We start from the raw sequence: 136,914 nt of genomic DNA, 5'->3' as shown, positions 1-136,914 counted from the left end.
CCTGAAAAAAATAATCCAGATATCATACTCTAGGCAGAGTTCAGGGAGACAGACATTCCCAGATATTTGCCCAAACTGCTTCTTAGGGCAGTAGGGTTTCTCTCCTGTACAGAGAAATCCTGTTTTGTGGGAAACACCAATAAGGTGGATCAGACCTCCCTGGAAGCAGACAAAAGCCTCCAGCGCAGGAGCTGATGTGCACTATGTTGCTGCAAAATTCATACATTAAGGAAGTCCAGTGTCTTTGGTCTCCACTTCTCCAGAGCATCCTCAGCTCCTTCAAGTATCCACAGCCTCTACATATATTCCTGCCAGCCTTGAAACTTTTTGTCCCCCTTCACCTACCCCAGACAAGCTCCTTTCCAAAATTGTGTTTCAATCCTGCCCCAGATGAGGGTTGAGGGCCGAGTATATCCATGCTAGGAAATGACAACTGAGATGAGGGCTCTTCCTGATGCATAAGGCTCTCCCTCCCCACGAAGTGCCAAGGGATCCTTTCTCAGGTTCTCTCATTGATCGTGTGCATCTGCCTCCTGCTAGCAGAGAGGAGCAGCCCAGCCAGGGCCTGACCTCCACCCTCCACTCCCATTTTCTTCTGCCTTGCTGGCTTGCCAGGACTCCCCTTGGCCCCCGAGCTCCTTTGCAGCTCGGGGCTCCCGGGAGTTTGGCATCGCAAGCTGCCTCTCTGCCTCGCAGCTGCTGGCCGGGACACCGCTGCGAAATACAAGCCCTCCTGAGGGGACCGGGGACAAAAGTGGTTTGTCTGGGACCTTGGCAAAATCCCAGCAAAGCCCATCGGGCTCGGTCCGAAAACCGCACTTCCAGCAGTGCTTTCCGGAACCTATAAAATCCTCTATATTGCTGAAAAGAGAGCGAGCGACTCTGCCGCAGGCAGGTGCGCGGCGACAAACGCCCCCTCAGCAGAAGGGTGCACCCCGACTCCTTCCCTCCCTCCCTTGTTGGGCCGGGGCCTCCCCCAGCTCGGGTATTATCCATCCTTCTGCACGTCCATCACCTCCCGCAGCTCTTTCTCTCCCGTCGCGGCCCCTGTGAAATCCATTACGGCGAAGGCGCCGGTGCCCAGGCGGGGCCGTGCGGGCTCGGGCTGCGCACGGGGGCTGGCGGGAGAGCTCCGGGGCCGAGACGGCCCCGTCAGGCGTCCCTTGCCTCTCCCTGGACCGCGGACCGCGGTCTCCGCTGCCGTCGGGGCTCTATCGCTCAGCGCTGCCGTTCGCACTAAGTTACGCCGCAAGTGTCGCGACAGACGCCGATAGCGAAGCAGGACGCTCCCCGCACCAACCAGCCGGGTTCCCGCGGGGGTGTGGGCTTCCCAACGGGAAATCTCGTTTTCCGCAGTTCGCACCGAGCCCGAGCCCGCACGGACGGCGGCGGCTTCTCCCCGGCTCAGGGTCCGCGGGAAGGGCGGCCTGCACTTCCAGAGCGTTAAAAGCAATTAACACCATTTGGGGAATTTTTAATTGCTCTATAAAGCACGCTGTAAATAATTACTCCCAGCTCTGTTGATCCCTCGATCACGCACTGACAGTTGTAATTTATGGTTTCGGAAACGTGGCCCCGTGCATTCAGCATAACTCCTTATTACAGTAATGACTTAGCGCCGCTGCACTTAATGAGTATAAAGTGCCCGGCGCAGCGGGAGCCGCAGCATCGCACGAACTTCGCCCGCAACGATATTTCTCCCCTTTATGGTTACAAACGACCGAGGGGTTACGAGTTAATACGGCGGGGAAGGAGCGGCGGGGCCGGCTCCGCGCTCTGTCAACGGCATCTCCCGGGGCAGTAGTTATGTACCAAAAATAAGTATTTAGAGCAGTCCGCAAACTGCCTCTTCGTCCCCCTGTAGCCGCTGGCTTTCTGGAGAAAATGGGCTCAGCAGAGGGAAGAGCAGGGTCACAACTCATCGCACATGTGGGCGCAAGCAGTGCGGGTGCCGTGGAGTCCCGAAGGGACCTGCACCTTCCCTCTGCCTCCCACCTCTCGTTGCCCTGGGACTCCATGCAACAGGCCGGGGGTCTCTCGTCCTTACGGAGCCTCCCCAGCCGGGGGTACCCGCGGGAGGGGAAGAAATGGGGTGGTGGTCGATGGGGCCCGCCGTGCCCGGCGGCGCCCCATGAATATTCAATGTCGCCGGTTGCCGGAGGAGCATCTGCCAATAAATTATTGGTCCTGCGGCACCAGCCCCTCTCTCCACCGTGCAGAAATGCGTGTAATCCCATTAGCCCCGTCCCTTTGGCCACCCGCCCCGCACCAGCCCCTCTGTAATGAACTGCGTCTGGCCGCCACCCCCGAGGGCATCGACGGCAGTGGGGGACACCGGGGGCTCTGCCCCGTTATTAACTCACAGTTTAATTACACTCTTGGTGACAGCAAGGGAGCAGACGTGGGCTGGTCACACGCGCCCCTCCGCCGCCTCCCCCTGGGTCTCCCCCGCTCCGAGAAACTCTGACCCAGGCGACAGCCAGGCTTGTCGCGACATAGAGGATGGCAGTCGTGATATGGTCCCATCCTGAGGTTGCCCCGCACCCACGGGGGCTGCTCACCGCCGCCGGCTCCGGCTGCCGGCAGCTGCCCTGTTTGTTCGCTCGCCGGGGAAGCGGCGGCTGCTTTGTCTCCCACCCGCCCCGAGCCTTAGGCCTTTTCCCCATCAGACAAAGTCCTGTTTTGCCAACAGATTTGTGTCTCTCCCCTTCGCGGCCCCCCCATCTTAAAAGCCGCCCTCGGGGGCAGGGGCGCAGGCAGCTCCCAACGCCGGGCAGGCGGGAAGCGACCCGCCCTGCCGGCTCCGCTAACAGAGTAGCTTTCACTAATGAATGAGAAGATCCGATAATAATGGTCTTAATTATTGCAAACATTGTTACGGGCTTAGCTCTAAAAACCTCAAAACCCTCCTCGGTAAATCCTCGCGTTTGTTTGTTTATTTCCTCCCTCTTTTCCCCTCCCCGAGGTCAATTAGCACGCAAAAAGCAAATACAAATCATGGCAGAACCAATGGGTAAACTTAAATCCAATTTGCTGCTGTTTGCATTAGCCTTTGGAGAGGAGGACCGGGCAGGGGGGTCTGCCCCGTTCCCCCCAGGCAGCTGCCGTACAGGTGGGCGGCTGCGGGGACCTTGCCCTGCCCGCGAATCCCTTCGGTCCCCGAAGTCAAGGGACTCCGACGGGTTCAAACGCTTTTCCTTATTTACGCTTGTCTTTTTACAAGTGATTCGTATATGGGCTGAAATATCTGATCTGTAAATAAACAGAAAATACATTTATACCTGAGAAAAGTACCGACAAACTGTAGCGCTACAGATTATGATATATAGTAATTTTTGACCTAAGGATTTTCCTTGACATCTACATATTGTATGTAACCGACGTTAACATTTGTGAAGCTTTGTATCATTTATTTTATGACATTTTGAAACGTAATTTTTGGAATTAACCGTTGGCAGGGGAAAGTTTCCTAGCAAACGACTACCCTGCTCACCATTTAACTAATTTTTGCGCCTAAACTCATTGCTGGCGGTTAAGAATACGTACAAGAATTCTGTCAGTTCACTTGAAATCTTGCCGCAGCACTTGTTTGCAGCACAGGTATTAGCCATGGCATAAAATCGGGGAAGTGATCTAGAAGTAGGAAATCATGGGGGTTTCCAAACCCTAAGTCTCCCCTCGTGGCACAACCCGTTCCCCGCGGGTAAAACACCCAGCGAGTTCCGCCCGGGGACCGATGTCCGGGGATGGGGAGCGCAAAGGATTATCTGCATTTAAACGCTATCGGCCATTGACACAAAGAGCGATCTCCACACTTCTGAATTTAATCAATTATCTCCAGTTTTCACTTTCGTATTAAGTGTATTTTCCACCTGTAATTCGTTGTAATAGCCAGTGCTACAGCCTCTCGATTCACCAAGTGACCACGGGGAGAAGTCAGATCCGGCTCCACCCCAAAGGTTTTGCGGATGTTTCTAGCTGCCCAGGCGGAATTCCGAAAATCAGCTTAGAGAGAGCACGACAGAAAACAAACATTAAACACGGTGTTTAAACATAAGTCGGGAAGGAGAGTAGGTGACACCAGTTTCCCATGGGGTTCCGTGCGCGTCACCAATGGCTTTGAATTGCCAGTGCCGACACGGTCGGGGTTTGCGAAAAGTCGCTGTTTTGTGTTATTGCTCCCTCCACGACTTTCCGGAGCGGGAGCTTCCGGGACCCCAGAAGAGCCCACAGTGCCTCGCTGGGCGGTCAAGGTCAGCCACGGACTCTGCGGGTACGAAGGGACGTGGGTTGTTGCAGATGGGGAAATGAGCTATGGTTTCTGGGGACAAATACTTCGGCGCTCCGATGGAATGGAGCTATCTGAAGCATTATATAATCTTCCAAGACAGCTTTCTCCTTTCCCTAAAGCATGCCCTGGGAAACAGGGACAACTTCCAGCAGCTCATCCTCTGCCCCAAATTTCCCCCAAATCTGCAAGTGGTAGGGGCTGAGGCTTCAGAGACGGAGGGAAAGGTGCCCACACAGATCTGAGCTCCGAGGTCGGGATGCTGTACCCCCGGCAAAACTCCTCTCCTCAGCTCCTGCTCTCGGACTGTGAGGTCCGACACAGAAATGCGGGGCTGCCTGGGAGGATTTCAGTCCTAGGAGAAATCCTGATCCGTCTCCCCGCTGAGTGGGTAGCATCCTCGGAGCCGAGCCCCGAGTGCAGTCTCACCGAAGAGCCTCGCAAGTCTAACCAGAAATAAGAGCTAACGCACGGCAGTGAGTGAGCTTGCTGCAGGATTTGCACAGAGATGCTGGGAAAGCTCTGGGGTCCGACACAGCCTGGTGCAAAACTCGGATCCATTCCTCAGCCTCGCTCATTTCCAGGAGCAGCTCAGCGGAAAAGCTGAAGTTAGAACAGGGCACTGAACCTGCTGCAAAGGAAACAGCAGTTTTGACATCCCCTTCATCCCCCCCAGCGTATTTCCCCCCCTTTTTCCCAGGACTTTTACTGCTCAGAGGAGATGAGTCAAGACATTTCCTTCTCCCCTTTCATAAATATTGCATCTCCCAAATGCAATTACCAAGGGCGAAGCGACACAAGTGTTTGCTAAATAAGATTATGTGATAATGTATTTTATGCCTGTGCTGTGACACCAGACAATCCCCCTATTAATAACAGCTCAATGAGATGTGGAAGTTCTTAACAGGGTGCTTTGGGGGATTGGGGATTTTTTTTTAAAATTTTTAAATTTTTTTTTTTTTTTTTTTTTTCCACCAAGGGAAAGTCAAGCACAGTACTATGGCATCGGTTGCAAGGGAGGAAGAGCAATTCTGGGCATCAATTAAAATAGCAAATGGAGCTGAAAGCAGCTCAGAAGATCCGTTGGTCTGTACATAAGGCACGGACCAGTTAGGGGTCCTGCTAACAGGGTGTAAATCACTCACAGGCTTTCGTAATGCAACAGGCCTAGAGAGATTTGTGCACATTGCCATGATCCTGTGAATGAATTAGTGCCTGACTAGGAGTATTTGGGGACTCTGTAGGTTTATCAGAAGTGATCTGTGCCAGCCCATGCATCTCAAGCTGTTTATAACAGGCAGAGCCTCACCTCTTTCCCTGAGACAAGAGCAAGAAAAGCAGAAACCAAAACCACCCCTTGGTTCAACTTCCCTCAGCTGGAATTACTCAGTCAAAATACCACCATCGAAGCTCTCCTCTGGTGATCTCCAGCTCCCACCTTCATCTGCTTGTTTTTTTTCCTTTCTCCAGTGACCATGTCCATCTGCCAACTCCTATTGACCCGTCCATCCCTAGTGGTCTTCTGCCTCTCTCATATGACTCTCCATGCGTCCCTTTGCATATGGTCAAAAGTAACTGGGCATGCTGCCTGTCCAGCCTGAGACATTTAGCTGTGACCCCTATTTAGGAAGTCCTTCGAAAACTCTGTTCTGCAAAGCCCAAGCTTTCTCAGTGGTCCCCAGTCCCAGCACCCAGAGGTTAAGATAAAAGCCCTGGGTCCCAGGTCCCTCCCCCTGCACAGCACCCAGCAGCCCCACGGTGCCTTCACAGGGTACTGGGGGATGCTCAGCAAATGGCTTGTGCTGAGCTGCCCACAGGGCATCATGCTGAAAGTGTGAGCAGCCCCAGGCATCCATGTCAGGGATTTCCCTGCAGTCCTTTTCTGCTTCAGTCCTTGAATTGACACAGAGTCCCTCCCAGAACCGCTGGCCAGAGCTTGGTCCTCTGGGTGGCAGGGCCATCATCCCCGTGTTGATGCAGACAGGGTGATACATGAGTCCTTCGCCTTCTTTGATGCTTCCAGGGTAAATTCCTCCAGAGTCTGCAAAGTTTGGCTCTCTATTTCACATTAGCACTAGTTTGTAGCTGCCCTCTGGCCCCTGGGGTGGAAGGTCAATCCTTTATTTACTTAGTCCCTCACTTAGTTCATCTGCAGCCCTTTCAGTGCTTTGGATAATAGGCACAAAATGGGCTCCTAAGCTGCTCCCTGGCCATGAGCCTGCACTCCTTAACTCCTGTGCCATGGAGATGTGTGTTGCCTTCTCTGGTGATACCAGTGATACACAGCAAAGCAAGCTGGGCAGGCAGCAGCTCTTTCCTACACAGGGGCAAGATCCAATCCAGCACAGGATGAAATGAGGGGCACACATGCTTTCAAGCACTGACATACCTAGGCTGAAAATCATCAATGGCACGGGAAAATTATATCCCTGACATCACACCTGTCCCGGCAGTTCCTGCTTGCTGGTGCCCCTAGAGCTGGTTTTTGCTGCCCTGTAGAACAGCATTGACCCTGGACATTGCAGCACCCTGGAGCCATTGCCCTCTCAGAGTGACTCAGGTCCTTTCCTGAGCCCATCAGATGCTGCTGCACCTGCGAGAGCTTCATCAGGCAAAGCCAGAGCCCCGTGCTGAGCTGGGGAATGTGCCAGCTCCAGGCTCCATGCCCAGTACAAACAACCAGCTCCCTGCTACCAGTGCCCTCTCTGATGTTAGCATGCCCAGGACAAGAGAGCCTGATGGATCCCACTCATGTCCATGGGTGGACTCAGAACCAGAAAATTCCCCAGAAGCAGAGGCACAGATCAGTAAGTCAGCCACAGCTCCCCAGCTGCAGCTGGCCACGAAACCAGTAGCTTTCAAAGCCTGTTTGCCTGAGTGAGCCCAGAGGGTGGCATCTTCCCAGCCCTGTCCCACCTGGGGACAGCCATCACTGAGCATCTCTCCCCTTACTTGGGATGCTGCAGTTCACTGTGGTGCAGCTGAGCCTGACCTCAGCTCCTTGTTGTCTGCAAGTAACATCAAACCAAAGTAATCAATAGCAGCAAACAAGCTGTATGAATAACTAAATGGTTATCGGATCATTACTATTGAATATTGTTCATATTAAAAGGGTAAATCAAAGTACTTCTCAAGCACACCCACACGTGTGCTGGGTTTGGGCTCTGAAGAAGCAGATGAGAGATCCTGATGCTCTCAGAGGAGGCCATGTACCAGATGTCTGCACAGGAGCTGGAGTATAGTCTTGGGTCCCACCTTCTCCATCAGCAAGGGACTCGTGGTACTGGTGCAGGCACTGCTGACTGCCAGGAGTGGAGGTGTTTTCCAAGGGTCAGCCAAAAGCAGAGACAAAAGCAGCTTCCTTGAGGACTCCAGGCACCGGGAGGGAAGTGTGCCCTTTGCCTGGGTGCCCCAGGCTGGGTGTTTATTCAGGTCCTGCAGAACAATGCTGCAGCCGGAAAAACAACCTCCCCCCTGCCCTAGGCCTGGCTGGAGGGGCTGTGTGTGTCCCCCCAAGCTTGTCCCCTGGGTGGGTGAGCGGTGCCTTGGCTTTCAGCCATGCTGATCATGTTTGTCACCACGGGGGCCTTTTTCTTTTTTTAAATCTTCTGGTTTCCGTGCTCTCCTAGTGCTTTGGATGACAGGAAGTAGAGCTTCTTGGAGAGGAGGTTGGGGATTTGGGGAGTTTCAGGCTGGGAGGGAGCACAGGCTCGTCTGTCCTGACCTCCCACTGCAGCCCTGTCCCACAGCATCCCCCGGCTGCAGGAGTGCTGGCTGTAACCTGTCACACGCTCCTGCAAGCCTGGCTGCACCCACAGTACCTCAGCACTAGGGAAATTGCTCCTGTCCAACAACTGAGACCCTGCTCTTGGGATCCCAGCAAGCCCCACAGCTGGATGCAGTGACAGGAGGGGAAGGAAGAATGATGGCAGCCAGTGCTGTGGTCTGTGATTCAGCCAACCCAGACTTCCAGAGGGCAGAGGCTTCCCAGGACACCTGCAACCCAGGGATGGTGGGGTTTCAAGGAAGCAGTGAGCTAAGTTCTAACATCCCCTGCACGGCCACCTTTTGCTGGGTAGCCAGGAGAAATCAGTCAAACGGGAGCAGTGCCCCTGCTGAGGGTTACAGAGCCAAGGCTGAGCTATGCCCAGCATTTAGCAGGACTAAACTCCCACAGCAGTGGCATTTTTTGTCAGATGGAGGATGCTGCAAGGCGGTGCTCTGCCTCTGGACTGAGTGCTCCTTGTGTTCCCTGGGTGAGATGTGTTCCCACTTTGATTGCACGACAGGGTGTGACAAGCTGATCCCTGCCAGGAAATTAATGAGCCCCAAACACCTTGCCCATCCATCACCACCCCAATCAGCTCCTTAACGCACTACCCACCCTGGCCACACACCCAACACTGCTGGTCACTGAGATCCTGGAAGCTACACTTTCCAAGGACCTAATGTTGCTGCCAGGCTGGCAAAAGGGCCAGGTCATCATCCGGCCAGCACATCCCAGCCCTGCAATGGCTGCAGTGCTGACACCTCCCTCCAGGCTGCTCTGTCTGACCAGTGCCTGTTTTCCCTGCCCATTGCCCATAGGAACCCCTGAGGCCATCATGGTCCTCAGTACCAAGGCCATGGGGAAATGCCCTGACTACCAGCAAACACAAATCTCATACTTAGCAATGACTGGGACAGGTTAACACAGAGCTGAAAATAACAGAAGAAAACCTGGCAGGCTGGAGAAATGTCTCTTCACCAAATCAGATCAGCAAATTGGTGAAAATTTCAAAAGAAAATGAAGTAAAGTGGTTTATCATATACTAGTGAGGAGAGCATTGACCCAGAGCTGTATTTCCCAGAGCAAAGGCACAAAAGAGCACTTGCAAAACATTAGCAAGTGGCACGTTTTCAAAATCCATGATAAAAGGAGCTGGAAAGTCAAATGGAAGAAGGCACTTCCAGCTCCTGAAGGGTGGCTGTGTTCCCCAGGGTCTGGTCCCTCACACTGCTGTACCAAAACCGGTATTCTATGTGCTCACAGCCTTGCAGAAGTTTTTATGAGACACTGATGCACCATGATGAGTTTGCTCACGCTTGCAGCTTGCCAGGTGGATCCTCTGAAGCTGCTGCTGGGTTCTGGGGCAGTGATGCTGGATGCCTGATGCTTAGCAGCACAGCAGCAGCAAGACGACAGCTCCCTGGGTTTGTGCCAGGTGAGCAGAAATCCTGCCTGGCACCGCAGCATCCTGCTCACGTACCCCGCTACCTGCACATCTGGTTCTGGAAGGTGGGGGAGGTGAGGGTGCCCGGCTCCCCAGAGAAGATGGCTTGGGGGAGAGGTCCCTGCTGAGAGTCCCAGTGCCTGGATGTGGCCCTGGGGAAGAGGATCAGGCTGGTAGCCACTTCTCTCCTGCAGACTGGGGGGTGCAGGGCAGCTCTGAGAGCCCAAAACCTGCCCAGCAAGGACTGATGACAGCAGAGGCAAGGGGTGAAGCAGTTTGCACAGCAGGTGAGACCAAGCAAAGCCTCTATGTGTCTCCACAGGATGAGGGCATCCAAAATGTTCTTTTTACCACCGCGGCATGTGCAGAGTCAGAGCAGGAGGCAGAAGATTAGGTCCTGAGGAATGGGATGTCTGCAAATGCTTTCTGACGAGCTGCTTCTGTCCCCGAAAAATGAAATTTCATTAAATTAGCTTTGAAGTAGCATGTGAAATTCCCACGTTGTGTTTGTGCTTCACTTTGTCTCCATTGGATAATTATGAAAAATACAGCTTTCCAAGTGTGGCACTTGCTCTTCTTCAGCTTAAAAATTTCTTTTCCACCTCGTTCTCCAGGCAGTATTTTTTACTTCATCTTAATTGTGGGAAAAAAAATTGATTTCCTGGTAATAAAGCAAAACAGAGACAGAAACTTTCCAACCTAAAATTTCTCGCCAACAAAGTAAAGACCAAGTGAAACATTTTTTTCCTGACCGTCTTTGTTCCCCTTGAAAAATTTCAAAAGGAAAAAAAAGACACCAAAAGACAAAAATTCAGTGATTTCCTCCCTGAGCTGATGGAGATCTCTCTAGAGGAAATGTGTCCGATAAGCTAAAGTGAACCCACCTCCCCTGCTTTATCTCAAGCAGTGTCAGATGGGTATTTCTAGCAGGATCTCTTCTGGACACTCAGAGCATCAAATTACTCTCCCATCCCGTGCTCCTCCACTGACCTGTTTCAGAGCTCCCCGGCTGATCACGGAAGACACCGGGCGGCCACGCTGCAGTGGGATGTGGTCGCTGGCTGAAGGGAAGGGCTCTCACCACTGGCAGACTCCATACTCCAAAGTGGCTGCTTTGATGGAGAGAGCTGGGGATGTCCCAGGAGCTTCCCTCTGTGCCACACAAGTGCTACAATTTCTCTGTTTTATCAGGGCTTTTCAGTCTTAGGAAAGCTGCTTTGGTGCCTCAGTTTCCCCACTAAGTGTTTCAAGCAGACACTTCACTGCAGTCTTTCCTAAAGCAAGTGCGGACCAGAAAAATTTGCATTTCCTGGCATTAGAGGCATCTCAATTCACCCCTAAATACAAAGTCAGCAGCCCTTGCTTCTGACCCCACACAGGGCCAAACAGGGAACTGAACACCTCAAAGCATCCAGGTCCTAAAACACCCCATGGCTCAGGCTGGACATGTGCTGCCAGCCTGTCTGGGGCACAGACAGCAGTGGTGAGTACAGGGCCAGTCATGTCCTCATCCCAGCTGTGTTCATTTTCCACATCTTGGGGTTTGTTGTTAATATTCCCAGTTGCCCAAGGAAACAACCCCTCAGCTGCCACCACTGGTGGGTCAACCCATACCTCGTTCACTCTGTCCCTCAGGGCTTTGCATCCAGTTGCCATGATGGGGATGCTCATTTTTGTAGTGGAGAGAGGGCCAAAAAGGGTCCAGCCTGGAAACCCTCACCCAAAATCAGGCCAATTACCCATTAGTTGATGCTGTTCATTCCCCAGTGATTAATTGTCAAGAAAAACTATGTCACATTTTGCAAGCCCAGACTCCAGCGCAGCGACACCGCAGGCCCTTTATCAGCCCTGGGGCCAGCTGTGGCACCAGCCTGTCTGAGCCAGCCAGGTACCTCCACATCCAAGGGCTTGTTTGTTTTGGTGTAAGCCTGAGTGTAATTGGGGCTAAAGAAAAATACCCACAGCAAAACAAATGCGGCGCCAATGATGGACACAGCCCTGCAGCCAGCACAAAGACAGATGGGAGGAGAGCCTGTCTGAGAAGCCCAGGTGGAGATGCCCAGAGAGTTCAACACATGGCTGTCAACTGTGCAATTAATTTCCAGTGACCCCCGTGAGAGTGAAGACCCCAGCCAAGCACCTCCCGCAGACTGGATGTGTCCAGGGCCAGAGGGAGAACCCCACTGCCTCCCACTCTGCCTTCCCAGCTGGGGGACTGAGACCACCTGCACCAGCCACGGGACTCTCTCATGGCTTTCCTTGCCTCAGTTTCCCACAGCATCCTCCTGAATAATTCATGTACAAGACAGAGAAAAGGATGCATCACAAGCAATGATTAACATGAGTTATTTCACATGCTGGGAAGATCTATCAGCCTGGCTCTATCAGGTTGAGGTGATTAATGCAGCCCTGCAGCCCTGGACAGAAGCCCTCACATTCAATTACAGATGCTGGGGGACCCTGGACAGCAAGAAATCAGAGACAAGACTGACTGGGGAGACCCCAAGCCACTGTAAGAAATTTTGAGGGGATCCACCTCATATTAGCCTCAGTCAGGTTTAGTGGGGTTCAGACAGGTTAAGAAACCAAACACACACAAATCAGGCACACTCTGACATCCCCGTGCATTTGCAATTTACTGCAAAGCCATCAAAGCTGGTTCTTAGGTCACGTCCATCACACAAGTCTGCAGGTTTGTCAGACCAGCCCTCTGAAGCTGTGGGAGTGGAATAGCTTGGTGGGCAGAAGTTATTTTAGAAATAAATTTTTTAAAAGTGCATCATCTGACTTGATTAACATTAATTAGATAACTAACAATTTGTTAACATCAATTAATTAACAAGATGAAAGTTATTTTACTTCTTTGATAACCACTGACTCCAAATGCCCTTTTTCACCCTGTTCAGGGCTGCACTTGTTTCCAGGCAGGCTCCTCTTGTGCCCTCAGAATACCACCTGATTTATTTCCAACAACCAGCAGCCTGACAGAGATGCTCCTGCATCTGCTGAGGGTTGCAAAGAGGGAGAGTTCTGGGGGTTTGTAGCCAAGATCACGGGTGTCCAGTATGATGGGGCTTGAATCCAGGTCCTGAGCTGGCTCTGCACACTATTTTTTGCTGTTTGATCTGTCTGCTATAGTTATACCAGACTCCTTCCACTTGTATCATGGCCTTCAACAACAAAATGCCTCTTTATTCAGATCTAGGTTTACTAATCAATATAGCACCAAACTTAGCACCAGGAAAGCCACCACCGAGTTGATCCATGTGGTGAGGCTTTAACTATGTGTTTTAGAGCCTTGATAGAATCAGACCTGTGGCACCCATTGAAAAGAAGGGGAGAGTCCATAGTCACCTTTCCCTGCTCACCAACATGGCCAACCCCACTTCCCTCTGCAGCCTGACTGGGCCCTCGTCTCACTGCACAGCACAGAGGTCTTCCAGGGAGGAGTTCTATTAGCCCAAGCCATTAACACCGACAGTTATTAGCAGGCTCTTGGGCAGAGTCTATTTTCATATTCATTTGGCTAATTAAATGTAAATCACTGCTCTGGATTACCACTAAGGGTCCCAAGCCCCATTAGTCAGCCTGTATTCACAGGGGAGAAAAGGGTGTCACCCCTGTGCAGAGGTGATTCATGGTCACACGGGACATGCCCAGTCTGCCGTGTCAGTGGGTGGCTCTGTCTCACATGGGTGACCCGGGGGAGTGCTTCGAGTTTTCTGGGCTCCAAGGAGCAGGTACCACTGCTTTCTACCCACAGGCTATTTAAACCAGGGACATCTGGCCATGGCTCTCCACGACGGCAGGGCTTGAAAGATGTTCTGTGAACATGCCGGCCACGATCAATATTTGGAGCCTGCTGGCCTTGGTTGCCCTCCCCAGGGCTTGGCAGAGCATATGGGTGTTTCCAAGCTACCAGCTAGTGTTGCAACAGCTTTTAAGATGTCACTGGTCTCCTTACAGGGACCCTCTGCCAGTCACGTAGGCTGAAGTGGCAGGGGAGACCAAGGAACTCTGCATGGTCACACCACCAGCCTGGTCCCCATTCCAATGTTGGTACCCAACACATCACATGGCAATGCTACAAAATCACAAAAAAATTTGATTCTCTGCTCCAGACAGGACACTGAAGGGTTGCAGGTCGGGGCAGGATGGACAGAGATGGATGCCCTGAGAAGTGGGGTGGAGATGCTTCCCTGTGGCCGAGGCACTCACAGGAGGGACATGGCCTATCCAGTGAGCACTGGCATCCTGCCTCTGTTTACCGTGTACTCTGTGTCTGAGTCAGGGCCCTGCCACAAACAGCAGCACGGCTGGATCTGGTTTCATTCCTTTTCTCAAAGCAAACAAACACAGACAGCGTTGCCTGCTGCGTCAGCCTGGGGGCACCAGGGCAGGCAGGCTTCATCCTCCCATGGGCGCTGCATGCAGCCAGCCCTGAGCTGGCTTGGGTGCTCCGCTTGCTCCTGCCATGTCCCCCATACTCAGCCTGAGCACCAGCTCCATCCTGCATCCCACTGGTGGGAGAAGCCAGCCCCTCTGTCTATGGCCAGGGGTCTCAGGGCTTCCACATCACTCGCATGAGGGTGAAGCCACCCTTTATGTGATACAGGCAGGACAGAAATAAATGCCATGTGTGGGTTTGGCTGCCCGGAGACCCATGGGCATGGATCTGCATCCACAGGGCACTCAAGGGATGGGCAGAGAGGGACAGAGCCGAGCTGCAAAGCCAAGGTCAGGGGGATGGGGGAGAGTCCAGGATGGGGGAGAGTGCCGGGGAGAGCTGCCGTGCAGCAGGAGGGGGGGGGGGCAGTGCAGCCCCACTGCCTGGTGTCTGCCTTTCAGTGCCTGCAGCAAAATCCACCTGCCACTCAAAGCAACCCCACATCCGCCTGCCCCGCAGCCCCGCCCTGGTTGCATGTCCCAGCTGGTTGCAGATGGATAGGTTGGGAGCAGGCCAGGAGCAGACTGAGCTGCTGGGAGCCAGGGATACTTTGTCCCACTTTGGGGTAGCTCACAGGCAAAGCAAACCTGGGATACCTGGCTGTTTGCTGTAGACAGAGCTGCAGCATCACACTCATCCTCTGAATTCCTTGTTTATTTGGCATAGGCTGCCCAGCTCCCTGGAATCCAGCTCAGTGATGGCAACATCAACCAAGCCAAGCACAATGAGCTCCGTGAGGCGGGAAAGCAGAACTTCAAGAGTTCAGGAATTGTGCCACACTGCCTGCAGTCCCATGAGTAGGGAAGGTGCAGACGACTTACTCTCCATTGTCCCCAGGTACCTTGCAGCCCCTTGTCCCACAGCCAGGCTGATCCTGCCTCTGCCAACTCACAGCCCAACCTGTCCCTGCTACCTCCTGTTACCAGCCACTGAAATCCCACCTGTTGTCCCTGCCATTTGTAGGAGCAGCCCTGTCTGTGTTAACCCCTGACCCCACCCAGATTCTTTTGGCAATTGTGTTTACCAGGGGCTTGGAGGTTGAGTTCTTTCCCCATGCCAGAGCTCAGCTATCTTGTCTCCAGCCCAGGAGAGGCCCTTCCCTACTTCGAGAGTCTGCAGTGTCTGCAGCTTGGCACAGGGATGCTGCTCCTGCCAAGCCAGCCTCTGAGTCAGAGCAGTCCCAGCATCCCTGAAAAGCCTGGCAAGAACTGATGCTCACCTTCTGCTGGGAGATCTTTGGAAGAAGTCCACCACTCTCTCCAGTGGTCCCTGCTAAATTTCCATCTTGTCTGGGTGCTGACAGGGAAGGTCTCACCCTTACATCTCCCAAGGTTTGTGTGACTTATGCTTTCAGCTGCCCCAGTTCCAGCTGGAGAACTTAGACCTGCCTGAAACCCGGGGAGCAGGGACAGGAGAGGGTTTAGGGGTGGAGGCCAAGGGCAGAGGGTGTGAGGCGGAAGAGCTGTAAATCCTCACCAAGTGAGCCCACCCCAGCCTTGGTGGATTTCCCTTGAGCCTCCTCCCCTTACTCACCCTTCCTTAATTATTCTTAATGGGCAAGCTCATAAGAGCTTCTATTAACTTTATTACCAGATCAATTAGTGCTTACTTCCCCCTCACCCCCCTCGTGCTAGTAACACCATCAAATATGAAGACAACATCCACACTGCTACCCAGCAACCTGGAGAAGGTGCTGGGGAACACAGTCTACTCTGAGCTCCAGATGCTTTGTTGGGCACTTCTGAGATCGATGGATCCTCCCCAAGATGTGGCCCAGTGAGGAGGGGAGCCAGGAAGGAGGAAGATTAATTGGAGAAGACGTTGGCACCAAACAACTCCAAAATCTGCTGGCATGAGCTGTGCAGGAGAGGTTTGGCACCAGAAGGAAGTCCTCTTGCCTGCAGCCCTGTGAGCTGGTGGGGTTGGCACAGGCAGCAGAGGATACAGGTGTTTGTTGGTGGATCTGGTGGAAGGAGCCATGACATCAATCAGAGCACCACAGGATGGCAGGAATGGGGCTGCTGGGACAGGAGATGGGGGAATGGCTGCAACTACTTGCTTTGAACAGAGGGAAGAGGACACCTTCCCAGCAGAGGGAGAGAAGCAGTACCAGCACCCCTGTTCTGCTTTATGGGGGATGTGAGGGAGGCTGGGGACACTCGTGGGGCACACACCGTCCATCCCCACATCCCCTTTAGAGAGGCAGAGCCACAGAGGGTGGGTGCTGGTGCCAAGCACATTGTCCAGCAATCCTTCCCCAAACCGTGCCCCTTTTGGGGATCTACTCCAAGCACCCTAGAGGTGAGCGCTCTGCCTCAGCCCTTGGCACAGCCCTTGCACAAACACAGGAGCTGGATGCAGAGATGCAGGAGCTGGCTGCAAGCTGCAGCCCTGCTGGATGCCCTGGCTCTCAGCAGGGCCATTGCAGCCTGACTGACAGGCCCTGAAGGGGATGCACAGGAAAACTGTGGGAGGGAAAGGATTTTGAAATATTTAACCGGGGCACCTTGCATGGAAAGAAACTCCTCTTGCAAAGACAGCAGCTCCCACCACAGAGCATTTCTCAGACCCCTTGGCTGCCCACGCAGTTTGTTCCAGCTGGAAAGGACCCACTTGAACATCCCAGAAAGGACACAGAATTCCCAGCACCCTGAGTCACATGTCCTGCTTGTGTCATGCTGACAGCTTGCAGCTTTGGCACTTGGAAAGTACTGTAGGATCACTGCAAAATTCCAGCCTGCCTGGACATGGGAGAGCACAGCTCTGAGCCAAAGGGCTGCCAGCCCAGGGGCTCAGTGATGCCTCTTGCCCCTTTGCCAGCTGGGTCAACCAGAAGAGCTGCAATATGGGGAGAACTTGTACCTGAGCCTTTTCAGTAAACAAGCACTCACACTCAGACAGGGTCTGCAGGGCCACCAGACACCAGGGGTAGGTTCCTGCAGAGCCAGCTCCCAGTCCCGTCCATCTGAGTCATGCTCAGCATTCAGCATCAGTACAAACTGGTTCACCTGCCCAGGTCCCCTCCAAAATCCTGGGGCATGCCAGATGGGGTGCTGTGTGTTTGACCTGGCGAAAAAGTACCCACCAGCAGCTTTTGGTGGCTGTCAGCAGTTGACTCCTGCATGGAGACATTGCGCCTTGACTGCATCACCCGAGAAGGTGTCCTCAGCCAGAGAGGAGTTAGCAGGGGATTGCATCCTGCTCTCCTCATGGAAAGAGGTCCCACTGCCTCCTAATGTCACAGGTGGTTTACTATGAACAGTCAGCAACTGAGCCCATATTTATAGCCAACAATCCCCATGGGGGCACAGGTGGTCTCACAGACACTTTACAGTGATGTCTGCTGGCTGAGCACCCCAAACTCCTTCTCCTGTCATCTTTCCAATCACCCCAAGTTTAGCTCTCTCCTGAAAAAATCCATTCCTGGGTCCCTGGCTGGCCTTGTCCCTGCTCTTGCCTGCAAGTCTCCTCTCCATGGAGCTGATCCAAGGCCCTTTAGACTCCCAGCACTGAGTCTGTAGGACCTGCCCCATCCACCTCTGAGGCTGGACCAGGTAAGGTCTCTGCCCAGCACCTGGCCAGCACAGGGGTCTCCAGCCCATACAGATAGAACTCCCCTCTGCTGCCAGCACGGTTGTTACTCCCAAGCCTCAGACCAAGCAGGGAGCTGCCCAGCTCCCACCACTGCTAATCTGCTTACACCCCATTCCTAAGGAAGACCTCCAAAGAGAGCTCCTGGCCTTCATCCACTATGGGCTCTGCAGACTCAGCTCCAAGAAGCTCCAGTTTGCAGCTGACCCGGAGTGGAACAGTGGTTCTGTGAACCTCCAGAGACACATGGAGGTTGTCCAGGATGCTGGGGTGTCCTGGGCAGAGCACCACAAGCCTGGGATTGGTCACAACCAGAGGGCTGGTGGGGAAGAATAACACCACCACCACAGTCTGGAAAGAGAAGGAAACCCAGGCTGAGTCTTCCCAGCACCCAGCAGAAAACCCAGTTGGAAAACTGGTGCTAAAGCCTTCTAACTTCATGTGCAAGGGCCTCCCCTTTGCACACAGAGGTGTTGGGTGCATGAGGGAGAGAGTGATGCTGTGCTTGAATGGGGCTATTACTGCCAGGGATGGAGGAGGAGAGAGCAAAGCACCACTACCCTCCCCCCACCCCCCCTCCAGCCCTTCCAAAATAAATAGGCCTCGGAAATAATAGTCAATGTGAAAGGAATTAAAAAGGCTTCAGCGTGTGTGCGTGTGTATGTGTGTGCGAGTCCTGCCAGGTTAATACTGCTGCCTATTTGCCTGACAGCTCCAAGATTGATTACCTGCCTCAGCGCTCTTTATAACTTGATCAGTCGAATTAATCTCTGGCTGCGGGCCCATCTGATGCCAGGCATCACAAATTTAATTTGGAGGTGTACGGGATCTTTTATTCCTCCCTCCCTCCCTCCTTCCCCCGCCCCAATCCCTGTCCCTGTCCCTTTCTTCTCAGCTCATCAGCACACATGATGTTCCTGCTGATGTAAGGATGACCTGGGCTGTCAAAGCTTCCTCGGGGCTGCAGGGAATAACATCAGCAAGTAAATCCATGCTACCCACAGGAAAAAAATTTAAAAAAAAACCGAAACAAAACAAAAACCCAAAACCAACTAAAAAACCCAAACCCGACCACAAAACCAGAGGCCAAAGCAGACACTAAGTAAGACATATTAATGTACTAAAGACTTAATGAAGTTGGGGGGGTGTGGAGGGGAAAGTGCTTACTTTATTAGTTTATGGCCGATTAATGGGAACGGTCATTACAATGATGGAGATGGATTACTCCCATCAAACACAACCACCAGCCCCTTTCAGAAGGTAGAGGGGTGCTGGTGTTAGTGCCTTGCTGCTCAGCCAGGGTTTGGGAAGTGGGGTGCTGCACAAGGAGGGGAGATGGGCTGAGGGAGGGCAGGGGGCTGCAGAGATGCCAGGGAGGTTTAGGAAGATGCCGTGAGCTGGAGACTGAATGAATGAGGGGTTCAGGTGGTGGGACTGAGGAAAGAGGAGAGGAAAGAGGAGAGGAAAGAGGAGAGGAAAGAGGAGAGGAAAGAGGAGAGGAAAGAGGAGAGGAAAGAGGAGAGGAAAGAGGAGAGGAAAGAGGAGAGGAAAGAGGAGAGGAAAGAGGAGAGGAAAGAGGAGAGGAGAGGAGAGGAGAGGAGAGGAGAGGAGAGGAGAGGAGAGGAGAGGAGAGGAGAGGAGAGGAGAGGAGAGGAGAGGAGAGGAGAGGAGAGGAGAGGAGAGGAGAGGAGAGGAGAGGAGAGGAGAGGAGAGGAGAGGAGAGGAGAGGAGAGGAGAGGAGAGGAGAGGAGAGGAGAGGAGAGGAGAGGAGAGGAGAGGAGAGGAGAGGAGAGGAGAGGAGAGGAGAGGAGAGGATGGGGGTGATTTTAGGTCCCCAAATGTTGGTTCACCTTCTAGGCTGAGAGGAGCACAGGCTCTCAGATACATTAATTCTCAGCTCCCATCCAAGGAGGACACAGGATGGACAGACAGACTGGCCAGAGGCTTGGGAGCTCAGCTCCATGGGTGGTAAGCAGCTTTCACCCCTTGCTCCTCCAGTGCTCTGCACTGAGACCCTCAAGTGGGTCTGCAGGACCAGACCCTGTCCAGGATGTGAGATCCAGTTTGGTTCACTCCAGAATGTGGTTAAATACCTGCTCACAGCCCAGGTTCCCCATGGCAATGACCCAGAGGTCCCCAGACACCTCATGATAATCAGAATTACCCAATATCTCTCCAGCCACTAATTGGTAGTTACCCTTTAGCTCCCTGGGGCAGGGCAGTAACTCTCATCCCTGTGAGGCATGCTACAAGGACCATTTATGCACATCAATGGAATGAATGCAGCAGGAAAACACCCACACTTGCGTCCACTCAACAGCCTTTGATTTCTCCGTGTTTTCAGCCCCTTTCATTCACACCACACCAAAATTTACACCAATCATGGAGGATAATTTACTTTTTGTGCCTTTAATGCCCAGAATATTCACACTGATGACAGGAGTTGGGAATTGAAAGGGAACATCTTAGACATTTGTGCACATTTTTCTGTTTGTCTGGAAAGCAAAGGTGTTGAGCTTCACATATGGGGGAAAGGAACAGAGGGAAACACATGTCTTGTCTTCTTCTTGGGTTCCAGGGTCCCAGAGCACAGCCATGACATGCTCTGGCAGCCTCCTGACCTGTCTGCCCAGGCACCACCAGCAGAGGTGGAAGTGCATCTGCCAGACCCTTGGAAGAAGCAAACGTGCACCCAAGGCAGTTGCCTTCCTTGTGCAGCCTCACCAGTGGCCTCTCCAGCTGGTGCTGTACCTGAGCTCTGACCAGCCTGGAGGGATAGCCATTCCTTCACCCACTCCCCACAGCTCTGCTCTCACAGACCGTGGCCTTTCTCCAGCTTGCACTGGGACCAGCTTGTTAAACCTTCTGTTTTGTGGGATCACTGACCACTGGGAGATGGGCTTTGTCCTGCCAGCTTACTGTTCAATTAACCATCAGGAGCAATGCAAGGGTCTGGTGGAGCACAGCAGGGCCACAGGTTTCCATCACTTCAGATCCTCTCCCAGCTCAGCAGCTCCTTGTCTGCATGAATTAACCTGTGCTTCAGCCAGTTTCCCATGCAACTGCTGGACAAGCCTGAGATGACTTGATCCCCAGAGCTTGGTGTAGCAAGCCTGGCTTACAATGCGGTGTTGTGAAGGGATTGAGATCCCCCAGCAGCTCACCTGCCATCCCTACCCACAGTCAGGCTCAGCAGCAAGGAGGGAGCTCATGGTCACAACGCCCACATCGAGCAGCACTGCCGCACTCCAGCATCCACATGGACTCGAAGCCTTTCATCATTCCCGAGTGATGAATAACCACCCTAATGAATGGAGGGAAATTGGATTAGTGCTGAACACCCATGTGCTTGAACTGCGCCTGATTAAACCCCCATCTGTGCAGGGAAAGGCCAAGTCCTCCCGCTTCTCAAAAGCCAGGGAGCTGGCAGCACTTGTGCACGGTCTCATCTGCAGCCTGCTCGGACATTTCAGATGCTCAGGAGCATTTTCCCTGTCTACCCCTGGCAAACTTCCCCCTGAAGGAAAGTTTGGGACTGGTTTTCTTCAGTGTGCTGACCTGTTCCCAATGGATGCTTTTGCAGCTGGAAGAGGGAAGATTTACAAGACTTTTGAGTTGTCTCTGGGCTGGCTACCAGATCCTTCCCTCAGCTGGGAAAGTCAGTCTAATCCTCCTTGCCTCAGTTTCCCCGTTTCCAACTAATACAAACAACACCTTCTTACATGCAAATACTGTGTTTTCTTTAGAGCAGAGTGTCTTCCACTAGGAATTTGCCCCAAATGGCAGAAGCCACTTCTGTCTTTCTTGGTGGCTTTGCATAGACCCCTTAGAAACAGTCTGGGGACACTGATAGGGCTGACAGTTTCTAAGAGACGCATGCCAGGACTCAGAGTAGGCAATCTGCCAGTACCAAGGCTGCAACTAGAAAATTCAAGGCTAGAAGAGATGCCAGGATCCTCTGAAATTGCTTCAGAAATTACTCAGGACAGATCATATCAACCTGCCTACAAACACTGACAGCTCTAACTTAGGTTTGGATAAAGAATTCCTATAACAAAAACACAGGGCAAAGGATCCCAGTGTGCTCTGCAGATCCCAAGAGCTGGCTAAGCCACCTCTAATCTTAGTGGAAAGGCTTATTTCAGCCCCTGTCACTGCTAAAACAACTGAAAAACAAAATGGATCTTACTTTTAAGTGGTTCTCTCTTACATTTGAACGGTCCCTCCAATCCAGCAGCCCTTGGGTGGCTGCCCCTTTCTGCAGGCCTTGGGAACAGCAGTGGGACCTGATACCCACTGTGAGCTTCCCACTGCTCACAGTCCTGGTTGCTTGGGACTGTTTCTGGGGAGAAACAGCAGCTGCAACCCATCTCATGGGCAAACAGGACATGCCAGTGCTATCCCAAAGACACATCCCAAGGAGTCCTTTCAGCTCCCCTCCCCACACGCAGGACCTTCCATGTCTGGGACACTGCAAGACACTGCACGACAGCACATCCTGCACCAGGATCTGGACCTACACCCAGTTCCCAGCTCTGGTCAGTGCTGTCCCATCCTTCCCCAGCCTCTGCACACCCCCATGAAGGACCAGGAGTTTGATACATCACCAGCCTGACTCACTCTGGATCATCACAACTCAGGGTCTGACTGCCAGGTGCTTTTGGCACTAATGTTTTCCTCCCTCTCATATGAGGTGAGATTGCAACGTCTGCTGAGCCGGCATCAGCATGTAATGAAACGCAGTCGCTGCTCCAGTTGACAGCCCAGCAATCCTGCAGAGGAACCAAGCCAGACACCACCCCCTGGACGGCTTTTCCAGATTTCCATGCAGGGTCAGGCTGTGTTTGTCCACGGGCTCCACTGGGTTTACAAGAACCACTGTTGTCTTTGCAGCTCATGGAGTTTGGCCACTGACGCTGCTTTACTTGCAGGGCTCCTTCGCTATCAGGCCCAAATCAGGCAGGTGCGTGGCTGACATCTGTCAGCTGTGCAGTGTCACTGTTGTCCCAGCATTGCTGGGAAGTCTCTTGAACCCAACAGTGCCAGGACAGGCACAAGCACCCATGGCAGGAGGCTGCAGGCACCAGGGGGACATTTAGCATTATCCCTTGCCAATATGGCATTATGGTCCAGCACAGCACTACAAGGGGGGCCCAAAAACCTCCAGCCCCTCTCCCCATTTCATATCCCCATCGAGGAACTTTCAGGTGTGGGACAAGGTTGCCACCAATGATCTGTCACAGGCTCCATAACACCTGGGGTCCTGCCCTAGATGTCAGGCACATCCTGGCAGCTCACCCTGGGGATGGAACGACACCAGCTCTGCTTCTGCACACCTGTATTGCACCCACATGAGAAACAACTTCACCTCCTAAATCCAACACACACCTTGCACCCACCCCAAGGACTGAGCCATGAAAACCCCTGCTCAGCCTGCAAACACCCCAAATGAGTTTTGCCCTCCAGCTTCACAAGCAAGGGTGGTGGGGAGCCCTCACTAATGGACCCAGCAAAGAAAGGCTGCGAGTGCCAGCAGCTCTTCAACCATAATGAAAGTCTCAGGTATCCCAGCCCGGCCAAATCACCTCCTACAGACGCAGAACAGCACTGGAGTAGCAATAAAAGTGTCAGGGATGTCTCCTCGTGCATCACCAGACTGCAGCATTTCGGGAGCGGCCTGCACAGAGGTTAATTATTGCTTCCCTCTCTTCCCCTCTCGCTCCCAGTTTAAGATGGATCTGACTGTCAGGAGGGGTGACAGATGAAGACAAAGCACAGGTACGGCTCCCATGAACTCTGCGCCTGCCTGTATCATCCTAGAGCAGCTGGGAGCACGTGGAGTGGAGCTGGGGGGAGGGAGAGGAGGGGGCGAGGAGGAGGGAGAGTCGAGAAAGCAGCAACCATACCAGTGCTGGAATGGATGTGCTGTGGGGGACGTGGGGTTGCTGGACTGGGAGAAGAGAAATTACAGCTCCTTCCACCCCACTCTTGTAGAAGAAGGAATTTGTTTCCTCCTCGCCTCTTCGTGCAGCTTCAAAACTTCACTCGAGATTGGCAGAGACCTTTTCCCAAATGTCAAGGAAAGCATGAGAAAGAGCACATGATCAGCTGCCTTCTGCTCCACAGAGCTCCCATCACTGCAAGCACAAATATATTGAGCTTCTCCCCCTTGAGATTTACTTTAAGAAAATCTGGGATCAGGGTCCCAGCTCTGCCACAATCGCCGGTCTCTGAAGTTCTGTTCCCTAAAGCAGCCTCTGGCTGGAACAACACTGAAGTCTTTTGGGTGGAAGAAGCTTTGCAGATGCTGTTATGAGCAGTCCCCAGCGAACAGACACCTCTGAGCATCCCTTCTTCGTGTGCAGCAAGAGCTGACTCATCCTTCACTTTCCTTCCTGGTCAGTGGCTTCAGTGCTAGCACAGTCATTGCCATTAAAACCTTGTTTTGGCCTCTGGAGGTTAAAGAGATGAGCATGACCTTTCTGTTTCCCAGGACACGTCCCTCTCCCTCTCTACAGAGCAGCTGGCCTGTGTTGATCACCTTTGTCCTCCCAGTGACCAGACCCACTGCCCAGGGGGTACCCAGCCCTGCTGCCCCCAGCAGGAGCAGGACACAGCTGCCTTCAAAGTAGCTTCTTTCCAGCCAGCTGGGGGAAATCAGTTCCTATGCAGCAGACAGGAGAACATTGGTCTTTCCCAGGAAAAGCCAGCTGCTTTGCCTCCCAGGCAGTTTTTTTAGTTGTTAAGGGATGCTGTGACAGGGCAGCACGTGCCCCACTGCTGCTGTTTTTCCCCACTGCACCCACACAGAAATTCCCCAGGCACTGGGAGCAGTGGCCTTCCTCTTCCACTCCAAGAGGGTTTGGAGGTCAGGAAGATGGGGATTCATGCCCCTTCCCCTGCTACCCCCTGCAATCTGCTTCAGCTCTCACCTGTGTGCAGGGGCTGCCAAAGCATCTTCAGGGAGGTTGCAGGCTGGATACCACAAGGACTGGTTCTTCAGGGCAGAGCAGAACCCATGCCTCCATCTCATGCCTTCCCCTTGCTCAAGAGCGCAGACACTGCAGCCAGTTCAGAGGGGTAGAGCCACCCCAGGCACCCAGGATGAAAAATTGCCCTATTCCCATTCCCAAAACGGTTTGGATTTTATCCCATGCTAGGAGCTGAGGGATGAGAAATGCCAGCACTGACAGTTTTCATCCCTATGGAAAGGCCTTCAATGCTGACCCTAACGGGAAGGTCTGCCTTGAGCCGTTCCCAAACAGTGCCTTTCCTTTCCAGGCTTTCCAGCCATTTCAGCCTGGCTTGATACCATTTAGCTGCAGTTGCTGAAGGAAACATCACTTCAAATTAAACCAAAGGGGAGCACTTCAGCTGGACAGCTTTGAAGTAGGAGGTTTTGATAAAAGCCTGTATTTCCTCCCCCTCTTGATCTTTTTTTCTTCCCTCTCTCCTCCCCAAATGGTGAGTTTTGGCATGGCTGCTCCCGCACAGCCACGGGAAAGGCTTCGACTCCCCCTCTGGGGGCATCTTCCATCACTCAGCCGAACAGCCTCTCCTCCAGGACGAGGGGCTCAGTACCAGCAGCTGAACCCAAGTTCAGCCTCCCCATATCACCCAGCAGATTTAAAGCAAAACCACCCAGAGGTCCTTTCTCCCTCCATGTGCACCCTGAACAGTCCAGTTCCCTGCTGCTGGGATGGTGCAGAGCCCAGAAGATATTTCCAAGGACTTCAGTTCCTGGAGGAAAGGTGCAGAACAACTATCCTAAGCCACTGCCAGCCTGTCCCATGACTTCTACACTGAGGTTGTCACATTGAAACCAGGGTAGGATGCCCTCTTCAGAGCCAGAAGTGTTCTGCCATGGGAATAAACAAGAAGATACTTTTAAGCTGTCATTTAGTTACCCAGTGTCTTCCAGGCAGCTCCCACGGCCCCAGAAGGCTCCCATCTCTCCAGACGTTTTCCCGAGCCCTTTTGAACCCCAGTGCTCAGCCCTGGGTAGGCTGGGCCATCAGAGCACCAAGCCAGTCCCCAGTGTTGACCTTGGATGAAGGCTTGTCTCCCATGTACTTCTCGCCAGCCATCCTGGAGGGCAGCAGGAGCACCCAGGATGCAGGGAGCACGCGTGCCTGCCGGGGAGGCTGAATAGCGAAGGCTGAAGGGCTCCGAGCACACCCCTCCCTGCGCGACAGCTAAACGAGCCGAGACAATTAAGAGTGTCATTTGATGGCTGCCTGGCAAAGCCAGAGCCTCTCTCTCTTTTAATAAAAGGACTCTTTCCCAGAATCGCTCAGGCTGCAGTGAGGGCTGCAGCTTGTGAAGTGTGAGAGCTCTTCACATTTAATTAAACAGCCCGTCCAAGCCTGCCTCGTGTCGGCAGAGCTTACATGCTGCCAGAGATGTCCTGGCACCTCGCTCCCACTGCAGCCCTCGCTGGGTGAAACACCACTGCCTCCTTCCAGCTTCACTCCCAGCATGGACAGAGCTGTGTCCCAGCTTGCCTGGGCTGCATGAGCCACCCCAAACTGGGCTGCTGTGCCCTCAGATATCAGTGCCCAGAGCTACTCAGCCCTTGCAGAGCTGATAACCCCCTTGATGTGAGCCGGGCTCTCCAGGACAGCTGAGACCCCGCAGCTCACTGCGTGCATGCTACAGAAACGAGGTGCTGCTGGAGTACCCAGGGTGTGACACAGCCAGGGATAGGGAATCCCTCAATGGATCGAGCCCCATGGTGGAGCAAACCGCCCCTCCACATCTCTGACCTGCAGCCACAGAGGCCACCCCACAGCTGGGACACCACGGCCATGGCCTCCCTCGAGCCCTGTGCTGTTAGCACCAGCTTCCGCCTGTCGCCAGCTCTGGTCCTCATCAGCGGAGGAGGGGAAATGCCCTGCTCTTGCCCAGGGCAGATAAGAGAGATGGATAAGGGTGAGGACAGAGGGGAGGCCAGCATTTGGGTAGCTTGGCTGACTTTCAGAGAGCGCTTGTTTTGCCGAGCCCCGCAAGCTTAACCCTTCCTTCCCCAAGGCCAGGGCAAGCTGGCAGTGGGAGAGAGCTATGGACAACTCCTGAGAACACCATCCTAATGGGCTCAGTGCTTTTGGATCTCTCTCCAGGTTTAAAGTGAGCCCTGTTGAGCTGGCATCACTCATTTCTGGCTCCTCCATCCTTGGGTAGGGAAGGCAGCATCCTCCTTCCCAAAATGCTTGCAGGGGAACTTCCACTCCCATCCTGCAACACAGCAGCCTGGTGGCTGATGGTTTATCTACAGGCATGGAGGGCTTCAATCCACTGCCAGAAGCTGTACTCGCAGGACACACCACACCAGGGTTCCCTGGACCTTCTTGGTCCCACTGACACCAGCTAAGATGCAAACACAGAATTTTTATGTTTTATTCTTCCTACCTGAACTCTTCTGTGAGGGAAGAACTGGCTCCAGCAGGTGTCCTGGAGACATGCTGAACAACCAGCCCAGCCCCTCACCATGTAGGGCAACATGTGGCTGCCAAGTGGGAAAGGTAGATGGGGGGAATGGGAGATGCAAGTTGCAGCTTCTGCCTCTTCTCACAGCCAGAGCTGGGACAGGGAGGTTGTTAAAGGGGAGGGCTAAGTTGTGCTTTGCATGTGGACATCCAGCCAGGTGAATATTTGGGGTTTTTACAAGTAGCCCAAAGCTGCTGTCCCATGCTCCCCTCCCACATTCTCAAACCGGCAGAGCACAGGCAGCTGGGGAAGCTGCTGATGGGTATGAGCACTTCCCACCCCGCCAGCGCTCAGGGGCTGCTCTGCAGAGACCCCATCACTCACACTTTCAGGCCTGCCAAGCCAAAGGCACAGTAATTGCAAGCCAGATACCCCCCCCCCCACTTCCGAAGCAGTGTGCTCTGGCAGGGACCAGGCACAGGGGCTCCCATTTCCGCCTGCCTCCGGCTGTTACAGAGCAGAGAAGTGACAGAGAGCAGCCCCGGGGCAGAAAGGGCTTCGAGGAGAGACAGCAACCAGCTCTCCGATAAGGCAGGTCCCTGCTGAGCACCTCCTTGCTTTTGAGATAACGTGCCCCAGGCACTCCCTGAAGGATACCTGTGCTCTCTGCAGGTTGTGCCCTCACATGGATTATTGCCTGCTCCAGCTCACCCTCCTCTCTCCATGGAGTCAGACCCCAGTCCCAAATTCCAGACCCATGAAGAGGAGAAAGCGAGACCATAGGGAGCAGACCCAGGACATCAGATGAGCACACAAGCAGAGACAGAACCAGGACCATCCTCATACACAACTAAGGATGAGTCTTCCCCCACCTGACCACAGGCGAAGGTCAAAAAGTCACCTGCAATGCAAAGAGAGTGTGGGGGCCCTCCAGCCCTCCCTGGGTTGGTGCTGCTCCTAATGAATCTGCACAGGGATCATCACCTCAAGGGGACAGGCAAGATACTATGTCCCTTCACTGGATCCAGATTCAGCAGCCCACTCATAGCCTCAATAGTGGTCATGGATAGAGTCACATCAGCAGCTCCTGGGCTTTTCAAGCCAGAGGAAGTGGAGCTTTCAACAGACACAGCTGAGGAAAAAAAAAAAAAAAAGCGGTCTCAAGTTAAAACCTTTTACAGGCTCTAGCAGGCACTGGTGCTGGCAGAACCACACGGTGTTACCCTGCATCAATCCCAGCATAAACCCTCTGCTGTCAACACCAGCTAAAGAGCCCACAAAAGCTGCCCCACACACACCCTGCCAGCACTTCAGCCAAGCTGGAGGACAGAGGCTGCTTGCATGGCTTTGTCTGGCTGGAAAGCCCTCCTTAAGACAGCAGGCTGCTTGCTCTGCTGGAAGGAGCTGCGGGTGCCTGGAGCCCTAGCTCAGCCCCAGACTGTCATTTGGCTGGACTGGGACAAAGCTCCCCATCTCCCACAGCCTTGGTGGAGAAGGGACTCTCTGTTGTCTAACATAACACAGGCAAAGCTTGCATCCAGGGAACTGCTTCTCCTTGAGGCCACTCCTCAAACCAGAGCGCAGGGCAGTCATACAAGCCCCATTTTCACTGGGAAACAGTGTAGGCAGTCCCTGCACCACTTCTCACATCTCTTCTGCCTGCTGTGCTGTTCTCTGCAGGAGTGGGTACTGGGGTTTGGCAGCATTCTCCCCAAACAGAAAGGGCACAACCAGGGTGCAAGAGCAAGGAAAGGAGGCCAAAAATCACATCCCTAGGGCAAGTGCCAGCATTCAAGTGTCCAGGTAGGCCTACAGCAAGGCCAGGGAGAGCGCAGCATCTGGGTCCTGCTAGGTGGGATGGTGCAACATCCTTCATGCCTCACCTGTACACAGAGGTACCTCCAGACATAGCTGGACCAGTCGAGCCACCTCAGCTGAGCCACCTCCCTGATGAGCTCTTGCTTTTCACCAGCCCTTGAGCAAACCCATGTCTGGAAGGGCCAGCCATGCAGCCCAGTGGACAGCACACACGCTGCAGCACCAGGCACCAGCTATTCCCTGTGCCTCGCAGCATCTCACCTGGCAGAGCCTCTCTGTCTCTAGGAGGTTCACCTTTCACCTCTGCCTGCTTTTAAAGGCAGCCCATAGGTGCTAAGGGTGGAGCAGAAAAGGGCTGCCCAAGTGGAGCTGAGTTAGGAAGGGATGTGGGTGAGAAAGTTTTGGTGAGAGGGAATAAACTCAAGGCTTTAATCTGCCCTTGCGAGCAAGCTGTGGTGCCAGGGCAGAGCTCTTCCCTGGATGGCTGGGCAGCGTTACAGGGTGCAGCATTGCACACTTTACCCTGTCCTTGCAACAATCCCCATTTCCCCCTGGTCTGGCTCACATCTCCCTGCGCTGCCCAGGATTCCTGCAGTGACAGCTTGAAAGAAAAGTGGCAAAGCAAACCCAGCTCTGTGTGTCCCTGCAGCCAGCTCGCCCAACCTCCCCCCACAGCCAGCATCCCGCCACTTACTGTGACTGATACAGGGAACCTGGTGCTTTTATTAAACTCTTTGCTTCCTGTTTTAAGCTTAATAATAAATTGCATGTCACATTACGGCTGTGTTTATTAAAACCCATTGGCATGGGCTCTGCTCTGCAACACCATTTGAATTATTGAAAGCAACCCCCCATGGAGACCTATTTGCTGCAAACGCAGGAGGATTTATTTCCGTTTTGTTTATCAGGCAGTGTAAGTGCTGGGTGGAGGCAGGGAAGCCGTCTTGCTATTTTATTTTCTCTCTGAGCCACTACAGCAGGGTGAAGAGGTGCCATGCAGAGGACAGGAGGAAAAATGGCACCCCCCAACAGGGGTAGGGACACGTTGGGGACAGAAGTCTTGGGGGTAGCTGGTCACTCTGCCCTGCAGGTCTCTCTGGCTCTGCTTGAGTTCTCCACGTGTAGTTGCTTTGTGCCTCAGTTTACCCATTTGCAGAGCAAGGTTACAGAGCTGCTTCCATCCAGGCATGACCAGTGATCAACTCAGACTCAATGAGCCTCTGCCAGAAGCCATCCATCTCCCATGGGAGATGCCCACGACATGGGGGGACTGCCAGGGTGGCCATGAGGGGTGTTAACCCTTTTGCAGCCTTCGTTCAAAGCAGACACCAAAGGATTGCAGTTGAACATCTCCAGGCTCTGCCTCATCCCAGCTCTGCCTGCGGCAACCATCCAAAACCAGTGTTAAGAGGATGCTCTGGCTCGGGTGATCATCCCGAGAGACAGCTCATACTCATGTCCTTTGTGATGGCATCGCCCCTCCCAGCAAGGCAGAGGTTCTTCCAGGGGCAGGGAGACGGCGTGGAGCAGGCATGGATGGATTTGAGGGTCAGGGTGCTCCAGGGGTGCCCAAGGCCCTCGTGCCGTCGCGGGCTGCCCAGCACAGCAGCGGGGCCGGCGGGGCCGGTGGCTTTGCCAGGAGATGGCACTGTTTAGCGGCTAATCACGGCCCTGGCCCGAACCTGGACTCTGGGATGGAAGAGCAGATGCGCAAGAAGTGTGGCCAGCAGGTCGAGGGAGAGGATTCTGTCCCTCTACTCTGCTTTTGTGAGACCCCGCCTGAGTGCTGTGTCCAGCTCTGGGGCTCCCAGCATAAGAAGAACATGGGCCTGTTGGAGCGAGGCCTGAGAAGGGCCATGAAGATGCTCAGAGGGGCTGGAGCCAGGCTGAGACAGTTGGGCCTGAAGAATAGTAGGCTGAAGAAGAGAAGGCTCCAGAAAGACCTTAAAGCACCTTCCAGAACCTAAAGGGGCTATAAGAGAGATGGAGAAGGACTTTTGACGAGGGGATGTAGTGATAGAAAAAGGGTGAATGGCTTTAAACTGAAAGAGAGTAAGTTTAGATCAGATATTAGAAATAAATTCTTTTTTGTGAGGGTGCCCAGAGAAGCTGTGGACTCCCCAGCCCTGGAAGTGTTCAAGACCATGCTGGATGGGGCAACCTGGTCTAGTGGAAGGTGTCCCTGCACATGGAACTCTGTTGGAACTCTGTTGACCTCTAAGGTCCCTTCCGATCCAAACTGTTCTATGATTCCATGTGCCTCCTGCCCACGCCCAGACAGGAGACGCTCCCAGCACCCCCAAGGGCAGGGAAGGGCAGCGACAGCGTGTTTTTGTTCCAGGAGTGTATTTACTTGCCAGACTTTCTGGGTTTTCCCTGCAGCCCACAAAATCCTGTGGCTTGGCAGCAGGTCAGAGGGTGCATCTCCAAGGTCTTTCAGGTGCTGGCAGGACAAGCCGCCCTTTCTTTGTACCCAGGCTCGCAGTGACCTCTGGTGCCCTGGGAGGTACCCGCACCCTGCTCATCCCACGTGGCCAGGAGGTGTCGGTGCTGTACCTAGGCCAGTGGCCATGTTAACACTTCCCAGTCCAGCTCTCTCCGTCCCTCACACCAGCCTGACCTCTGGGCTGATCAGGTGCTCTGAGTGCAGTCGGCTGGGCTAGCGGGAGCTGCTCAGCCCCCTCTGCCCCCAGAAAGCAACTGCACCAAAAATCGGCCAGCGAAGGAATTTGGTGCTGCATGCTGTTGGGGCACACCCTCTGAACCCACAGGGACACCAGGTTTTGTCAGGTCCCGGGGTGCCTGGAGCTGAGAACAGGATCTGCAAAGCCTAGGGTGACCCCCTCCTTGGGGCAGGGGCTGCAGCAAACATCTGAGCAGCCAGCAGCAGAGGTGACCAAATGTTTTTAGAGCCAACAAATAACCTCAATTAAGCTCTGTGGCAGTGACCGATTCCAGCCGTGCAGCAATATTGGCTTCTTTAATTTTTAAGCGACTGGAAATGGCAAGACTGGGAGCTGGGATGAGGAGACACCAGCCCTCTCTGTGCTGCTGGAGCCACTCTGCTGCCCTTCACCTTGTGGGGAGTGGAGCTCAACTTCCTGGCTCAGCTCCAGCCTGCCTGTCAGACAGCCCTCTCCCACAGAGGGATCCGAGGAGTCTGGGGGACGCAGCCCTTGGTTTGGTTCATTTTGGCCAAGAGCTCTTGCTCAAGTTCCCCCCTCTCTCGGTCACCACATCCCCACTGCTCTTCCTGCCACGCAGGAGCCACCAGCAACCCCTGCCAGCTCCCTGCAGGGTATGAAAGCAATGGGTGTGAAGCAGAGGTGGGCAAGGACTGAGACCAAAATGCAGTTGCCCAGGCAGGGCACTGTCCTGCAGAGCGTAAGGAGAGCCAGGGGCGGAGTGTGTGACCCATCCGACACTCTCCAGTCAGACCAAAGCTGCATCCACACCCAGCACAACCTGGATTTGTGCCAACACAGACAGGGTGAGCCTGGCCCTGAGGAGGGTTGGCATGGCAGCCCTGGCCAGGGGCCAGCCCCAGGCACCGGCAGGGAGCCCAGCAAGCAGCTCTTGACTGCTGAAGCTTGGGACGCTCTCCGATTTCCCCGTGGCAGCCTCAGCCTGAGCATGGCCCAGTTCCACCAGCTCATTTGTGTACGAAACAGGAAGGGGATCAGGATGGATAAAAAAGGCCCAGCTTCTCTGAAAGCATATTTTACACCCAAAAAAAGCAAAATAAAAGCCAATGGCTTCTGTCCCCGGTCCCTCCCAAACACCCTCTGACTCTGAAGGAGCAGCCCAGGAGGATTCTGCTATGCTGTTAGACAGAAGGAGATACTGAGGCACCGGTGGCTTTTGCATTTCTCTGGCTCAGAAGGGGTTTGCTGCCAGAGAGGGCAGGCACTCCAGCAGGCAGGCAGCAGTGCCCCATCAAGCTGTGGTGCAGGGGGCCAGGACTGGCCCAGCCTCACTCCCTGCAGGAATTTTGCTCTGCTGCCAATTCCAGACAAATCCCTTTTATTTGCTTGTTCAGGTTTCAGTGCCGTAGTTGTGTTGTCTGAGCCAGCTCTCAAGAGAAAAAGGAAGAAAGAAGAGAAGAGAAGAGAAGAGAAGAGAAGAGAAGAGAAGAGAAGAGAAGAGAAGAGAAGAGAAGAGAAGAGAAGAGAAGAGAGAAGAGAGAAGAGAGAAGAGAGAAGAGAGAAGAGAGAAGAGAGAAAAGAGAAAAGACATGTGAAGGAGAGTAGCACAGCACCCGAGCAGCAGCCTTATTGCATCCTGCCTGGGGTCTGGCCAATTCCTTCCTCACGGGGTCTGGCTCCCTGCCGCAGCTCTGGACCTCCCTGGAGCTGGGACTGAGTAACTGGCAGTGGTTTGGCCCATATAGAGGTTTTGAGCACCAGGAGTCCCATAAATGCTGCTGCTTTGGGGGGTAAAGCACCGCTTGAATGTGAGCTCAGCCCCAGAATGCCCATAGGAAGGGTCCTGGCAGCCCTCTCAGGGCAGTGAGCAGCACAGTGCAGCTCTGAGCTTCCTTCTCATGCTCTCCCCAAATGAAAGTTTGCTCTAAATCACCAGCTCTGGGAGGTATGTGGGAATTTTTTTTTTACTATAATGTTTCCAGTGGAAACTGGAGCATCCCTTTCCTTCACCAACTAGGCACAGAGCTGCTCTACACTTGACAGGGCTGTGGTCACCTGGGTGGAGACCCCAGTGTCACAGAATATAGGACCCCAGGATGAAAATGAGCAGCAGTGGGATGGGATCCAAATGCATGGGAGTACAGTGATTTGGGTCGACGCTTCCCCACTGCACAGGAGATGGTCTGCTGGGCACCCCCATTCCCATGGGGGGTGAGAAGGGCAGGACCCACACCAGGATCAGCTGTGAGCACTGGGATGGGCAGGCAGGCTCCTCAACTCAAGCACTCCACAATGGAAAAGGTAGCATCCACAGTGTTTGCACCCTTCCTCACCCCCATAATCATCCTCGTGGATGCAGGACAGTCAGCTGGCCTTGGCTTTGACCTACATGTATATTTTAAATAACGTCAACTGAAATGACAAAGGAAATAATTAAGTCAGTCAAAGGCATAGAAAGGAAAATACGAAGTCAGTCAAAAAAAGGCCAAAGTGTTTCTGACCACAAGGGTGGTTCGGCTGGAGAAAAGACAGCACTGAAAGCCACAAGGGTCTGGTTTCCTCAAATCACTACTTTTCTGGTTAAAAACAAAACAGAAGAGAAGGATATTTTGGCAGCAGGTTCCTCAGGTTCTGTGGAGAAGCTGCGATGTCTCTGTTCTTGGGGGATACAGAGCAGGCATAAGGGTTACACACTGGTTATCACAGCCATGTCCCAGCTCTCTGCTCCAGCTTCCCCAAAAATTCTTCCTACAGGACAGTGATGCCCCTGCCCCGGCCTCATTCTCCCAAAGGGGGCTGTCTCCATCCCCAGCACCAAGTCCTCAGCACACATAGCACAGCTGTCCCCACAGTGTCCTACCTGCCGTTGTGTCTCCGCTCAGTGCCAGGGGACAGATCCACCCTGCTCCAGGCAGAGCTGCCCCCGGTCCCAGCCCTCGCACCAACCAGCCAGTATTCCATCCCCCAGCACCCCAAAAGGATGTGTCACGCTGTCCCCCACCCCAAAAACCAGGCTGGAGTGCCGGGATTGTTCAGAGAAGGAATTTTGGGCCAGAGGGTGCTTGCTCCAGAGATGTCCCCAACCCCCAGGGAAGGGTCACTGTGGGCAAGGTGATCTCTGGCAGCCCGACATGCCATCTCTGGGCTAGTAGTAGTCCTCCTCACTCTCCCCGTAGTCCTCAGGTGGCACGCGGGGCTTCGGCAAGGAGAAGTCTGTCAGGTTGAGTTGGTCTGAAACGGCAGCATGGGGACAATGTGACATTGCCATCCTGCTGTGCCTGTCCCCTTCCCCACCAGGACCAAAGCCAAACCATGCACGGCAGCTTTCTGCGGCATCAGCCTTATGCTCCAGCAGCTCCTGCCATACCGGTGCACTGTGCCCAAACATCCCTTCCCATGTCCCCATGAGAGCATGGCCATGGGATGCGGTGCTCACCCGGTGTGAAGACGGTCAGGCTGGCCACTGCCACCACCTCCCCGACCCTGTTCCTGGCGAAGCAGCGGTACGTGCCCTCATCCGTCACCCGCACACCCTGGATCTGGAGCCAGCCTGTCACTTCATACTTCTGGGGGCCACCTCTGAACTGCAAGAAGAGGGGATTTCTGTCAGCACTTGTGACAGAAGCAAGGGGAAATCGATGCCACAGAGCCTCGGGTCCCCTGTTTCAGCAGGCAGTGAGGTCCCAGGGTTGCTCTGGCAGCAACCATGCTATTTTCCGTTTATCCCCAGGAATAAATAAGCTTTTCCTGACCCAGCTGGGCTGCGGCTGTGTTTGCAGGCTGCTATTATGGTGCACTGGCCAGGGGTGGAGGACAGTAGAGTTTCCTCCATCCAGGCAGTGTAGGCCCACTCGGGGTGAAGTTCCTCGGCTGGACTCCGAGACAGGCTATGGGGAGGCTTGAAGGACAGAAAGATGGAAGTGGGCCATGGTGCCAGGTTCCACCTGCTCCCCTGGCTCCCTCCATCCATTCCACCACAGTTTCTTCCCCATTGGTGCCTGGCTGAGGTGCATGGCCCCTTTGCCTCTGCCCACACCCTTTAATAGCTAGGTACGCCCAGCTGGGTGCTATATTTGGGGTTGGCCGCAGGCAGGATGCTGACCCCTGGGCCTGCCAGCTCTGGGAGGGAAGCCCTGCTGAAGGGAAAAAAGGGCAGGAACTGCCTGAGTGTGCTGGTAGGACCAGAGGACAACCCAGGCTGGAAGGCACTTGGGAGATCCTCTTTCCCTGCCAGTGGGACTGCAACTGAAGCCAGCATGCACAGCAAACTAAAGGCAGGGAAGTGGGAAACTCCCTGCTGCAGGACTCTATGAATATGAATAAGTTCAAAAACTACTAGAGGAGATCACAGAAGAGAGCTATGCTGATGGCTCCTACCACCGAGACACCAGCCATGGCTCAGTCAGTCCTCATGGTGTGCAGCCTCCAGTCACCCCTTCTCATCCCCAGGCAGCCAGGCTTGGCCATTCCCAGAGTATGACCACTCTCAGGTCTGGTTGTCCATGAGCTCTAAGAAGCACTGGCTCACCCTGGGGTCGTCTTCAATGCCCTAGGCACACCACTCACCTGGACAGAGATGTGGGGGTCATCTCCAGGCAGCAGCATCTCCATGCCATCCTTCCTCCACTCAATGGATGCCATGGGGTAGGCAAAGACCTCGCAGCCAAAGATGACATCCTGCCCAGTGATGTTCCATGTGTCATAGGGAGGAGAGGTGATCTGAGGCTCTGGGGAGGGGGGTAGAAGAGAGCAGGGTGGGATCAGAAGAGGTCCCACCCTTGGCAGGTCCCACGGGCTCTCTTGGGCTGGTCTCTGGAGCAGCAGCATTTGGTTCACATAGAGATGCTGGGACCCTTCCCATGCCTCTCTCCTCTCCCTCCCATGGCAGACCCTCATCTTTCCCAAGGACATGGTCCCTCCTCACAGCTGGGACTGGGAGCTCCCTCCTCAGTCACCCCCCCCAGCCCATGGAGGGTTGCCATCCCTGCTGGCCTGAGTCTCCCTGCCTGTGCAATGATGCTCAAGGGACACAGTGCAGCAGGAACAGCGCAATGACAGCAATGTTACAAAGCAAAGCTCTCCTGAGCGATTGGAGCATGCTCCTCCTGTGGGAGAAAGGCCAAGGGGCGCTCATCCAGCCTGAGGCTGGTGAGGATGGATGAGGTAGTTGAGCTTCCAGCCAAATGAGGCCTCTGCTCTGACACAGGGCTCGTGCCAGCAATGAAGGGAGTCAGCAGGTCCCCATCTGCTGGATGGAGCCAACACCTCTGGGTTCCACATCCCTTCCCTGGAGGGATGGAGTGAGGACTACCCTTCTTACCCACACCTGCTCTGTGAGCTGGCTCATAGCATGAACCAGAGGTCAAGAGAAGGTTTCCACCTCCAAACACACCTGGGAAAACACCCAAGAACATGATGATCTACAGAAAATAAGGTCAACCTTGACATCCCTCAGGCTGTGGTGACAGCACTGGGTGACCTGTGCCGGACTGGGCAGGCTGGGCCATGGCCTTCCTGCCATGTCCCCTTCCTGTCCCCTCTCAGCCCCCACCTGAGCTGTAAATAGGAGATGGAAATCACACAGCCAAGCCAAACCAACCCCGGTTTCTATTTGCAGGAGGCAGACACATTTCTCAGGAGCAACAGGCCAGTGTGAACCCAGCACCATCGCCAAGAATTTGCTAACAATTCCCTGGAACTTCCCCATCTGCTCCAGCAGGATTTGTTGCTTCCCATAAACTCCACTCCCTCTTGGCAAAGCTGCTCCCAGATTTCTCCAATCCACTGGATGTGCAAGGCGCTCCCCCAGAGCAGCAGGGTGGGGGGGCTGGGGGGAGCCTGACGCTGCATGGAGCAGCCCTCAGTGCAGTCCTGTCCCTGTGGTTTTGCTGCCAGGTGAAACAGTTAGGTCAGACCCCCTTGCTTGTCCCTTCCCACAGCTTCAGGGCCACTACCTGACTCGCAGGGACCCTCGTGGGCCACGGTGAGGTTGGCATCAGGGTGGGCATGGGCAGCCTCCAGGAACCTGCAGATCTGGGCGTAGGTTTTGCCGTCGGAGCCGCAGAGGGCCAGGTGGGAGAGGCAGGCACACTGGGGCTCGGGCACCTCTCCGTGACGCAAGTCCCCGGCATCCAACCGGCACTCCAGGTGCTCCCCACACTTGCCATAGAAGTGGTTGGTGTTGTCCAGGTCGCAGATCTGTCCCTCCAGGTTGGCACATTCCCAGCAGCAGTCGCAGGCATCCCGCACTGTGCCAGCCAGGCACCCGCGTGGCATCGGGCACTCCTCTGGCTGGCACTCGCTGCAGCCCTCCCCTTCCTCCAGCAGCCGTTGCCAGCCCCGCTGGAGGTAGTCAGAGGTGCTGGGAAAAGCCTGGCCCAGCTGGAGCAAAGCCCAGTGCAAGGAGAGCAAGGAAAACATGAGGCGAGAGATGCTGAGGGGCTTGGCTTGAGACATCCTCATGGCAGCTCCTCTATCCCAGTCCCACTGTCACTTGGATGGGGATTTCTGGCACTGCTCCAGTCTCCCTGTCTAGATCTGAGGAGTCATCCTGGCCTGTGAGGAGGGAGAAGATGTGTTACTGGTGAAGGAAGTGTCTCCCACTCCTTCATCTCCTGGCTGGCTTGCTCTGAGCAGCAGCACTGCACAATGTGCAGGGGAGGGTTGGTTCCAGCCCCTCTCACCCCCAGCCCCACAGCCACAGCCTTTGCACCCTGGAGCTCCCCAACCAGCTCCTGCCCTGAGTCGCTGAACATCTTCTGGAGGGATAGTACTGATGACCCCAGTCCCACTAGGTTTCATCCTTGTTCCCTTGGCAGCCCAGCATGCAAAGTCCAGCCTCCTCTGACCCCAGCATAGCCTGGGAAGCCACAGGGCTGGCAGGGCACTGGACAGGCTGTTCTACAACATTATGTTTCAGCATGACCATACCCTGCTCCTGGGCTCCTGTCAGAAAGCTGCTCTCAAGCCCTTTTTCTTCCCCATTGCTTTGCAAGAATCACGAGCCCTTTTTTCCTCCCTCACCATCCACACAAGCACAGTGGAGTGGCTGATCCTGCAGACATCGTGCTCTTTCTGCGCTGGAAGCAGCCAAGCCAGGAGAATGCTCCCAGTCATGCCTGGCTTTTGTTCTCCTTCCCTCCCTGCACTGTAACCCCTCTCCTTAGGCACCACCTACATGAGAAGGGGAAAAAATGCCCACTCCGCAGAAGGTTTTGTGACCCCCTCAGTTATCACACAGGCAACTGAGGCTGAGCATGGAGGAGCTCAGTGCACAGGTGGGCAACCAGTGGACTGACAGCAGACCCAGTGTGGTCAGCCCGTACCTGCACAGCAGGGTCCCTGCTCCCAAACCCCAAGCCTGCATTACCTACTCAGGGTAACAAGAGGCTGTTTTACTCCGGGCTTCCCACCTCTGCTGGGTGATAAAACGTGACATCTCAGAGCCTGTCCCCAGAGAGGGTGACAGTGAACCAAATCCCTTTGTGAACATCCCTCCCTGCCCCCTGTTATATCCTGGCTGCCTTCCCTGAGTTGGGGTGAGGTTATGGTCCCCTGTGCAAGGGCGACCCAGCACAAGCGAGTGGGGCTGGGGAAGGGACCCAGGCAGACAGCCTGTCCCCTCTCCTCCCACTGGGAACAGCACCGAACGGCAAGATGCAGCCCCACCCAGCTACAGCCCCCACTCTCGGGGCTAACACAGCCCAGAGCTGGGGTGGGGATGGCCCGAGCAGTGGGTTACATATATGCATCCCCCGGATAACAAACCGTGAAGATTTGACCCATTTACCAGAGACCACCGAGCCCCCCAGGGGTGGAAAGGGGCAGCGCGTACCAGTGCCGGAGCCCTCCCCCGGCCCACCCTACCCCGGTCTGTACGGAGCAAGGCTCCATCCCGCGATGGATGTGGGAGGCCAGAGAACGGGTACGGGGGAATTCCAAAGTTGGTCTCTGGCTCCTCACCTCCGGGGTGCAGGCGCTGGGGGTGCTGGAAGAGTGCTGGGAAGAGGCACGACGGCCCCTGGGGTCCCCCAGGAGCCACCCCGCCATAAGCCGCCACTTACCGGAGGCGCCGGTGCCGGGGGCCGCGGGTGCGCAGTGGCCGTGGCGGCGGGGCTGCTGGCCCCCAGGGCTGCCGGCCCCCGGCCGCTCCGGCACCGCCGTGATGTCAGCGAAACGTGAATCCCCCCGCCCCTCTCCGGGCCCGCGGCCCGTCCCTGGACCGGGACACGGGCTGGCCGGCACCCCTTCCCTGCCGGGGTCCCGCCACGCACCGCACCCTGGCCCCGGGGCTCTGCCGCTCCGGCTCCCTGGCACCGGCACCTCCCCGCGGACCCCCACGCTGGGATCACCCCGAGTCGTGTGCAGGACCTGCGCCAATGCTCCGCCCCGTCCGTGGGGCAGGAGGAGACTGGGGTCCCCTCCTTTGCAGGAGACCTTGGGAACAAGTGAATGGGAGAGGTGGGCATGGCCAAGGAAGTGGTCAAAAGCGTCTCTCAACCTGTAATTTGGTTGGGAAACATAGACTGAAAAGTTGAGCAGCTGCTGTAAGTAAACGGGGGATAACTCCCGGGGGATGTCTGCACTACCCGCACACCAAGAGCCAGGTGTGAAGAGGGTATTGGGGTGTCAGCCACGGCGTTACCTTGGCTGGAGTGAAGCTACCGGGAGCAAGGGTGGGGCTGCTCCGTGCCACAGCAGTGCAAAACCCGTGTGCACACGGCTGGGGCTCCAGACCTCCCCGGCAAGCTGCCTTGCTGCTCCCTGCCTCAGTTTCCCTGGCTCTGAGGAGGGGGAAGGCAGCATGCCTTTGCAGCACAAACACGCACTGTTCATTTGCATCTTGCTCCGGATGCTGCGCCGTGGGGGATCACACAGCCCACTCCTCTCCAGGCAAGGAATTTGTGGGATTTAATTCTCCCGTGAAGCTCAAGCAAATCAGGACCCCTCTAAGGATCCGGTTTCCTTCACCATGATGCAAAAATCTGCTTTTGCTTTCCAACACCCTCCTGCAAATTCGTTCCGGGTTCCAGGGCTTTTGCTCGGTCACGTTGTGAATCCAGCCATGTCTAACGATGGAAAATGCAGCAAGCTTCAGCCCCCTTAAATCTGTCTTTGCCAGCCAAACTCCCCTCTCCAACCCCCTGCTGCAGAGTGGGGTTTCCTGCCAGCTCTGCCTTCAGCCTCACGTCCCACTCCCCCTCTGTGGCCCCCAGCCCCTTGGCTCAGGGCTGCCTTCCTCCCTGGCTCCCCTTGTCCAGCCTATTGAATGCGGTCCCCACATGTCACAAGTTTTCAGGTCCAGCATCCACGAGTTGTGGAGCAGCTGGGGCTGCAGCTGTTTTGAGAGCAGGGAAAAAGTCAGGAAGGGCTGAGGTTTTCCTACACACAGCCCCAGAGCTGGGTCAGAGCCTGAGTAGAGAGGAGACAGACTGTAGGTGACGCAGACAGGGGTGCTGAGCCTCCTGGGCTATCCCTGCCATACCACCCTTCCTGCCTTGAGGTATCCCTGCACCAAACACACCCTCACTTGCCCCTGCTCCACACAGGGGGAAAAGCAGTGGGGCAAGGCTGGCCCACCTTCTGCCCACAAAGCTCCTGGCCAGCACAGAAACAGAGCCAGCACTTAAATCCCAGGCACTGCTGAAATCAGGGGCCACCAGTGTTTCAGGTTGTGTCTCTTGCCCTCAGCAAGGGGGAACAGGCCCCAGTGCTGCTGTCCTGTCCCCACACATGGTTCCTTCTCCCATGTGCCAAGGCCTGAGCCCCCATCTTCATGGGATTATCATGGCCTCTGCGCGGCTGGATTCATCTGAGCATCACTGTGGCATCAGCCACGAACAAGGGAGAACCCCTGGCCAAAGGGGAAATCCAAACACAGATCTGAGCAGGAACAGCTCCAGTTGTGGAGCAACACAACCCAGCCCCAGAAAGCCAAGGGCAGCTCAGCTCAGCTCAACAAGATGGAGCTCAAACCTGGCAGATAATTAAACCTCCTGTTTAATGAGACTATTGAATGTGCTAATAAACAGTAGCAGCTATGAATGAGGGGTGGAAGATGTAACCTGTGCTTAACAAGGAGTTCTGCTCAATTACACCTGAAGTCGATCAACGCAGCCAGGGCTGCAAAAGGGGTTTGTGGCTTATGTTGCTTGACAACTTTGTGGGAAAAAGAGTGATCACCGCACTGCACGGCCCGGCACTTGGGTAAATCCCTACCAGTGATGGCTAGTCCTCTCTCCTTTTTCCTCACTTTTCATGAGGAATTGGAGCTTTGGAGCTCCTGGAATTGGGCTTTGAAGGCTGAGCCTTAAGCACCTAAGCCTCCTCCTCCCTTCCTGGTGGGTTGCTCCCCATCACTGTTTTCTTATCTTGTGATGGTCCCATTGAAGCCAGGAATCCATAGGTGCTCCTGGCAGCCCCACATCCGTGGCATCGCTCTGGAGCTCTGTCATCACACCGAAACACCTGACATCCAGTCAAGAGTACCACACAGCTTCTGGCCCCACTGACCCCTCTGCATCTTTGGGCTGATCCCCCAGACACCCCACAGCGATCTGGGGTTTACGGCAGATGAAGCCAAGGGAAAAATCCGCTCTGGAAAGAAAGCCCTAGGCCAAGTGACTCAATGTACGTCATGTGAGGCAGGGCTGGCAAGCAGCATTGGGGCTGGGCTGGTGGGGCTGAGAATGTGGGTTATGTCACAGCAGAAGCAAATGTCACCGGAGATCCTGGGACAGAATGTTGCCAACGCACTGCCTGGGGCTGTGGGGGTCTCCGTCTGATAGTAAACCAAATCTCCCTCATTTCACGTCAAATACACTCTGTTTCCTGCTGTCTGACAGCCTGAAACAGCCCTGTTCTGGCCAGCCCACACCAAGGCTGCATGGTTCTCGAGGAGTTCCAGCCACATTCCAGGGCTCCACTGTGGGGACGAGGCACGGGCAGCAGGCAGGTCCCCCCCGCCTGCGTGCCAGGCCGGACCTGCTCTGGGAAGCAGCCAGGCTCAGGTTTCTCCAGGCTTTTCCAGACCGAATTCCTCTGAAGAACCAACCCATCAGCAAATTCTTGGGGAAGCGGTTGCAGCTGTGTGCAGGGTGAGCCGGCCCCGAGGCTCGATGGCTGAATGGTAAGGGACGTCCCGGTCCCCAGTCTGCCCAGGGTCCCCGGCTCCATCCCCGCAGGAATCATGCCGTTTCCTGAGGTTTTCCCACCAGCCCCATCCAAGCGCTAATCTAATAACCCGGGGGCAGGAACCGAAAAGGCGGCGGGGGCTGCATTCCCGGGATGTCCCCGCACTGGCACGGTGGTGCCAACTTTGACACTCCGGTGCCGGGTGAGAGCGGATCCCACCGCCCCGTGACCGGCCCGGCTCCTCCCACACCCCGACCCCGCAGCAAACAGGAGCACCCCGCAGCCCCTGCGTGTCCCCGCCCGGCCCGCGGGGCTGCCCGGCACAGGGCGCGGGTGGCGGTGCGGGCAGGCGGCTGCGGGGTCTCTGCTGCCACCTCCAGGGCACTGCTGGCCTCGTCCCGGCCCCTTGCGGCGACACTGACCCTGTGCCTGGGGGCTGCAGGACCTGGAGTAATGCACGGACACCTCAGCCCCACCACCCTTATCTTCCCGTGCGCTAAAAGTCCCGCTATCAGCCGAGCCTGGGAGCCCTCACCGCAATGTAGTGTCCTGAGGGGCTTGGGTACATCCTCCTGTGGTGGGGGATCCTCTGTTCAGCCTGCCCTGGTGCTTAGGGCTGCATGGCCCCCCCAGACGGCGTGGGCGCTCCAGAGGGTGCTGCCAGCTCAGTGGCACCGCGCCCGCTGTCTCCTTTGCCACCCTCCCTTTCGCCAGCCTCCAGAAGCGCCAGCAGGGCTGGGATGCAGCCAGGGAAGGTGACCCGCTGCCAGCACCTCGGCACCCCCTTCCACTGGGGAGGGGGAGCCTGCCCGCTCCCCCCTGCAAGAGGCTGCCCATTTCCAGGCGTCATTAAAGAGCAATTAGCTGGAAATTAAGCTGAGAACAAGTATTGATTAGCTCATTAAGGCTGGGGGAGCCGGCTGAGGCGGTAGGAATTGCTGCCGCTCGCGCTCATTATGGGCAAGGTTAAACTGTGTGGTCTGGCAGCTCATTAAAAATGCCAGGGACCAATCGGTGACCCCAGCCCAGCGCCGCCCAGAGCCCCCAGCACCCCTGGGGACATCCAGCAGCTGTCTTTCTGGGACTGGCCCTTGACCTCTGTGATGAGCCATCTCGGGAAGGGACCGAGCATCCTTGCTCCCCTGCATCCACTGCTGCATCCTGGGCTCCCCTGCGGAGGCAGTGGTGTCACTTCTGGGCTTGTCAACCCCCCAAAACTGACTGGCCAAGTGAGTTTTCTCTCCCCCAATCAGGGGAATCCACGAGGACATGTTGCTCCTAGCACAGCGAAGTGGCTATGTCTTTGGGCTCACTGCACTGCTGCAACCTCCGGCGCAGAGCAGACACCGTGGCTGCTTTGCACGGCGGCACCCCAGACCTGCAACGCACCAGAGCTGAGTTTGTCGTGTCTCTGCCTAGCGGTGCCAGCTTGTGCAGGTGGGGGACAGACCAAAGGGGATCTCAGGGGTGGAATGAAAGCAGATGACAGGTGAAAGACACTCAGTGGCTCTGTGTGGTCGAGTACTGCCACACCACACTGCCCTGTATCAGCTCAGCTCGGGGGGCCTCTTGGGGTGACCCTCACAGCTCGGGGGGCCTCTTGGAGTGACCCCAGACTCTGCCCGGCCAGATCCATTCAGCCGGACCCAGCCGCCCCGAACATCTGTGTCTCTGGTCCCATGTCCCTCCCATTTCCATCTCTGCCTCTCGTGGCCGCCAGCAGCTCAGGGCCAGCTCCCAGCCAGCACACACAAGGAGGGTGTCCCTGCAAAGCCGGGCAGTGCGTGTGGGAGGAGGCAGGTGTCATCATTATTTTTGTTTTCTTTATACTGCTCTGGAAATATATTGTATTCTCAGATAATCCCGTTCAATTACACCACAATAAAACACATAATAAAAACGTAATTCATTTTTCCTGAGCGCTCCATCTCCCTGTGTCTTGGCAAGCTATTAAAAATTTGTCTTCATTTTTCTGGCAAGAGCCTTGTACCTTTTCATCTTTAATTTATGAGAGCAGAATAGCTACTGACAAGCCCTTATTGCACGGCGAGGGGCTGCATTATTTATAAGCCACCAATGGCTGGCTCAGGGGAGATATTTGCAATATTCCAGGGCTGGGAGAAGGAGGGGGACAGATTCCTGATGTGCCTATCCCAATCCACTCACTTCCCCACCCTGGATGGGTGCTGGGTGCAGGTGTTCTCCTGGCTGCCCCTCGAGAGGAGCAGCCCCAGCCTGGCCTCTGTCAGCCCCTGCCAGCTGAGGCACAGGGTTGCTTTGGGCTGCCTGGCCCTTATCTTGTCACTGCTGCATCTGCCCCTCCTGGCCTTTGCAGTGGCTCTCACTCCTCCGTCCTTCAGCACAGGGCACTGCAGAGCACGGCTGCCTCCATCCTCCCTGGATGGACATCCATCGCTCCTTCTGCCTGCCCTAGTTGGACAGAAAGCTGAGGGAGAGGCAGCTGCTGCCGGCAGGCTGGCCAGGGTCCGGCGACAGCAGCTATGTGCTCTCCCATGTGCTCTCCGATAATCGTGCATAGAAAGTGGGATAAAAATAGTCCTGCAGTGGAGGCACAGGAGCAGGGCCCCGATTGTCCTGTAAGCGGGCTGCAAGAGGGGGTGTGAGTGTGGGCAGAGCCAGGGTGACGCTCTGGCCTCTCCAAACCAGAAGCATCCAGGGCAGCAGCTTAGCAAAGCTCTGCGCAGCGGCGAGGCCCAAAGCCGACTGTACTAAAAAAAGCCCTCCTGACAGCTGGATAAGCTTAAACACACACCAGGCCAGCCAGAGCTGCTGCAAAGGCAGCGAGCTGGAAAGCAGGGAACAGAACCCAGCCCCAGGGGGTGCAGAGGCACCCCAGAAGCCAGCCTGCCCCTCCCTCCTGCTCCCATCCTCACCCCAACAGCAGCTCCTTTCCACCATATACAAACTAGCAAGCAGCACGCTTCTCTTTGCTGTTGGTTTTGTATAAACAATCTGCCTTTATTGTTTGGTGTATATATAGGTACATTATATGTATATCAAAAATATCTAGAGGAAACCACAGTGCACTTAAAGCTATTTGAGAAGGTCCACCTGAAAGCAAGCACTCCAGGAGGGGGTAGAGTAACCCCTCAGGGGAAGCCCAGCCCTGAACACAGATGGCATTAAAATGAGAAGAAAAACCAAGACTCTACTGGGATTAGAATGTGCCATTTGCTCTGGGGATGGAAGCAGCAGAAAGCCAGATTAAATCCCCAGAGCAGCCCAGAGGAGAGCAGAAGGTGAGCTGGGAGCACATGCCTGGGCTGGGAGAGCCCCCTCACTCTGAGTTCAAGCCACTGAGCAATTGATCACTCACCCCAGCTATTTCAGGTATGGGGAGTTTTCCTCTCCGAAAGCTGCTCTGCCACCCCCAGGCACCAGCTGCTGAACCGCTGGGCACCGTAGGGTGCCTGCAGAGGTGTTCTACCTTCAATTGCTGATTCTCTGCTGCCTCCTAAAGCTGGGGAGCACCATTTTTTTCCTCACCCCACATTTCTTCTCCTCCACCACAGCTCACAAGGTCCCTGGTGTCGCTGCCCGCACTTCCCTGTGCACTGCACAGAGCTACAGGCACATGCAGAGTAAGCACAGGAGGAGTGCACCAGGGTGCCAGCCAGGAGGTCCCCAGAGCAGGGCTGAGCCGGGCATGGAGACAGGGTTTGGTGTGGTGCTGCACGGCTGCAGGCACCCCAGGAAGCAGGGCTGAGCACCTGGGACCTACAGACACGCAAGGGCCAAGGGAAAGCGGCGGCAGCCCCAAGGGGATCCGAAGGGCGAAGCTCAGCGATGCGCTGGCCCAGCAGCTCCGTGGGACACATCTCGGCCACCACAGGAGCCTGTTCAGAGCCCTTTGTTGAAGTAGACAGTCTCCAGCCATGGATCTTTCTTCCGGATCTGATCTTGGACTTCAGGCTCCAGGCTGCTCACAGGCATTGAACTGCGGAGGAAACATGGATACACAGGATGGAGGGGGTATACCCACCAGTGGCCTCAGGTTGGAAACTACCTGCTGCACCCCATGGAGATGCTGTCCCCATGGCCCAGCACAGACCCTTGGGTCTGCACTGCTGTGTGTGCACAGAGATGTGTGTGCCCAGGCTCAAGCCCCTGACTGCGAGAAGGAGCCAAAGAATCTCTTGGGAGTCCGAGAGCACAATGAGCCCATGCACCCCCTGCCCATACAGGAGCCACACGTGCAGGCAAAGTGCCTGTCTGTACCTTTTCTGAGGGAAGAGTGCGCAGCACAGCGGGGTGGCAAACACCAAACTGCAAGGGAAAGATGTGGAGAGGTGAAGCTGGGCTGCATAAATCACCCACACCCACCCACGGCCTGATCCCAGAGCAGCAATGAGGCAGCCCAGAGCTGTGGTGGGTGTTCAGCCAGGAAAGGGCTACGGAGATGCCCTCTCCAAGCTCCAGACCCTACATCTGGCTCCTGAGGTGGGGCAAAGCTTGTCCCCCAATATGTGGGGGAACAGCAATGCTGCGCAGGAGCCATGGGAGGTCTGAGAGACACCAAGATGAAGCAAAACAACTCCTAGCCCCAAAACCTTATATCCCATCCTGTCTGCCTGGGATGCCACCAGCCTGGCCAAGCTCTGGCATCCCCCTAAGAAACTTCGGGGCAGTTCTCCCCCCCCACTGCCAAGCAGAGTTCCCAGCAGCACTGTCCCATACACCTGGGCTTGGTCTGCACCCGGGGCAGTGATGCCCATCAGTGGATGGTGACTTACCAGAGTCCCACCAGGCCAACCTGCAGGGGAGCATTCAGGTACGGGTACCGCTGCCAGGGACAGGGAGAGGATGTGTGTCAGTGCAGTGGACAGGGCTGAAAGGTGTCTATTTCCCAACAGGGTGCCAGCTCTGAGGGGTGCCAACAATGTGCCACACTCGGTGGATGTCCCTACGCCCACCCTCCCATCCCAGGCTCACTGGTACCTTCAGGAAAGCTCTCTTCTCCAGCATGTTCATGATCACCGGTGGAATGGCTGAGGCAGGGAGGAAGGAGATGAGCTCCCAGTGTTCACAGGTCCCTGCCAGCAGTGGGATCCCATCCCACGCTGCCAGAGATCAGCTGCAATCTCTCAACACAGGTGGAGGAGGGGACACTCACCCATGGCTGGCGCTGCCATGCCGATGCGGGACACCACCACCTGAAAAATGGCCTTCTGGGCTGCTGCTGTGGATTCACCCAGGCGGTTCCCATTCTCATCCGTGACAGGAATCCCCAGCTTGAGCTCTCTGCAGGGACAGAGAGGGTGAGGGGGCCACAGGGCACAAGGGTGAGGGGATCAGGACACAGGACAGGGACATGTCTCCAAGGAAGGCTGGCACCCTCCTGTACCCCATCCACTGTCTGCACTGTCTCAGCTGGACCCACATTCACATTTGGGAGCAGTCCTCAACAGGGCTGTACGGGGACCAATAACCCCCTGGGTTACAATCAGGTGCTTGCACCCTGAAGCCAACCCCTCCATGCTAAGGGCCAGGAAGGAAGTCCCTGCATTCCCCACCAGTGCCTGTGAAGCCTGAGGCAAGCCTGTCCCACCCCAGGGCTCACCTCTGCCTCATCAGCGGGATGTTGATGCAGTTGGCAGCTGCCACAGCCGCGAAAGGCACGTACCGGCCAATGATGGCTGGCAGGTGCTGGGGGAAAAGCAGGAACACGTCACGTAGAGGGTCTGGGGGCAGAGCTGGCTGTCCCCGGGTCTGCAAGACTTCCTGCAAGACCCTGGGGTGTCCCAGCCCCACTAGGGGAAAAATGTCCCCTCCTCCCCTGCAACTCCCAGCTGGTAAAAGCTGCATAGACCAAAGGGTGTGGGGGGTCCCAGGTCCCCTGTCAGGCCTGGAAAGAGGCTGAGGGGTGAAAGAAGCCGGAAGATACATCTGGAGTAAGGCTGGAGGGACAGGCCATCTCCACGGCCTTCACTGGGGAGAAGAGTTGCCTTGTGAGGGCAACCTTAGCAAACCCCTTTTCTTCATTTTTCCCCCCACTCCGTGTGAATCTCCTGCTCAGCTCAGAGCTCAGGGAGATCCCATGGGGAGGGTCCAGGTCCCTCCAACCATGATGGCCAAAGATCACCTTACCTTGGTGAGAGACTTGAGCCCCAGTGCTGTGACAACTGCCCCCGTGGTCGCGCTCACATAGGCTGTCCCCAGCTGGCTGAAAGAGCAGAAAGTGACACCAGTAAGCCAGGCTCTCCCCATCCCAGTTGTCCCTCCAAAAGAGGGAACAGCATGCCCTTCAAGAGCACCAGGATACCTCTGGCTTCCTCTCCCAGCTGTACCACCAACCCTGACAGCCCCATTGGCATCCATCTCTGCCTTCACCAGATCCCCATTATCCCATCTCACAGTTCCCTGCTATTCAAGGCACCCCCCTGGTGTTTTGGGGTGCCTCAAGGACCTAGTCAGAAAGATGCTTACCTGGGGGTGATGGGTGCATCCCCGCTGCGGTTGGTGTAGTTGACAATGGCATTGAAGGACTGGTTGACCCACTGCCAGAACAGCACAGCCGGTGTGGTTCTGCCAGAGAGAGGAGAGTGACACTGGGGGATGCCACCCATGCTCCTACAGCATGAGCTGGGTATGAGACATGTGTCCCCTCCTCACCCCAGAGCCAGGAGGATCCTCCAGGCATCCTCTTGGTCCTGGGGTGAGGAGGGAAGAGGTACCTGTAGAAGGTCAACATGCAACCAGTGATGGTCATGTTCATGGGGACCTGAGCAGACATGCGTCCCACAAGGATCATCTTCTCGCCCGTGTCAGGGTGGAAAGCCGAATCATAGATGTACTTTGCCCGCCAAAGCTGGTCCTCTGTCAGCCCAGGGTGTACGGTGCCTGCCCTGCCAGGTAAGGGTAACACCTGCTGAAGGACCCTCTGCCAGCACACATGGCCTCACTGGTCCCCCACATTACTTGCAGCAGCTGCAAGATGCCTTAGGGACCAGCCAGGCAGTTTTGGGGGCTTGTTTTGGCCAGGGGGGCCAGCATCACTTCTATTCCCACTCCTGGGAACAGCCCCAAGGCTGTATCCTGCCCAGGAGCAGTGCTGAGGGTACATCTGTCTTCCCAGGGGATACCTGTAGTCCTCCACTACCCGTCGGGCTTCCTCCAGTGTAGCCCCAGAGAGCAGCAGGTTTCGGGGGTCAGTCACCATGAAGAAGTGCTTGGCCCGGCCCTGAAAGGTGCTCTGGTCCCAGCGGGGCTCCTGGATGTTGATGGTGGCAGGCAAGGATGGTGGCATTTTCTGACAGGTCAGGGGATGAAAGGGTTATGTGGGATGTGGTGCCTGTGTGTCCCCCTCCGCACCCCTGCTGCGGCAGCTCTGGTGCTCGCCCAGCCAGGGGGGACAAGGGGTGAACAGGAAGCCCCTTTGTAATGGAGCTCAGCAGCGACTCCTGAGTCCACCCAGCACATGGGGCAGGTCGTGGGTGGTGTGATCCCACCACGGCACCCTGCAATGTGCCAGCGAGAACCCCCTGACCTCGCTTACACCAGTCACCAGAAGTCAGGGACGCCCCAGACCAGCAGAGCACGCCAGTCACAGAGGAGGGGACAGAGACCCACCACTTCGGGGCCACACCTGCTGCCAGCACCGGGGGAGCAGAGCGAGGAAGGGCACTGGAAGGAGGAATGTCCCTCCCGGCAAGGCACCGACACACGCAGCACGGCTCTATTTCCACACCCGCCCTTCCCCGCGAGAAACGGCGTTCCTCTCCCGTCCTTCCCGCGCCGAGCATCCCTCCCGCCACGCGTGACCCTCCCTGCGTAGGGACCCGGGGCACCCCCTGCACTCACGACTCCCGGGGCAGCGCCCGCCGTGCCCGTGCCCGTGCCCGTGCCCGCGCCGCCGCCGCCGCCGCCCCGCTCCCGCCCTGCGCGCGCTGACGTGCGGTCTCGTCACGGGTGGGCGGCCCCGCGCCGGGCGGGGCGGGGCGGGCGGCGTGCGGGGGGCGGCGGGGACCACGCGTGACCGGGGCCGGCGGCGGGGGGAGCGGTACGTGCCGAGCCACACGCGGCGCCCGTGGCCCTCCCGCGCTTGTGTGGGCGTGCCCGTGGGCGCTCACGTGCCTGCCCGTGACCGCGCGCGTGTGCTCGCGCGTCGGCGCTTCCGGTCGCTCGGGTGCGCGTGTGTTTGCACGTGGGTGTTCACGTGCGCGTTGCCGCGCGTCCCCGTGTCAGCCGCGCGTCCCCGTGTCAGCCGCGCGCGTGTCCCTCGGGGTCTCGATGCCCGCGCTACGCGCCCGCGAGTGCCCGTAGCGCCGCGCACGCGCCGCGTTGGCGTCCACGCGTGTCGCGGTGGTTGCGCCGGAGCGCGCGGGGGCCGCGCCTCCGCGGGCGTGGGCGCGGGCGCCGGCTCGTGCGTGGGGCGGTGCGTGCCGGCACACGCGTGTGTGTGAGCGGGGCCGCGGCCGCGCGCGTGCGGCGCTCCGCGGGTGTCTGTGAGTGCGCGCAAGGGCACGAACACGCATGCCGTGGACGTGTGGGTGCATGGGGTGCGTGTGCATGTGGGTGCGTGTCCCCACGCCGGCCGTGCCCCCCCAGCCCCTCACCCCGGCGTTGTCGGGGGGGGCTGCCCCGGGGCGGCCCCCCCGCGCCGGCCCCCGTCCCCGCCGCCCCCCCGCAGCCCCCCCGCAGCCCCCGCGGCCGCCGCGCATCACCTGAAACCGCCGCGGTGTCGGGTTCGCGCTGGCGGCGCCGGGCCCCGCCGGGGGGTCACGGCCGGCCCGGGCTGGAGGCGATGCCCCCCGGGGAGGGGGACACGGGGGGATACCGGCTCGCATCACCGGAGGGAGCGGAGCTGGGGGACACGACACCCCCCCCTCCCCTGACCGTGCCTCAGTTTCCCCTGTGTGCCCCTGGGATGCTCCGTGCTAAGGGAGGAGGTCAGGGGGGACACCACATCCCTTGCCACACGAGCCTCGCGGGGGGACGCGCCCCCAGACCCCCTGGCGGGGGACACACACGGGACTGCCCCCCCTCCGCCAGCTGCAAGGCCAGCCCCGGCCGCTCTCGATTGACAGCTCCCGCGCCCGATGGCCGCTCCGGTCCCGCAGGGAAAGCCAATCCCCGCGGCCGGGGGGGCAGGAGGCGGCACTGTCCCCCGGCCTCGCCTTCCCCCCCGCCCTGCTGCCAGGTGTCTCTTTCGCAGGTGGCACCATGGGGACAGGTGAGGAGGGCACGGGGCGGGGGGGAGGGAGGGACGGCGGTAGGGGGTCCCCTGTGCCCCTTCGGGAAGGGCGCACCCGCGTCTGATGCTGGCGGGGGGTAATGGGTGGGCGCCGTGGGGGGCTGGCAGCGGCGGGGATACCGGCGTGTCCCCGGAGCCGGGGCCATCACTTATTTATTGAGGTCAGGCTGGGGCGAGCGGGGAATGAAGTGGGGGGGACACTGTGGTGGCGTTTCACCCACCCCTGGAAAATCCCCGCGGGAACTGCCTTGGGGGCTGGTGCACCTATCTCCAGCCCCATGGCACTGGGAATTCAGAGGGGCTCCAGGGAGGATGGGGAATGGCCAGAGGGGTCAGGTCCTGCTCTCCAGCATAAAGCTCATGTCCCCGTGTCCCCTCTCTGGAGCCCTTCCGGATTTACACTGTCAGGTAAAGCCCCTTTGCATCCCCTGTTCCGGATTTACACTGCCAGGCAGAGCTCTTTTGCGCCCCAGCATCCTTACCCCAGGGCAGGGCAGCCTGTGCCCACACCCCCACGGCAGTACCCAAGAGCTATGTGACAGTTTGATCCTCGGGACACCATAGGACGGGAGGGGATCAGAGAGGGGGCCACAAAGCTCCTTGTCCCTCCAGGCTGTGCTGCTGCGCCTGGGACCTGTCCTGCCAGCGGCGAGCACCCAGGCCAGCTGCCCCCAGCATTGCACTGCTAAAAGAGAGCGGTGCCCAAGCCCGGGCATGTGCTGCTGGACTATGCCATGTCCCCTGCTGGCTGACGGGCAGCCCTGGCCCTGTGAGGACACAGCCAGCCCTGAGCCAGACGCCGGGACACCGGAGTGCCCAGCTCCACCATGGCCCAGGACTGGGACACAGTGCTGTCGGGGATGACGACAGGCAGCCGGTCACGGAGCTCCAGCAGCGAAGCCAGCCTGGCTCCCCGCTACCTCCTCAGCAAGCAGAGCCGCCTGCTCAATGGGACCACCCGGAGCAGCCGCACCGCCTCCCCCATGGGCCGTGTCATCCTCATCAATGCCCCCATCGAAGGTGCGTGGGATGTCCCAGCCCTCTGCCCAGCCCCGTGGCCAGGAGGGCCCCAACGGCTGAATCCCCTGGGACTAGGGACAGGGAGGGCTGTCCTGGGCCTGGGAATGTTCTCAGCAAGAGAGACACCCCTTGCCATTGCTCATACCCAGTGTGGGTGACTCATCTGCTCCCCTGTCCCCACAGCCAGCAGCAACGAGAGTGACATCATCAATGCCATCACAGTGGAGAAGAGCGTGGACGGCAAACTGGGCTTCAGCGTCCGTGGCGGCTCCGAGCATGGATTGGGCATCTTTGTCAGCAAAGTGGAGGAGGGCAGCACTGCCGGTAAGAGGGTCAGGGTGAGGGACACCAGTAAAGATAGGCACATGCCAACAAGAGCCTCTCAAGGAGCTCCCAGTGACATGGTACCACAGCGACAATGCCACCCTTCATGGTGGAAAGCCACCATTTGCTCCCTGCTGCCTTTGGCCATGAGATTTTCGGGCTGCCCAAAGTGAAGGGCAGGACACAGGAGCAGACAGCCCTGTGCCAATGACTCTGAGCTCCATCCCCAAGCCACGGCAAAGTGACAAGCCACTCAGTGCAATTCTCAGGCACCCCCGCATCTCTTCCCAAAGGGTTTGGACCAGGTTGAGGACACACTGAGGGAGGGGATACCAAACAAGGGCATCAGTACCAGGTCAGATGCCCAGATGAGCCGTGTGTCCCTTGTAGAGCAGGCCGGGCTGTGTGTTGGTGACAAGATCACAGAGGTGAACAGTGTGAGTCTGGAGAACATCACGATGAGCAGCGCTGTCAAGGTCCTCACTGGCAACAACCGTCTCCGCATGGTGGTCCGGCGGATGGGCCGTGTGCCAGGAATCAAGTTCTCTAAGGAGAAGACGGCATGGTGAGCAGGGCATATCCCATGCCAGCACCCCAAAACCCAACCCCGTGGAGGGCATGCTGGGGGAGGTTGGTGGAGGATTCTGGGCAACAGGGAGGATCCCAGAGCTGGGGGACCCCCAGGGTGGAGTGGCATCAGAAGCCTCTGGCAAAGGTGGGGAGCTACCAGGGTGGGGTACAGGATGGGATAGGACGGTCTGGAGCAGGTAGGGTGGGTGCAAAATCCCCGTCACTCTCCTCCACTGGGTGCCACCAATGGTCCCCTCCTGCTGAAGGACAAGAGCCAAATCCCTGAGACCCCCCTACGCTGTACCCATGCTCCAGGGTGGATGTGGTGAATAGGCGCCTGGTAGTAGAGAAAAGCGGCTCGACACCATCAGAGAGCGGCTCTGAGGACGGGCTGCGACGCATCGTCCACCTCTACACCACCTCCGATGACTACTGCCTGGGCTTCAACATCCGCGGTGGCAGAGAGTTCGGCCTCGGCATCTACGTCTCCAAGTACGGCTGCCCTGGGGCATGAAGGGGTTGTGACAGCCCAATCTCTGCTGGGCCCACGCTGGGGCTCGGCCTCTCCTCTCTGGCTGAGCCTCACCCCACTCTCAGAAGACTGTGGGCATCACCACCATGGGTGCTGAGCCATGGGGTCGCCCAAGAGGAGGTGTGGGGCAGGAGCGGGACTCCAGCAAGTGCTTGGTCCTATCCTGCCCCCCTGCTGCCCTAGGGTGGACCCCGGAGGGCTGGCGGAGCAAAACGGCATTCGGGTGGGAGACCAAGTCCTTGCAGCCAATGGAGTCAAGTTTGAAGACATAAGCCATAGCAAGGCAGTGGAGGTGCTGAAGGGGCAGACTCACATCATGCTCACCATCAAGGTACCCACACCCCGCCCCATGGACCCTCGTGTGAGGCAGGGGTTGGCACGTCCCTTCACTGGCACTGTCCCAGCTCAGCCCAGTGCTGGGGGCTGGTGCAGCTGCTGGCTGGTTGGGTTTCAGGCGGGTGGGAGGGGGGGATGCATTATTCATGGCTGGCACCAGATCGAGTTCGCTGGGGCAGCCGGCACTCACTGACCCCCTTGTCCTCTCCCCCTGTGCCTAGGAGACAGGCCGGTTCCCTGCCTACAAGGAGTTGGTGGCCGAGTACTGCTGGCTCAGTCGCTGTAAGGGCAGTGCGGCGCGGGTACCGGCAGGGGCGCTGGGCTGGGGCACGGTGGGCTGGGACTCCCATGCGTGTGATGTCTGATTGCTGTAGGGAGGGAGAAGGTCCATATGCCATGGGGTCCTGAGGCCTTGGAGGGAGCACGGAGCTCCCTGTGCCACTGTTAGCATACACGCAGGCCTGATGGACTTGCAAGGTCCCACCTGTCCCCCATCCTTGGAGGAGACATGAAGAGCCCCCTGCCACAGCCAGCAGCCTTGTGGTCCCTGTGATTCCACAGCATCCTGCATGTCCACTTTCTTGGAGAGGACATGATGATCCCTATGCAATGGCCAACAGCCCACTGTCCCCATGGCCCTGTGGGTTCCCCACATGTCTGCGGTCTTCGGGAGGGACGTGGAGCTCTAGGTGGCCCACAGTGTGTCACAGTGTGTCCCTGCTGTGCCTTTGCAGTGACCAATGGGCAGCTGCAACAGCTGTCTCAGACATCAGAAACCAGCTCCTCCATCTCCTCCTACTCCTCGGGACCAGCACCAGGGGCAGTGAATGGGCTGGGGACAGCTGCCCCAGTGCCCCCAGCCCGCACCGTGGATGTGGCCATCTCCACAGAGGACGGGCCACGGCGGGGCTGGGTGCGGGAACATGCCGAGCGGGCCATGCAGACCGAGCCAGCTGCCGAGGGGCTGCCAGAGACACGGCGCACAGTGCGGCCCCCCGAGCTGCTGCGGGACACGGCCATCCGGGGCCAGGGCACCCGCGAGGCCCCTGGCACCCACCCACGCCGGACCTTCACCCACTCACCCAAGACGGCGCTTCTGCTGGCGCTGAGCCGGCCACGGCAGCCCATTACACGCTCCCAGAGTGACCTCACTGTCGCTGGTAGGCACTGGGGCACAGCCCCACACATGGGACTCAACCCTGGCTGAAGTCCCTTTCCAACGCCCAGCCCTGGGAGTCCCACAGCTCAGGCCCTGCGCCATGTGGGCAGCCTGTCCCTGACTCAAGCATCCTATAGTCCCTGACCCACATGGATACCTGCCCCCCCCCCAGGCTTCCTGTAGCAAACATCTTGGCCCCTACCCTGGCACCTTATAGCCCATATGGCCCCCTGGCCACCAGCCCTGGGTATCCTATAACCCTGCATAGCCCCAGCTCTGTCCCTGGGGCTTGCCAGGCATCTCAAAGCCCAGCCTATGGCCCCTGGTGATCCACTGCACCCCACAGAAGGACTTCTTTCCAGTCAGTGTCTCCCAGTAGCCCCTCCAATCCCCCAAAGTTCCCTGCCCCCAGACAAGATTTGGGGTGGCATCCCCTCTCCTCTCCACTTCAACACCCCCATCTCTCTGTCCACAGAGGAGAAGCGGAAGAAGGAGAAGCCAGAGGGACAAGGGGCACGAGGTGGTCCCCCAGGATTGCACCGCTCCAAGACCCTCGTCAACCTCTTTTTCAAGGGGGGCCGTGCCACCAGCCAGAGCTGGGCCCCCCCCAGCCAGGAGGCCCCTGGCTCTGATCGCCGGGCCCGCGCCAAGTCCCCAGGGCGTTCTGACGGGGACAGAGGTATCAGCCTGGGTGACAGGGCAGACAGGGACTCGACCTGGGACTGTTCCCCCTTCTATGGGCCTGTTGTGGCATCCCTGGCACAGAGAGGGCATAAGGAGGGGTTCCCCAAGCATGCAGTTTTGACAATGGACGGTGATGCTGCTGTCTGCTCTGGGCACTCATCGCTCTCCATCTCCCTTGCAGTAGGCGCTGTGCAGAAGATTGTCATCCGGAGCCTGAAGCGGGGTAACGGGGGTGCCCGTGTGCCCGGGGGGTGTGGGGCAGGCTCTGCATGCGCCTGACCCTGCGCTGCGTGTGTCTATCCTGCTCTGGTGTGGAGTGAGCTGCTGGGGGGGGGGGCATGGGGAACTCTCTGCGCTGGCTGGGGCAGTCCTTGCCCCGCTGGCCACCCCTCCTTGTTGTGCCTCCCCAGAGAAAAGCCGGCGTGCCACCATCCTGGGCCCCATAGGCATCACCACCCTGCAGCCCAACGGCAGCGACCCTGAGGCCCGGCTCCCGCACATCCAGGACACTGCTGCACGTCTCCTCAGCCCCGATGAGGTGACAGCCGTGCTCCGCCACTGCTCCCGGGTACGCACCGAAGGCAGAGCGGAGGCGGGGCACAGGCAGGGCAGCGCTGCCACCCTGGGCTCGTCCCTGGAAAGCTCCTGCATCCTGGGGGCATGGCGAGCACTCTGTGCCCATGCTTAGCTCTGGGAGGTAAGCCAAGGAACGGGTGAGGGGGAATCCATCCACTGACCCCCCTCCTGTGCCCACAGTACCTGCATGAAGGCAGCGTGGAGGATTTGGTGCGGCCGCTGCTGGCCATCCTGGACCGGCCTGAGAAGGTCCTGCTGCTGCGGGACGTGAGGCGAGTGCTGCTAGGAAATATCTGGGAAGCTCAATATTGCCCAGGCTGGTGTGACTGAAGTGGAGCCTCACATATGCCCCTCAGCCCTGATCACACTCCACCCCAGAGGCTGCTACAACCTGTCCCCACCTTTTTGGCTTGGCAGGAGTGTGGTGGCTCCCACCGACCTGGGCAGGTTTGACAGCATGGTGATGCCCCTGGAGCTGGAAGCCTTTGATGCCCTAAAGAGCCGCTCAGGTAGATCCCAGCCCCCCAGGGACCTTGACTGGGGGCAGGTAGTGGTCAGGGGTGGGTGCAGCTCGGGAGGTGACTGGGGGCTCTTCCTGACTGCAGTGCGTTCACCTGCCCTCCGCCCGGCCCACCATGACGTCCCCCCCAAGAGACACCTCATCACACCAGTGCCTGGTAAGTGCCACCTGTAGGGTCTTCCTGGACACCAGGCTGCCCAGTGGGGGCAGGGTGGAGGGAGTACGGGGGCAGTTCGGGGGAGGAGAAAGGGAGCTGGGATACCTGAGTGCAGGGGGTTCCAGGGAAGAAGGCATCTGGTGTCCCTGGGTGTTGGGAAGACTGGGAGCAGCACAATCTGTGGATCTTGGGTGCTGGGGTTCTTGGGGAGGAGGACATGGAGTGCCTTCAGAGAGCTGGGGTGTCTGGGGGTCCCTAGATGAGGAAGATCTGGGGCCCTAGGTAGCATAGGACCCAGGGCTTTGGGGTACTCATGGGAGGCCTGTGTGGCAGGGGTCCCACGGAGCAGGACTGTGGGTCCCTGGGGAGATCCCTGAGCCCCTCTCATTGCAGACTATCGGGGTGGATTCCTGCTGAAGCCAGCAGGGACTCCAGAGCCGGAGGAAGCTGGGGAGCAGCAGGCGAGCCCAGCCCGTCCAAGAGCTTCCCCCAGCCCCCGCCGGCCTCACCCCCGCACCTACACCCCACTCCCTGACGTGCCAGTGGATGCCTACGCCTCCGCCAGCCGGCCCCTGCCCACCCTTGGCCCGCAGTCCCCCAACTGGCTGCTGGCTGAGCCCCCCGCTGGCAAGGGGCATGGGCACTCTCGCAGCCCCCGGGCCACCTGGCGCAAGGAGCCCCCCAGGACAGCGCCTGACAGAGAGGCTGAAGTGCTGGGGAAGCCCCAGCGGGCACGGCCCCCTCTTGCCCCTCTCTTTGGGGGGCCAGGGGGTGAAGCGAGGGCTGGGGCAGCTACCAATGGCCCCGAAGATGCTGGCAAGGAGGAAGAGGAGGAGGAAGAGTATCATCTGCTCACCGTCACCCTCTCCAAGCTGAAGCACTCGCTGGGTGGGTGGTACATGGGTGCGTGGCACATGGGTGGGACCCCAGGGGTGGGGTGAGGACCCTTCTGGCACCAGCCTCAGTAGGATGGGTGGCACCTCCTTGGCAAGCAGTAAACCCCAGAGCATTCCTCCAAAATGAGAGCTGTCCCTGCCCTGGCCCCTCATCTCTGCAGGACCTACCAAATAGGGCAAGACAAAGGTGCAGCTACCCAGGGAAAGGTGGTGCCATGCTTGGGAGCAGGTGGAGGTCCCAGTCTACCCAGGTGTGATTGTCTTGTGGCTCCCTTGCAGGGATCAGCATCTCCGGTGGTATTGAGTCAAGGGCGCAGCCAGTGGTGAAGATTGAGAAGATCTTCCCTGGTGGAGCTGCTTTCCTCAGTGGCATCCTCAAGGTAGGGGGGGTCCCAGCACATGCCAGGGGGTGGGCAGACACTCCCATCCCTTGGTGCCGCTGGGTTGCTGGCAGTCCCCCAGCACGCCAAAAGTAGCTGCACTTCACCCCGCGGCCTTCCCTTCTGGGACCCAGGCCGGGCAGGAGCTGGTGTCGGTGGACGGGGAGAGCCTGCAGAATGTCACGCACCAGAGGGCTGTGGACATCATCCGCCAGGCCTACCGCAACAAAGCCAAGGAGCCCATGGAGCTGGTGGTGCGGGTGCCTGGACCACCTCCAGAGTGATGCTGCACCCCCTATTTGAGGAGCCATGCTGTGTTCCAGAGGAGCCAGATGGCTCATTCCTGCACTGAGCTGTGGCTGGTCTCAGTGCAGCCAGAGGGGGTGAGAGCCAGACCTGCCCCAAGGGCACGGAGCAGCTGCCCACTGGAGGACCCAAGGGAGAGTAGCACTGGCAACACAGGGGAAGGAGAGTTGGTCCCTGACCCTGCTCTGGACATGCAGACAGAGTCATGAAAAAAACACAGCCAGGGGCTTGTTTTTAATCGCCGTTTCCGGGTGGTACACGGACGAGCCAGGCTCTGGGAACGAGACATGACTGAAATAAAGTACAAAAATTCCCCCCCTGGAGCCAGGGGTGACCAAGCCACAGCTGGGCACAGCCAGACTTTTCCTTTGGTTTGACCTCCCCGGGTGCCCAGCAGGGCCCCCCCACCTCTGCCCATCCCCAGGGGTGTCCCCAGGGTGTCCCCAGCTGGCACGTGCAGCACCACGCCCCTCTCCCCTGGCAGGCTGGGCATCACAGAGGCACTGGCTTTTTTGGGGGGGAAACAGAGGGATGCTGGGGGCAAGGGCATGGGAAAGGCACTGAGGGCAAGCTGCCCCATGGCAGGGGTGAGGGGGCACAGACTGGTGGGGTGTGAGCTGGGAGGGGGTGATATGTTTTTGTAAGTCCTATAAAAATAGAGTTATTTAAAATGGCACAGAAACGAATTCCCTGACAAACACACAAAGGGGTGTGAGGGAGGCTGGCATGGGCAGGGACAGGGCACACGCCAAGTGACTGGGTGACAGTGCCAGCAGGGATGAGAGGGAGGGGACAAGTCAGCCCTCCCCCTGCCCAAGGTGACCCTGGCTGAAGCCAGCGCTGCTAATCCCCCGGAGCTAAGAGGATCAGCAGAAACCAGTTCCGGGCGGCCCCAAGGCCAGGACTCAGCACCCACCTGACCCAATATCTCACGGGCACCCCTCCCTGTGGTGGGCACTGATACACCCTCGCCCCAAAACTTCAATGCTGGGGAGGGGGCAGCACCTGTGGTCTCCTCTGCCCCTTCACAGTGCCAGCAGTTTGCAGAGCTGGGGGAGAGCAGGGGCCCCCCACAGCCCCACAGCTCCCAAAATCACAGGGGCTGGAGGGCCCTTCAGCCCTCCAAGCCTGGGGCAAGGGCAGGCAGCATCTCAGATCTCGGTGGCTGTGATCTCCTCAAAGGGCGGGTCAGGTGGGTCACAGAGCTCGGGCAGGGGGTCCTCGCCCTGAAGCCGGAGATGCTGGAGCCGCTGCTCGAGCCGCCGGTTGCGCCGGTACATCTGGATGTAGCTGTATTGCAGCTGCTTCTGGTAGCGGATGACCCGCTCCTTCTCGCCCTGCCACGTGCCGCGTTCCTGCTCGAAGGCATCCCGCTGCTCCTGCCCACGCCGCCGCTCCAGGGCCACCTCTGCACGCAACCGCTCCAGCTGCCGCCGCAGCCCCACACTGCCCCGGGGCTCCTCGCTGGCTGAGGGGCATCCCTCACCAGGTGGGGGGCACCCTTCACCGGTGCCTGGGGGGCATCGCCCGCGGGCAGCTTCCCGCAGCCCCATCACCTCCTGCTCGAGCCGGCCGGCTTTGGCACGGAAGAGGTCGGCCTCGCTCTTGCGGCGCTGCAGTTCATTGGCACAGACCTCCAGCTCCAGCGCCTTGAGGCGGGTGGCCTCCTGCAGCCCCTGTGCCCGCCGCTCGCCTGCCTGCAGCTGTGCCCGTGCCTCCCGCAGCTGAGCCCGCAGCCCCAGCAGCTCAGCACTCCGCTGCGCCAGCTCCGCCTGTGCTTCCTTCAGCTGCTGCTTCAGCAGAGAGATCTCCCCTGATTTCTGGCACACCTGTGGGGATGATGGGGTTCAGGTGCTGGCCAGGACCCCCCCAGCCACAGCCTGCGCCCCCTGACACCTCTGGCACTGCTGGGTGACTCACCTCCCACTTGGTCTCCTCCAGCCGGGGTGCCAGCTCGGTGCGCTCCCGCTGGAAGGAGGCGCAGCGACGCTCCAGCAGTTCGCGCTCCTGCAGCAACTGGGCCAAGTCCTCCTGCAGCTGCTTCTTCTCCTGCTGCAGCTGCAGCACCTGGAGCTGCAGGACCTGCTGCCCCCGATGTGCTGCATGGGCCGCCTGCCGCGCCTGGGCCGCACAACGCTGCCGCAGCCCCTCCAGCTCCTGCTCACACCGACGCTGCTTCTCTTCAAACACCTGGGCCAGGGGATGCAGAGCTGCTGGGAGGGCAGCACGGCACTCTCCCACTTCAGCTGCCATCTCCAAGATTGGCATCACAGGGAGGGGGCAGCACATCTCCCCCAAATGGAGCAAGGGTCCAGGAAGAGTGCAATATGGTGGTACACACCTCCTTGTGCTCCCCTAGTCATCTGCATGATGGGCCCCCCATGTTAGCACCCCCAAAGCCTATAGGGCTCCTCCAGCTCCATCACAAGCAGGGAGCAGCCACAGGTCCCAGGCTCATTCAAAAAAGGGAACCCCAAGATAAGGCATCCCAGTCTGTACAACTGGTCCCATGGGCCATACAAGGGTCCCCCATGGACTACATAGGACCACCCAACTGGTGGGAAAAACCCACATACCCAGATCCACAGGAAAAGGTATCCCCCTGCAAGGATCTGTAAAGGGTGCCCAAAGCAGGTTCCTACCCCCAACAAGGGGGTATGTCCACACTAGGTGCTCCAGGGAGGGAGACAGGGACAGGACATGCGGACACCAGGGACATACCTGGCAGACGGCCACCTCATTTTCGTCCAGGCTGTCACGCAGGAGCCGCAGCTCGGCCTCCCTCTCCCGCAGCTTGTCCTCCAGCTCCCGCACCAGCATGGCCTCCTCACCAGGCAGTGGAGAGCGCCCGCAGGAGCCACTCTCCGAGGAGGGCCGGCCCCGGCCACTCAGCGAGCCCGTGCTCTTGCTGGAGGACGAGCGCCCGCTGTCCGAGTTGGAGGGGCGGCAGCCCCCTGGGGGGTCGAGGGGGCCATGGGGGGTGGTCGGCAGGGCACCCACCTCTGGATGCTGGCTGCAGCCCGTGCTGTAGGTGGGCAGGCTGGAGAGGGAGTTGCGCCCCGAGTCCGAGAGGGTGCTGGCACGGCAGCTCAGAGAGCCAGGCTTCTCAGCACCCAGCAAGTGGGTGAGGCTCACCTGGCTCTCCGAGAGCCCCAGGCGTGTGCCTGGCTGGGCATTCCGAAGCTTGGATACCACTGGCTTGAAGGCCATGGGGCGGATCAGGGTCTTCTCCACATTCTGCCAGGAAAAGAGGGGAGAATGAGGGGTTGGGTAGGACCCATTAAACCCAAGAAGGGTTGTCCAGGAATGTTATGGTGGGTTCCCCCAGCCCTAACACCTTCACTCCCCAAAGGAGACAGGGGCCAGTCACCACCCACTTCATCCCCTTTCTATGGGTGTCCAGGTGAGCTCCCCAAACACCCTTGGCATGATGGAGGGGACATTAAGAGCATGGGGATTGCCACTTCCTCAAGGACACCAGAAGTGTGGCCACATGACCCCATTTCACACATCTGAGCCAACAATACCAGTGTGGCACAGGGTGTAAAGTCAAGACCGCAGCACACACCCACCCACCCTGATGCTGCCCCCCCGCACCTCTTCCAGCTTGCCAGAGACAGGTACAAGCTTGGGGGGTGGCCCCTGAAGGTGATCACTTGGTGCTTGGTCATCACGAAGATCATCTGAGTCGCTACAGGGGCTGATAGGAGAGGAGGCATCGAGCCAGTCACCACAGAAGCCCCCGTTGGCGTACGAGTGGGTAACACCGGGTGCAGACACACGGGGCTCCTCAGGAGTGGCCCGGAGTAGCCCCTCCTGCTTGCAGAAGGAGGCAGTGGAGGGGTCCCCATCGCTGGCGCAGTCATGGCGAGGCCGGACAGGCAGGAGGCTGCCCACGCTGCCCATGGCAGCAGGGGGTGAGCGGGCAGCGGCGCAGAGCTGTGTGGCCCCCTCAGCAACAGCCTCAAGGGGCACTGGCAGCGTCTGCACGATGGCCATGGCGGGGGGGCCCCCGGCGGGCAGGGGCACGCAGGCAGCCTGCAGGCAAGGAAGACAGCATCAGAGCCATGGGCACTGAAAACAGTGCCCCACCAGCTGCCAGCATCCCTAGGTGGGCATGGGGGAATCCCCAAGTCCCCAGTCACCATCCCCAATTTTATAGGTGACGGTTGGCCCAAGGGGAAGCAGGCAGAAGGAGACGCCAAACGAACCAGAACAAAACCAGGATTAGTTGGGGGAGTGGTACTAGCAACCACCAAGTTGGCCTCAGCACCCCAGTGGAGCAGCCAGGGCCTGCCAGGGGCTGTGGGGTGCTGGTGGCAGCGTAGGGCAGTGGCGATGCAGTCCTGCCTCATGCCGTGCCCTGGCGTGACCCTGTCACGGGAAGCGTGCCAGGACTGGAGGCAAATCCCAAGAGGCCTGCAGAGAGCTGGCTCACAGGCAGCCAGCCTGCCTGTCTGCCCCCCAGCACCTACCAGAGCAGCCTCACTGAGAGTGGGAAACAGCCCCACACACCAGGGCCAGCCACCTCCTCTGACCCACAGCCCCCACCTCTCAGTAGTGACCCCACAGAAGCTGCTTTCCACCCCAAACTATCCACAGTGGGGCACAGAGCTCCCTGGAGAGGGCCACCAAGGGGGAAGCTGCCCGGTGGGCACCAGGCTCTTTCCCAGCCCCAACACACGGAGGCTTGTTCCCGCCCCCTCCAGCTGGGGGGGTTCTGCCGGTCTCTGCTGTGACTCCCCCTGTCCCGACCCACGCCATACGCCCGCGTGACGGGAGCCGGCCGACGGGCCGGATCCATCCCCTGCTGCCTCATCGCATCTCGCACATGGCTGCGGCTGGCACAGGGCGCGGGCGGGGTGGGGGGGGGCCGCTGCCCGCACGGTCTCGCCCGCCGAGCTGTCACCTGAAATCAATCCGCCTGCCAGCGCCCGGGGAGGGGCGGGCAGGGGAGAGATGCCGGCGAGCCAGCCCCCCCGCCACCGTCACCCCCACCGGCACGTGCTGTCCCCAGGCACCGTGACCTCACACCGTGCTCGTGATACCCTTGGGTGGGCAGGTGGGCGACCCCCCCCCAACAGCTCCGCTCACCTCGCCAGCCGCTGCCCATCCGTCCGGTCCACTCGGGCCCCCGCACCGTGAACACTGCTCCGCCGACCCCTGAAGCGGGGAGGAGGAAGAGGAGGGGGTCAAGGGACTGAACGGCAGCAGGATCCCCGTGCTCCCCGCTGCCCCCTTCCCCCCCAAGTCCCCTAGCCGGCAGGGCCAGGGCAGGTGGTGCCAGCGTGGCACTGAGGGAGGCAGGGGAGCCCGGCGGCGGGTGCGCTGCTCCTAGCACCCCGGGTGGGCTGCGGTCACCCCGGAAGGTGTGGTGGGGACAAGAGCCCGCCATGGGGACCTGCTGCTGCCAGAGGAACAGGAATCAGAGATCAGGAACCCCAAAGGGACATCTCATGGCCCCCCAGCCCAGCCAGCCACGGGACAGTACCCCACCCCAGCGAAACGCCCTCAGGATGTGCAGGTCAAGGGGACGGACACCCCTGGGGACAGTGGGTCCCCGCGCAGCCTGGAGGGGACACCGTCACTGCTGGGGCCCTGCCAGGAAGGCGATGGGAGGAGACTCCATCTTCTCCCTCCCCCCAGCCCCCCGGCCCGCCGAGAGGGTCCCAACGCCACCCGGGGAGGGAGGGAAGGAGGGAGTGCCCAGCCCGGCCTCCAGCCACCCAGTAAAACCAGTCTCCAACTGGAGTGGCGTCACCTCCAGCCACTCCGGCCGGAGCACAGCGTTGCCGGATCCCACCGTTCCGACCCCTAAATAGCACGGGAACATTCGGTCCCTGCTCGGCCAGACCCCCACCCTGAGCTGCTGTGGGGATTCCGGGCCCCCGGGGACCCCCTTGCCTCGACGGCACCTCAGGGCCACCCCAGGGCAGGGGGAATCAGCCCCCTGTCCCTCCCCACATACCCAGCACATGCGGGATGGATACCATCCATTCCCGGCTGTGCCCCTCTCCAGGCCCCCGGCATCCTGAGGTTCCCTCGATGGTGCTGCCCTCCTTGCCCGCCCAACGCACCCCCCCTCTCTCCACCCACCTCCCGCTGCCCCACTAAGCCCCACAGTGCCCAGCCCGTCCCATGGTGCTTCCACCCCTCCTGACCCCACAGCACCCTGAATTGCCCCACGGCGCCCGTGGGCCCCACTGCCCCACAGTTCCCCCAGAGTGCCCTAAACCATCCCCAAAGTTTCCCATGACACCCCTAAAATGCTTCACGGCGCTCCTGGGCCTCCGCTGCACCACACCTCTCCTAAAGTGCTCCTAAACCACCCCCAAAGTGCTCCAAAACACCCCCAAAGTGCCCCACGGCGCGCCTAGGCCTGCACTGCCCCACAGCTCGCCCCTGAAGCACCCCTAAAGTGGCCCGCGACCCCCTCAACTACTCCATTGAGCCCCTGGGCCTCTGCATTCGCAGGACCGTCCTGATGTGCCCCTGAAACATCCGCAAAGCACCGCACGGAGTTCCAGGGCCGCCGCCGACCCCCCAGACCCCCCCAAATCGGCCCCGGGGGGCCAGGCCCCACAACACCCCAAGCGCCGGCAGCTCCCCGAAGCACCCCGCCACCCAACTCCCCGGAGCGCCCCCGCGCCCCGCCGACCCTGCGGGACCCCCGGACGCCCCCGACCCGGCCCCCGCACTCACCGCGGCCCCGCCGCCGCCTCCCGCGCCGCGCCGCGCCCCGGCCCCGCCCCGAGCGGGCCCCGCCCCCAGGGCCACGCCCCCACCGGCTCCGCCCCCGCCGCGAGGCCACGCCCCCGGACAGGGGCCGGGGCACGGGGGGACACGGGGGGACACGGGGGCTGCCTGGGGCACCCCCGCCTGGTACATTCCCAGTCACGTCCGTTCCGGGGGATTCCCAGAGCTCATGCCCTTCTCTGCCCCAGCCAAGCCCTCCGTCTCAAGGCTCTCCACCCCCAAAGTATCCCCAGGCCTCTGGGGTGAAAATCACCCTCTAGGTTATGCCCCCTCCGCAAATCTTTGGTGAGCCCAGCATTCTGCTAAGGGGTCTGGGGGCCTCTGCCCCACTTGACATCACATCATCCGTCCCCATGAGTTGTTACAGCTATTGCCACCCTCCAGCCTTTTCGAGAGACCCAAACTGGGGGCAAAAGAATAAAATAAACCCTCATGAAACCACCTGACCCCCGGAGTCTGGGATCAGCTAAGGCCCCCCCCACAGGCTCAGCTTCTTCACCCCCTCCATGGCTCATGGAGGGACAGGTGCGAGATGGGGTCCTGGGCTATCCCACTGCCTCACTTCCACTCTAGAGCCCCATGACCTGAACTAGACTGGGTCAAATGGAAGCCAGTGAGATGGAGGGGGCCCTTGGGCTGAGGGGGGACACCCACAGCCCCCACCTACATTGCCACGAGAACCCTGACCCAGCTCCATTGCCCCCTGCCTTACCTCTGCTTCCCCAGGACCCTCGTCTGCCATCACCCCCGTCCTGCCTGCGGGTGCTCACACCTGCACTGACAGCACCCAAAGGTGCTCTCCAGGTGAGCTGGTGCACCCCGGAAACCCAGGGCTGGGTGTGTACCATCGCCTGCTCTGGGCCCTCATTATGGCTCAGGTTAAAACTATTCCCAGCATGGAGGTTGGTAATAATCTGGTGTGCCACAGCTGGGGCAGGATGCTCGGCAAAGCAAGAACATCCTCAAGGGGCCACCTCCTCCCTGGCCAGGCTACCCTCCTCAGACCCAGGGCACTCCAGTCACAGAGACAGAAAAGACACTCATATTTATGCTTTAATAAAACTAGAAAGAGAAAAAAATCAAAGGGATTAGACCAAGATCCGGCCATGGACACTTCCTACCACGGCAAGGACTAGTCAGGTCACAGTATTTGCTGCCTGCAGCCCTGAGGGCAGGGGGATGGCAGCCCCCCCCAACTCAGCAGAGCAAGGCAGGGCTGTTCCCCACATGGTTTTATTGCTGGTGATGCCCCCCAGAGAAAGGGGCTTGGGAGACCCTGAGCAAGGGGGCCAGGTCAGGCGCCAGCTGAGTGGGTAGAACAGCCAAGTTCCACATCACACCTGCTCCCACCCTGGAGCATGAGCCACCCACAATCTCCCACACTTTCCTTCACGATCTTTCCCTTGCTGGCTCCATCCCAGCCAGGATTGAGCTCACAGACCCCATTTGTGACAGGGAGGTTTCTACTACATGTTCCTCTGCACAGTTGCCCCCCACAATCCCTCCCAGTTAGTGACAGCTCATGATTTCAGCTCCATTTTAGACACAATTTAACGACCTGACCCAGGTCCGGAGATACCCAAGTCCCAGGCCTGCAGATCATCCCTACCACCATCCAGCTTACTCTGCCTCCACTCCCCCCATGCTCCCAGCACTTAGCACCAACATGGAGCAGCCAGTGTTTGTCAAAGCACCTTCCCCAGCCACTCTTCGCTAGGATGAGACCACTCCTCCTCTCATGGAGGTCCCCCATCTCAGAGACACTGTGCTGGTGGTCAAGAGGCTTGTTCGTGCAGGAGAAAGGCCCACAGAGGTGCATGGCAGATGCTCCCAGGGAAGAGGAGCTGGCATATTCCAGCCTTGGGCTGCCAGAACTAGTCTCCATCCCTCCAGATGAACCAAGGAAGAGACCTGCTGGGCTCATGGTTTCTTGGAGGCTCCTGAGCCTCCCTCCACAGTTTTATTGGCTAAAAGCTCCTTCTCCCCCTTCATTTTCTTCAGCCTGGCCTTGCTTTTGGAAGATGAGAAGGAGAGCGAGGCCTTGCTGAACTCCAGAGGGAAGATACCCACGTCCCCGTCAAAGCGATTCTTGGACACCTGCAGGTAGCGCTTCCCTGGCCCCGTCACCAGCTTACGGTCCTGCAGGATGAGGACGTTGTCGGCCTCCTGGCTGGCCTGGGGAGAGGAAAACATCTTCAGGGGGCTGCCAGCAATGCTGCCAGAGTCACAGGCCTCAGATATGCTCATGAATGCTTGCCCAGCTCCTTTAAACCCTGTTACAGGGCACCCCAGGCCACAGCAACTCCAGCATTTCCCCAACATCAGCCCCTTGCGCCCTGCTGGAACATCCCAGTGACCCACCAGGCACACCCTGGGGAAACGGGATCACAGGAGGGTTGTGCACAGAGAGCACCTCCTGCCCACTACTGCAGGGTTGGTCAGCATCCTGGAAGAGACCAGAGTACTCAGAGAGCCCATCCCCGCACCCTCCCTGCCTCCCTCTTTAATTATCTCCTACTACATTCCACTCATAGTCAATGAGTATTAATTAACTGCACCTAAAGCTCCAACAGAGCTTTAGCTGACAATGGGTTTGCTCTCTGCCTGCATCAGGACTCTGGGAGACATCCTACACCTTTCAAGTGCCCAGTCATCATCCAGGGTGCTGATGGGATCTGGGGATGACTGCCCAACATATCCTAGCCCCTTCCTGGGAATAAGCTGTGCCCAAGGGACAGGAAAGGCCACCCTGGCCCAGCTCACCTTGGCAGAGCCGAAGATGGAGGCTGTCTGCAGCTCCTTCTCATCATCCTCCTTCCGAGGATGGATGATCAAGGTGATGTGGCACGTGTTGTCCGTGGCAAACTTGCGGAAGGCACCAACGACGTAGTCCTGGGCAGCGAGCCTGCCACAGCAGCAAGAATGGGGTCAGGGGCTGGCATTGCTCAGTGGCTGGGGGCATTGCTCAGTGGCTGGGGGCATTGCTCAGTGGCTGGGGGCAGCAAGGTGCTGATCCCCACAGCAGGAGCCATCCAGGAACATGGGCTTGCTCTCCATGAGGCAACCAAGCCTACACGGGAAGAGGGATGTGGCACGGCAGGGATGGCTGGTAACCTGCTCACCCCTTCCCACCTCTTCCTCCCTAGGACAGTGATTGCCCTTTAATGAAACACGGCAGCCAGACAGGAGTAAAGGGGACACCCTGTGTGGGTCCCCAGCCCCTGCCGTGACACCTGACAGAGACAGCTCCAGCAGTGAGGGTGGCAGAGGTAGGAAGGATTAGACTGGAGAAGGGCTACCTGTCCACAGAGAGGTGCTCGTGTCCCATCATGAACTGGAGATTGTCGACGACCACGTGGGTGATGTCGTACATGTAGACTGCGTGCTGCATGGTGTCAATCACTGTCCTGAGAGGGGAGACCAGGATCAGCCCCAGGGATTAGTGGAGGTGGGGATGGGAATGCTGAGCCAGGCAAAAGGACGCAGAAAAAGAGCTGGAAGGTACCAGGCTGGGTCCCGATGGGACCTGGGCGCATCTCACCTCTGCCTCCCCCCCGTATAACAGGTGCAGCCCCATCCCCACAAGTAAAGGTAGCTGGGATCAGGAAGACCCAGCTGCTGCCCACACAGTCCCTGCCCACTGCCCTGCAATCCCCCCAGCCCACGGGAATTCTCAGGGCATATGAGGATGCATGCAGGTGCCACAGTGCCTGATGAATAGAAGGAGCTGGAGGTGCCTGTCCTCCCTCTTCAGCAAACAACAGCACTGCAGGTAAGCAGGGTGTGGAGGTACATGTCCTGCCATGGGCACAGGCTGGCTTCAGAGCAGCCACCTAGCACAGGGTCAAGTCCCCTCCTTCACCCCCACTGCAGAGAGAGGCTGCGAGAGTCCCCATGACTGGTGGTTGGCCACACAGTCCCCACACACCAACCCTGGGACTTCAACAGTCCCAATGTGCCTCCTGCCAGCCCCAAATCTGTGACTCACTGCGGGAGAAGAGCCCCAGCTCCCCAGGGCCCTGCAGCACATGCCACGAGGGGTAAATGCCACTAGGAATGGAGGTGCAGGACCATACTTGATGTTCTGCTGGCCATGGAAGGTCATGAAGTAGAGCGGGAGCTCCTCGAAGCGATCGGCCCACTCATCGTACAGTTCTAGCTGGTCCTCCAGGCGCCGGCCAGCGAACTGCGTCAGCATGATTTTGGCCAGGCGGACATTGTTGATCTCAAAGCTGCCCCACAGCGTGCACACTCCCTGCATGCACAGGTCCAGTGCATACTCGCTGATAAACGTGGTCTTCCCACTGCCCGTTGGGCCTGGTACAAGGACAACAACAGGAGAAATTAGCTGGGGGAGATGATCTGACCCATCCTGAATGTGCTGGGGGGTTGTTTAGAGGTGGAATCACCAGGGAGCAGGGTAAGAGAAGCCCAACTGCAGCACTCACACCATAAATAAACTTCTCGTGCCACCTGGGTGCTCTGGCGTGGCCTCCCACAGCTTGTGGGTCCCCACAGGGAGGTGGTAAGCACAGGGAGGGCTCAGACAGGAGGTGGCAGGCAGGAGCAGGAGTAAGGGACAGCCCAGGACTTCCTATGCTGTCCCAGGCAGGGAGCACATCACCACACTGGCATGCACGGTCCCACCACACTGAGAAATGCACCCCAGCCTCTCACACACTCACAAGACAGGCTCAGTCAAAGCCATGAGCAGAAAGAGACCTGGAAAACTCGTGAAGCACCACCCCCAGGAGGGTAAAGCCACCAAAGACCCCTCTGCTCCCCCTGTCCACAAGTCATTGTGCCCGCTACCTGTGAAGATGGTGAGCTCCCCTCTGCGGTGCCCTTTGAGGAGCTTGTTGAGCTCGGGGAAACGCGCCCACTTGACGCCAGACACCTGCTCAGTGTTGACCAGCTCCCCAAACACCTCCTCGCGCAGCTGCCGGAAGGAGACGATGGATTTGTGGCTGGCAAGCAGGGCAGAACGCAGGATTTTGGTGACGTTCAGGCCCTGGTTCAGAGCCTCCAAGGGCCGGGGCTGCAGGTTGCCAGGGCGCACCAGAGAGCAGCGCTTGAGGCTCAGCTTGCGGGCAAAGAGCTTGGCAGCTTCCCAGGAGCGCAAGTCCTCGCCCAGCCACAGCGTGATGCGCTTGAACTGCTCCAGGTAGGGGAGAAGGGTGGGAGGCAGGCAGCTGGCCCCCCGTGGCAGGGCCAGGGTGGCCACTCCTGCACTTTGGTGCAGGGCCAGGGCATCCAGCTCCCACCCAGTTAAGACCAGCTCTGTGTCTCGGCGGCCAATCAGGGGCAGCCCAAAAAGATTGCGATAGGAATCGAAGCGCGGTAAAGTCTCTTCCACGTAAGTTATCGTGCTCCCCTTCTTCTCCACCCTCACGAGCTTCAGGCCCTTCAGGGTCGCGTTCTGAGGGCTGAACCAGGGGAAGACGAGAGACCTGGCAGTCCTCAGATAACGCACCCCAAAGCGTTTCAGGGTGGCATCTGTCACCATGGAGATACCAAACAAAGCCTTGGTCTCCTTGATCTCCTTCTCATCCAGCAGCTCCCAGAGCGGCAGAGCCCGTTCCCAGATGCAGCGGGCATCCTCGCGAGCCTGTCGCATTTCCTCCTCCACCTCCTCCGAGCTGGCAGGAGGAATGGGAGTAATGCCACGGTGCCGCAGCTCCACGTTAGCCTGGAAGTCCTGCCAGGTACCCTCGGCCAGGGTGGCTGTGCACAGGAAGCTGCCCGTGGTCTTGTCAATGAAAAGCGTGAACGGGGCACTGGCGGACAGCGGCTGGCCCCCGCCGTCGCCGGTGAAGAGGCTGGGGGTGTGCAGGCAGCTGTAGCCATCGTGGAAGGGGATGTCCTCCGCCCGCAGGTACTGCCGGATCTCGGTGATGGAGACGGAGGGCGCAGGCCCGTCGGGGGAGGGCAGCACGTCCTTCTTGTAGCGCCGCTGGCCGAGGCGGCCCGGCGCCCCGGGGCTCAGCGAGGCTCCCTTGCTCCTGGCCCCGCCGCACAGCAGCGGCAGGAGGCGGCTGGCGGCTCTGCCGGGCCGCAGGGGCACCAGCGCCATCCTGACCGCCCCGGCACCCGCCCGCGCCGCCGCCGCTCCGCATGGGCGGCTGCCCCGCGGCCCCCGGCCCCGCAGAGCCGCTCAGGCCGCAGCCCCCACGTGCGTCCGCACGGACACCGCCATTGCGGCTCCCGCTCCCGGCGCGTCACTTCCCGGCGGGCCCGGGGCGCCCCGTCCCGCCCCTCCCGCCGGTTCCGGCTCCGGGTGAGCGCGGAGCCATGACGGGCCGCGGGTCGCCCAGCCGGTTCCTGAGCGCCGTTCTGCACAACGGCGTGGGCCGGTACGTGCGGCAGCTCCAGCGCCTGCAGCTCCTCTTCAGCCCCACCGCGGCCGACGCCCGCGGCGCCAGGTACCGCCGGCGGCACCACCCGACTGCCGGGGATGGGGAGGGGAGAGCCTGGGGACTGGGGGGACGGGTTTTCCCTTGGTCCTGTCAGCGTGGGCAAGGGACAGTGCTGCTGCCCCTGATCACCGGGCAGCGGCGGGGTGGGACCCCCAGCCTCCTGCGAGACGGGGCAGGAGCTGGAAGGCGGCATCGGGGGCACGACTCCAAATTCTGCGCTGTGACTTTTCCTGTGGGCTCGGCACGGGCGGAGGGTGACCCTAACCTGGCGGCTTTGGCGATTCTTCCCCTCCTCTGGCCCCCAGAGAATTCGTGGAGGAGGCGGCGCAGGACTTCGCCCGGCAGCACCCCGATGTTGTCCTCTACGTGAGCCCCCAGTCGGGCCCGGGCCCGGCCCCGGTGCTGCGGGCCGAGTACTGTGAGTGCTGGGGGCCTTGGGGAGGGGATGGGGGCGAGGGTCTCCCTGCCTGCCCCGGCTCTGTGCTACCTCTGCCCGGCACAGACGGTGCCGGGGAAGCTGCTGTGGGATGGGGATCAGCAGCTGCCCCCCGGAGGCTGCAGAGTGGGGGGATCCCGGCCTGACCCCCACGCTCTGCTGCAGTGAACGGGACGGTGCGGGACGAGCTCATTGCCAGCAAGACGAGTGAGGAGATTGTGCAGCTGGCCACCAAGCTGGCCAACCAGTCTGGCCTGGACATCATCCGCATCCGCAAGCCCTTCCACACTGACAACCCGAGTGTCCAGGGCCAGTGGCACCCCCTCACCAACAAACCCTCCATTCTCACCATCCAGGGCCCACGCCTGCAGCCGCAATAAAGCCTCGTCCACCCCCATGTCTCTGTATCCATCTCTCCTGCCTTTAGAGGGAAACTGCCACACCATGTCCAGACAGAGCCGTGTTTATTGCTGGGGGGGATGTGGAGCTGTGCATGAGGAGTGCCAGACACAGAGTGATCCCCCTCCTTGAGGGGTTGGGGGTGGTCCGTCGGGGTGGCTCACGTCCCCTTCTTGCAGCAAAAACAAGGGCTGGGGCAGGGTGGGAGAGTGTGCAACTCTTGCCTTTTCCTGCTAAGCCTCACTCTCCTGGAATAGGAGGCCTGAGCTGTAGCTCATGAGGGACCCCAGGGGTTATCACCCCTCTCCTGTTTCCCCTGCAGGGCTGAGCCCTTGGCAATGTCCTGATCATGGAGGTACGAGCAAGGAACACGGGGGAAGACGTGGACCCCCACACGTCTGTCCCTCCCCAGCTTCTCCAATATCACCACACTGTTCCTGGAGCACAAGATGCTTTTGTCACCCCCATCTCTCAGGTTCCCTCAGGAGATGGCAGAAATAGTTGGGAGGATTTAGGGACCATGGCTGCTCCTGGAAAGTTCCATAAAGAGAAGGCTCTAGAGGGAGGCAGCCCCTTGTCCAAGGTTCTTTTTCCTCACTGTTGGAGGACATTTTCTTGCCCACATGTTTTCTCACAGGTGACAGGGCTGTGCCTGAACCCCAGTTCTCCAACAGCACCACACAGGAGGGCAGAAACACATTGTGCTTGGGGCCACAGGGGCACTGCAGACTTCAGGGGCATGTGGATGCTGCGCTGGTCCCTTGTCACGCTGTGGTGGCTGCCAGTCCTGCTGCTAGTGCATCTTGCTGCCTGCTGCTGCATCCAGTGCCCTGGGGAAAGGGAGCAGAGCTGTGTCAGGGTTGGAGGCCCTGGGAAAGCCACCTCTCCACGGCACCCAGCCCTGTATTTCACCTGTGGCCTCTTCGCAGTGGGCATATGCCCCTTCACCAGCTGCTCCAGGGTATTCAGGACATCAGCTCCTCACCCTATCTCCTGTCCCTCGCCAAACCATCCTCTCCCAGAGAGGAAACCCTGAGGAGGCAGATTTGGGAGAGTGGGCAGGGGCTGGAAGCCACAGAGACCACCCCTCACAATGTGAGATGTGTCCAGGGCCCCTCTCCTGCCTGAGAGCCAGCAGCTGGGGAAACCCCACCAGCCCTACATCGGGAAGGGATCCCATGCCCTGTGAGAGGCACAGTGTGTCAGCCCTCAGCCCCCCTCTCTGCTCTTCACCCACCTCTCAGCAGCTATCCAGCTCCTGTGTGCCAAGGGACGCCCAGCAGGGCTGGCCAAGTCCACATGACCACAACAGCGTCTCTCTCACGCCTGGACGAACAGACAGAAACTCTCCCTCCCCATGGTGTCCACCTTCAGCCAGGTGCCAGCTCCTGTCTCCAGCTCGTGGCCACCGTCGGTGAGTTTTTATACATAAATAGAGCTCCAAATTTAAATAGATACTTTTTCCTTTTCTTGTTTTCTGTACAGCAAGTCTCAAAAGTGAGTGAAAAGCCAAAGGAATGGCCGAGCCCGGGCCCGGCCCAGCTCTGCCATCCAGGAGGTAGTTTTGCCCGAGTCTTGTAACACTGCTGGCAAAGGGTGGGAGACGGGGCTGGAGGGGAGGAGGGTCCCACTGGCAGGACCCTCCTCCCCAGCCCCTACACGGAGCTCTCGTCCAGCTTTTCCACCAGTTGTGTGTGTTTTCGCTTCTCCAGAATTTTGCTGAGCTCCTCGGTGAAGGATGCGCTGTAGAGCGGGGAGACCAGCGGCTCCTCCTGCTGCTGCAGCAACATGTAGCTGTTGCCATTCATCTTGCGGAGGACATTGGGCAGAGCCCCCACACCGTTGGTGAGCTCGGCCGGCAGCGGGGGTGGCAGTGGGGGCACAGCAACTGGCAGCTCCTTGACTGGGGAGGTGGCAGCCGTGGGTGCCTCGCCAGGGATGATCCGCAGGCAGCCATCGGGGTAGGTGAGCTCTTCCTCTTCCTCCTCCTCCCGGTGGCCCTTGCGCAGGCAGTTGGCTGAGACGGTCTGCAGCTCCACGCTGGCTGGCCGTGGCTCCCCTAGCACGTACTTGCCCTTGCGCTTCTCCAGGCAGGACATGTACAGGAGGATGGTGCTGAGCACGGTGCAGAGCACCACCAAGGTGACGATGGCAGAGATGTAAGCCACCTTCATGTCGTTGGTCGCCTGGCTGGCAGCATGGGGCGACGGCACAGCCGTAGGGCTGCGGGGCAGCTCGGGCAGTACGGTGAGGCTGTAGGCAGCCAGCAGTGTCCGGAGACCCTGCTCCTCCCCGTAGCAGCGGTACTCGCCGCTGTGCTGGGGCAGCGTGTCCGTCACCAGCAGCCCATCCACCCCCACGCGCAGCCGGTCCTGCCCCGTGCCCAGCACTTCGCTGCCGTTCAGCAGCCACACAGCTCGGGCTAGGTTGGAGCGCTGGTCACAGGGCAGCAGCACGTCGTCCCCCTGCAGCACTGTCCGGTTCTTCCACAGCAGGGAGCCTGCGGGGACACGCACTGCCTTACACCTCTCTCAGCCACTCTAAGGGATGCTGGACACCAGCATCCCCACGGTTCTGAGGGGCAGCAGAGACTCACCCCGTCCAGAGCTGCTCCGGCATCCCTTGTTGCCACTTTGAATGTCCTGCACCAGCCCTATTCTGCAAGGCATGGGGGGCTCAGCCATAGAGCTTTGGCTGAGCCAACCCTTACAGGGGTCACAGCCACCAGGAGACACACTGTCAGATGCCAGGCCTTTGGGGTTGGCTCTGGGGTGACTGTGCCACGAGGTGACATGAAACGGCATGGGATGGGGCAAGTGGAAGGTTCATGGGGACCCGGCTGGGGACAGGCAATGCATCCCTACCTGTCCGTGGAGGCGATGGCGCGGCAGGCCCTGCCATCCCAGGCACAGTAGGGGTCCCGGGCGAGGATGCAGTCGTAGCAGGAGGCGTACCTGGCGCAGGAGGCCAGGGGCACCTGCACAATCCCGCTGGCTGCCCCCACATACAGGCTCCTCTGAGGGGGAAAGGGCTGGCTCAGTATGGATCTGGCATGGTGCTGCTGGGCTGTGGAGTGCCCCAAGGTGCCCAGAGACCCCCCCAGCCCCACAGCACAGCTCTCCCTTCATGGCTGTGCATGAGAAGGGCCCCCAGCTCCCAGTCAGTGCTGATGAGTGCAGCTGGCAAGGAGGTGCGGGGCCAGGCTGGTCTGTTTCCCCAGGCTACCCTGCTGGGGTCCAGCACATATCCTGAGCTGGGGTGACCCATGAGTCACACCCCCCCAGTCCCCCAAACAGCACAATGTCAGCTTCACAGCACAAGCATGCCCTGTGTGTGGTGTCCCCCTACTTGTTCTACCCCTCACCTGGATGCTGGAGATCACCAGGCTCTCCACAGGCTGCACGTCCCTGAACACCTGCACCTCCTCCACAATGTGGATGCCAGAGTTCACCACCACAGCCTTGTGGATCCAGCCATCCCCTGGAGAGCAGAGCAGGGGTTTAGGAGGGAGTGTGAGGTGTGCCCTTTGCCCAGCAGAGGCCTATCAAACTCAACCCACACTCACCCGTCCCCATGAAGAGCACATCGTAGGAGCGGCCATCCAGGGCCTGCACCCTGTCTACAGCCATCTGGCTGTATGCCACATTCTTCTTCACCAGGAGCGGCTCCCCGCCGGTTGGCTTCACCTCCTCAAACATGAGTGGGTGCAGCTTGACAAAGTCCAGGACACTGTTGGGCAGGTCCTGCGAGGAGTTGTAGCCCTTCCTGCGGGAGTGGTCCGTGATGCACTGCCCAGGGGAAACGGGGGTCAGAGAGGAAGGCGGCTGCCCTGTGCCCCCCCCATTCTGCACTCCTAGGCACTCACGGAGCCAGGCCGGGGCTCAGGCACTGCACCGTCGTAGCGGGACCACTTGCGAGCCCAGTCCTGGTACTCCATGTAGGGGCCCTCGAAGGCATGCTGCACCGCTGAGATGTTGTAGCGGCACACGGCCGAGGCCTCCATGGTCCTCCTGAGGGGCAGAACCTCACCTAAGCCTGGGCAGATACATGGGTGCTCCCAACCAATGCACCCCCGGGTGCTCAGCACCTGCCTGCACATCCCCTCAAGCATCTCTGGCTCCCCTGGTGCTGCAGACTTTTAGCCCCAATCATTTTGGCCACTGCCTCACTCACCACTGTGCTGAGAGTGTGAAGGCAGCGTAGAAGACAGTGCTGGCCCAGCCGCCCCCGTCCAGGCTGCAGACACTGCGCAGCACCTCGTAGTAGGGGATGTAGCAGACCAGGCGCGCCTTCATGAAGGACGTCCACTTGCGCTGCAGAATCTTCTTCCCCCCCAAGTCGCTCTGGGAGGGTGCAGGGAGCATTTCTGCACAGGCTGGATGGGTGTTCATTCCCCTCTGCCTGTGCCTCAGTTTTCCCACAGGTGCAGGCATGCTGCCTCTGCACCAAGAGGAGCAGTGCTTGGTTCCCTGTGGCTGGGAACATGCCTACCTTGCAGACACGGGCCACCCGGGCCACTCGGGCCACCTGACTCTTGTCAAAGAAGGATGTGGTCTCCTCTCCTGCCCGCTCCGTGAAGAAGTAGTAGATTTTGTCATCGTCACCCACTGGGCTGTCCTTGCTCTCCCGGACCAGCACAGAGGCCACAAACTCAGCATCTGGGGACATGGCACGAGAGGTGGTGATTGGAGACCAACACAGAATGGGGAATCCTTCCCTGCTTCAGTTTCTCCTCATAGCAAACTACACAGCACTCCAGAGTCACCCCCCACACCTGCTCCACACTCTCCAGGGCAATGCACAGTGTCCCACAGCCCATGATACGGGGACATCTCACCATTCAGCCAGTGCAGTGGGGACTCCTCTGTCTTCAGTGGCCGCTGGTGCAGGTTCCTCCGAATGTCAGGGAGGCTCCGAAACTCATAACGTGTTGCCGTGTACAAGCCTCCATCTGTGCAGGGCAGGTGCCCATCAGCATGGCCCTGCAGCCTGGGGCAGCCCCACAGACCACCAGCATCCCCACGCCCCAGGCAGATGAGTAGGGGGAGGACCAAGTCCTGATTTGCTAAGGCCTCTGCACGTGGAACCCACCCAGCTGGCACCCCTCAGAGGGGTGCTGGGGATGGGGCCATGGTCAGTGGCATCCTGCATGTCCCCACCAGCCCTGGAGAGGTGCTGCTTACCCACAACGAGGCCAGTGTAGCCACGGGCAGGGTCATATGGGCACTTCTCCTTGCCTTCCTCAAAGTGGGATGGCAACACGAACCTGTTGGCATCCTTGAGGGGGACAGGGAATCAGGTTAGACAGGAGGGGACAGACCCACCTTGCCTGCCAGCCTCAGGCTCTCTGCAGAGGCTGCTAGCAGGGACAAAGTGATGCCCACAGCCATGCCCTTGTCCAGGTAAGACAAACTCCCCCCAGCACCCTCCAGCTGGTCAGAAACCACACAGCCAGCCAGAGTCCCCAGCCAAGAGCGGGTAGAGGGCTCTGGGAGGAAAGGGAACCCCAGTTTGGCATTGCATAGGCACTGGGCAGGAGCCAAGCAGTGTAGCAAGTATTCCCAGATGGTGCTTGGCTGGCAGATGCTGCTCAGCCAGCCTGGGTCCCCCCCAGGTGCTGTCCATGTCATGGCAGGAGTTACTTTCTTTGGGGTTTGCACTTCAAAGCATGTCAAATGACGGGGCCCTTCCAGCTTGGCAGCTCCTCCACCCAATTTCCAGTGTGTGTGATGGCCAAACCAGACCAGCAGCACAGCCATGGGAACAGGCACAGCCTCTCCAGGGCTCCCTGGCCACACTGCAGACGTAGTCCCGGGGCCCCTTTGCCCCCCAGCTCAGGGAGGGAGGTGGGCAAAGGGCAGTTGAGTCTCCATTGACTCAAGGAGCTACTAAAAGGGGGTCAAAGTCCCACTGCCAGTAAAACAAGGCTGCTCATGGACACTGCCATGAGTCACAGCCATGTTCAGACTCCCAGATTGGCACAGGAAATCCCTGGGGAGGGGCTGCTGAGTCAGTCCTGGCCCTGTCACCCTTCCCTGGGCATACATACCACCTGCCATCAGCCATTCTGCAGCCCCTGCTCTGGGAAGGGACTCTGCAACAGCAGGCACTGGAGAGCAGCTCCAGGGCTGGTGCATCCCATCCTGCTGAGCCCACGTTTGTCCCCCATGGTGCTGATCCACCCCCAGCCCTCTCGCTTTGGGGTCAGAGTCCAACCCCAGTGCTGGGGTGGGGACTTATGGCATCTGCATCATGGTGGCCACGCCCTCAAACCTACTCACCCCAGCCTCGGGGTCACTGACCCCCACCGCAAGCCAGGGAGGGGCAGAGAGCGAGTGGGGCTGTGGGTTGACATGGTGGGACAGGGGCTGCACCCCTCTGGTGGGGTGACATGGTGGCAGGGGACAGGTGGCAGCTGTGGGTGAGCCGTACTCACGATGGCGGCGCAGAGCGGGTGGAAGGCGTAGGTCCCGCAGGCGTAGAGGTGGGTGCTGTTCAGCCGCTGCAGGAACCGAACGTGGTTGAAGCACTCGGTCTGCGGAGGGGGAGCGCAGGCGTTACAAGCCGGGAGAAGCAGGGGCAGCCCCTCCCCAGCTCCCACCCAGCAGCTCTACCTTGTTGTTCTTGCCCTTCTGCAGGCAGTCCATCTGCTTCTCCGGGGAGGCTTCCCAGTGGATCTGCAAGGGGAAGAGAGACTGCTACTGCGTGACCCCTATCGCTGCATGGTTCCCCCTGTCACTGCAAGCTCCCACTTTCATCAGAGCCACCTGAGATGATAAAATCCTTATTTATTTAGGGAGGGACGGTTGCTCAGAGCACAAGATGGCACCCTGCACACATCCCAGCAGCCTGGGGTGAGAGTGTTCCCACACCCCAACCTGTGGGCAGACATCCCAGAGCACTGCAGGAGCCTGGAGGATTTTGGGGTATCCTTCTCTGGGGCAGCAAAAGAGTGTGACCCCCCCCGCCCCTCGTTCTGCTGGTGTGCCCCTGAAGCAGGCACTGCTGAGCTTGGGGATGTCTCCCACTGCTGTCCCCATGCTGCCTCGCTGGGGAGAAGGACCAGATGTCCACAGGGGACCTGGGGACAGACCTGGAGACATCACCTGCAAGCAAGACCTGAGATGGCGAGGGGGAGGTTGAGCCATCTGGAGGTTGAAGGGATAGAGTGGCCACGATGGGGATTGGGCAGCGTGGGACAGGAGAGGACAACCAGCCGTCGGCGGGCAGAGGCCGGGCTCACCGTGCGATGGGAGCCGTCGGCCACGTCACTGGAGTTGAGGGCGAAGATGGCTCCCCTTGCGCCCACGTAGAGGATGCCCCGGTCGTCCTCCAGCAGCAGGGTGCTGTAGTTGAGGGTGCGCGCGTTGAAGCGCCGGACTTCCGACAGCTCTGCAAAGGGAACAGGGGGCTGAGGGGGACCCCAGGGCAGGCACAGTGCGAGCCACTGGGAAAAGACAAGAGAATGGAGTTGGAAGTGGGTGGGATGGCACTCACTGAGGTTATCAGGCAGACAGTGCTGGGTGACAGCAGGTACAGCAGGAGGAAAGGCAGGGAGGAGGTTTGGTAGAAGGCAAAAGGCACTAATTGGGCTCAGGCTCACAGAGGAAATTTCCCTCTGCTAATCAAAGCACAGCTCGGGTGGGAGCTGCAGTGTCCATGCTGGACACAGACCTGCCATGGTGTTTGGGGAACTGCTGAAGAAAGCAGAAACATGCCAGTGACCCTGGCTCTGAAGTGAGGCCAGCCAGCCCAAAGGGAAGGATAAAAAAGCCTGAACCAGAACTGCCATGCAAGGGGAGCAATTCTGCAGCGGGGCTGAGTGCTCCTGCCCACCAAGCCAATGAAACCATCCAATTTGGGGTGCTGAGAAGCATGACATAGGACTCAGCCCTGGCCAGAGGGACCAGCAGGAAGTGAAAATTCTATGAGGCTTGGGACACCAGAGGGAGCTGGAAAAGAAATGATTCCCCCCCCTTTCCCAGAAAAGAGGCATCACCTGGAGAGAAGAGGGCACCCCAGCTGCTAATGAAACTCTCCCACCATCAATTGCTGAGTTGAGCCTTACTAATGAGGTCAATGAAGTCATGTGGATGCCCAAGGGACAATGACACTGCTGGGCTCACTGACACCACAGAGGCTGGAGACCAAGAGCCCAGTGGCAATTAGAGAAAATCATGGAAGAAAGCTTCCTGCTGACTATTTGGGCCATAAGATCCCAGCCTAGGTGTGAGGCCCAGCTTAGGACACCCTTCAAGGGCTGCTGGGCAGGGCCAGGGGTTGGTCAGGGCTGTCTCCCTGCACATCCTTGTCCCTCTCCGGCTTTTGGGGAGATGACTTTGCCATGCTCCCTTCTTTGGGGCACCCAGTACCAGACAGGCATGTGGGCTCTGATTTCTGGAGCCCAGGGGATCAGAGGCCCCCATGTAGCCACCCTCCCATGCTGAGCCCCCTGCTCCAGGGGGTTGGCAAAGACTGGATGCAGTCACAATGCACCAAAACCAGTGCCAGCAAAATTCCAAACCTCATGCTGCCACCAGGACCCACACCCCCTTACCATCAAAGGTGACTGTTGTCCTGGGGGTGGCATCCAGGTCGGTGGCAGAGCGCCGTGATGGGTAGCCCATGGCTGCTGCCGCCATGAAGAGAGTGGTCAGGAGATGTGCTGGAGCTCCGCTCATCTTCCTGCTCTCTCGGCAAGGGCAGCCGCCTCAGCCGCTGCCGCCGGGCCAGCACAGCCAATCCTCGGCACGGGCTCTCCAGCTCTCTGGGACAGGGCTGGCCACCAAACGCTCCTGAAACACAGAGCACTGGGTCAGACACTCCTGCTGTCCCAGCACCTCACAAGCAAGCAGGCTTGGGAAGGAGCCAGCTGCATACACGCATGGATGCTTGACCCGGCACGGCCTCAGACCAGGGATGGCTTCAGGGAAAAACAAACCCTCATTTGCTGAAGGGGAAACTAAGGCATGGCACAAGGCATGGAGCCTGCAGCCATCACAGGGCATGGAGGGGAGTTTGAGCAGAGTGACCCTCTGCAGCATCCCCCTGGGTCAGCAACCCAGTGGTGAGTTGCTTGCTGAGCACTCGGGTCAGCTGCTTGGAGGTACATTTTCCTCCAAGTTTTCTCTGCATTCATCCCTCATTCGCTCCCAGTCTTTTGCTCCTACAGATCTCCCTGACTGAAGGATATGTTTCAGCAGAGCCAGCTGATCCCCCACTGCATTTCACACTCAAAAAGCAGGCACTTTTGTCCCTCAAAAGCAGAGAAAGGGGCTCAGGGCCAAGCCCCTCTGTGGGTCCCTTGGCCCACTGGGGTACCCCAAGACCCACTCCCCAGAGCGGCTGCAGCAGGAATGGCAGCAGTGGGAGTCCTGGGGAGCCCAAGGTCTCCCCCTTCCCAAAAGCCCAGCTGACCATGTCCTCCTGTGCAACATACTTGTCCCCAGTTTTGCCCCTCCTGAAATGATGAAACTCCTGAGGATTGAGGTATTGGGAAGGAAGCTCCAAACATGTAGCAAGGTAAGGTGAAGGAAAATCCATACAGGAACTGCTTGGCACCTTCATCAAGTCTTTTTCAGCGGAAACAATTTTTTCCTCCCAGTGTTTTTCCATGAGATTTCAGTTTCCTTTTCATCCCAAGCTGCCTTGAAGCTCCACATCTACTTCAGCTCTCACTTTCATGCATTCGATCCCTCACAAATAACCCCCGACCTTTCCCAGCTGCACTGAGCAAAGCCGCTAGTTCATCTTGCAGGCACTAAGGAGGAAAAGGATGACTGGGTATCTCTGAGCTGGAGAGCTCCCCGTAAGTAACCAGCACCTATATATTTGCTTAGAGGTTTATAAATATATATATATAAACCAGATACCTGACCCTGTAGAGAAGCTGCTCAAACACGCTCACTGCAGATGATTTCCCTGAAGCAAATACTTTGCTGGGTCCCAGGAAGAGGGGAGGTAAAACCAAAGTGAAAAGGGCTTTGGGGCTTCAAAGGAGAAGTGAGGGGCTGGATGTGGATTCAGCCGTAGTTCTGGAGCTTGCATCAAAGTACTGCTTCCTTCAAGGGGTTTCAGACACAAACCTCACACCTGCACTGGCTGCTGCCCCAGAGCATTCCGGGAATGGGGCAGATGGGAGATGTTTCTCCCTGCTGCCTCACTGTCCCCCGGGCTCCAGAGTAGCACTGAGTACCCAAAGAGCATCCAACCCTGGGTGCAGGCAGGATGCTGCCTGCAGAGCTGAGCTGCTTGGGGAGCAGATCCCAGAGCAGGCTCCCTCCATGTTACTCCTGTTTCCAGGATGAGCCCTGTACAGACCGAGGGTCTGCCCATGAATGATGGCACAGCAATGCAAGGCAGCTGAGTGCAGATGGAGGTCAAGAAGAAAGTATTTGCTCTGGTGGCACCATGTCTAGCACGAGCCAAACCCACCAAGCTTTGGGCAAAGCAAGTGGTGGGGTCACACCTAGAGCACCAAAGCACCCTGGCCAGCCCTATGCTGACAGCTCTCTGTCCTGCCAGTGGGAGCAGGGCCACTCTGGAACTTGCAGGGACCCTTCCCCAAGCCTCCACATGGGGACATGAGTCTGGAATCATGCATAAGCCACAAGAGCTGGTCTACCTCAGATGGGAAAGGAGAGCAGGGGAGAAACCTCCTTAGGACAAGGCAAACAATGATCCCTCATAAATGGATAACAGCCATGCATGCTGCTGGGCGTCCTGGCTTTATCTCCCCTGCACAAACAAGCCCTGAACTTTGCCTGCTGCTTGGCTCCCGACATGCCGGGGACTGGAGCCGGGAGTGCGGCAGGGATGGTGCTTATCACAGGGCCAGCGTGGCGCTGTGAGCCAGCCCCGGCTAACATTTAACCATTGTAAGCACCAAGCCAGCACAGGGGGGAAAACCAAACGAATAAATTAGACTGGGGAGTTGTGCAGGGTTCCTAGCCGGGCAGGGGGGAGCAGCCTCCCATGCTGTCAGGGCTGGGCTCTTCTGCTTTTTCCAGGGAAGCAGCTACACCCATTTCCAAAGGCTCCTTTGCCCGAGATCAGATGTAACTTTGTCCTAAAGAACATTAATCAGTTATGCTGTAAGAGCCAGTTAATATTTTACTCAGAGAAGCCTGTTCCAAGCCTCCCTATTTTTTTTATTTTCTAGTTTTTATTTTTCATACCTAGGGTGGGGGAGAAAAAGCAATAAGGAACTGAAACCATCCTTGGCTCCCCTCAGGTCAATACCCTGGTCTCCAGTCACAGCAAACACCCCCAAACCCATCATTTCCCCTTTGTCAGGGTGCAAGTTCTAAGCTCAGGGTGAAGCCGAGGGCTCAGGCAGGAAGCAGAGGAGGTCTTGATCTGTCGGACCCACCACTGGGGCTAGGGGCAGATGGATTACACAAGTCCAACACTTCAATGAGAAATGGAAAAAAGCTGGGAATGGAAACATCAGAGTTTTCTCTGGGGAAGAGAAACAAAAAGGGGAGAGGAAGAGGCTGAAAAGCAGCAGCAGCTCCAATGGAACTAGGAGTTTAAGAGAAAAACTGCTCGGAAAGCCCACCCCATCCCCAGGAGTGAGCTCCCAACTCCCTTGGCACCTCACCTACTTCCCAGCACGGGGGGGCCAACATAGGACCTGATAATCCAGCCTCAGCTCCCACGTCGGCTGGCGACACTGAAGAAGCAGGACCGTGGAGGCAGGACACAGCCGCAGGGCTGACGGACACCCCGAGAGGGACGAAGCCAGGAACCAGCTGCTCTACTCACAACATGTAACATCCACAGAGGCAAAAGCCCACCCTCCTACCACTGGCTATCAGTGCTCCGATGGGCTTCAGCCACAGCTCCCAGCATGGAGCCAGACCCAGGTACCGTCTCTCAACAGCAGGATGTGTTTTCTGGTCCCTGGGGAATGCCAGGAAAGCACTGGGGCGGCACAGGCGTGCAGGCGTGGGTGAGCGCGCAGGGGAGCGAGCGAGCCCCGGTCAGGTCTGACTGGGTTTACTGGGTCACGACGGAAGCTGTGTGAGCATGACTGTGCCGGCCTCAGCCTCCCACCGGCAGCCAGCACACAGCACACCCAAACGGGCTGGCCCAGTCGGCACCTCCTTAAAATCCCCACGACCAGCGTCTCTGGAGGAGCAAAAAGCTTTTGATGAGTGAATTTCACAGTCTCACCAGCCTGGATCTGGCCAAAGAAACTAGCCAAAGAAACCAGCCAAAGCTGTCACACACCTCAACAGCCACTGCAGCAGGGCTTTCTGTGGGCATAGGGGCCCCTTCCCACTGCCCCATGGTCCTCAAAGTCACAAGGCAGCAAAAGCTGGGAGCACACGCTATTTGCAAGCTGCAGTGCAGGGAAGCTGCGCTGTCTGTGGGGCTGGCAAATATGGAGAGACCACAGATGGGATCTTATGGACCCCCATGGATGTTTCCTCATCAGCACAGCTAAAAATTATGCCAGCTTTTTAATTTCAGAGGAACTCAGGAGAAAGAATGGAAGTGGTGGGTGGGAGCAGCACTTTTCCAGCTTACCCTCAGCATCCATTCTGGATGGCAAGACAGATTTGCGGAGTGGGATAAGACACTTTCCCATCCCACCCCTCCCAAGACAGCTTCTGTTTGTTTCACCAAGATCTAGTAAAGCCTAAGCAGGCTCCCAGAGTGGCTGCTGGACATTTCTCCTCTCAGGAGCTGCTCCCCTTGGCATCACAGACTACTACCAGTGAGCACTGCTGGTTGCCCAGTGGGAGCCAGGGATTTCCAGAGAGTGTTCTCTGGGTTATGGAGTTGCAAAACAGCCTTAACAAAACCCCCATCAGGGACTGCACCAGAGGACACCATTTGCACTTTGCTTTTTCAAGGCAGCCCAGCCCAGGCACTCCAAACCCCATGCAGCCGATTCCACTCTACTCACTGGGGCCAAGCCTGGCACATCCCCCTGCAGCCACTTGCATTCCCACTGCCACTGAACTGTTCTACCCTCCAGGAGACTGGCTCAAGCTGCCCTCAGGTTCAGCCGAAACAGCCCGACCCATTCCTGGTGCGGGTGGGGGGAAAGGCACCTGCTCCAGGGGATGAGGTGGGGAGAGCTCCCGGCTCCCAGGCGTGGGAACAACCAGTAAGTTATGGGAAAGGAGCCACCCAAGGACGGGAGACAAGCCTAGCCCCAGCCTGGATGCGAGCGCAATGTGTTTTGGGCCCCCCTTCCCTGGAGGCGGCAGACCTTGAGTGGGAAATCCTGCGAGATGTGGGAAGAGGAGCCAGGATGGAGGTTGCCAGGCAACTTTAATTCAGCCCTTGATGAACTTCCAGCACTTTGCTTCTGCTGCAGAGCCCAACCAGCAAATGATAAAACATCAGATCCATCCCAAGCCCATAGTGTCCACCTGTCCGTCCATTTGTACGAGGAGCTTGCTCCTGGCCTCATGCCTGGGTTGCCCTGCAAGGACATGGGTATCCTGTGGCAGCATCCCCAAAGGTCAGCACAAAACAAGCCACTGTTCCCTTTTGCAGGGGCAGGATTTGACCCGTGGGACTGGGCTGGTGCTGCTGCACAGATATTTCTCAACTAGACAGAATTTTTGTCAACAGCACAAGAAAAAAAAATGCAAACTCGTCAAAAGCCCTCCGGGAAGAGGGGACCCATGCTGGGCCAGGGAGAGAAGGAGCACAGTGACCTCCTGGGAGCCCCTCCCTGGGTTTATTTTAGTTGCTTTCTTTAAACAAAACCATGCTTGACCCTGAGGTGCTTCAGCAGACACACACAAGAGCTTCCGCTGTTCAGGAAGCAGATGTACTTCTCCTTTACCCAAATTTGGGATTTGGGCACAGAGAAGGGGAGGAAAAGCTGCAACATCAGCTTCTCTCACAGAATATCCTGCCCTGCTCCGGGCACAGAGCCCCCATGCAGAGCACAGCCATCATGGAGCCAGGGAGGCGGGTGGCAGGCCATGGGAACAGGCTCTGAATTCCCACAGCACAGTCCCCACCAGCCACCAGCAGAGCCCAGCACATCCAGAAGAGAGCACCCAGCTCTGATCCCAGAAACATTGCAGTGGGGAGGAAACACGCGAAGTAGCAAAGTGATGGATGGAACAGCGAGCGGGGACAGTCGGGGATGCAGGCCGGTTTAAGGGGTGCCAGTGCTGGAGGGAGCCAAACATCCCTGAAAAGACAAGCTGAGCAGTCAGCAATAAAACTAATAACAGCCCCATTTCCAACAGATTTGCCCCCCCCAGCACCACGCCTTGATCGCCACCCCCCTGCTGCATTCCTGTGGGGAATGCTGCCCACCCCACAAGGAGCAGGGATACACGGTGTCCCCCCTGCATGGCTGCAGGGCACAGGGTGTGTTAGCTTCTCCCAAGCTCCCTGTTTTCACTAATCTCACAAGAACTCGTTCCTCTCCTCCATCAGGTCGGGTCTGATGTGGAGCAGGAGGTTCAAAGGGGCTGCCAGGCAGCAACGGAGCTCAGTGCCAAGTCCCCATGGGACCTCTCCAACCATTCCCATCCAAACCTACCCAAAAAAGTCCAACTGAGAAAATAAGGAAAGCTGCTCTGCCCTGTGCCATGGCTGCCAGGCACAGGGACAGCTCTGCTCCAGCTGCTCCTGACACGACACAAGCAGACAGCAAGAGCACAGTGTCCAGGACAGCAGAACAGATCACTCCTCCACTGCCCACCCTAATGGAAAACCCACCAACACCATCTGTTAGTTGAAACAGTTCCTTGCCTGCATCCAGAGGCCTTGCCCAGAGCTGGCCTGGAAGGGTGCCAGGAGGGGAGGCTGAAGGGCAAACCCTTGCAGCTCAGTGGTAGGACCAAGAGCACCAAGGGATGCCACAGCCAGCCCAGACCCAGAATCCCTGGACAGAGTAGCAAAACTCCCCTCACAGGAACAATTCCTCATTGCTGAAGGCCATTAGCTCTTGCACGACAGCAGTGAGGACACAGTCCCTGTGGCTCTTCCTTCTCACACAGCACATATGTCCCCTTTGGAAACATCACAGCAGCAGCCCTGGGTTGACCCCACAGCCTGGGAGCACCTGAGAGTACAGCAGGGAGTCATGCAACAACCGGGAAGTGAAACCGGATGGTGCCGAGACTCGGTGGCCCCGCTCTGACTTCACCCTCACACCTCCAGTTCAGGACATGGGGGAAGCAGAGTGCAGCCATCGAGCCCTGGGATGTGGGGTGCAGATCCCTGGGGCTCCCACCTCCTCCATCATGAGGAAGAGGCAGGCTCAGTGCTAGCAACATCACCTCCAAACCCCAACATGTTCCATCCTTTCTTCATTTGCCGCATGACAAGCTTCACCGCTGGCCAGCAGCCCCTCGGCAGCCTGGACAAACGAACAGACAGACAGCCCTCCACATCACAGCAAATTCTCCCAGCAAGGGGGCGTCTGCATCCAAGTGGCTCAGCACTAGATGTGATCTGCAATCCAGCCTTCAAAGGCTTTGTGGCTGAAGCACATTGTCTCCTCAGCAGAAGCAGCAACATAATTGTAGAATTAAATTCCCAGGAACAATTAGAAAGAAAATGAGAAAAAAAATCCCAACCCTAAATGTAAAAGGACATCTCAAAGCCAGCAGATTTCAGGGTTTTGTAAAGCATCTGAATCCATTTGCCTGTCCCTGTGGCTGCACTGTGTTTCATTTCACTGGGCTCATACAATGCAAGACGGAATTAACTCGGGTGTTTGTTTAGAGCCGGTTTGTCTTCCAGTTTTTTTCCAAAGCCAGGTTTGAGTTTCAAAGATGTTTCTTGGCAATGCCTGGGGTTCCCGCTGTCGGGACGGTGCGGGGTTTTCCCAAGGGGAAACAAGAGGCTCAGAAATCTCACACAACCTGGGGCCCCCTTGGAAGCGGGGGCAAGAGGTGGAGCACAACCCAATTTGTCTGGAGTGAACATGGGGCTTTCTGCTGCAAGCTTGTTCCTCTCCCTTTTATTTATTCCAAAGATAAACTGTTTTCTTTTCCAAAGTCCAGCAAAACCAGATGACGGGAGCAGTTTTAGGGCTTCCAGCTTCAACATCTTGTTTCCTTTGCTTTCCCTCCAACAAAGCTTCAGTTTGGGGTCAAACCCAATTTTGATATTCCACTTTGCATTCAAAACTGCACAGCACAAAGCAGTAACATCTTGCCTTTCCCACAGTTGTTTGCATACCGCCAGCTTTGCTGCCCCAAAATCAGATCCCCACATTATTTACATGGGCCGGGCTTTTCAACAGGCAAACAGTCGCCCTCCAACAGGTAACGGAGGTGGGATTGTACCTGGAGGGAGCTTTTAAGCAACAAGAAAAGCAGAACCCAGAGCACACCCTGAATCACGAAGCTGCATCCCGGCCCCCACACCGGTTAGTTACCTGGTGCCTCAAACCCTCGGCCTCCTTCATCTCTGGACAGCAGACCTCAGGCCCCAGGAGGAAGGAGAGGGTAGGTTTGGTGATGACCTTGCTATGGCAAAGCCCTCATGCTTGTAAACCACGAGGAGCTGGTGGCACAGCCAGCCAGGGAGGGACGGAGATGGCAGCACTTCCTCCTGAAGCACCAGCCAAGTAGGGAGCTCTACCTTTGAACAGGAACAGGCACCCACGCAGCACCACTGTCGGGGGGGCAGGGGGGGAGGGGAGGGAGGGAGAGAGCGAAGTGCATAAAAAAGTCTGGGGGCATCACCCCTCCCCTCCGAGAGGCAGCAGGTCCCCAGGACAGGCCCCCTCTCACAAAACCACCCATCACATGAGCTGCTTCCCAACAAGTCTCGTCAAGATGCCAAGCAGAGCCGGCGGGAAAGTGCAGGGAAATTCCCCACACGCGGCCAGGCAAGGCTGGCACCACATCTCCACTGCACCCACCACTGCCCTCCTGCACGGGGTGCTGGCAGAGCCCCCCACTCTGGCCCCCACGCCAGTCTGGCTAAGCATACCTGGATGCTTTTTCCCGGCACATGACCTGCCAGATTTGCTGAATAAACCTCCCAGCTCCAGCAAACCTGCTGCATTCCTGGTGGGTAAAGTGGTGAAAGGTTCAAATAGATGCTGGAAGAGGCAGGGGGGGGAAACAAAGCCTCATCTGCCGGAACTGAAAGGGCAATTGGGATTTGGGGATTTTTTCCCCCCTCAGGTTGCAACACAAAAACAAAATCCTGATAGGAATCTCTCCTGCTGGGGGGCAGCTCCCTGCCCCTCACCCTCTGGGCAGAGCAAGCCTGGCCAAACCGAGATGAGGCACAGACCTGTCCTGCAGGGCACACACGAAGCATCTGCGGCTGCCGTGGTCATCCCGCCCAGGTTTGGGGTTCAGGTGGGGGGGCCCCAACCTGCACCTGCCGCAGAGGGAGGCAAAGCAGCTGGAGCCCGCAGTGGCAGGCCAACTAGCACCAAAAATGCCGCTGTTCTTATTAATAATTTCCCTGCATCTGAGCAGAACTGCACTCCTCATCCATTTTGGGAAGCCTCTTTGTCTTTGGCGACTATTTTTCTTGGCACTAGACGAGCCTTTTCACGGTTCCCCCTCCCACTTCACGCTCTTGGTTTAAAGGCCAGGCACAAGTCATTAGCCCACCTGGGCAATAATGGAGAGAGCAAAGAGAGCCCAAAATTCCAGTGCTTCAGGTACTTTCTACCTTTGGATTGGCACAAAGATGCAGAGAAGCCCCAGCACAGGCTGGTCTGCTTTGCCTGGGGGGCATCTGCAGCCCCCACAGCAATGCATCCCAAGGAGATGAATCTCGACGAGTCAGGGCTCAGACAAGCCACATTCCATGACCACCCCCTGATTTCCAAAGGGAAGGAGAGGGGGGCAGGGATTGTACTGCACCACCTGCATCGGTTTAGTACCTCATCCCAGCCATCTGAAAGAGCAGCTGACCCCAGGTAATGCTCAGCCTTCCCAAACACCCCCAGCAGTTCTCATCCCTGCAGACCCCTGATCCCCCCCAGCCTGCTGGGGAAGGAAAGGGCTGTATCCAGCCCTCCCTGCCCAGAGCTGGTGCTCTGTCTGTCTGCAATTCCTACCATCATGTTCCCTTACACCCCCAGCATATTCCCCCACCACTCCTACCCAGGTCCCCCAGACCCACCTCACCCCACGCCCCAAACCTGTCCCCCAAGTGCTCCTACATTGCCACCAGATCCAGCATATCCCACCTCCCCCTCCGGCTCATCGTCCCCACATCCTCACCTGCATCAGACCTACCCTGAACCCCTCTCCACCCTGCTTCCAAGGCTCTCCCCTCTTGTTTCCCCCAACGCATTATTCCCTGGATTTCAACCACAGCAGGTCAGAGCTCTGCTCCTCTGTCTCTGGACCCTTCCCGTGAGCAGCACCCACATCCAGCACCCCAGATCCTGCTGTGGACTCAGCACCCGGATCCAGCAGCCGAGCACACAGAACCAGCATTCCAAATCCTGCTTGTGGAACCGGACCAAGACCCGGCACTCCAGATCCAACACCCCCAACCCTGCCTGTGGATTCAGCACCAGGATCCAGCACCCCTAGTCCTCCCTACAGACTCAGCACCTGGGATCCAGCACCACAAACCCTGCCTGCAGACCCAGACCCGACCCTGATCCAGCACCCCAGGACCTACCAAGCGATTCAACACCCGCACCCAGCACTCCAGATCCTGCCCGTGGGCTGAGCGCTCAGCCTCAGCCCCGGCCGTGTGCTTGCAGCACCCACACCCAGCCGCACGACCCAGCTTCCCGGATCCTGCCTGCGGACGCGGCGCCCGAACCCAGCACCCCCCTGGCCTGCGGACCCGCACCTGCCCCGGCTGGCGCTGCTCGCGTCCCCTCGGTACCTGCCTGGTGCGGTGCGCTGGCGCAGCAGGGGAGGGCAGGGTACGGCTCGGCACGGCGGCTCGGCACGACAGGGCTCGGTTCAGCACGACAGGGCTCGGTTCAGCTCGGCTCGGCACGACAGGGCTCGGTTCAGCACGACAGGGCTCGGTTCAGCTCGGCTCGGCAGCGCAGCCCGGCTGTGCGCTGCCCCACCGTGCCGCGCCGTGCCGCGCCGTGCCGTGCCGCGCCGTGCCGGACCGAGCCGAGCCCCGCTCCGCCCCCTGCCGGCAGCGCGGGGGCCGCCGAGCCCGGCCCGCAGCCAGCGGCCGCCGGCGTGGGGCCGCGACGAGGAGGAGACGGAGGGGAGCGGAGCAGGGCCGGCCCTGCCTGCGCTGCGTGGAAGCAGGTGGCAGCATGTCCCTCGGCAGAGTCGCGGCAGGCAGGGACGGGACGCTGCCGTGCAGCTCCCCGTCGGCCCTCAACACATGCGGTGGGCCGGGGGCTCACTCAGCCCAGGAGGCTTGGGTGATGCGGCCCCCAAAAGGCCCGTGTGAACGCCCTTTGCAAAGTCAGGGAGGCAAAGGGCTGGTATCGTGGACTTGTGACTATGCAAAAGCGTGATGGAACACGGATAAGCGTCATCCTGCTCTGCCAATACAGCAACCACATGCTACCAGTGCCATTATGCCACAGCCCCCAGTCAGAGCCACCGGTGTCAGCACAGTACAGCCCCCAGCCAATGCCAGGGTGCTCACTAAGGTTTCTTGCTCCCCAAAGTCAGCCCAGCACCCTGCACTGCATGCCTGAGACAGGCAGCATGCCCCATCTTCTCTCTGCTCTCAGGATGTCTTGCCATTCACGCATGGCAGAAGGTTGTTTGGAAACACAGGCAGGTAATGGTTTCTCCGGGGCCCTGTGTGGAGCCTTTTTATCCTGGGTGGCTTCTGCAGCTCCTCCCCATGTGCAGGAGCTGCCAGGTCCAGGCCTGTGTTTGCTTTCCTTTCGTAAGCCTCCAGCACCTGGCCAACCCTCCTTCCTCACTCCTCATAGCAGCAGCAGCAAGCCTCCTGAAAGCAAAACTCTGAGCCAACACTGCGTGTAATCAGCAGGTTGGATCTAGGGCAGTTGGAAATCAGCTGGAGCAGGAGGTGGGGAAATGCTGTACCTGCATATGCTGGATTACAGCTCTCTCAGAGCTGGCAGGGTGGCCGGGTGCTGCCAGCCCACCGTTACAAAGCCATGTGCTGCCCAGTCCCAGCACCACCACCTCTGGATGCCAGCTCACCCCCTCCACTCCACACCAACCCCTCCAAGGGGTGAGGTCCCTGGGAAGGGGACAAAGCCCACCCCAACCCCAGACCCTGCAGACCTGGAGCCAGACCCACAGCAGGGCATAGGGTTGAGCAGGTTCTTCTGCAGTTGCTGAGCATTGTCTGGGGATGAGGGTCAGCCCCCACTTGAGATTCCACCACCTTTTGGACCTTTAGGGTCAGTAAAGGTGTCAGGGCCAGGGTGCTCCCATGGGGAGCCTTACTAACGTGCCGTTCTCAAGGCCTCTGTCTGCCAGGATCCTGCCTCCTACAAACACTGTGGGTGGGAGGGAAGGTAACACAGGTTTGAATCCCCCCAGTCCTCACCTACCGGTGGGTCTCAGCTGAGGAGGGACCCATCTGGGTGCTCCTGATGACAGGTGTCTCTGTCACCCTTGCACACACTCACCAAGCAGCCACCACCCCCTCTCCCAGCATGATATCCCAAAACCCGTTCCATGTCCCCACTCTCAGAACAGAGACACGACCCACCCCCTCCTCGAGCACTCCCTGCCTCCCTGCCCTCACCTCCTCTGTGCTCCCGAGGATAATTGCCATTTCCTCCTCTCCTTGGGCAAAACCCCAGTGTCTCCTCCACACCTCGCTTTGCCTCGCCCCTCTGCCCAGTCTGCGGAAGCAGGATGCCCACACGCTGGGAGCCTGGCAGGGATGGTGAGGCAGGGATGTTCTTGGCCAGCCTGTCTTACCCAGGTATGGGGGCTTCAGGTGCTGCAAGGCAGCTGGTCCTCCACATCCCCTCCAAACCCCATTCCCTACCTTACCAGAGGCACAGCTGGAGGCTGTGGGGCCAGTTATGGGGAGAGCACTGGGGAAGGGGGTGCCAGGGCTGAGACAGGGCTGCCCAAAGCTCCCCCTTATCCAGAGCACTGTGCCCATCCCATCCTGCAACAGCACTCCCTGCCTCCCACATGGCTGGAAGCCGAACCAAGCACAAATTGGAGCTTCGTTAGCTGCTGGCCTTGCAGTAGGATAATTAGTGCGTGAGTGCAGAGCAAGCTGAGCCTGGCGCGACCAGCACTGCGCTTTTACAGGCCCGAGCTTGCGAGGCTTTAATTAATTAACACGAGTCATTGGCAGCTGGAAACAGATCTATTTTCAGAGCTTTGCCTGCTCTGCTGCCCCCATGAGATTAACTGAAGGAATTTAGGGCTCCACGAGGTTGAAGGCCAGGGCCTTCCTCTTCTTTGCATGGCTTTCCCAAGAGTCAGAGCGGGTTCCAGGCAGTGGGAGCCCAAACAGACCCAACCCTCTCCTGCATCCCTCTTATCCGCAGATCGGTTCTGCCAAACAGGGAGGTCTGGCTGCTGCTTCAACCCTAGCCCAGAGCCAGGAAGCCGCTGGAAGGGGAATTTCCTATTGGGGCAGATCTAGAATCATAGAATCATTAAGGTTGGAAGTGATCTCTGAGATCATTGAGTCCAATCTTTGACCAAACAACACCTGGTCAAGAAAACCACAACACTAAGTGCCATGTCCAGTCATTTCTTGAATATCTTCAGGGGTGGTGACCCCACCACTTCCCTGGGCAATCCATTCCAATACTTGACCACACATACAGAGAATAAATTCTTCATCATGTCCAACTTGAACCTCCCCTGGTGCAGCTTGAGGCCAATCCTCTTGTCCTATCACTTGTTACTTGGGAGAAGAGACTGATCCTCACCTTGCTACAACCTCCTTTCAGGCAGTTGTAGAGAGCGATAAGGTCTCCAGAAAGTCATTTTCTCCAGGTTAAACAACCCCAGCTTCATAATTTGCTCCTCACAGGACTTACAGCCCTACAACCCCTATCCCGGGGGCCAGCTCAGAGCAGGGCAGCCTTTGAGTCACGACATGGTGCCTTGCGAAACCCATCTCCCCAAAACCATGCAAGACTTTATCTGTGACGCTCTCTCCCTGTTACTCCAAACAGCCTTTAGGACAAGGAAATGCTTTTGTGCCCTCATCACCAGCCCAGAGATTGGTTACTGTTTAATTTCTTCTTGTTTCACTTACACACTGTGTCCCACAGAGAGAGGACCAGGTAGAGCAGGCTCTGCCACGTCACAGCCCCATCCATACATGGGCCAGCTGCCCAGCACAGCACAGCCCCACCGCTCCAGCACATGGCAAAACCAGGCAGATGCCGACACTCAGACGGCATTTTTGGGTTCACCTGTCTCTGCCACACAACTCTACCCATGGCAGTGAGAAGAAAAGCTCACAGACAGTCCCTTTCACCCCTCAGATGCCCAGGGAGACAGGGCAAAGCCATGGCAGCTCTCATGTTTCACTTGGCACCACAACCCCGTCCTAGCCAGCATCCCAAATGATGCGAGGAATTGTAACAGGGCCACGACACCGTGAAATATTGATGGGATTAGCGCGGATCAGCTCTCCCAGCACACGTGCTGTGCTCGCCCCAAACCTGGGAGACAGCGACCTGCGTGCACTCAGGTTGCAGCTCAGCGCCCGGGGCGGCAGTGCTGCCGGGTGCTCCCTGCCAGAGACACTTCCCCAGCCACCGCCAGCCTGCAGCCTTCCTGGGGGGACATGGGGATCCTGTCAGAGCACACAGTGACATGATTTAAGGTGCTTAATGCCTGACATTGCTCTGCCTCAAGTGCCTCAAGGTCTGCTGGGGATGAACCATTGTCTGGCTTGGTTGTAGCTCGGCACCAATTGTCACCCTGGACCCCGAGGGACCCTCAACCTGCCTGCAGTCCCAAAATATGCCAGTCCCCAGGCTCCAGCCCTCTTGCCCCCTCTCAGGTTTATCCTGCACAGCCAAGACCTTAGTGGAGGTCGCATGCATGGGGGTGTCCAGGGTGATGGTCAGGAGACCCCCACACTCCCCACTGCTGTATGTCCCGTCTCTCACCGCTGGGAACCAGGTTTGGTCAGACAGAGGATTTCATTATGGATCATAGATGTGGAAATACAGCTTAGCAGGATCAAATAGCAGCCAGGATTAAATCAGAAATACACTGGCAGGGTGCACACCATGGGAGCAGCCTGTCACAAAGGGCTCTGTTTTGGGATTGCAGCACTAACAGGGCATCAGTGCCTATCAAACCCATGGGGTTGATCAGGATCCCCAGCCTTTGGTAGGAAACTGCTTCCTAAGGCAGGCCTGGCTTCTGCTCAACAGTACCTGCAGCCTGCCTTTCCCTTGCCCCAAGCAGGAAAAGTGAGATAAAACTCCAGATCTGGGATTTGGTTTGCCAGCCTCTGTGATCCAAGAGGCAGCAGGCATCCCAACAGTTTCAAGCTCCTCTCTGGACTGGTTTAAAAGCCAGCTAGGAGTTACAAAATCATGGTGCTCCAGCAGCTGGGAATTTATGAAACCCACAAAAGAATTGTGAAACTCAGGCTAAGGCTGTGCCAGCCTGCACCGTGGCGAGAGGCATGTTACAGAGTCAAAACCACCAGCAGAAAAACGGGTACTTTCCCCTTTTGACGTGAGAAAGCAACAAGCAAACCAGCCTTTCTCCAGGCCCCTCCGTCCCTCAACTACACTGTGAGACCTGCACTGCTGCTTTACCTGCCTCCATGGATAAAAAGCCCAGTGGGGAGCACACCAGCCCCACACCACGGGGTGAGTCTCAGTGCTCCAGTGCCCACCCTCTCAGCAGTCTCCTTTGCCCACCGCAGGAGCGGTCTGCCCAGATTCCAGGCCCGCAGAGCTGTGTGAAGCAGAGGAACGGAAAAGACCCGATGGTGCTGCCTGGACTCTGACAGCAGCACCTGGGGCTTCCCAGCAGCTGAGTACACACTCACCAGGCTTGGCTTTGTTTCTTGAGAGCGTCATGGACTCGTCAAGCCAAGCGTGATGCTCCACAGATTAGCCCCGGGAAAAAAGATGTTCCAGAGGGCACAGAGCATGAAAGGCTTAGGAGCCTCTTCCCTTCAAGTCATTGAGCAAACTTTCCAAACCACTGTTTCTTCAGGCTGAGAGCCAGCGGGGAAAATTACAATTGCAGAAGAATTTGTCTGAGAAAGTTATAAGGAGATGGAAAAAGGCAGGGGCAGACCGGAAGAGCCAGCCCGTGCTGCAGCCCCTCCAGCCCAAGGCTCAGCTTCACGGAGGGAGGGATGGGACTTTTCTCCCCAGCTCAGTATAGCACAGAGCTGCTGCCTCGACTTCCTGCAAGATCACATGCTGCATTTCTCCTCCCATAAATGTTTGGCAGGGGAAATTGGGATGTTTTGCCCAAGGCCATTTGTTGATGAGGGCTGCCAGGTGCCGGCAGCCCCAGCCACAGAGCCAAGCACCGTGCCAGGGCAGATTTTCTCAAGGGAGAAGCCGCTGAGTCACAGCAGCCTCCGATCCGTTCCCACAAGCCCGGCTGCAAGAGACGCACGGGAGTTCACGGAGGACAGGCGCTCACACAGGGAGCTGGCAGGGTTTGGTTTGCTTGTCTGCAAACCTCTCTAAGCCAGCGGAAAGCATCTCCCTGGCTCAGGATCTGTCGGCAGCGTGCCCTCAGGGAAGGGCTGGTGAGACTGCGGCAGGGCAGGGTCCTGACCTGCCTTTCAACCAGGCAGAGCTGCTTCGGGATGCTCCTGCAGCATGGGGGGAAAACGCCAGCAGCCACTGGGAATTCCATTAGGGAATGGAGTTTTGGGGCTCAGTGTGGGGTTTTGTCCCAGCTCTGGGGGAGGAGCAGGACAAAAGTGGGTGCAGGCAGGGAAGAGGCAGAGGCATAGCTCCAGGAGAAGTGACTGGCTGGGCTGGACATTGGCAACCCCTCTGCCCATCATCATCCCAGCTGCTCCCAGTAAAAGCAGGCAGGCTCCAGCCTGGCCAGGGGGCACAGGGGTGTCTCTCTCTGTTTCTGCAGTGGGGCACAGGCTCCTGTGTTTTCCCCTGCACGGCAGGTCAGGTCCCTGCCACACACTGCCTAGAGCAGCAACACAAATACCTGGGAGTGCATGAGGGCTGGGATGACTGGTGCCTTTTAAAAGCTGCCCTTTTGGGTGAGCCAACCTGCAGCCCCCAGAGCGAAAGCCAGGAAGGTGTTATGGCCACCAGCATCCACCCTCTGGGCCAAGCCACCAGACAGGATCCATGTCCCCACAGCTTCACCTCTTGGCCTTGTCCCTGTGCCCAAGCAACCTCTCTCCCAGCCCTGCCTCCTCCAGCTCAATGCTTGGATGACCCATGGGCATCCTACCCCTCCTTCCCAGGCACCAAACCCCTACACTGCCGTCTCTGCCACCAAAGAAGAAACAACCCCAGCAGCGCAGTAAATAACACCCCACACACAGCAGAGCCCTGGCAAGCAGAGCCGGGCACATCCATCACTCTCACAGTTTTTCTTCAGCTCTGACACTTTGATAGGGACGAGGGGGTGGGGAAGGAAAGTAGCTTCCAGAATTTATGAGCTAGGATTTAAAAATACAACCTCCCAGAAGCGCTGCAAAACCCAGAGATGGCGAAGGCGAGTGGCTCAGAAGTTGCCTTTAGAAACGAATGCAAAAGCTGCACCCGCCTTGGAAAGAGGGATTCGAGAGACCTGCGTGGCTGATGTCACAAACCACATCCCCAGTGGGATCATTTTGCAAGTCACAGCTCTCTGTGCTGTGCATCACAAGTGAAGTGAAAGGTAGAGGCAACAAATGATGAGTTAAAATCCCTCCAGCCCAATGGGAATGTCACTCTCAGTGCAGACGGCATTTGAACTGTCACCTTCAATCTCCCAGAGTTTCTCTTCTACATCCCTGACCTTCCACTGGAACATGCATAACCAGCCTTCCAGCCCTTTTGGAAGCAGATCTCCTTTATGCAAAGAAAAGAGCTTGTAGCTGTAAATTTAGCTGAAAACATCTCTGCCACAGGGAATCACGTATCAAATAATAAAGCCAAATGAATGTCAGGAAGAACAACCACAATATTGGAGTCCTTGGTCTTTACAGATGGACTGTCCCTCAGCAGGGTGCTGCAGAATGAACAGCTGAAAAATGTTACCCAGTCATTAAAAACATCTAAAAGTAATTTAGCCTGAGTGACAATGATGCTCAAAGCAAGTTGTTTGTCTGCTGAGATAAAATGAGCTATTTCAAGCTTGCCTTTTGTTGTAGTTTTCTTTTAAAGTCAGAAAGGACTGAAAAACGCTGAGCTGACAGCCTCACCAGCAGAGCCCTGTTGCTGTGGGGAGCATCACCATGAGCTGCTCTGATCCCCCCTGCCATCACTCTCCCATATTCCCTGGAAGGATGCTCAGAATGGTCCGGGAAGATGGTCCCCGGGGCCACCACAGCATCTCTGCTGCATTACAGTGCCATTTAGGATGATGGTTTTGCTATGGAAACATCTCCCTCCTAACAACAGATCTGTCAGCACGTGTCCCAAAAGCAGACCAGCATTCATTACATGGTAATTTTTGCTTCCCTGTGATGGAGGCCAGAGACTTATCCTTCCCATGCTTTTCTTTAAAAAAACCCAACAAAATCCTAACAAAACCGAACAACCTGAATATCTCGGTTCACAAATCAACAGCATGGCATGAGCCCAGGGCTCCTCCAAAATCTCCTTGTAAGCGTATTTTTGGTGGGCTCTTTGGACATGCAGAGCATTTCAAATGCCCAATGTTAAATATTTCAGGTGAAACATAACTCCTCTAAGTGTAGCCAGCCTTACTCTGAAGCTCCATTTCAGTGAAATTTCCCAGCAGCCTTCAGGAATTGATTTGCTTCTTGCTGGTACCTTCTCTCTGTGCTGTTCAACTGAGTTAATGTATTCCAAAACCTGATTTTTTTTTCTCCCCCTACATAATCAGATTTTTGGAGGCTGCAGTGAGATGCCTTACAAGCAGTTTTTGTCCTTAGGTGTTTTCTGAGCAGGCTGCATCCATCACGTCCTGGTGCTTTTTAGCACATCTCTGTATGAAAGGTTCATTCAAGAGTCAGCTGAATTCCTTTGATTCATGTTCCTGCATATCCATATAGCTAATTTACCTTTATTAAAAGAAAAAAAAAAAAAGGGGAAAGAAGAGGAACTATTAAGAAGGACAGTGTCAAGGCCAGCAGAGCGAGTGCCGGAGGGCTGGGTTAATGAGCTCCGTGGTTGCTGCTGTCCAAGTGCCCAGGCTGGCTGGAGCCAGGAGCTGCTGCCCCAGCAGGGCTGACTCAGTCCTTCACTGGGCAGACACAGGCTGCAGGATCCTGCACCCCTCTTGGAGTAGTCCCTGTGCTTTGGGGTCTAACCTCACTTACTCCAGCCTTCTCCCTGGTATTTTCCTGCGTGCATTCAGCTCGGGCCAAGCCCCCTGCCCAGCCCGAGCTGCATCCTGGCGCTTTGGGGAGAAGGTGAAACACGAATATGGATAAATGGATTTGCCCTCACGTCTCACAGAAATGCCTCTCTGTTCGCTCCTGTGGGCCGGACAAGGACGCTGCCCCCCTGCTGCCTGTGCCAGCAAGGTCACTGAGCTGTGGCCTGGCAAGGACACTTCCAAGGAGAGGCACCAGGGATTTGCAAGACACTCATCACAATAGTTTATTCTTGTCATTTCTGACCCTCAGGATAGGAAGAACATCAGAGCACTGCAGGCACAAAACAACAAGCTTTGTAGGTCATATCAGCGCATAAAGTACCATTAGGAACCACGGCACGAAGCATGAATAATACTTCCTTTATTCCATCATATACCTCAACGCCCTTTAAATAAATGCAAATGGTTTTTTGTGGATGATGTTTGTACGAGACGCTTGCTCAGGGACTCGGGGCTGAAATGGAGCTGGAGCAGTAATTTTGTTCTCTCCCCTATGACAAGTCAGTGTCTGCAGCACCATCTTATAGGCTTAGTGACAGTCCAAGCCAACCCAGGCAAAAAAAACCAAGAGAACACTGTAAATCTTCCTCGCAGAGATTTATGCTCTGCCCGTTAAACCAGAACCACAAAACACACGTCCTTCCATGCTACCCTCCTCTCTCTGAAGGACATCAAGGCACGAAAAAACTTTGAAGGACTCCAAGCCTGGAAAGGGACCTTCAAGAGCCAATTGCATCATTTCTGAAAAGCCACCAACAGTCAGACTCGACAGCTTAAATCCTGAAATCCTTTCAGCAAATAATGACCTCGATTGCTAAAAATGATCAGATAACGCAAAGGCAGAGAGAGATGCGCAGTGAGTCATCGCCCCTCAAGCACTTAAATGCCCTTTGGTCTCAGCCGGAGCGGGGTGAGGTTGCCCCCAAGAGGCAAACCTGACACAGCAAGTAGAGAGGGAAAATGCTGAATTGTGCTCTAGAGGTGCCACATAGGAAGGATAGGTTTTTTTAAATCTCCTCATCTGCTCTTAGTTGTACTTCTCCCTAGCTGCAAACATCTATGGATGGGGTGGGAGGGGAGAGGAAGGAGGTCAGCTCTGGCATGTGGTTGGCTGTGTTCTGCTGGAGCTCCTGAACCACACAACTCGTTTTCCTAGTCTCACTCACAGAGTCATTAGAAAGATCAAAAAATGACACTGAATTTTCTTCAGCCAAATGAAACATTTGACCCCATACACCTCTCCAGACTACTTTAGAGCAAGGGCTGGCACCACCTTCAACAGCAACTTCTGTCTCAGGAATGGATGGGGAGACACAACAGTGGGCACGACAGACAGTTTGGAAACCGTGAGATTACATGAAATCCCTCAGCTGTTCACGTAAAGCATACAGGCAGTAACACCACACTGGACCAAATCCTAGCACCTTGCACGGGGTGAAGGAACAGGACAGACATCTGGGATACCTTCCCAGCACACGCTCCACCCTCCAGGGATCAGCAGCCTGAAGCTTTCTCAGCCAGGGAGAGCCGCTTTCATTTCATAGACCCCCACTGCATTTTTCTGCTGCAAAATGCTCTTTGAACCTCTAAGCTTTTAGCATCCACAACATCCTGAGGCAAGCAAATCCCCAGCTCCTGTCTCCTTTTGTTTGCTTTGAGCTTTCCTGCTAATAAAAGAACTATGGAGTCTGAAGCCATATTACAGAGCACCATTGAATGGCTTCTCCTTATTTGCCCTTTTTCAGGCCATTTGATTGCTGAGCACTCCATCTTACTTGCCAACATTACAGCTATTTCAGAGAGATGCAGTCAACTTAGGGCCACTGCAATTTATTCCTGTCCTTTACACACACATACACACAGACTCCCTCACAAAGGGCTAAACCTATGACATAACCACAGATTTAACCATTCCTGCAGCTGCTTTTTGAGAGGACACAGTTTAAACACCCAAGCTGAGATGCACCCAGGGTACTCACTGATCCTGCACCAGGCTCCTCGTGGGTCCCCCTGTCCTGCTCAGCCGCAGAACATTCCCGCATCCCCAGCACGAGCCCCTGCTGCAGCACCTCAGCTCACTGTCAGCTCCAAACTGGAAGCGTCATCTCCAAAATTACTGTTGCGCTGGCTCCTGCCAGACTCTTAATTAGAGGAAGGCTGACACAGTTTCTCAGCAAACGGCGTTCGCATACTGCAGGAAAAAACAGAATGAGGGCAAGAGGAAAAATGGGCTAATCAGAGAAAATCAACTGGAGGCAAAAACACGTTGTGTTGTGCAAACCTTACCATAACAATGATGGAGCACAAAATACTGGGGGGAAAAAATGGGTTAGTACACAGGGGAGGCAGGCAGCGCTCTGCAAAGGTGGAGGAGAGTTGATATGCAGTGCAGCATCTCAGCATCCTCACCTGGCAGGCCTCTCCCCACAGCCTGGTTAGGGCAAAGGGGACAGGCTCAGTTTCCAGCACACAGATCAATGTGTCTGAGAGCCTGAACGATGCTGTCTGTGGAGCCCACGGCTGCCCTGCATGATTTACGCTGCCTTTATGAAAGCCTGCAGTGCGAATAAAGCATGAAACTGGGTGCCTTGTCCTCCTCTCCCCACCACTGCCCCTGGCAGCTTGAAGCTATTGTTTTTATTCCAGCTGCAGCCTGGCGGTCAGTCCGGAGAGGAAAGAGACCCTCTGCTCCTACATCTGCTCTGAGAGCCAGGAGTTTCATCAAGCCTCGGGAGAAGAGAGCCTGAGACCCAGAGGCAAAGCCCCAGAGCCTGCGTGCCAAGCCCCAGCTCACAGCGCTCACTGCTCGGGTGAAGGACTCGCCCCGTAGCACAAAAGCAGCACAAATCCATTTATCCTTTCTGCTTCGCTCTGTGAGAGGGAAGGAGCATCGCTCGCCCGGCTTCAGGCAGCTCCAGCCGCAAATGCAAACCCAAAGGGAAGCACGGGGACAAGGGCGTGTGAAAATGGCCCCTTCATCCACCCCTACACACCATACGGGCCAAACCTGCCTTGAAAAGCTTTAGGTTTTCCCCCAGGCTGATGGCAAAGGCACTTTGATGACAATGAAGGAAACAATTCCAGCGGAGTTTCCATCCCCTCCCCTGTGACTTCCCTACAGGGAACTGGGAGGTGTCAGGAAAGCTGAAGGAGGTGAAACATTAGCAGCAGCTCACCACGCAGAGACAAGGCAGGCATTCAAAAAAAAGTACAACGTATCCAAACGCTACTTAAAAGCACCCTGAAAGTACAGGACTGGCTTTCTCCATCCAGACCAAAATACCAAGATGGGAAGACGCGACTGTTTTTCTTCTCTCACCACCCAGCCTTGCTTTTGATATCAGATAGAATAGTCCCTTTCAAATTCCTGACTGCAAAGGCGAGGAAGCACTGGCTGAAAAAAGCATCAGTCAGGCAAAACTAAAAGCCTCTCCGCGAAGAGAAGCCCTTCGAGGAATTTAGTTTCTCGAGGATCCTCCCCACCAGCAGCCCACGCCTTTCCCCAGCACTGAAAGCCCTTTTCAACACGTGATAAGAAGGGGCCCTGCCAGTAAAGACGGCAAAATAAGCACAAGACAAAACATGAAGGTATATCACAGCCTGCGGGAAATATGGGGAAACAGCAATTAAAGGAATTCTGATAAGTGAAACCGCAAGGAATAAGCTAAACCCACGAATGATTGTCTGACCTCTCTGGGCAGCTCCTTTGGAGCTCCTCAGCAGCTGCTTAGGCTCCTACAAGCTCATCAAACCTCGCCCCTGCTCAAAGTCAGCCAGTCCCAAGAGCCTTTTCTCTCTTTCTGGATGCAGAAACAAGCACTAATACACCAGTGGTTAACAGCTGCCCCACTGGGGAACTTTGGGCAAGAAGCAGTTTTCCAAAAGCTCACAAACCCAAGGAACAAGACCCCAGAAAAATCAGGAGGATCATCTCCAGCAGAAACCTTTCTGATTTGCCCTTTTCAGTAAAACAAAAAGTCACACAACCATCACAAACCGGTGGAAGACAAAAAACCAGAATACAAACCCCAAGCCAGATACTGTGTTATACACATAGTTCTGCCGGGAAAGAAAACAAACATACAAGACCAGTGTTGGCACTGTAGCTCTAGTATTCCTGCTAATGACAGGAGCAGCAGAGGGACCCAACTACCTGGAAGTACTTGCTTGAATCTCCACAGCAGCACAGCCTCTGTCGCAGCCCCTGTGCACAAGTGCTGGCCAGGGCGGGTGCTGGACAGTGCTGAGCACAGGCACCTCTAATGGAGACAGATCTGGCTTTCTGTGCTCAGAAAACCAGCACTGCAGCATCCATCCCTCAGTATTAAAAGTCTTTTTTCACTGAACTGCTGCCTCTAAAATGCCTTTGCAGCAATCTAACCAGATGCTCCACCAATAATAACCACACACTTCAGGTGTTCCAGTCACCTGCTTTTCCAAAGACATTCTCAACTCAATCATCAGCTTTGGGGTTTCAGAGAGTTCCTGCAGCCACTGCATCAATGAAGTGTCCTCCTGACCTTCAGCCAGACCTACCTGCAAGTCATTAATCACTTCTGAAATCCCCATCCATTACCAAGTTCCACAACAGGAACAGTGAGAATATGAGATGCACAAATAGTTTTGCTGGCAGATTTCTTCAACTTTTAAACAAGAAGTATTTGGGTTATTTTACGCCATATAAAATTAAAAAAAAAAAAAAAAAAAAAAAAGAGAAAAAGGCAAGGGGCTACAAATACATATTTTATAATCAGACTTTAATTTTTTCTGTTATTACTGCAATAAAGTACACCTACTTCCACATGAAATGTGATCATCTGGCTCTTAATACAGCCAACATAGTATCAAAAGATAGACCTCAGTGCAAAATGCTTCTCTGAAGACATCCAAAGCAGTTAAGACCTTTAGTGTGCAAACAACCTTTTCCAACGCATGTAAGTCCTGGCTGAGGGACAGCAAATGAGTTGGCAAAACACAAGGGCAGCAGGTTTACTATTTCAGTGCCAGGAGCCCCTTGGAAAGGCCCTGTAGTGATCACCTGTGTAAGGATTCTGATGAGCATCAAATTCAACCCACATCTAGACTTCAGCTAGAAAACAGATGGAAGAGAAGTCCAGACAAAGCAGGAGTGGGGGAGAGAGGGAAAGTGCTAAAATGTATACATGGGCAGTAAGCATGGAAACACAGGACTGGCTGAGCTGAGAATGATTTCAAGACTGTCTCCATCTATAGTGAGCTAATCAGCTGTGAACCCAAGAATTTTAACATGTGCCACAAGAACAAAATAGGACCCGCAGCCATTTTTTCTGGTGTGAAACAGAGCCCATTTTGTCCAGGGACATTTAACTAGAAAGGCGTGTCTGGTTTTATTTTTCCATTGTTCTTTTAAATAAAAGTAAATATAAAAGTGGTTATTTTGTGTGGAAAAAACCCCAAACCTCAGCAGTTTCAACATGCTTTGAACTGCAGTACAAAAGCTGTTCATCCAAACCCCTCCCCTTCTTCAAAATATACATGCCAGCAATATCAACTTTACACGGTAAGAAAATATATACACATTAAATACAGTAAACATTCTGCATTTTTTTTACCTTTATACAATATTAGTGAAAAAAAAATCCATTAATAAAACTACATACAATATATTCGACAGAGTAAGCAACTGTTACGAGAGGGAAGGCAGATGAGCTATCAAAGACAGCAAAAGATGGCATTGACATAACGATGTTAACACTCGAAAAGAAAAAATACATTTAGTACGAATTTGCAGATGTCATAGATTTCCTCTAAGATGTGTCCATTCTATAGCAGCTCTTTTATATGTAATATACATAATTAAATTTGAAGGTTTTGTGGGTGGCAGGTTTTTTAAGCCTTATTTTACATTCTTATCATACAAGACAGGGTAATCTACAAGAATTAAAACAGAACAGTATTATAAAACACACGTGTTGACGTTATTAAAAAATCTTACTTATTATGGGAATCCCCATTGGTGCTGCTACCCAATACCTTAACTTTCTCTTCCTATATACACCCATCCTACAGACAAACCACAGTGTAAGATTGAAGTGACAGCATTTGCACAGATAGCATAAAAGGAGATCACACCTTCCTCTAATTATTCCAAAAACAGCTCCTGGAGCTTTGGGCACATATTGTGTGTGCAGCAGGACTTCACACCAAGGAATTCAGTCTTCATATGGCTTTCACAGTCTTTACACAGGTGAGCCAAATGCTTTTCTCAAATCTCCACGGAGATGGTATTTTAGGATTAGTATTTTCTCCATTTAAAGAAAGTGCAACTGTTTATTTTGTATTTTTAAGAGACACTAGATGTTCATACCAATTCTGCTTTGCAGATTACCATGATTCAGCCCAGATCTGAACCACTTCCTCGCCTGCTCACCACAGGGGAGGTCTAACACTGTTTCTGAACTCGCATGTCACGTCACAGGGCAGTTCTTCCCCAGCCAACCTAAAACAATGCTTGCAGGTATGTCCTGGCAAGAAAATGAATACATACTGTTTTCAAATATGTCTTGTGATTAGCAAGGAAAACAAGAAAACTTCCCCCAGCTTTCAAGATGGTAAAATATTTATACCCAATTCTGATAGGGCTATAGGAACAGCTGGAGTTTTTTCAGTTTATCCACTTCAATTTTTCAGAAGTAGAGCATTTGTAGTAAAAACCAATGTTAGTCAAATCACATCCTCATGTGTCTAGTACTTGTCTGAATCAAGCTCAAGTTCTAACTCAGGTGACTGATTTCTTCTGTTCCAAGCAAGGTGAAGTTCCATTCATTCTGCATCTTCTTTGATTTCAGTTTCTCTGTTATTTTCCCTTAACTAGGCAAGATTTCATGAATCTGGCTCCCAGAAGTCATGCAGTTTTCCCTAAAGAGTAAAAACAAATTAGTACACAAGTCAGAAATCCAGTGTCAGAAGAACTGAGTAGAGAGTAGGCAAGTGCTTAGCTTGGGAGCACCTCAAAGGGCTGGAAAAGGTCCCTGGAATTTTATTCTGAAACATTTGCCAGTTTCCCTTACGTGAATCAACCCCAAACATCTCGGAAAAAACAACTCTGAAAGAGCTACCTCATTATCAACTTTCATTAATTGCTAAGCAGATTCTGCAGCCATGTGTTACATGTGTTGCTCCCCGCTCTAGAACATGAAATCTCACACACACTACACACAACTCTTTTTTTTTGCACATGGTTGGGAGAGATTAATAGTCTTTACAAATGGTTAATTACAGAGTTTTTACCTGCAATCCATACTAGGCATATATGTATAACTTAAATTTTATGTAAATGATACTCTGCATTACTGGAAAGCTAAGCTTTTCCAAGAGAGAGAGCTTTATGTTCCAAGACAGGACTCAAACAGTTGGTCTGATCACATTACAACAGAAACCTTACCAGGTTGGAAGAAACAACTCTGAACTTTGGGTATCATAGAAATTATCCACCTATTCCACCAAGGTCGGCTAGGTGTCACAAAGGCAAATATTTCTGAGGCATATCATGGCATTATTTACTACTGTGTACTTCTACAAACACGAGAGGCTTTGCCTAATCATGGCATGAAATTTGACACATTCAAAGGGGGAGGAGTTGTCGAGAGCCCTCAATAATACGTGAATAAAGCCCTGGACTCAAGAAGTCTCAAAGCAACATGGTGCCAGACCACAGCAGGAAGTGCCTCACTGCATTCCTGCCCCAACGTCCTTTTGGAAGCATCTGCTAATAGCTGTAATCAGAGACAGGCCCTGTGACTTGACTCAAACTGGGATTTCAGTGTATGACACACACCTTCACAAAACCAGCACTTTTAAGGATGGAGAGGAGATCTTGGTTTTAATGAAGCCAGCAAAGTAAGAATTTTAATTAAAATCCATTCCAATACATCTAAGTGTATTTCACAGCCACACCATTTATGAAGAAAATTTCTTGAAAAGAATATGCTATTTTCAAGTGCTAAAAAATGAGTTACATGCACCCCGCAATGTGAGAAGAGAGAAAATGGTTTCATTACAGTACCTGAGTAAGCCGAGTGGTTTGTATCACATCCTGCCATTTGCCATATATCCTAGCAGCCAAGCCTTTTACCTGCAAATTCACACTGATTACTTTAGCCATTTATGTTTAAAAAGGCAAAATCATACCCCCCCCAGCTTTAAACTCATAAAACCCCAGATAACCCAACCTACAAGGTTTACTGGAAAGGAACAATTTTATTGTCACTAAGTATCATCACATCAACTTCAGATCCTTGTAACTCGTGACTGAATTTAAAGTCATGCACTCCACAAACACATTAGAGGCACATGACTCCCTAGGTTAAATGTTTGGAATCACTATGCAAACCTCTGGCCTCCAAACACCACCTCATCCCTGGGTCATGAGGTTTGTCACACAAGTCTGTTTATACCTTAAAGGTGCAACTGCAGCCACAAAAGCCAACAATGCAGCACTGGCTGCTTCTGAAACCAATTCCTTGTACATAAACCTGTGCTTTTTCATAACCAATCACAAGCAGGCGTTTAATCCAAGCCATTCACACTGAGATTTGCTTCATATGCTGTGTTAAAACCCAGCACAGTGGCATCCTCTAGAAGTTATTGCTGTATTACACAATGAAGCAATGGAGAAAACCAGAGTAAGATTTTCCCCTTTCAATGCAAAGGCAAATAGAAACTGAAGTGAAAGTGACCAGAGATACAACAATCCAAGGCAGGAGTAATTAACTTGTTAAAAGCATCCACGCTCCACTAATCTGGCTGAGAAAGAAAAGAACAATGTTTTTGAGAGGCAAGTAAGCACACAAGTGCAAATGTCTGATTTAAAGCTGAAGAAGCCAAGGCTTTTCAAAGTTGGGGCTGGTCACTTTGTCACTGAGCTGACTTGGTTTGTTACAACAGCATGTAAAGCATGAAGGTCACAAAATTAGGACTACCAATAGTAAGGCCCACATCACAAAGCAAACAAAGGGCAACTGTCCAAGCTTGATGCTAGATCACATACACTGTTGGCTTAAATCCAAAGCATTTTTAATTAACTCATTCATTTGGAAAATAAAATGGAGACTCATGCAAGACAGGCAACTTTTTCAGTCCTCTGTATTGGGCCCTGCATGTAGGGCCGGCTCTTACAACTGGAGTCAGCTGTCAGTGACTGCCACAAAGAGAAAGAGAGCAATTCTGTGGGCCTGAAAGTTGAGATGCCTGGCTAAAAGGGAGACCAGTCACATTTTACAGCTGTTAAAGAGTCCTGTTGTTAGCAAAAGGAGAATTTTCAGTGAATTAAAATGGGTATGTATTTATCCCCATGCAAAGACATGATGCAGACAGGAAAAAACCCCCAAACCCATGAGGAACTCCTAGAATTTCCAGGGCTGGGATGAGGGAACAACACGCACCACAAACACTAAAAACCAACCCAAAGCAAAAACAAAACAGAAAAATCAAGTTTTGCATCTTACCTTCGACCGATAAAACAGCCTTGCATCTTCCCTAATATCACCTTTTACGTGCTTATCTAAGGCACGACAAAGCTTCAGTAAGTGTTGCTAAATAAAGACAAAAGTGTACAGCTATTAAATCCTCCATGTCAAAACTACAAGCTTTATTCAAATATTATAGCAATTTTAAAATTACATGCTTCAGTTTGATTTTTTCTCAGAAATACATAGTAAAGAAAGGGAAAAGAAAGGAAACAAGATCACATTGTAAGATCCTCTATCTGTTGCTGGCATGCTCCTGGTAAACCAGGTCTGAGTTTTTAAAAGCAGCTTCAAAGTATAGCAGAGCTATACAACACAAATTCTAAAGTTCCTACTAAACTAATTTGCAAATCCTTTCTGTCCCCAAAGTAGCAAACACAGGGCAGTGCCATTCACATTTTTTATCAGCAAAAAAAGTTCTGAAGCTACAATAGCTAAAAATAATCTTTTCAGTAATGATGACTTGGGTAATTTCTTTTGTAGGAATTGGCTGAGCAGGTAAAATATATCCAAGGTTTATGTGCTGATCTTTTATTTCTCTTTAAATTTCTCATACTTTAATAAAGCAGTTTTGCACTTCATAATCTCCTGATAATGACTCCCAAGGTCTTTCACATTCTGTTAATTTCTTCATAAAATTCCTGTTTTCAGTCTATCACCGAGCAGCTGCCAAGAGGCTCTGCTCTGCAGAACAGGTGAGACATGCTGAAATTCTATTTATAAACATCTGCTGGTGTCTCAAGGCCACCACAATTTACCCCCTCTAACTGGAAGGGGGCCAGAAATTAAATAGTTAAGATTGATTTTACACCAGTCTAGCTTGCACAATATTATGCCACACCCCTCTTATCACTTGATGGCTAACAGGTAAGTGAATAATAGAATTTTTCTTCATTAAGAGATTGAGACATTAAAAAAAAAAAAAAGAAAATATCAAGTTCTCCAGAAATCTAAGTTGTAAACTGAGACACTTTAAACCCTCCAAATGTAACCAAACATAATTGCTTTATATCTCTCAAACAGTTCATATGACAGATTTCTTAAAAGCCAAGAGTGATTCCACAGGGCAGAAGGTTTACACAAACACCTTGCAGCAGCAACTCCCAGCAAATGATCACAAAAATCTGAACAGGAATACTGCAAGGCTAAGCAGAAAGTATTACTTATAAGATGTTCACATCAAATGGCACAAAGGAGCTACCACTACAGAGAGGAGCTACAGTCCTTGCTTTCACTTCCTGCAATCCAGCACTGGAAACTGTAACGTGCTTGAAAATATTTTACTGGATGTTTTTAAAGTGGTTTTCTCCTAGACTGAAAAATCTCAATCCTACTTCCAAAGTTGATAGGATCATTTGACTAAGAATTTCTGCATTGTGTTTATCTCCAGATACTTTCTGAGAAAGATTAACACAGCAAATGCAAGCTCATCCACAGCTTAATGTTTGAAGGCAGCTCCATTTACAGAAAAACAGAAGAGGTTTTTCTCTGCAGTAAACACAGGAAGTAAACAGGGAAGCTCTTCTGCATTTACCCTGCCCCAGAAGAAAAGTTTCCCCCAGTGCTATTATGCACTGGTGATCTTCTATCACATGATAGCTCTTACCAAAACAGCCTGAATGTGCATGATAAACAATACTTTAAAATCTAAAGGTCTAGCCACTAAAGTTACTTACCCTTTGACTGGAATTTACAACATCAAGAAAACTGGCTTCACTGACTAGATGAAGGAGGACATAGATTAGGTAGTATACCTGGAGAGAAATCAAAAGCTTTAGCAGTCAAAGCACCATTATAACTCTTCACATCTAGAAACAGCACCATCTCTGCTTTCTGGAATGAATCCTCCAACAGCCACACCAATGGACAAGTTTATCAACTTATCTGCCTAAATAATTTGAAACAGTATAGTCACACATTAGAAACATTTTAAAACACTATTACATTGTTTTAAATAACCTAAGTAGCCCATAAAGTTTTCTGTGGTTTTAATAACTGAAAACTAAATTCAGCAGTTGGCTTTATTTTCCCATCATCTACCTCCAGATCAAAACACTTGCTGAGAGATTCCATGATAACCACTCAAATAACCAAACCAATATTCAATTTTGGAATACTAAACCTTTGTAACACTTGTTTGAGAGAAGAGATTAACAAAAGATTCATAAATCTTTTACTGAAGCCTGCAGGTGAAGGTTTGGCTCAGCACTTTTCACTGTTTACATCACAAGGGAGGGAAGATTGTCCTCTGATTACAGAAGTTAGGACTCAAGACATCCTCATGACTCAGAAAATCTGACCATTTCCCTGTTTACAAAACAGCCCAATACAAGTTCCTCCACCACAGGCTATTTCTTTCCTTCCTCCATGACTATAACCAAAAATAATAATATTTTAAAGATGAACAGTAACAAAACAGTGGATTTACAATTCCACATCCAGAAGTGTCCACAGTTAAAGAGTAAAAGAAACATTCCCCAAGTTGCATAAAATATATAAATACATAAAATATATAAAAGATGCATAAAAAAACAAAAGCAGAAAGGTACTATTGGCTATATACCTTGTGTTCTAGTTCTGCATGAGGGTGGTTTTCATCATCTTTCTGCTCCTTCAGTCCCTCTCTCATCTCTCTCATCTTCTTCAGTAGATAAGAAGGTTTCATACACACCAGAAAGTGATGCAGAAGAAACATCTACAGATACAAGCATTAACAAATTGGACTGATTTACTGACAACAGCAAATTGGAAACTGAGTGTCACTACAATATTAGTTGTCTATTAAGACAAGGACAGAAAAAGGATTTTTAATTAACAAGGAGGTTTTCATGCTTTGAGTAATTTTTGATTATTCACAGACTTCAGTGTTCATACACTGCCTCAATAAAAGATCAAACCTATGAAAAGGTTGTCTCCACATGAATACAAAAGGAAGACAAAGAAGTGTAGACCTCTTTCCAATGACTAAAATTAACATTTAGACACAAACAAGCACTTAGAAGCTGCAGAACATGCAGATTACACACAAGGGCAAATACACTTTTAATACTAATCTAAACAGAAAATTATTGATTGGTCATTTTGCAAGGTTCTTGAAAATAGGCTCACAATATTAAAACATAAAACACAAAACATACAATATGTATGTTTTCTAAACTTCCAAATTACACAAAGAAAACACGCGTAAGCAGTACCTGCTTGTCACTGTCATCAGGTATTTCTACATGCTTTTTATAAAGAAGTTTTGCAATTATCACTAGGCTAAGACGTCTTCTTACTTCCCTGAAAAACAATTTTAAAAAATTATGTCCCATAGAATTTCTCAAATCCACAGTTTCTACAAAGTATGTGAGGCTATGCATGGCTTCCGTAGACATAAACTGGCATGCAACTATTAAACAGGATTTTCTGAATATAGGTGCTATATAAACCAGTAAGTAGGCTAGTAAAACAGAAGTACCCTTAATCTCATTGCAGCTCAGCTTCGGCACAAGTAAACAATGCTACATACTCGTCTCAAAGCCTGAAGTTAATGACCCAACTAATTCTCCTTGCTCAGTTACATTGTAATTTATTCATTTCAAAGATACAGAACTCAGAATGATGCTTAGAAACAGACATGAATCACCCAAAGAAAACTTAAATTTTGGTCATTCAGACAAGAATTAGAGTGATGGATGTCAGAACCTGAAGCTAAGCCTTTCTTTGCTACAGGGTACCAAGAATCGATAGCCCAGAAACTCCATAAAAGATTTAACAACGCTTTTTCTCAGCAGAGGCAATCAGGAAGCTACACATGCACACCAAGAATTGCACATACATCTGTAACATATGAGAAAACACAAATGCCTTTTTTTTAGGTGCCATGTAATAAATACTGCATTTTTTAGACTTTGGGCTTATACAAATAAACCAGCTGTTAATGACCCCACATATTTCTGATGCTACAGTGTTGTTACCTTCCACGCTCGATCCAGCTGGGCACGAGCTGAACAAGCCACAGGAGGTTGTGGTGATTACTGGAGAGTTCACTCACTGCCAGGCACAGCTCAGGCATCTTTAAAAGAACAACAAAACATCCTGAAACTGGAGAATGGCTGTTTGCTTTATTTGCAAAGGAGCACATACCTACTCCCCAGAAACACAGGCAACATAAGTGATAAAAGGAACTGATCTAACAGGAGATGAGGTACATAAAGAAGTTTCTGCATTGCACCTGAAGGTGAGTCTGCTAAATACTATTTAAACTAGGGTAGTTGAGATCAGAATGTTTTTAATGACATCTTACCGGCATAGTGCAATAATTTCTTCCTTCAAACTACCATTTTAAACATACAGCTATTTCAGCACACAATCTTAAGATAAACAAACTCTTTTAGAAGAGGACAGGCAACTTAATGTTACGCAACAAAAACCCACTCAGTATACCCACCCACTTCCTAAATCTCACACAAACACAAAGCTTTGAATTTTTCATATTATTATACCATTATTGAAAATTCTGTATTACATTTTCAGCCAGTACTTTTCTGACATGTCAAAAAAGAAAAATAAAAAGAAAGAAAACTTCAAAACAGAAGTTGCAGTTTCACAAAACTAGTGCAATAAATTTATGAAGTTACCTTTGCCTCCCAGTCTTTTATATTCATCAGAAGCTTTACGAAAAGGCACTGAAAATCTATCAGAGGAACTTGTTTTAACTGTTTCTCCAAACTTATTTTAAATAGCAATATAAGCAGCAGCCACATTTCTCGATCGGTATATCCATCTTGAATTACTGACATACAAAAACCTAGAAACTTTAAAAGAAATACAAAGCATTAAAACCCAGAATTATTTTAGCTTATTTTGAAGCATGATGAGAACTTAAGTTTTCCACGTTCACATTAAAATATACCTCAAATGACATACTGTTTTGGCAATACTTGTGTACTACCATGTCCCCATCTCCCAGTAACAGCACCATTTTTTTTTTAATACCTGCTGGAGACTTTTTTTTTTTTTGAGCAATGACAATATTCCCCAGACACTACCAGAGCAGGAAAGATCTTTCTCTGCTACACAGATAATCCTCCTTTAATTGAAGGAAAGGCCAAAAGATTTTCTAAATACTCCAGTAATACTGAAAACTTAAATCAGTGAATAGTATCTTCTATGCGAAGGAGCCAAGATGTTCTATAAAGTGCCACAGCTGGAAAAGGGAGGCAGCAAAACTCCGCAGTTGTGAGTGAAGCCAATGGAAGTCAAGAAACTGAAATTAGCAAAATGCCTGCAATAAACTCTGCTGAGTGTGAAGCTGAAGCCTCAGGATAGCATCTACTCAAACACAGGCTCAGAACTAGACTGCAAACCCCATCCTCCCTCTCAAAAGAAAACACAAACACAAAAAAAGAAACCCAACCCACAAAAACCTTGGAGTTTTCTCACCTTAATCACATTAATTAAATTGTTTTCAAGTAGACTGGGGAAAGCTGGACTGGCAGAGGCTATGTCTTCTCTTGGCTGCTGTTGACTCACTGTTTCTTGCACCTGACTTCTAATAGAAGAAACACAATCTGAGCAAAAAATGAACGATTTAAAAGCCCACAAAGGTTTATTGATACCAAACTGAAGAAAAAAACCAAAAAAACCCTGCATGTTTCAAAATGCCTTCAAATCAAAATAACCCTCAGTTACACAGCATCTAACACTTATATCTAACTCAATTTGTAGCCAATTATTTTGCCCAGCTATTTAGCCAATATTCCTGCAAACCTTTATTAAGAAGATGCAGGACAAAGGAAAATGCTCTGGTTTGCTGAATCCTTACCTAGAAGGCATTGTTTGAATTCCAGGGTTATTTATTCTTACTAAGACCTGAGCCAAGAACTTTAAAAGTATGGGAAGGGAAAGAAGAACCTTCTGATTCTACATTCTAAGCGCAAGACTTGCTTTCACAGGATCTAGGCAATAAATATCAAAAGGAAAACACTTACAAAATATCATGCTCATTAAAGGTGGGTTGAAGATGTTCCAATGGAAAGAGAGATCTGAACCCAATACCCATATTGACAAAAACAGCTGATATATCAGCTATTGAAGGAATCCATGGTTTAAACTGTTCATCACTGAGGGAAGCTACAAATAAAAGACATGGAATGGATTAGTTTAAATTTAGTTCTTAGCATTAGTTCCTTTTAAGGGAAACAAGCTCAGCCGTTTGCATCAATTCTACCAGCTCTCATCTCAGAGGAGTCAGTACATTGAACAATAAGATTACTTTCAGAACAAGGAGGGAGGAAAAAAAGTCTAACACAGTATTTTACACTAGGGAAACATCTTGCCTACATAACAGGTCCATTACTTTTAAGTTCCACCCATTTTCCAGCACAGCTCTCTTTCATCACAAACAGCATAACAAGCAACAAAGCAATATTTTCATCTAAGAGAACCCATAAATTACTGCCTGTGTAGGTAAAGGTAAGAGGGTGTTATCAGAGTGGGACTGGAAGTAAAGCTAAGCAAGATTTGAAAACAGGCAAGGTTTCTGGAATAGAAGTGGTAAACAAGGAACTCCCAGCCTTAGTTGTTTGAATGTTCATTCATTATCTTGAACTGTTCATTCAGAATCAAGCCTAATGCCAGCAAGGCACAAAATAAAGGAGGCTACATTCCCTCTTATATCAGCACTGACTTCAAACGAGAATTAAAATATGCGGTACAATTTGGACAGGCCTGAGCAAATACTTCAAGAGAACCATATTACTTTAACAATGTTAACTGGTAGCCTTAAATGAATGTCACTTTTCATGGATCTGAACGAAGACATGGGGAACATACAAAGGAACTTGTAGTAGAGAAATATTTGAGTACAGACAAAGGAAGAAGACAAAACACAGAAGATATTAGCAGCACTGTGGGCTGAAGCAGATCCTTCAAAGTGTTTCTGTGCAGGTGTATGATTCACTTCACTTTTGTCATTTATCTGGAAAGTAAATCACGAAGTGCTACATACTAGGTATGACAATGTGAAAAACATCTTGTAGTCCTTAAGCTACAAATGTCTGCATCATCCAAAGTAAAAGATGGAAAGGAAGGCAAGCTTTTGAGCAGACTGGGCTTCTCTTCAGGTCAACTCTATTTGTGAAATACCAGAAGTGAGTTTAAAAGGCTCCGTACTGGAGGCACTGCTCCGGAGGTACGTGCCAGGACCACGTACTGTGGTACAGCTGGCACACACTCAGTGAAGACCAACGCCCAGCATTTCTGCGTTACAGTAGTAAGAAAAGAGCCTAAATTAATCCAAAATCACCCCACAGAACTAGTACCTTTTACTTCCTCACTAAGACTTTTATAAACTGAAGAAAGGAGAAGTGCTTTCATTCAGGTGGTCAGTTTTCCATCTTTCAAATACTTACAGTTTTTTAGTGTTATCTCCATCAATTTGTCTAAGATCTGGGTGGAAACACAATAGTCAGGATGAATAGACATCATCTGTGAAGAAAGAAGAAGCTACACATCAAAAACCAAGCGGCATGATGGCATCAGTTTTCTTTTAATTAGGAAAAAAGCCCACATAAAACCAGAACAAAAACAACACCAAACTTCTCAGCAGACTAAAATGAGTAACAGATTAAAAAACAAACAAACAAAAAAACCTAACCCCAAAGCCCCTAAAGCAAGATACACCAACACTGTGTATATTGATTATTTCAAACAGTGCAAAGATTATATGAATATTTTAAAATCAATTATTTACAGTATCAGAATGCTGTAACCTCATGTTGATTTATAAGAAGGTTCTGAGGGTTAAGAGAACAGAAAGTATCACGTACCCCTTTGGAACCCATTTGCATCTGTGGTCAAAATGAGCTCCCTAAGCAGGAGTGGAGGCAACAGAGTTAACTACACCTTTTTCCAGTCACATGCAAGTTGGGCACATGCAATACTAAACTCAAACAATGAATACTTAGTTTTTCCACGTAACTATAAAAACATGACTATGAAGTACAGTTCAGGTTTCTTGGAGCACTCCACTGGCTCAACAAAAACTTTTTTCTCCCCCACGTGCTGGACAATTTCCTGCTCTCTAAGTGATCTGAATTGGCTCACACTTCTTCCTTATTAGAGGAACACCAGAGCTCATGGAGAGGGGGAAAGCAATTTTTTACTGGCTGGAGGGAAGGACATGGAAGAGCAAAACGTTTTGGTTTTGGCAAATGTCAAAAGGCAGCCAATAGACTGAAGCTGCAATTTCCCAGGCGGTCCAGATTTCTTTTTTGTTTCAGGTGCAGTTAGAACGTGGCAAATAATAACTGGAGGGGGGCATTTTCTGAGTAACAGCACTGTGTTAATTCCTGGGGATTCAAACACTGACACACACATCTTGAAAGGAGAGAGTAACCACACTTCCTTTGAAAATGACTCCAGGCTTCTTCCTGAGCGATAAGGTACCTTTTCCAAATGAAAATTATCTGATAATGCTGGTATCACTGATGATTTAGAAGATGATATATGTAGAAAATGGTACTTTTGCATACTGCAGCATGTATTGTTTCTCTAAGGGTGGAAGGAAATAAGATTAGCATTTGCTCATAATTTGGCCCACAGTATCTCTCCTCACCTACTGTGTCCTTTTTCAATGCAGTAGCATTTATGAACATGGAGCTTTGCATTCACTCAGAGGGTACAGAAAAGGCTCTCTTGTTTTACCCTTAGTGACCATCAAAGTATTTCAGACTGAAGAACAAATCAGAACCCATGGGAAAAAAATATCTCATTTAGAAGTTGTTAATGGAACAGATCACAAACTTCTTCAACTGGCTTCCAGGAAAAATATTAAACACACAGAGAGTTATTATAACTGCATGAATAGCACAGACTCACCTGGAAAAGCCACTTTAGAATTGGTATGGGACACAATATGCAACTGTAAGCAGAATTTAGAAAACCATTAACAGCTAAAGAAAGCTGCTGCGTTACACCAGAACTGTAAGAGAAAAATGGGGGCAAGGAAAGAGGATAAAAATCAGTTAGTGGTTTAATCATCACTTTCACAAAAACATAAGAACTTTCTCACCCCTCAGATCATCATCAACAGCAAAGAAAGATCTGATTATGCAAAACAGATGTTATTCTCCTGCTATTACTTATATAAGATACCATAGTAATCAAACCTTGATTTTTTAATAGCAATCAAATTTACAAATGTCATGTAGAACAACTATCTTTCTCTCTAGATAAAGCCATACTATACAGTCTGGAAACATCTGTATTATTAGGGAATAATAGTTTCAAACAAACATTGATTTACACTATTGTACTATGAACCACTATGCCTGGCTACACAGACAGGCTGCTATGCTCAATGAGACTATTAAATAAGATTTTTAACTGTCCAATGACCTTTACCAACACTTTCAGAACAAGAGAGAAAAAACATTGTTTTCAAAAATTTTAAAATACCCTTTTAAATAAAGGATCTGGAAGCAAGCTAACAATTAAAATCCAACAGGCTAATTGCACTGTGCAAATTTGTGGGGTGCAAACAGCAGCTGTTGGAAGAACGGAAAGCGTGCCATTGCTATTACCGAATTATTGTAGCTTTAGTCACAGGGATGTACTCAGCTGGTCAGAGCAGGGTGCTGATAACACCAACATCATGGGCTCAAATTCCATATGGAACATTCACTTAAGAGTTGGACCTGATGATCCTTGTGGGTCCCTCCTAACTCAGGATATTCTGTGACTCTTCTTTAGAAAATTAGGGATGTCATAAGCAGCTGAATTAAAAATATCCAGTTTCCCACATATCCTTCTTTAGTCTCCTCTATTCTAACTACTAAATCAGGTAAATCTGTCAAGAGATCTGTGTCCTAACTCCTACATATACCCTCTACCTGCCTGACTGGTAAGACCTCCATGTGCCAACTGGGCAGCCAATACGTGCCAGCTGTGCCAACAGGGCAGAATGCATAAGCAATTAAATCATAATTGCCTTCTGCAAGGGATGACTAGTTTAATTCTCATTCCTCCAGTCACTGATTTACAAGATGCTTTTGAAGCTCATATCCTTGTGATCTCCAAAACATATTAATAGAAAGGCCTGAAGCCAAAGGAGTGTATCACAAACACCACTTCCTCAAGAGATGAAAAGTCACTCTCCTCCTCTTCACACCCACAATTGCACATACACATGTACAAAAAATCCTTTAAGAGTAACTGAATTCTCTCAGTTCCTCTGGTACCAAAATAGCAAATGAAATAACCAGAAATTTTCAGGATTTACACTTGTGGCATTAGGCAAGAATTTGTCCAGCTATTTGTAGTCCAACAGCCTCATAAATATAGAGCAGAAATGCCTGAGCAGTTGTTTATGTACACACAGACACACTGGCGGCTCAGTGACTGAGCTGATGTCAGAGATCCTGACCCTCTGCAATCCTCATTAGATGAGGCCTCAAGTCCCAGGCCCATCCAGGACAGAAGCACCAAAAGTCTTTCAAAGCAGACATAATGTAACACTAGAAGGTCACAAATAGGTAACCACAAAGGTCTTTTAGTCTGGGGTTAGTTAAGCTTGTGTTCATTGTAACGCGTCACTTCCGCATTTGTCTTCCACAAACTGGTAAGGCAATCAACGATAGCCCAGTGTGGGAGAAATATGGAAGAGGCCAGAACAGCTGTTTTTCCTCATGTCTCATTTAAGAGATTTTTCAACAACTCCAGAGGAGGAAAGAAGGAAGCTTCAAGTTACAATTTACTGTTCTGTAAAGCTAACCCAGAAAGGAAAATTCCAGGGAAAGGCAGTCAGTCTTGCCTATTTACTAAGGCAGAGCTCATTTGGATGCAAAGATAAAACAGTACCTTAAAACTGCTAAAATGAAAAAGAAAATTGTACAAGTAAACACAATAAAGTGAAGAGGATATTCTTACTTAAGAAGCAGATTTTCTATAGGATTTTGAGGGATGAGGTGAAAATTCCTCAGGTCAAGGTTATGTTGAGTGAAGATTTTCCCAGATGCTGATAAATCAAATATTTCTTCTCCAGGGTGGTTGTCAGGTATGACATAAGTTACTACTGAAAATCTCTTTATAAACGCCCTGTAAAATTCAAGATTGCTTTTATCAGTTCAAACACTGAGAAGCTATTTGCCAGTTGAGACAGTTATTTGCAGGTAGTGAACACACCAGTTTCATATGAAAGCTGAATTGTTAGAATACAGTCTCACCCAAGGAAATCCACCCAACCCCAAAAGATTTTAAAATGGTTCTCATTAAACATATTAACAATTGTTGGAAACAGAGAGAGGATGGGGGGGAAAAAAGGCTAGAAAAGCAAAGAACAAGATTTAATTGGTTTTGGAGTTGCAAGGACCTGTGTTCTTCTGAGAGATCATCTCCACTGGCATTGTCCTCATTTTCTCCATCTGAAGCATTGTCCTCTCTTTCTATGTCTTCCTGTAACCATTTCTCCATTTCCTCTAACCTGAAATAACAGCAGCAGCAGAGCATATCATCACCATTTAATATTTACAACAAAATCAACAAAATCCAAGCTCTGAATGTGAGCCCTTGAGTCAGAAGCCAGTTACACAAGGCAAAAGCATGCAAGATGTTGCATCTGTGTAAAACCCAAGCATCCTGCTATTCCAAGATACAAAGTGAATGTTTCCCAAACTTAATGAATTTCCAACAGCACAATCAATCACTGGTTTGTCAGACAAATACACTCAACCAACTTCTGACAAAGTTTTTGTAATTGCACAAAACTTTCAATCTTGTGGCTGAATGTTTATTTTTTTCTAAGCACCAAACAAGTATTTTATTTGTTAAACAGTATTAGTTGCAGGAGTATCTGCTATTCCATGGGCAGTCAGCCCATAGTTACCAGGGTCAGATTCTTTAATCAAAACAGTTAATCACATAAACAGCTAAACACATATACCCATCACCACCATTTGCCATTAACACATAAACCACATTTCACTTCTTACCCGAATGATCTCTTGTAAGAATACTCATTAGCTCTGTTCACTGACCTGTGTAACTACTCAGACACCAACAGTCTGCACAACTTTGGGAACCAAAACTGAGCTACAAATGCCTTTGAAGAAACTAGTACAGTCAGTCTACATAAATATTTCTATTTCATGCCTGAGCAGCAGCTGCTAGCTGGCTCAGTGACCTAAAACGAAGGCATCAATAAATTTAGCCTGGCTCTTCAGGGGTAAACAGATGTATCATAAATCACTCCTTGTTGCTTGGAAGGAGCCTGTCATTCAGCTTTTACTGTTTATGCAACACATGTAGGTCCTGTCAGTTCAGTTGTATGTTGGTGGCATCAGCAGGCAAAGCTTAGCTTGCCTAATCAAACTCCATCAGTTCTGGGGAGACGAGGCAAATCTAAGCTTCTACAGAACCATCTCACATATTTCAAACCAGCTTTAAGAAACAAACCTTCTAGATTCTTCTTTCTCCTTCAAGAGATGATCTAAGCTGTTCACATATGACACCTTGCTTATAATAGGAGCCTTAGAAAGCTGTAAATGAAATAGTAAGACATTGAGAAAACACCATAAGGCATCAATTCATTATTAGGCAATAAACAATCAAAATAGAAACCTCTTCCAATTTTAATGATATTTTACATGCAGATATAAACCTAAAGGAGACCCTGCAAAACAGGATGATTAACAGTTTAGGTTTCTCCGTCCCTTGACAATTTTACATAATGGTCAAATCTCTCTCAATGACTAACTTAGCAATAACTGCGAAACAATGGATCTGAGCAGTGAAGCGAGTCTCTGCATGTCTGGGCCTGACCTTCATCTAACCTTCACAAAGAGCATTACCATCAGAAGCTTTTCACCTCACAGCTTTACTATTATTATCATCCACTGAGACCCCGGGAATCTCCATTTTTCTGCATGAGACAAGAAACCCCAAAAATTATTCAGTGCCTTTTTTTACTTCCAGAGTCCCTAGAGAGCGAAATTCCAGTGTTTGCTAAATCGCCTCTAACTTCATCAAACAAAACAAAGCTTCCAATCAAAATCCCAATACAAAACCAAATTAAGGAGCTAATAAACAGAATTTTAAAAAACCACAAACAAAACGCACAGTTTTAACAAATTTTGCTAGTAGTTTGTTTTTCACTAGCCAGTCTTTTATTCAGCTTGTAGCAGACAACAGATTTTAAATCTTTTATGGCCATGATTCCATTCTTTGGACAAGCACAGCCCTTCTGACACCACCCTGGTATTCAGCTACCTTTTAAATGTAACAAGCAGCATGTCTTTGTGTGGGAAATTTTGTAGGAAAGCTGAAGACTTCTTAGCTTATTTTATATTTGGTTAATATGTGTCAAGTAACTGTTGAACAACCGAGGAATCAAAACTTTATTCCAGTGTGCACATATGGCCCTTCTTGCAAGGGAAGAAGGTCAGTATATGCAAAAACCATGGTCATGGAAATGCTGGGACAGTTCTTAACTGTTTTGTCTTACTTGACCAATAATTATACCTTGAACAGGCCAGGCCAAATGTTGCAGTCACACACATATCCCACAAGCATTTGATCTAGGCAGCATGTGTTTATCAGGCTTAACTATTAATTAGGTATTCATGTTGGCTGAAATTGTGAAATGCATATGAAACCGCACAAGTCTGATCTGTAACACTCTTGATTACAGAATGATAACAGATTAAATAATTATGACTGCTCAGCATCTGCCCATGGAGATAGTAATTCAGTCAACAAATAAACCCTATCAGAGACTGAAAAACATGAGGAGAGGGGGAGGTAGAAGAGAGAATTTACACAGGTATTCTGTGTTTGTTTTCCACTCTAGGAATTAGTGATGGGCTGACTCCAGCCAGCAGCTAAGCACCACACAGCTTGGTCATTTCCCCAGCCAGTGGTGCAGGGCAGTAAAAAGAAAAGCAAGAAAAGCAAAGGTAAGAGAATTCATGGGTCAAGATAACAACAGTTTAATAAGGGAAAAGGGATAAGCGAGAAAAGAAAAAGTGATTCAAAGGCAGTCACTCAGCACCTCTCACAAGCAGAAGAATGCCCAGCTACTCTGAGCAATGGCTACATGCCAGACCAACTCCCCCCACTTACTTCTGATTGCTGAGCATGCCATTATGTGGCACGGAATATATCCCTTTGGTCATCTGGGGTCCAGGCTCTCCAGGCTCTGTTCCCTCCCAGCTTTTTGTCTGCTCTATGGGGGCAGCATGGGGAGAAAGCCTTGAGGCTGTGCAAGTACTGCTCCACAACAGGTAGAAGACTGGTCTATTATCAACACTGGTTTTGTCTAAAACACATGGCACCATACAGCTGTTACGAAGAAGACTAATTCCAACCCAGCCAGGCTCAGTACAAAATCTCTTTGTTGAAATACAGCCATTTCCAACCTGTACCAGCTGTCAGGAATGCCACACTAAGACCTACTGCAGGACCTTCCCTATTAAAACATTATTTTACAATAAAACTTCAAAATCACTACCTATTTGACAACCTCTTATTGAGCAAATGAGCTAATTTTTAAAAACACAGACCAATTCATCACCATAATATCCTGTACACAGGGATTCAAACACATCAGCTATCCCTTGTGATCAGAATTCATTCAGCTTTTTGAAATCCTAAAATACTTCCAATTCCCATTAAATACAACCTCAAAGAAAACACCACACTTACTCATACACAGATCTCTGACAATCACAGACTGTGTCAAGGATATATGACTGGAGGCTAGCACACAGATCTCTGAATGTCTACATCAATTTCCTCCAGTTAACTTCAGCTCATAAAAATCTTACCTGACTAGGAAAACAAAAACATTAGACTGCACACATCTTCTAAACATAACCTCCTAACTTTAGGGGGGGGGGGGGGAAGCAAAAAACAGAACTTGTAAAAACCACCAGAAGGCACACAGCTAAACCAATCTGGCTGCACAAACCATCTTTCAGCCATTCCCAGGACAAGCACAGAACAAGCACATCCCCTCTCCAACTACATTGTAACTGTACAGCAGCACAGGACTCTTAAGCCAAGTAACCAGTTTTGCAGTTTCTGAATTATCATGCATTATGAATAAGGGAGAAAATCATATAAAAATACAACACAACAAAGCTGATTATCTGCTATCTCATTATACTCTGCTGTAGCTTTAATGGGCATAATGCGAATCAGCAAGAGGTGGCTGAGTGTTGGTGCAGAATAGATTTTTGACTAAAATTAATGTAAAGCAGCCATTACCAATCAGTCACACACATCCTGTTGTTAGCAAGGGGTTCTACTGGCACCACTTAGACAAAAACTTGACTGAGTCTACAACGTTTACTCAATTTTTGTAGAGGACACAAGACAGCCACAGTTTGTGCCCTGCAAGGTAGTGGAATAGGTACTAGAAGACTCCTGGACATCTCAGCTGCTGGGGCAACTTGTTATTTGTTTGCAAAACCAAGATAAATAGCAGAAATTAGTTTTCTAGAACACCTGAACAAGTTGCTGTCTGTATGTGCCAGATGGAACAGGGAAGGTTGGAGGCAATTGGATTTTTGAGTATGAGAGGTCTTCATCCACCAAAGCCTCTGTCTGTGTTTTGGTGGGTACCTACTAAACAAAATTTAATTCTCCTAAAATGTGAAACATGGGGTAATAACTTAGCACCCACTGGGCCTTGCACTGTGCTAAAATCTATGTTATTTTTCTTGCAGATAACATCCATAAAAGAATACTTGAAAGAACATGCTATTTTGGTTTTTAGCCACTTACATGAAGCTTCAGTAATGGAGTTACGGTGTCCTGAGAAAAACTGTCAAAAGAGTCTTCCAGGGTTCCTGCCTGTGGTTTGTGACTTGAACTGAGCATTTTTTGCAGTGGCATTAATGCTTCTTCCTCCTCCTCCTCTTCATCATCATCTAGAATGGATTCCAAAATGTCATCTTCACTCTCAGAGCTGCTTTGCCAATTTCTGTCCAGCTTGGACTTGTTTGTAAAGTTCCTTTTAACTTCTAGTTCTCCTGAGGTTTGTGAAGACTCGTGGCCACTATCCATGAAAGATTCTTTCAAAGACAATGAAGGGGGAACACTTTTACCAGTCTCTGGGGACAGTCCAAGTTTCCCAGAGATTTCCATTCTACTAGAATCAGCAGTATTTTCAGAAACTCTGTGGTTTGTATTTGAAAAACTGTTGCTGGGCTGAACAATGTATCCTTTATTCCGTTCATGTCTTTCTGGTCTTTTATCTTGCTCTTTCTTAACATCCCATACCTGAGATAAGCCAGCAACCTGGAGAGGGGATTTCATGCCTTTTGTTTGTGTTAAGTGGTGGGGAGAAGGCAACACAGTACTTTTTTCCTGAGAAATAGGAAGGGAGTTTTCCAAGAAAAAGCATGAGTTAGCCAGCTGCAATTGATTCTCTTTGGTATCCACAACAGAAATGTGGTTATTTTTAGCAGGACTGTGTGCAGAATATGAAGATGACAAACCTACAGTGGGGTAATTATTTTTCTCCTTTTCATTGCTTGAGTTGAGGAATTCCTCTGAAGGAGTCAAATCATGTCTAGACACAGCAGCAGGCTCCTTGAGTTGCAGAACATCATCATACGGAGACTTTAAAAAGATATTTTTTACAAAGTCAGACCTTCTATTTTTGCATTTTGAAGATGATCTACTAAAAGCAGGGTCATTCACTTCAGATTGATCTGAACTATCCACATCCATATTCATGGCAGTGTGTTTTCTTTTCCCAGGACAGTCTCTTTGTTTGGGTATCCCAAAGGACACCGTAAAGAAGTGTGAAGGAACAGCTGGGCTCTTTGGTGCACCAGAGGCCATCTCAGATGATGCTCTAAATGCATGTGGAGGAGATGTCTCATGTTCTAAAACCTGTGTTAGCCTTGGCTGAGATGGGTCATCTAGAAAGTGTTAGAGAAAAAACCATTATTATGTTTAAAAATAAAATAAAAATAGTAATAACTTTTAAAAATCAAACATGTAACAGCTTTCCATTTAAAAAACTAATGTCTGTTTTTAAGTCAGCTAGGACTAGAGCAGCAAAGAGTGTGATGGGTTTCCACAGCCAAAGACTCCCTTTTTTTTTTTTAAAACCATTTATCTTCCTACTGACCTACCTCAAGCTTCTACTTATATAAGCTTTTTAGATTCTGTTCTACCTCCCACAGAACAAAATTATGTTGTTAGAAGGTATGAAAAGCAACAAAAAAATACCAGTTGAACTTTAGTGGTTGGTTCAACAAGACTATTCTTTCTGGATTAAGCTGAAAGGCAAAATTTATTAACCACCACAGAAAATGTGCATTATCCAAAGTGCAAGAGAACCCATAAAAATAATTTGGGATCAAGGTTTTAAGACAATGAAATACCACAAATTCTAATTAAGTTACAATCAACGTGTTTTACACTAAAATCACAAATTACTTTTTAAACTCTTCAAACTTGCCATGTATTAGAAATAACATTGACTATACAGCAGTAATTACTGTTTTAGTAAAAGAAAATAGAAAACATAATTTCAAGGGAAAAAAAAGCCATTAAAAAGAGCTATGAAGTCATGAATCTGATTGTTTAATTAATACTATATTAACAGCACTGCTCATACCTGAGGCAATCTCCCTTGAACCAAAAGACATTATTTTTCTTATAGAACATCCATTTCCCTAAAAATAAAGACAGAGGGAGAAAAAAACGTTAATTGTATATTTTTTAAAACCAGTGTTGAATCCAGCACAGACTTAGTTCCACACAACCCCAGAAATATGTTAATAGACCTCATTTCAAGACAAATTTAAAACACAGCTGCAAAGATCTCAAAAAAAGAACTATCCAGAACCCAAATTATATATTTTTTCTTCAGATTAAAAGTGGCCTGTAATGAAATATTACATTTGCAATAGGACCACTCCCATCTCTACCTAAACACTGTGGTTTAAATGCATAAATCTGAACTGCTATTAACTGCAACTTTTAAATAGCAGAAATTTGCCAGTCTGCTCTCTAAACTACATTGTAAGAAAACACAAGATTATAAGGCATTTAAGATAAAAGCATCTTTTTTCTACAAAATACAATTTCAATTTACAATTTCTGTTGCATTTCCATGCTTGCATCTAGCCCAGAATATCTCCCCTGCTTTTAAAACAGGATTTTTCACTTATTGTACAATGATTAAGAACCCAAGCATGACCTAGAACTTAAAAAGGAATAGCAAAAGAACAAACTTCTCTTACATCTGAAAAAAGCAGCACCAAGAATCTGATCCTACTGTGTAAAATTTAAAAAATTAAAGAATTACAAAATTCATATGCACAATGGGTCAGTGATTTCCACCTTTAATAACCCTTTTAAAGACACCTGAACCAAAATATTTGTTCCTTAGAATGGCTTTACAGGATGTGGCTTAGATTGTTTCAATTTCTGCATCTCCCATTCCCTTTCTCTGCAGAGAGCATCCAATGACAACCTACATGCAGAATCAGTAGCAGGGCAGGGCAGTGGGGAAACCTGCCTTGAGCACAGAGATGTGGTGCTCACAGTGCCATTATTTCCAGCCCAGGCTTTTCAAGTATCAGCTTCTGGTGGTGAAACTCATTTGTCAGAGTCTGAGCTGGAGTCTGTGAGATCCACATAGCCAATTTTTTCTTCCCAACTGTTTCCATAAGACAATGGTGCTCTCCTTACACCCAGACATTTCTCATTGCTTCCCTGTTCTGGCTTGGCAGTCTCATCCTTTTTGGCCAAGGAATACCTCCGAGACCCTGCGGTAACAAGGAGTTTCTGTATCACAACTTTTGGGTACAATAAACCCAGGGCCCTGCACACTCTGCCATTCTCTGAAATGCTTACACTGTCCTTTTCCAAAAGACACCTACCACAGGACTTGTTTGGTGTTTGGTCTGACATCTTTTTCTTCTGACCTTCTTTGGAGAAGATATATTCCTTTCAAAACCTTCAGTGCGTAAAACTGACAGCCCCAGTCCTTCATCCTTTACATTTCCTTTGTCTGGTGAGGACAGCACAGCTCTGTCTTTATGGCCATGGTCTAAGAGAGAAAAGAAAAGTTCAATTATTCACAAAAATTATATTGGAAGAAAAAAAAAAAAAACCACCAAAACAACAAACCTTATTATACTGTATTACTTTATATTTTCTCTCTCACATGTAATCCAAAATTAATTTATTTAATCATCCAGGTTTGCTACTGCCATGCAAAGAATCACATGACCTAGGATTTAGCTTCAGTTGTTATAAACAATCTGGCTTAAGCATGAGACATAACTTGAAATAGTAATTGCATCACTATTTAAAGAAATTAATTTAAACAGGAAATTGACATTTTCAGTTATGTTTTTAGAAAAAATGTAAATGCACTCATTTTGACATATTTGGTAAGCTATATTCATTATGCTGCTGCTCCAATATGGAATGAGATTGGACTATCATTCTACACACTTACATAATTAAAATTCATATAAATATCTTCCACTTAAAAAAAAAAAACATATTTACCTTGATTTAAAACTGGCTTGAAGAACTCTGTAATCATCTGGTTTCTGAAGAGAAAACATAACTTTATCTTTTTAAAAGAACAATACCTAAATGGCCATTCAGTGAATGTTGATACAATTAAAATACTGTAAATTATTTCTACGATTTTCTTTAATGCCAGCAGCTCTTATTTCTGATAAATCAGAAAAAGCATCATCATCCTCTTCACCTTCTAGCCTTTGCTCTGCTTGGCTAATGAAGTCAACCTGTCAGCTTCCTCATTCAAACTGTTTTCTTTATGATCCTAGTAAATCTTAACCACTCTTCCACCTTAAACTAGGTTTTCCTGAGTAGGACTGACTTCACCTGCATCCAGTATTCTAGATGAGACCTCACCAGTACATTATGTGGTGACATTATAGATTTAACAGCCTCCCCATGCTGACTATCACTCTGACCTGCTAACTCAAGTTAGCATCTCACCTGGCTTCCAACAGAAACAGCAGCCAACAACCACCTACAAGATAATTATTAGCATTAAATCAGAAGTCTTTTCTCTGGCAAGAGCAACTGGGACATGAGAACACCAAGGCATTCTCCACTGAAGAATATCACTTCTAAAAATGGGCAGATTGGCTGAACAACGTGCAACTTGAACAATAAAATACATCAGGATCCGTGAGCTTGGTATCTTCATCTTCTGCCACACAGTTTGCTAATGACTTTAAGGCTATACTTAGTGCCTGTTTTGGAAGCGTCTTGAAGTTCAAACAAAGTATTCATGTGAGAACAATTGTTCACGTTGTTGCAAGAACAGCAGAGGTTGGTTCCACCTTTTCTTGCCTTTCTGTACCAAGATGAAGTTACATTGTTAATGCCTGAGCAACGCTGATAAACCAAGGCAAAACCTACTCACTCCGGAATCTAAGATAACATATTCAAGTATCCCTACATGACTGTGCCCCCACAGACTCAGTCACCATTTTTGAAGCTTAGGCCAGAAGAAGCTGATTAATTTGGATTTAATTTTCAAACTTTCTTTAAGCTTGTAACCATCGCTTCTGCATTTTCCCACATGGCTTTTGCATTTTTAGCACCTATAGAAATACAAAAAGCTGTTTATAATGCACTGATACTTCTTAGATCAGGACACTGGCAAGCAGTGATATTTGAAGATACTGTAACTCAGTGAAAAGCCACCTGTAATCAGAATCTCTGAGTGCACAAAACTGTGGTTTTGGTTTACCAAAGAAAGCAGAGAAACTACTTGTCAAAGACCGGCTGCCTCCAACCTGTCCCAGCTCAGTTTGGCATAGGCTGAAATATGTGTGTTCTTCTCACATGCTACAGCAATGGTGTTAAAGAAATTTTTGACACCAGGCTCTCAACTCCATTAGACAGGTTCACTGGCACAAATCAGTCACCTGGTAGCTCAAGCTGGTGCCTCAAAAAAGGGACCACAAACAGAAATCCCTGGGCAATTACACCCTTACAATCTGAACTCCCCAGCAGTCCAGACCAATAGTGATTTTAGGGTCTGGGGTCTTGACAGTCTTCACCAGTTCACTGTTTTGCTACCCAGTGGCACTCTGTGGTTGTATTCACACCCTCTTAGGTTGTTTCAGGGGGATTTTCACTTGGTTCTGTGGTCCATGCTGTAATATGGTTGTTATTGCTTGTGTACCACGATTTATGGGCTGTCCACTCCAGCTATTAATTTTTAAGTAATATTTAAGCCATTAATATTGCCTGATCTAACTACTGGTAACGTTCAGGTTATTAGCCCCAGGTTTTGCTATAATACGTCTTTGACTTACTCAACAGAGCCGTGTAGTTCAAGTTAAACTTGCAGCCTAACAACTCTTGCTACTTACATCACTCAGCTACTTTCAAATAAGAGAAAATTTTCAGCACACAAGCTCCCCACATTTCAGTTCAGCAGAAGAATCAAAGGCTAAAATGCAGGTTTATTCACTGTTTTTGCTGCTGACCGATTTGTTTTTCTACCCTAGACCTCCCTGCACTCCACCCTGGCCTCACCTGCTCACAGCAAAGCCCTCTCCACCTCGCATTCCTCAGGACACACCCGATCTCAAGCTGCAAAATCATCCAGTGCCCACAGCTTTCCACATTGCATATACTTCCAAACCCTTTCTATTTTCCTAACTAAGCAACTGTACTTCTTTCTTCCCCACTAAAGCCCCATTTGCACACGAAGCACTGCTGGCAGGCCACATCTCATCTTCAGTTACCACCCAGATTCCTCTCTGCACCTAAATCTTGAAGACAAACTGTGAGGGACTGAAATGTTAAAAGTCTTTGACTCAAACAATATTGCTGAGGCTAAAGTTTGCACCCCCCCCAAGCTGAAGGGGAGAAGGAGAGAGTCTTTGTGTGTGGTGGTGAAACCTCTGATCTGCCTAAGACAAGAGAGGGTGTACACCCACCACCAGAGGATGACCACAACAAAACAAGCCGGGGGTTGAGCCAGATAAGGGACAAGGCCGGCAAGGCACAGACTCTTAGAGCTGGGAAAATGCTTTTTATCGTGCCAATGTCCCCCTTTACACAACTGGCTCAGGTGTAAAACAACACCTTCCCCACTCAGGGGGAGGCATGGGGATATTCACACTTTGGCCTCAAGGTATTTATCCCTTCTGACAAGGCATAATGTGAGAAAACATGATGTGAGAAACAGCAGTCTAAGATGGGGTCATAAACCATCAAAGAGCCCCGAAGTGCCCCCAGACTCATTTCTAGGGCCTTGCAACAGACAGTGTTAAACTCACCCTCTCCAAGGGAGGTACCTGGGCATTCCCACCTGAACCCAATGAACTCTGTTTTGGGGACTTCCCCCATCCCTGACTGATCAAAACTGCAAGCACCACTTTGACCAGCAGACATCTGAATTGCAACAATCAACCGGAACCATGATGGTGATATCTTTCTGCAACCAACTCTTATCCTTTCTTTTTCCTTCTTTTCCTTATATATTTTCTTAGGTGGTATTTGCATACTTTTATATTGTTATATTACTAGAGATAATAACCAGAATGGCTACGTACCTCATTTCCACTGCAACCAAATTATTCTAAAATAAGCCCTGTGTGTGTGTGTATATAAACACCAGGTATTCAGTGTTCCTTCTCTCTAATCCGCCCTAAGGGACCTATTAACAAGAACCTCAGTTACTCTGGCCTTGAGGGCAGCTTATAACAAAACCAAAACCAGGGCCTTCTGCCATCGCTGTCCTTGTTTCCACAGCCACTGATTGCAAGTGACTGCTTATGTCCTTCCCATATTGTTCTTTTTGCTGTCTTTTATTCTAAATCCAAGAGCTTTGTAACAAAATTTGTCTATTCCATGATCATACAAAGCCTTGTACAAAATAACAGGGAATGAAGGCACTTCCCTTCTCCCTAAAGTTTTATTTGAATGGAGAGATGGTGAGTGATTAGTCTGAGACTAATTGTTTGAAAGTGCTTACGCACCAGTATTTCCTCCTTTGCATTTGTAACTCCGCTTTTTGGAGTGCAAGGGCTAGGAACTGTCCAGCCAAGATTCTGTTTCGTGTCTCAAACAAGGAAGTGTACTAGAAACTTCAGACAAGAGCAAAGGGTGGGGAAAAGAAAAAAAGAAAGGATGTAATACAGTACAAGGAAGAATGTGAAAAAGAAGTGGGCCTTCCAACCTGCTTTCCACATACATGTGAAAGTACAAAGAGAACATGTGACTTCCTACGTGAATGGGGCCATAACTGTTCACATGCCATTCCCAGGAGAATCTCTATCCATCAGTAGGAGGTTACTGTGTTTCACTCTTTTGCTAAAATGAAAATCACAGTTGTTTAATGTATCTACATCAACAATTATACAGCTCCGGTTAACACTTTTCAGCACTATATAGAAATTCAGCAAGACCTTTTATCCCAAATAAAAATGATCACACCGTTTTTTGTGAAATCGCAGCTTGACTGAGACACCAGGGAGACCACAAAATCCAAAAGAAAACACAAAACCCATAAATACATGATCTCACCTGACAAAAGAAAAAAGCTACACAGCCAGGACATGAACCTAACTGACCTTCCAGGCCTTTCACAACTAAGGATGCAGCCTGCATGGAAGAGGGAAAGAGGAAATACTTTCACTTGTCTTAAAAAATAGCCCCCTGAGCATTTGGTAAAAGTAGTTAGTGTTTACAGCCATATTAGTGGTTATCTCTGGCTGGATAAAAACTATCCTTTTAAAAAGCTGTACTGGAAATACTAACAACAGCTCCAAGGCAGCAACTCCACATAACATAGGAAGAAACTACAAAAAGCTACTACATCTTTGACAAAATAGAGCACCTTGAAAAGCACAAGAAAGAACAACAACAACAAAAAAATCACAACAAAACCAGCCAAAACAGAAACTCACACAGAAAATTTCAGTCTTTTAGAGAACTGCAACAAAACTGAAATTGCACAGTTTCACTTCACTTTCTAGGGCAAAAAGTAAGACTGAAATAGCGAACTTTTACCCTGTCTCCTTAATTTAAATGACAGTGCTATCAAAACAGAGGATCTGAACAAAATAAGGTACTACTAATAGCATTAGAAAATTATGACTTGTCTCATTCTGCAAGAAACAACTCGGCAGCCTCTGAAAAACCTCAAGTCTTTGGCAGAATTTGGATTTCTACTTAGCAGACAAGTTTGCCAAGTCTAAAAACACCGTTACAGACTGCCACTGCTTTCAGCGGGCAGCGTCCTCCAGCACCGTTAGCGGGGCAGGTCCCGGCCGGAGCAGGTTTGGAAGCCGAACCGACACCTGAAGTTCTCGGTTAGAGCCGAACCGCTGAAGCCGCGCAGCTCTACAGGTGGGCTGGGTAACGCCAGGGCAGGAGCTGGGACGGCACATGGGGGACGACTCCGGGATTTTGAAGGATGTGCTGGAGATGCCAGCCAGAACTTAGCTGGACATTCCCTTCAGTCTCCCGGACGCTGCCAGACAAACACCGGCACCATGAGCCAGTTCCGATGAGGAGGCCCCGGCCGGGCCCCTTCCCGGCTGGAACACCCCGGGCAGGCTCCCGGGGAGGTCCCGGTAACCCCCGCCGAGCCGACTCCTGCCACCTGCCCTGGGCAGCGCGGCGCACGCTGGCAGCCGGGGCGTCCCGCTAGGCGAGTGCCCGGCGACGACCGCGACCGCTCCTCTCCTCTCTCGCGCCCCGCCGGTACCTGCAGTCATGGGCCGCCTCTCTGCCCGCGGCCGCCGGCGTAACATGGCGCCGGGACATGGCGAAGGGCGGGCCCGGAGACGGCAGCCCTTCGCCGACCGGTCGGGTCATGGCGCGGGCGTCCCGGCAGAGCCCGAGCGGCCGAGAGGAGCGGGGGGAGCGGCCGTCCCCGGCAGCATCGCCAGAGCCGCAGCTCGAACGCTCCGAAGGGCCGGAACACCCCTCGAGGCCGTGGGTCATGGGCGGGAGCTAACGGGCTCCGCTCTTCCTTTTTTAATGGACTCGGCCGCTGATTGGCTGAGCGGCTACACCAGCGGCGTCTCCCATTGGTTTCTTTCCGCAGGGGGCGGGACAGGAAGCCAAGTCGCAACTGTGATTGGCTGCTGGGAGAACGGAAGGCGGGAGCGCCGTTCCTCGTCCGAGGGAGGAAGGGTTGTTTGGCGCCTTGGTCTCGTGCCAGATCCCACCGCCCGCGCTGCCGCTCTCTGATTGGTGCGCTCGGGGCAGGCCCCGCCCCCCGCGAGGCCCCGCCCCGCCGCCCCGGGCGGGAGCGCTCCTGAGGGCATCGTCCGGCCCCGAGCGGGAGCGTCCTGCGGGCTGCAGGCCGTGCGGCTGGCACTGCGTCTGCGAGGAGATCCAGGCTGCACAGCCCTTTCCAGAGCCGCGAGACAAGGTGGGGAGGCTAAAAAGTTGGAGTGGGAGTAACTTTTTCTAAATCACCCACAAAATCGCCACAAAACCTTGTGGCTTCCCGTCCGCGGCCTTCTATGCAAGATTCCCTCTGTGCTTGGACTTCCCCCAGATAATGCATCCTTAGTGTAATCCCGTGTCCTGCACCACCACCTAGCAAACATTTTGGACAAAAACTTGGGCTAGGCAACCTGAATACCAGACTCGCCTGCTCAGAGAACGCCAGTACTGCTATCAGTAATATTCTGTGCAAATTCGCATAATTAGTCTGTAAAAAAGCACTATCAAAATGTTCCCACAGCAGTTGCTTTAGCAGTTCAAAGCAGGCACTGCACAGATACGAGGTGTTCCCTGCTTGTGGTCTGCAGGACTATGACGTCCTACAGTCATAGATTCGTTTAGGTTGGAAAAGACATTTAAGACACCCTGAAAGCTCTCTGGGACAGTTTGTGCTGAAATCTGTTTTTTGTTGGGGTTTTTGTTGGAGGTTTTGTTTAGCACTTTCCCTAAGAGTGGAGATGACCAAAGCCACTGTGTTTTCCTGATGTTTTTCTTGGATTCAGAAACACCAGGAGGCAATTGACTCAAATGACAAGGAGTGACCCCACCCACGTCTCTTTTCACACCCAACCTTAGGCTGGCCTAGGGAAAGGCTACAAAGCAGAAGTAACAGTAACACAGAACTGGAAGCACAGGACAAAATAGGAAAGTGTTTTTTGAACACCTGAATATCTGAGTCTGCCTCTGTGCTATGCACTCCACCCCCTTTCATCATGCCCATCCCTCAGTCTCTGTTTTTAAAAAGCTTTGAGCCATGTAATTTCTCATCTCTTAAACTCAGCCTCAAAAGCATAAAACACTGGCTGCCATCACAACGTGCACCTTGCTTCTTCCTTGCTTGAGCCTGTCCTACACACATTCTGCTTTCAGCTGCAAGCTCTCTGCCCCAGGGACCACCTATGACTAGTATGTTTGTAAAGAACCTTCCTGGAGTGGATCCCACTGTTTGACACCACACATCTAGACCCACTATGCACAGCAGTATAACAAACCCATGTCCATGCTGGGTGCAACTTCCTTGAGCAACAAATGAGGAACAGTTTGACTTGCTGTCATATAGATTTGATGGAAAAGACAGTAGTGTATATTTGAAGTACCATTAATAAATGTTAAAGTTTCATGCCCAGTGTTAGCCAGGAATTCCAGAAATATTTCTATAACACATTGAAGGAACAGGTAAAACTGAAGTCCTAAAAACATCTTCTTTATCTTTCAAGTTTAATACTTTTACTGTGGAAAACTGGAATAGACGTAGAGGCATTTCTACAGTTAAGTCACCTGGAGTCATAAAGAGTTTTTAAAAGACGACAAAG

General features: G+C 53.4%; 8 protein-coding genes across 19 annotated transcripts; 2 read left to right on the top strand and 6 right to left on the bottom strand.

Annotated features, from left to right (window-relative positions):
• Nucleotides 1-33,881: 33,881 nt before the first annotated feature.
• KAZALD1 (Kazal type serine peptidase inhibitor domain 1) lies at nucleotides 33,882-39,598 on the bottom strand. 2 transcript variants are annotated; one of them, XM_032116856.1, is made up of 5 exons: nucleotides 39,492-39,598; nucleotides 37,383-37,983; nucleotides 35,995-36,155; nucleotides 34,865-35,012; nucleotides 33,882-34,659 (listed from the first exon to the last, which is right to left on the bottom strand). In XM_032116856.1, exons 2-5 carry the CDS (start codon nucleotides 37,888-37,890, stop codon nucleotides 34,574-34,576), a joined length of 903 nt encoding a protein of 300 aa, XP_031972747.1. In that variant the 5' UTR covers nucleotides 37,891-37,983; nucleotides 39,492-39,598; the 3' UTR covers nucleotides 33,882-34,573. The 2 variants fall into 2 exon arrangements, with proteins under 2 accessions (XP_031972747.1, XP_031972748.1); XM_032116857.1 differs by lacking the exon at nucleotides 39,492-39,598 and adding an exon at nucleotides 39,391-39,481.
• A 5,910-nt stretch (nucleotides 39,599-45,508) lies between these two features.
• On the bottom strand, nucleotides 45,509-51,390 carry SFXN3 (sideroflexin 3). Of its 2 annotated transcripts, none has more exons than XM_032117026.1 (11): nucleotides 50,383-50,433; nucleotides 49,665-49,831; nucleotides 49,257-49,427; nucleotides 49,009-49,107; nucleotides 48,670-48,745; nucleotides 48,143-48,228; nucleotides 47,696-47,823; nucleotides 47,521-47,570; nucleotides 47,316-47,365; nucleotides 46,801-46,848; nucleotides 45,509-46,519 (listed from the first exon to the last, which is right to left on the bottom strand). In XM_032117026.1, exons 2-11 carry the CDS (start codon nucleotides 49,826-49,828, stop codon nucleotides 46,423-46,425), a joined length of 969 nt encoding a protein of 322 aa, XP_031972917.1. In that variant the 5' UTR covers nucleotides 49,829-49,831; nucleotides 50,383-50,433; the 3' UTR covers nucleotides 45,509-46,422. The 2 variants fall into 2 exon arrangements, with proteins under 2 accessions (XP_031972917.1, XP_031972916.1); XM_032117025.1 differs by lacking the exon at nucleotides 50,383-50,433 and adding an exon at nucleotides 51,246-51,390 and having other exon boundaries at nucleotides 45,514-46,519.
• A 219-nt stretch (nucleotides 51,391-51,609) lies between these two features.
• Nucleotides 51,610-59,577, top strand: PDZD7 (PDZ domain containing 7). 3 transcript variants are annotated; one of them, XM_032117013.1, is made up of 17 exons: nucleotides 51,610-51,754; nucleotides 52,388-52,795; nucleotides 52,979-53,119; nucleotides 53,510-53,684; nucleotides 54,005-54,181; nucleotides 54,405-54,552; nucleotides 54,779-54,839; nucleotides 55,292-55,717; nucleotides 56,192-56,395; nucleotides 56,582-56,623; nucleotides 56,811-56,968; nucleotides 57,157-57,248; nucleotides 57,394-57,485; nucleotides 57,582-57,653; nucleotides 58,047-58,541; nucleotides 58,829-58,929; nucleotides 59,064-59,577. In XM_032117013.1, exons 2-17 carry the CDS (start codon nucleotides 52,603-52,605, stop codon nucleotides 59,211-59,213), a joined length of 2,727 nt encoding a protein of 908 aa, XP_031972904.1. In that variant the 5' UTR covers nucleotides 51,610-51,754; nucleotides 52,388-52,602; the 3' UTR covers nucleotides 59,214-59,577. The 3 variants fall into 3 exon arrangements, with proteins under 3 accessions (XP_031972904.1, XP_031972905.1, XP_031972906.1); XM_032117014.1 differs by lacking the exon at nucleotides 56,582-56,623; XM_032117015.1 differs by lacking the exons at nucleotides 51,610-51,754; nucleotides 52,388-52,795 and having other exon boundaries at nucleotides 53,515-53,684.
• LZTS2 (leucine zipper tumor suppressor 2) lies at nucleotides 59,442-66,786 on the bottom strand. 2 transcript variants are annotated; one of them, XM_032117023.1, is made up of 6 exons: nucleotides 66,704-66,786; nucleotides 64,330-64,398; nucleotides 62,833-63,273; nucleotides 61,957-62,472; nucleotides 61,156-61,425; nucleotides 59,442-61,064 (listed from the first exon to the last, which is right to left on the bottom strand). In XM_032117023.1, the coding sequence occupies exons 1-6, from the start codon at nucleotides 66,731-66,733 to the stop codon at nucleotides 60,387-60,389; spliced, it is 2,004 nt and encodes a 667-aa protein (XP_031972914.1). In that variant the 5' UTR covers nucleotides 66,734-66,786; the 3' UTR covers nucleotides 59,442-60,386. The 2 variants fall into 2 exon arrangements, with proteins under 2 accessions (XP_031972914.1, XP_031972915.1); XM_032117024.1 differs by lacking the exon at nucleotides 66,704-66,786 and adding an exon at nucleotides 65,938-65,966.
• Nucleotides 66,787-67,026: 240 nt separating this feature from the next.
• On the bottom strand, nucleotides 67,027-72,713 carry TWNK (twinkle mtDNA helicase). Its single transcript, XM_032117016.1, is given in 6 exon segments — nucleotides 67,027-68,166; nucleotides 68,755-68,896; nucleotides 69,291-69,398; nucleotides 70,068-70,308; nucleotides 70,804-72,139; nucleotides 72,142-72,713. Coding segments are annotated over 6 exon segments (2,541 nt in total). The 5' UTR covers nucleotides 72,601-72,713; the 3' UTR covers nucleotides 67,027-67,911.
• MRPL43 (mitochondrial ribosomal protein L43) lies at nucleotides 71,683-73,240 on the top strand. Its single transcript, XM_032117027.1, has 3 exons — nucleotides 71,683-71,866; nucleotides 72,713-72,825; nucleotides 73,009-73,240. Exons 1-3 carry the CDS (start codon nucleotides 71,850-71,852, stop codon nucleotides 73,221-73,223), a joined length of 345 nt encoding a protein of 114 aa, XP_031972918.1. The 5' UTR covers nucleotides 71,683-71,849; the 3' UTR covers nucleotides 73,224-73,240.
• Nucleotides 73,241-73,290: 50 nt separating this feature from the next.
• SEMA4G (semaphorin 4G) lies at nucleotides 73,291-102,793 on the bottom strand. Of its 6 annotated transcripts, none has more exons than XM_032117017.1 (17): nucleotides 102,599-102,793; nucleotides 81,800-82,037; nucleotides 80,486-80,634; nucleotides 79,857-79,919; nucleotides 79,679-79,777; nucleotides 78,426-78,519; nucleotides 78,080-78,193; nucleotides 77,734-77,900; nucleotides 77,416-77,585; nucleotides 77,108-77,252; nucleotides 76,808-77,030; nucleotides 76,607-76,722; nucleotides 76,107-76,258; nucleotides 75,839-75,900; nucleotides 74,480-75,757; nucleotides 74,155-74,274; nucleotides 73,291-74,072 (listed from the first exon to the last, which is right to left on the bottom strand). In XM_032117017.1, the coding sequence occupies exons 2-15, from the start codon at nucleotides 81,921-81,923 to the stop codon at nucleotides 74,898-74,900; spliced, it is 2,538 nt and encodes an 845-aa protein (XP_031972908.1). In that variant the 5' UTR covers nucleotides 81,924-82,037; nucleotides 102,599-102,793; the 3' UTR covers nucleotides 73,291-74,072; nucleotides 74,155-74,274; nucleotides 74,480-74,897. The 6 variants fall into 6 exon arrangements, with proteins under 6 accessions (XP_031972908.1, XP_031972912.1, XP_031972909.1 ...); XM_032117021.1 differs by having other exon boundaries at nucleotides 74,480-75,742; XM_032117018.1 differs by lacking the exon at nucleotides 102,599-102,793 and adding an exon at nucleotides 92,053-92,281.
• A 2,566-nt stretch (nucleotides 102,794-105,359) lies between these two features.
• Nucleotides 105,360-135,121, bottom strand: SLF2 (SMC5-SMC6 complex localization factor 2). 2 transcript variants are annotated; one of them, XM_032116264.1, is made up of 20 exons: nucleotides 134,853-135,121; nucleotides 129,650-129,693; nucleotides 129,013-129,182; nucleotides 127,743-127,800; nucleotides 125,894-127,038; nucleotides 122,564-122,646; nucleotides 121,482-121,592; nucleotides 121,040-121,207; nucleotides 118,991-119,093; nucleotides 117,523-117,598; nucleotides 116,101-116,242; nucleotides 115,553-115,661; nucleotides 114,748-114,924; nucleotides 114,085-114,182; nucleotides 113,320-113,407; nucleotides 112,689-112,820; nucleotides 111,802-111,879; nucleotides 110,105-110,191; nucleotides 108,664-108,732; nucleotides 105,360-107,516 (listed from the first exon to the last, which is right to left on the bottom strand). In XM_032116264.1, the coding sequence occupies exons 1-20, from the start codon at nucleotides 135,089-135,091 to the stop codon at nucleotides 107,481-107,483; spliced, it is 3,213 nt and encodes a 1,070-aa protein (XP_031972155.1). In that variant the 5' UTR covers nucleotides 135,092-135,121; the 3' UTR covers nucleotides 105,360-107,480. The 2 variants fall into 2 exon arrangements, with proteins under 2 accessions (XP_031972155.1, XP_031972157.1); XM_032116266.1 differs by lacking the exon at nucleotides 129,650-129,693 and having other exon boundaries at nucleotides 134,853-134,995.
• Nucleotides 135,122-136,914: the final 1,793 nt, after the last annotated feature.

Source organism: Corvus moneduloides, chromosome 8 (genome assembly GCF_009650955.1).
Source record: "Corvus moneduloides isolate bCorMon1 chromosome 8, bCorMon1.pri, whole genome shotgun sequence".
Classification (NCBI taxonomy): domain Eukaryota; kingdom Metazoa; phylum Chordata; class Aves; order Passeriformes; family Corvidae; genus Corvus; species Corvus moneduloides.
This window is presented reverse-complemented; position numbering and strand designations above follow the sequence as displayed.

Bases quoted from the DNA above. Each gene is read 5' to 3' on its own strand.
- MRPL43 (XM_032117027.1), top strand. The intron at 72,826-73,008 runs GTGAGTGCTGGG...GCTCTGCTGCAG, and splicing joins GGTGCTGCGGGCCGAGTACT to TGAACGGGACGGTGCGGGAC.
- SEMA4G (XM_032117017.1), bottom strand. From the start codon at position 81,923: ATGAGCGGAGCTCCAGCACATCTCCTGACCACTCTCTTCATGGCGGCA. The intron at 76,259-76,606 runs GTGAGGGGTAGA...TTTCCCCCTCAG, and splicing joins TGGTGATCTCCAGCATCCAG to AGGAGCCTGTATGTGGGGGC. The intron at 75,758-75,838 runs GTGAGTCTCTGC...GGTGTAAGGCAG, and splicing joins CCGGAGCAGCTCTGGACGGG to TGCGTGTCCCCGCAGGCTCC.
- PDZD7 (XM_032117013.1), top strand. From the start codon at position 52,603: ATGGCCCAGGACTGGGACACAGTGCTGTCGGGGATGACGACAGGCAGC. The intron at 54,553-54,778 runs GTACCCACACCC...CCCTGTGCCTAG, and splicing joins ACATCATGCTCACCATCAAG to GAGACAGGCCGGTTCCCTGC. The intron at 57,486-57,581 runs GTAGATCCCAGC...TCCTGACTGCAG, and splicing joins TGCCCTAAAGAGCCGCTCAG to TGCGTTCACCTGCCCTCCGC.
- SFXN3 (XM_032117025.1), bottom strand. From the start codon at position 51,368: ATGCGAGCCGGTATCCCCCCGTGTCCCCCTCCCCGGGGGGCATCGCCT. The intron at 47,571-47,695 runs GTGAGTGTCCCC...TCCCTGCCTCAG, and splicing joins CATGGCAGCGCCAGCCATGG to CCATTCCACCGGTGATCATG. The intron at 46,520-46,800 runs GTACAGACAGGC...TTTCCTCCGCAG, and splicing joins GCACTCTTCCCTCAGAAAAG to TTCAATGCCTGTGAGCAGCC.
- SLF2 (XM_032116264.1), bottom strand. From the start codon at position 135,091: ATGACCCACGGCCTCGAGGGGTGTTCCGGCCCTTCGGAGCGTTCGAGC. The intron at 129,694-134,852 runs GTACCGGCGGGG...TTTTCTCTTCAG, and splicing joins GAGGCGGCCCATGACTGCAG to AAACCAGATGATTACAGAGT. The intron at 115,662-116,100 runs GTAAGTGTTTTC...TTCTTCTATTAG, and splicing joins TTTAATGAGCATGATATTTT to AAGTCAGGTGCAAGAAACAG.
- KAZALD1 (XM_032116856.1), bottom strand. From the start codon at position 37,890: ATGAGGATGTCTCAAGCCAAGCCCCTCAGCATCTCTCGCCTCATGTTT. The intron at 36,156-37,382 runs GTAGTGGCCCTG...CCCCCTCCCCAG, and splicing joins CGAGGGTCCCTGCGAGTCAG to AGCCTCAGATCACCTCTCCT. The intron at 35,013-35,994 runs GTGAGTGGTGTG...CTCTTCTTGCAG, and splicing joins ACCCCCACATCTCTGTCCAG to TTCAGAGGTGGCCCCCAGAA.
- LZTS2 (XM_032117023.1), bottom strand. From the start codon at position 66,733: ATGGCAGACGAGGGTCCTGGGGAAGCAGAG. The intron at 61,426-61,956 runs GTATGTCCCTGG...CCCCTGGCCCAG, and splicing joins ATGAGGTGGCCGTCTGCCAG to GTGTTTGAAGAGAAGCAGCG. The intron at 61,065-61,155 runs GTGAGTCACCCA...TCATCCCCACAG, and splicing joins TGGAGGAGACCAAGTGGGAG to GTGTGCCAGAAATCAGGGGA.